Source organism: Galleria mellonella, unplaced genomic scaffold (genome assembly GCF_026898425.1).
Source record: "Galleria mellonella isolate WM207_F2 unplaced genomic scaffold, CSIRO_AGI_GalMel_v1 utg33, whole genome shotgun sequence".
NCBI lineage: Eukaryota > Metazoa > Arthropoda > Insecta > Lepidoptera > Pyralidae > Galleria > Galleria mellonella.
In genome coordinates, this window is record NW_026442079.1 from 3698262 (window position 1) to 3820157 (window position 121896).

The 121896-nt window shown below is 30.8% G+C and overlaps 8 protein-coding genes across 12 annotated transcripts in view; 4 read left to right on the forward strand and 4 right to left on the reverse strand.

Moving 5' to 3' along the window:
* The window catches only part of LOC113517648 (carboxypeptidase N subunit 2), a 20054-nt gene extending 6878 nt beyond the window's left edge, over positions 1-13176 (reverse strand). The window contains exon 1 of the mRNA XM_026902405.3: positions 12755-13176. Within this exon, the coding sequence (XP_026758206.1) occupies positions 12755-13086 (332 nt within the window). The 5' untranslated portion in view covers positions 13087-13176. The remainder of the gene's footprint in view (positions 1-12754) is intronic.
* A 9152-nt stretch (positions 13177-22328) lies between these two features.
* Positions 22329-31052, forward strand: LOC113520151 (uncharacterized). Its single transcript, XM_026905415.2, has 2 exons — positions 22329-22414; positions 29608-31052. Exons 1-2 carry the CDS (start codon positions 22400-22402, stop codon positions 31015-31017), a joined length of 1425 nt encoding a protein of 474 aa, XP_026761216.1. The 5' UTR covers positions 22329-22399; the 3' UTR covers positions 31018-31052.
* A 3838-nt stretch (positions 31053-34890) lies between these two features.
* Positions 34891-36260, forward strand: LOC116413300 (uncharacterized). The gene has a single exon (XM_031911630.2). The coding sequence runs from the start codon at positions 34896-34898 to the stop codon at positions 36081-36083; it is 1188 nt and encodes a 395-aa protein (XP_031767490.1). The 5' UTR covers positions 34891-34895; the 3' UTR covers positions 36084-36260.
* Positions 36261-40883: 4623 nt separating this feature from the next.
* LOC113517639 (ras-related protein Rab-21-like) lies at positions 40884-43779 on the forward strand. The gene is made up of 4 exons (XM_026902394.3): positions 40884-41287; positions 41582-41749; positions 43033-43151; positions 43359-43779. The coding sequence occupies exons 1-4, from the start codon at positions 41159-41161 to the stop codon at positions 43567-43569; spliced, it is 627 nt and encodes a 208-aa protein (XP_026758195.1). The 5' UTR covers positions 40884-41158; the 3' UTR covers positions 43570-43779.
* A 3226-nt stretch (positions 43780-47005) lies between these two features.
* On the reverse strand, positions 47006-53307 carry LOC113520612 (ATPase family AAA domain-containing protein 3A homolog). Its single transcript, XM_026906000.3, has 10 exons — positions 52967-53307; positions 51762-51916; positions 51569-51681; positions 51248-51454; positions 50514-50671; positions 49931-50190; positions 49578-49701; positions 49209-49500; positions 48935-49133; positions 47006-48724 (listed from the first exon to the last, which is right to left on the reverse strand). Exons 1-10 carry the CDS (start codon positions 53157-53159, stop codon positions 48530-48532), a joined length of 1896 nt encoding a protein of 631 aa, XP_026761801.1. The 5' UTR covers positions 53160-53307; the 3' UTR covers positions 47006-48529.
* A 6163-nt stretch (positions 53308-59470) lies between these two features.
* On the reverse strand, positions 59471-64372 carry LOC113520579 (LITAF domain-containing protein). Its single transcript, XM_026905957.3, has 4 exons — positions 64123-64372; positions 63720-63867; positions 62067-62220; positions 59471-61685 (listed from the first exon to the last, which is right to left on the reverse strand). The coding sequence occupies exons 2-4, from the start codon at positions 63859-63861 to the stop codon at positions 61580-61582; spliced, it is 402 nt and encodes a 133-aa protein (XP_026761758.1). The 5' UTR covers positions 63862-63867; positions 64123-64372; the 3' UTR covers positions 59471-61579.
* Positions 64373-71170: 6798 nt separating this feature from the next.
* Positions 71171-74491, forward strand: LOC113519429 (beta-parvin). The gene is made up of 8 exons (XM_026904548.3): positions 71171-71323; positions 71447-71573; positions 71796-71885; positions 72222-72493; positions 72569-72765; positions 73243-73357; positions 73440-73683; positions 74278-74491. Exons 2-8 carry the CDS (start codon positions 71456-71458, stop codon positions 74352-74354), a joined length of 1113 nt encoding a protein of 370 aa, XP_026760349.1. The 5' UTR covers positions 71171-71323; positions 71447-71455; the 3' UTR covers positions 74355-74491.
* A 4179-nt stretch (positions 74492-78670) lies between these two features.
* LOC113519895 (ecotropic viral integration site 5 ortholog) lies at positions 78671-112401 on the reverse strand. Of its 5 annotated transcripts, XM_026905147.3 has the most exons (18): positions 112245-112387; positions 103424-103490; positions 96297-96458; positions 91192-91356; positions 88186-88427; positions 87721-87912; positions 87326-87490; positions 86582-86776; positions 85912-86070; positions 84994-85227; positions 84449-84670; positions 83752-83859; positions 83344-83535; positions 82828-82995; positions 82427-82522; positions 82036-82134; positions 81003-81052; positions 78895-79034 (listed from the first exon to the last, which is right to left on the reverse strand). In XM_026905147.3, the coding sequence occupies exons 3-18, from the start codon at positions 96397-96399 to the stop codon at positions 79028-79030; spliced, it is 2397 nt and encodes a 798-aa protein (XP_026760948.1). In that variant the 5' UTR covers positions 96400-96458; positions 103424-103490; positions 112245-112387; the 3' UTR covers positions 78895-79027. The 5 variants fall into 5 exon arrangements, with proteins under 5 accessions (XP_031767181.1, XP_026760918.1, XP_026760941.1 ...); XM_031911321.2 differs by lacking the exon at positions 81003-81052 and having other exon boundaries at positions 78671-79034; positions 96330-96458; positions 112245-112386; XM_026905117.3 differs by lacking the exon at positions 81003-81052 and having other exon boundaries at positions 78671-79034; positions 112245-112386.
* Positions 112402-121896: the final 9495 nt, after the last annotated feature.

Consider the following 121896-nt stretch of genomic DNA (forward strand, 5'->3'; position numbering starts at 1 on the left):
CTAGAATAGAGAGATAAAGAGAGGATGAAGTTAATTAAAAATAAACATTACGCTTTAATTACCTAATTGTCACAATAAAACCTAAAGTAGGTATTTTAGTATATTAAATTATGCTATCAGACCACCTAATAAGGTGTAATCACAGTAACATATCAGTTGACACCGCCGCAAGCGCAGTCAACCGAAGGGTAAAAATAATTCTTGAAATAAATATAACTTTTTATCTGTACGATGTAACACGAGACCCTATTGTATCAAATATTATTTATAGCTGTATACTTTCAACTTTTATGATAACCTATTTTAATTCAAGGGATCTAATTAAACTTAGCCGTCTCAAGCTCTAAGCGTAGAAGAAATAATATAGGTTATGAGTATTTTATAATTATCTGAGCTTGTATGTTTGTTGTTTACAAATATTTTACTTGAACCATTTCAAATTATACGCACACCTTTATTGTGATATATATATATATATATATATATATATATATATATATTCTATTAAAAGTAATTTTTACTATCATATAATACTATCTTTTAATGTACTTTTACATAATATTCTATAATAGTGTGAATTTTTCTAAAAACTAAAAAATATATACGAATAAGTATAATTTTTTAAAAATCTCTGATAAATAATAGGTTAAAAATATATTTATATATGCAACATACCTTATATATATATATAAAATTTTCGTGTCGCGGTGTTGTTTACCAAACTCCTCCGAAACGGCCTTACCAATTTTTATGAAATTTTGTGCGCATATCGGGTAGGCCTGAGAATCAGCCAACATCTATTTTTCACACCCTACAATGATAAGGGTGACCTGCCTCTAAATATTATTTTTTATTTTTTGAAATTTTTTTATTTTTATTTTATTATGATTTAGCATTGAAAAATACATACAAATTCAAAATTTCACGCTTTTACGATCAACCCCTGTTATTTAATCGCGATTTTATATACCGCATCAGGGTTGCAAGATGGCAATCAAATATAATAATTTTAGTAGGATAAATTTTCATGTATAGTTCTTGAAATAATGTATGGTAAAACAACGTTTGCCGAGTCAGCTAGTCTAATATATAAAATTCTCGTGTCGCGGTGTTTGTTATCAAACTCCTCCGAAACGGCTTTACCGATTTTTATGAAATTTTGTGTGCATATCGGGTAGGTCTGAGAATCGGCCAACATCTATTTTCATACCCCACAATGATAAGGGTGACCCACCCTAAATATATTTTTTTATTTTTTTGACTTATTTTTTTATTTTATATTTTATTATGGAAAAAAATTGAAAAATACATATAAATTTAAATTTTCACGCTTTTACGATCAACCCATGTTTCAGTGCAACTCTCATATTTATTCTCATAGTGAATTTATTATTATTTTTAAGTTGCTATTAAGTAGTCATTGGTACTTTTGACAAGGCATGCCCACATGCACTAAAATTTAAAAATGAGCCAGTCGGGATGTTTTGCTCATCAGGAAAGAACAACTAACGGAAACACCACCTGAACCATTGCACGACTTATTAGTACGGATCCAGTTTCTATCCTGTTCCTAAAGTCAATTCGCACATTCAATTCATGTTTCCAAATGACATCTTTCGGAGCATAAGAAATAATTATCTTCAATCAAGATAAAACACCAGCTGGATAGAATATACATAGATTTGCGACCGTACAGCTACGCGATATATCGTGATTCGAAGAAGAAATAATAATTTTCAGCTCTTTGCTGATACTCATCGTTCATATGACGATCTCCAGTATGCGCTAATTTTATAGATAAAAGCTAACAGGGAGAAAAAATATGCACACCGAGTCAGCTAGCTAATTTAACTGTCTACAATGCTTTATTCCTCTTCAAAATGTTTTAACAAAGATCAGCACATCAATTACATACTATTTTAATTATTTTTATTACAACAAGCATTAACAAGTATATAAATTATCTAACGTGCCAAGTTATAGTACAGTCCACCCGTGTACTAGATTTAATTTAAATTCATCCAGTAGTCCTTGCACTTATGATATTAAAAGGACAACATATACCACATGCTATTGAATTGTTTAAAAAATATTCGCGCGTGATATACTACACAAATGCGGGAATTTCGTAGGTCTTATTCACATGCAGGAAATTGCTGGACTACGGTAATGCGGGATATGACACTTTAATTTTTACCAACTTGTACATTTATAATATTGGTTGGATTTCTTAATACTGTTTAAAGTATAATCCTCTTATTCATAAAAACAAAAACTATTTTAAGTCCACTTTAACTGTTACACTGTTTTGATACTTTCGATCAGTATAATGTTAAAATATATTTATAAGAGGTTTGACGATTTTATGAATATAGTAGAAAGAATAATGAAGTGTTATTTCACTTAACAATTTAAATACAATCTCTACGTTTAGAGGTCAGCGAAATCTCTGTACCTTTATTTTATTATGAATCAAAAATGTGGATATTAATCATAATAATTACTTTTTCCATTTTTGTTACAAAATTTGTTAAATATTTCAGCCCAAAAGGACACTAATAAATCCCAATCTTCGCGCACTGTCTTTCATTTATCAAAATAATTCTTTTCACTGAGGAAGAAATTATTACAAATGCCTAATTTTATATTATGTACTATTTTATTGTGATAATTAATATTAACAAATATATTAAAAATAAAGAGGAAACGATATAATCATTCTTTATTAATTTATATTTGCATATTTTTTTAATGGATGATAACGGAATAGTGACCCTGCCTGCGTTATTGGTATCCACTGGCGGGGCACCAGTGAGAGATGATAGGTGAAGATGAAGCAGATCAGTTAGCCTATCGTGACAAATTCACTAATGAATCAATCACGATGGTTTCCAGGGGGAACCGTGAGGAGGACGACCTGATAGGGTCTTGCTAGTAATAGGGTTACTAACCCCCTTTTCTGACAATCCCTTTCCTCCCCCCCCTATATTTGCATATTTGAAAATAAAAACGAATTGTGAAAAGTGACAGTGATGACTTGATACGAACGAAGGTATCTTATCGTATTTTCGCATATGGGGTCAGCTAAGCCGTTGCACGTTGACCCATACGGATCTTTTGTGCTTCCCCCTGCCTTATACCATCATTTCATAGATCCTATGTGTTACCCTAACGATATCCATCCATCTTGTGTACTATATGCCTTATTGGCATATGTTCTGTTAGGACACCCATAATGAGTCTGGCCTATTGTCTGCCACCGCTGTAGATGAGTTTATCCCAACCCTCAACATTGTCATTTAAAAACTTTTTAGAATATTTGAGACCTTTCGAAGTCCTCCATTCCTTTTGCTGTTTTTTTCTCACATACTCCTCAAGGGCAGAGTTAACAATACTTGATTACGAACGGAGGTAAGTATAATACTCCTTACTCATACTTTAATATGCAACGAACCACTATGAATGTCAGAAATGCATACATTAAATATCACAATATTTAAGATATGGTATGATTACATAATTTATATTTGCAGGCAAGAGTTAGCATTTTCCATTTGAAAAGAAATAATAACGTAATTGCAAGATCATAATTAAGCGTTACAATTTTAAGTCATTTAAAAAATTATTATTTATATTGTTTTTAGTACTCGTATTTTTCACCTTAAATATTTACTATACCTTTATGTTATTTTTGTAACTGATGAAATAAAATATAAATAAATAAACAGATAAACCTACCTATAAGAAATTTGACATTTTTAATGCATTTAGGTATAAGATATTTTCTATCACAAATTTATTGTATGTAAAAATATGTTTTTATCTATTGGTAAAAGCAAAATTGTAAAAGTATGTACATTATAAGAATAAACACCCACAGTGTAAATTACATTAACATTGTATTAATTAATAATTAATATATATATAGTCGCGTGATCCCGGCATAGAATAGGCCACCCCTCCTTTTCCCGTGGATGTCGTAAGTGGCGACTATGGGAACTTAATGATTAAGAGATGGACAGTGCGTCTCAGTTAAAACATCACCAATGCCTAACTGCGGTTACTAATCCACGTATTTGCCATACGTGGATTAGTAACCTACTGGTGAACCCTATGCGAACTGTGCGAAATTATGTAATTAAATAATTAAATTGTAAGAAGAGCTTAATATTCTTGGAAGTATCAATTGGTACAAAGAAAATTCTATTTCTTAACACATTAGGTAAGTTCATATGATACGGATGTAGAATTTATCTCAGTAGTGATATAGGTGAACCTATTTATTTATAAGTATATATGACCACTACCCTAAATAATAAACAACTTTGATTACAGCAGAATTTTCAGTTCAACGTTATCTGTGTCGGAAGAAAAAACCCTTCTAAATTATACATTAAGTGCGCAGAATATAAAACGATTGTGATACGACATGAAAACAAATTAGATAATCTTAAGTAGTTTTATTTTTGTTATCTAATAAATGATTTTTGTATATGTAAATAAAAACATATTTGTTAAATATTTTTCTTTCGGGCTACCTTGAAAGCTTAGCCTTATCTTAATGATTTAGTCGATTGTGATGGGATTTTTCCGAGGAAAATATAAGATCGACGTGCATCAAAATCTGTTCTAGTGCATGTGGCGCGAGTTTAGTAAACACTAATGTGAGGGGGTCAACGTTCCGGGGTTATCAGTGTAGGGGCGGCGCCAAACGGTCGCATGGTCGCCCGTCAACCGTCGTCGGCGCGACATCGGTCGCGGCGATGCCGTTCAAGCAATTGCCAAGTCTCACTTTTGCATTCAACTTAATTTACAGCCCAGTTCAAATAACATTCTAGATATATTCTATATACGCAAAATAAATAATGAGAGCGTCGAGTCGTAGTGATACGAGTACAGCTCCGATTAAAAATACCGTAGTGGTCCTGAGTTCGAACCTGGCGGACATAACCCAAGTTAGACGGATTTACAACAAACTTGCCATTTTTATCCTTATATTATTAACAAACTTAATTATAGGAAAGGCAGTAGCTACATTGGATTCCAATATGCTCAGCGAAGTATCAACAATGTGAATATTGCTTTCTTTACAACAGCAACGATTCGATTCATCTTACTTTAAAATAATACAGTGAAGCCTTGTATGTCTCACAAGAAAGACCAAAGGGTCTTTGATCTTTCTTGTATCTTTATCTTTACACCTTGAATTATTAAAAAAATCACGCCGGTTGTAGAATTTCTTAACTTCTTCTCTATGTAATATACGATTTTATGATTATCTATAGGCTGCCATGTCATGCACATTTCATGTAAGTTAAATATGTTCGTTTTGAGAAAAACGTGATTGAAGTTTAAAAGTTCTATCTCATTATTCAAGTTTTATATTTAAACATCTAACGTAATTATAAATCTTTCGAAAAATTACTTCATAGGTATATGGTATAGTTTAAAAACCTAATTAGAATAATACAGGTAGTGCGAAACTCATGTAACTTAATTAATATTCTCGTGACATAACAGTGCCGCACTTTTTATAGCGGCTAATAACAGTTCAAATTATAACTAACTTTTTATTAAATATTGAATACTGAGATATTGAATTTTTGCCCATGCACGTTTCATTTTAATCTATCAAATAAAGAATTAAATAAGATTTGATTAGAGTATAAAATCTAAGATGACAATTTTTTGTATGTCAGAAACAGGACAATACTAAGATGAGCAAACAAAGCATCCGAACTTTCTTTCGGAAAATTTTCTTATGCAAAATATTTACTGAATGCTGCTTCACTTCCTTTGTTACTGATTCAGTCGCTTGTTCCAATTTATTGATTCTAAAATTAATTTTATCTAAAATTAATCTATCTAAAATCTAAAAGTACATCTAAATAATTAAGATAAAAATTTTAAATTTTGAATATAATATTTTTGTAAAATTATATCTTACTTTAAATAATAATAATTTTGAGTCATAACTATGTAGTGGTGTGCTATTCTAAACCACATCATGGTTGTTTTATTTAAAAATGTGCTTGGTATAACGTGGTGCATCAATTCTATTGAGAATGAGTACATACCATTATATGTAAATAAATAATGTGATACAGATATTTTTTTATTGTTTTATTATTTATAATAGTTATATTACGTCATTAAATTGCATAATTATATAATTAGTATGACGATTATCGGTAACCGAAAGATAGTACCTATAAATATTCTGGTATCAGATTAGGTTGTAAAATTTTAACGAAAGATTTGTAGCTCCCGATTTTTGCTTGCTAAAATCTGTAAATAATATATTGTTATAGCCAACAGAATGCGCTCGGGACACTTTTCGTTAAAAAAATTACCTCATCTTATGAAAAAAGTCACTTCTCCTAATTGTGAAGTGTGCGGAAAAGAGGAGTATCTGAAACATTTTTTAATTGAATGTTTTCGGAATTTATCTAAAAGTTATAGTACTATCTAAACACTAAATTTAAACAGTTTAAATAAAGGCATATTCCAGAATATATTAGGAGAACCAATCATGGATAAAATGTTATACTAACTTTAATTATTATACAAATTATATTCTGTGTATAAAATTAAAATAGGTACAATGAGATTGTTTGCTCCACTTTCAGTGTAAAATCCTTTTAAAAAATTATTATAACATTTGATGGTTGCGGGTTCAGTCCTCGCAAAATACAAATATTTATATTTATAAATATTATGGCATTTCCGAAAATTTGGGATCTGGCTCCACCTTATTATAACATACAATTATTTACGGTGTACAGATTGTACAAGATTGTAATGTACTCGTATTTCATTTAATTGATAACGAACGAACACTGCATTAATAAAAGCGGTTGTTATTTAGGTTGATCTTCAAGCCACTCCGCTGGAAACCATCTTACTTTAATTTTTGGTAAATTAATTATGATGATTCGACAACTGATCTAATTTTATCCATAACTATCATCCCTTAATAGAACGAGCGTAAATATTTAAAACACGCGAGAGTACCATTAAATGTTTATTAATAATACAAATAATTTGTTTTTTTATTCTCTTTAAATAGTAGCGACAGGTCGACATGAAAGTAATGTAAAAAAATAATGCTAAGAATTATCTTACATATATATATATATATACATATATATTTTTAATTGCATAAATGTTTTTTTTTTAAATCACTAAGAATAAAAATATTTGTGAAACTATTAATATACATTAAATATTTTTCGTTACATGGAGTTACAGAAGTATCCTGACAATATTTTTCTTTCACACGTCTCTTCAAACTCAAAAAATACAATCCCAAAGACTAACACTAATACAACAAATGTCTAAATATTCTAAATTTTCATATTATTTCAATATTTTTTATATACAGTGGTATTCTATTATAATAATCTGAGAGCGTAAGTGGCTACAAGTTCGCTGCTCGTCGGACAAACGATTCGTAATTGACGTTCTCGCTTAGGCCAAAGGGTAATTAAATTACAAAACGAGACCAGCAAATATAATTAAACGAACAGCGCTAGGCTCGGCTTGGGAGTACGCAGTGCTTGCGCACTTTTTTTCGTCATATTGCCGTATTCACCATAGATATGATTCACTTCAGGTAAAAGTTGCATAAACATTTTTCCATATTTAAACAGGCTTTTATAACATCTAAAGCTACCACAGATAAGTTTGTTTGTGCAGGTTTGAGTTGCAGTAACAAAAATAATATTTAGCTAGCAATATTCACTTTTGCATATAGCATATAGCATAGATGTCGCCGAATTGTGTAGGAACGAATTGAATAGAATAAATAAAATTAAATGCTAAATATATAAGTTTCGTAACTATATATTTTTTCAATTGCTTCTTCACTGAATATTGTAACTCCATCTGTTTATTATCTTTATATACGTTATGGGTAGGATGGTTGGACAAACTTCAAATTGTACTTAAACTACTTATTTTATTCTATACTAGCGATATGTCCCGGCCTCGTACGTGTAGATGGAATTTTCGAAAATAATGAATAATCTATTTTGCTCACTTATAATGTAATTTTCTACAGGGGAAAGAATTTTTAAATCAATTGAGTACTTTTTAAGTTTATTCATTACAAACTACGAGCAACAATTAAATCTTTACTTTTTGTAAGATTAGTTTAGTATATATTTAAAAAATTGTTACACCTGTTAAGTACAAGACGATTCCGAAGACATTCCTTATTGTTTAATAATCCTTTAACAATCTATTTTATGTTTCACAAAATTATTGATTGATTAATTGATTCCATTTTTAAAATTTGATTATACGCCAAATAAAGACAATAAAAAGAAATATTTTAATAAAATTACACATAATTTTATATGTATCCATAATCACCTACCTAATTAAATGTCTATATCACTATAATAAGCTAATGACGTCCCTCCGATGAATATGGATCAATGTTTTTAAAGGAGGATATATATTAATCAATTATTACCAAATTGGAGGGGCAATTTGGTGTATGACTTTTTTTATAATACAGGGGGCAAATGAGCATGCGGCTCATTTGCCCCTGTATTGTGTGACTACCGCCGCCCATGATCACCCACAATACCAACGGCATTGCCGGCCTTTTAAAAAGGAATATGCTCTTTTCTTGAAGGAAATACTGCTGCTGGAAGTTGATTCCAAAGAGTGGTTGTGCGTGGAAAAAAAGTGCCTTAAAAACGCACGGTGGAAAACCGCCACTCGGCCAGATGGTTGGGATGAAATTTTAGTTATTATTATTTTATTTATTTTTACTTAAATATCGTTATTGATCAGAATGATATATGATGATACATGATGAGTTTTGTTAGTAATTGCATGCTTGGTAAGCGACTTGGCAACAACAGCTAGGATTTTGATGATGTTTTAAGAGCGAGACTGCTGCCCATCCATCAATCATAATGTTTCCATAGTCGCCTCTTACGACACCCACGGAAAAGCAAGGGGTGTTATCATCTATCCCAATACCACAGATCTCTATTTTGATGAGAATATAAAGAATGAAATCGAAGTCATTAGCTGTACGTGAATCAAGTCATTAACCCAGGTTCTATAAAACATTAGGATAAATGTTTTACGAATCAAAAATTTAAAAAATGACAAAAATTATTAAACTTCTTATGGGAGACATAAAATTTTCATCAAATTTTTATGAATATAATTTAAAAAATATTTTTTTTTATATATATACAATGTAATGTAAATTGGTCTCCCTTTTCCGCGCTAAGCCTCTCATTTGGACTATTGTACCCATGAGTCGTGACTAAGACAGCCAATATATATATTTAATACCTAGTAATAACTATTACCTAGTAATGAGTCTATCAATAAATAAATTAAGAATATACAATATGCATCTAAAAAACAGTTAAAGCTTACAAAAAAAAAGCACTAGGAAGACCCCAATACGAATTTTTGATAACAAAGTTCATAAATCTTTTGTACTCTTGTATGAATGAAAAAATATGAGTCACTATATCCTTGCTTACGGACCTGGAATTTGACTAGAGGATTAAAAAGCCCACATTACACGAATCGTACCTAATTGGAAATGATTAACATAACCTGCCGATATGAGGGGAAGAGATTGTTAATATACACGCAAAAAATACTGTATCAAATTTTATGCAGTTTTCACGCCTATAAGTCTATATGCCTGAAAATCGAATTTAATTTCTGGTGCATGTTTCTTCTTAATACGTCATCTAGAAGTAGTTTATTAATTAGTTTTTTTTCTTACGGGACATAACAGGGTATCTTATCCATGTATTTTTCCGTAATAGAATATCAGTGATCAGCAGAGATATAGGTTACTTTTTACCGCAGGCTAAATACGACTACTAAATATTTACCCATAGGAAAAATATAATAAAATAATCACCTACTTCTACAAAATCCATATAAAATACATCGCTAGCAAAAGCTAGTAAAAAATTAAATAGACATTAGATTTTCTAGTAATTAGGCATTTAAGCTAAAGTTATTCGAAATAATAGATAAACTAAAACAGATATAAAGAAATCATCTCATCAAAAAATTGTTACCTTATTGTATTTGAGACTCGTATATAAAATTACAGATTTTAAATTTATGCGTACAGAACGGGTAACAACAATAATTTTGAACGGGTAAAAACAATAATCTTGTTGTGGTCGAGCGCCCTCAATTTTACCGCCTTCTGCTTTTATCGCTCTGGACAGTGTGACTTACGATGAATATTTATTATTTCAAAATATACAAGACTACTATTTATTTATTTAGATAGACAGAATACATAAAGTGATGAAAAGCACTGTACTCGTATGCCTACGAGAAATCGTAGCGATCGTAGACCCTGCTAATTTGAATACACCTAATTCTTTAAATAAAGTCATTACTAATTTTATATGTCGTACTTATTGAGATTTACAAAGTCATCTTGTAAACATAACAGTGTAAGTTGTAATTCAGGAATCCGTATCTTTGACTGAGCATAATGGATGGCTTTACACTATCTCGAAAGTAGATGTCAATATATACATCAGCCGTCTACCTATATATCTACATATAACGAAAGGGTAGGTTGTAGCTTTTCATATAAGTAATAATAATAAAAAAGATTATTCAGCTTTTCAAATATCTGGAATTCAGCTTTTTTTTGCAACCCCTTCCGTTACATATAACATTTACAAAATCTTGCAAAATTAATTTAATACAGTCATATAACAATATTGTTATTAATAAATTGTTAACTTACATCAAAAATATTAATTAAACTAATCAACATTTTTAACAAATATGCTCTATGTATTTTATATAAAGCATATATTTTTTTAAATGTTATTGTATATATTTTTTTCCAGATAGGATCTTTAAAAGCAGTTTGCTGATTCTCAACATTAAGATCGATTCCGAAGAATTTTTTTATTTTTTTTATGCTACTTAGATTAGCAAACAATATCTAAACCTAACTCTTAATCCAATATTATTATAATTTAGTTTATGGTATATTGGTCCTTAGAATAAAAATTTTGCTGTGGTGAAATTTTTATTTTAGTGATAGGATTAGAGAAATGGCGACTTAAAATCAGTTCCATTGATAATATACCATGTTACCGTGAGTTTTATTCAAATTCAATACCAGTAAAGGGAAGAAAGAACGCTAGCATCTTTACGGATTAATTTATATATATTAACGATATTTACTATAACTAGAGACTTAGTAAAAAATTTAGCCTTCATCCATTTTTGTTGTGAACTTAGAACCCAATTCACGATTACTGAAGTCTTGACAATTAGACCACGCAACTCTCTTATATAAGTAACCACTTCGTAATCATTAACTTTATTACCATCAAAAACATTTATGTAAAATATCAGATAATTAGATACGTATCAAGTCCACAAATATTATCCACGACATACAATGGCCCCTGTAATTTGTTAGTACACCATTAATGAGTAAATACTGTGAATACGACTACGACCAATATGATATCATTCAATTTTATACTGCTTTAGAGGCGACCTCAGATAACCCGGGCACTATATGGACAACTATCGAGAGACGTCTCCTAGATGCCTTCCCCACAATGATCAGTAGAACACACTAACAAAAGGTAGGACTAACTATGTACCTAAGCAATTTACAATTTCCCCTGTTATATTTATTCTACTATCAAAAAAATACTTAGCGAGCCTTCTGTAATTTCACATAAATAAGGTTATTTATTTGTAAAAGAAACAAATACCTAGATACCGATTATAATTAGGATTATCTCCGAAGAAATTCGATACTATAATTCAATTAGATGCAGATTTGTAATAATAACAATATCTAATGAGATACCCTAAAATTGCAGAAATATCTATAATAAAAATAAGTGTTTATTTTTCCAAAATCAAATACAAAAGGCAAATTAACAAACAAAATTACGGAGATATTTTATGCATCAACGCGTAAGGCTTTCATAATTATGTGGATATATGATTCATCATTTCAGTTACTTCATTATATACAGGGCTCACAGAAAATATAAGGAAAAAAATATACTTAAATGTTATACGTTTTCAAATACATATTGCCTTGGAAATCTTGAATGAGTAATTGAGTGGTCAATAAGGGTCGAGCACACAGGTCAGGGGCAACTTAATTGTTGTTTATGAGAACTAAACCCGCCAAAAAAATTAATGAGGATCATAACAACCTAGTAATATACTAAACAGAGCTTCTATAGAGACAAATATAAGGAACGTAGACTCTTCATGTTTGCATTAATTGTAATTATGACACTGATAAGAAGCATTTCAATAATAAGCCCATTCCGAAGGGAAATTTACTGAGAGTCGGTCGTGATCATTTTCCGATAATATTTTATTACTGGCATGATGATAAGTGGTAGCAGTTGTACACAATTTCTTGCTTTTGCGAAGTACTCTCGATTTGGCGTCGCAAAAAGCGATGAGCAGCAGCCAGCCCTGGGAACGTTGCCGCCCACTGCTTCGATAACGAACCGATTCTCATCGCGCTAGCTCTGCTCTTATCACAGACCTGTTGTTTTCTCATTCAACTTACACATTGTTTTGATGTATCGTAATCACAGTATTAATGTGTTATTGCAACAGATTCTATACACAACAAAGAGATGGCACAAATGTCACACATTGGAAAAACTGCACAATGAACATATCATAGAAAATCCAGAAATATATATATACATATAAAAAAAACTTCTTAAAAACTTGCCTTAAATTGTCGAAATTTAGTTTGAGTCTTGTGATAGAAAGTCCGAGTTCACGAAAGCTATGATCATCGAAATCCGGTAATTGTGAGTAAGAGATGTCGAGGCCAATCTTCGTTTCAGGACTGAATTTGTTGGTGAGAGCTCGTGCTATATCTTCATAAGCATTAATCCTTTGACAGACGACCAGAATGGCACCATTGCCGGTTTCCTCCCGGCGACACGTACAGGGTGAGATTTCCCTTCTCATAGCGCAATGAAGACTGGCACCAGCTCCGAGCTGACCAGCCAATGCACACAGAAGCGCGGCGGCAAGCGCGTGCGTATGCGCAACCATCGTGTGTGCCGTACGGGGCTGATCGCGCTACTGGCTCGAGCGTACCACGAGTGAACCTAGTCGCGGTAAGCGTCGAGACGCTCTCAGCGAATCTACCCCGCGCACGCGCACCACCCACCCGTCTGCCTTGCATTTTTCTAGTCTGAAACTTACCATCCAATATTATGATACGAAAGTGAGCCTGTCTGTTTCTTACGTTACTACCATTAAATACTGACCTACTATACCAATTTTCTTTTGTAAGATGAATATTATATGGTACTCACACTCGCTTTGCCGGTATATGATGAGATATCAGTATGTATCATGCTAAATTCAACTAAAATTAATTAAAGGGATCATATGGAGGTCAGCCTGAAAGGGTATATTGCTAGCAATGAAGCCATCAGATATACTAGCAGTTATTTCTCCGTCCCTCTTAGTATAGCAACTGTTACGGAAACCTAGTTTATAGATTCTAGGAAATATAATTTTTTAAAGTGACGGTGAAAGAATTAAACAAGAATATACCTAATTAAATATAAAATACAAAAGAATAGTCTATGGAAAATACATTTAATACCTACACACATTATTGGCATGCAGGATATACATTACTATATTATGTATTGTAGTGTACGTACTATGTATGCGTTATGTTGTACACATGCTACTTTTGTAAACAGAGAAATCTGACTAACATCTCTATCATCGCTAAGTCCAAACAACTATTTATCTTTACAAAGAGCTTGGCCTTTCACACCAAGCGAAGTAAGTAGAGACACTGTGTACCAAGAGCCTAAATTTTACACAATTATCTATTGCTTTATATATCTTCACGATCTTCCGGAATTAAGGAGTTAAAAACGAATTAACGAGACAAAAGACATAATTTATATTTTTTTTCTGATTCCAAATACTCTTAATTTCTGACACAGACAGATACTATCTAATCATAATATATTAGTTCAATGAAATGCATCTAATTTCATATTGAATGTAAAAGACTGAAATTTGAAGAATCCTGAAAATTTATTAATGGTATTCTTTGAAAACAAGTTTAGTATAAACATAATACATGTAAATACTAAAAAAAAGATTAGAAAATTCGTCTCTTAAGCAGAGAAAATGGTATTCACGTCAGTGAAGCCGCGACAAATGGTCCATAATAATATAAAATATTTTATTTTATTTTACTTTAATAGAGAAACATATAATACCTTAAACACATAAATAATAAATACAGCCATAACATATATCAGTGAAGTTTCCATAATAACCTAACACAAAATAAACGAAAGTAGATGATTAATATGAAAAAATACATGATAATAAAAAAGCCTAAAAAAATATATTAAGATTATATACGGCATAAAATTGTATATATCAAACTTAAATATGTATAACCTTTACCAATACAAGCTGCCTGTTCATCAAGATCGATTTAATACAGTCATAGCGACATGTACTCTTTACTTGCCTGTCTGTGGTGAGACAAATTTAATGACCGAATTTTCGGGCAATTCCTGATATCCACAAACATGCAGAAATTTTGCACACACTTTTATCCCAATATTACATATATTTTTATTACAGGTAATTGTCCCATAAGTTATCAAGAAGTAAACACTCATTATATTACTGAATTTTTTACTTTATCTAAAATACTACAAGTGACTTTAAAAAACAATATATAGCCTATGTTACTCACTGATAATGTTGCTTTCTATAGAAGAAAGAATTAGTAAATGAACTAATTAAAATACTTTTTGAGTATATACATTAAAACAAATAATTAAATCTTTCCTCTTTATAATATTAGTATAGGTAATTTACACCTGCAATGCCTTTGGTGCTGCGGGTGATCATGGGCAGAGTACAATCAGATGAACCGCATGCTCGTATGCCTCCTATGTTATAAAAATGCAAAACCAAGCCGGAAACGTATTCAACAAAAACAAAAAAAAAAAAAATACAAAAGGAGAAAAATTACAAATAAATATATTTTAAATATACTTGTCCCATAAGTCATTAGAGTTTTGAGATAATAAAACCTTTTCAGTAAGAATACAAAAGAGAAAGGATATTGTTTTACTATTGTACCATTGTGTTTTTATCTGGTTTAAAATAAAATTTTTATTTGTTATCTATATCGCGGTTCTTACAAATAATTACATATAAGTACATATCATTATATAATTATCAAAGATCATTAAAATTCACTTAGCCAAAATTCGGCATTTCTTGAAACTAGATCTAAGATGTTCATTATAATCGCTGACTCGGTCTTATCAGTGGGCCAAGTTTATTGTGATAAAGATGAACTTTTTATCTAAAGTATGCGCATATTTAATTTTCAAGTAACGATAAGAACTCAACAATTAATTAAACACTTTCTATTTCAAAATCGACAATATGCAACACACACCTGACACTCTTAGTATTAAAGCTGCTATGAATACATCAATACACCGGGGATATATTTATTCTAGAATTTTATGCATAATATCTAGTAACAATAATATAGACTCTATAATATAACTACTTATTTTGTTGATTTTTCAGTTTCCTATTAATATTATATATGTATTGCAGTACTGAATTATACTTGGGCTAAAATTTTCTGCGAAACTATCGATAATTGATTATTAAATATAAATGTAATAAAATATAAATATAGATGACTACATTGATCGTTTACCATTACCCGGGTTGTATGCTTGTTTGCTACCTTTGTGGTATCAAAAATAAACAAATAAATATTCGCCACTAGAGCTCGTGCACGTTTAAGGAAAAATTTATATAGGTACTTTTAAATTTAATACGAGAAAATGTAATATAATAGACAATATAGATATAATATAACTTGCCTCTAAAAAGTAAATGTTAATCTTATTTTTGCTTTTTAAGGTTTAAAAATTTTCTTTCATTATTATGGAGGCAAACGAGCTGACGGTTCACTTGATGAGTAATAGCTATCATCTCCAATGAAGTGCAAGAGATTTAGTGCATTGCCCGATTTATAAAAAACTGCAGGCATGACTGTCGAAGAGTACCATATTGTATGAAACTCTCAGAGAGAAGCTGATTGTATAACCAACATGTTATTCGTAAAGAAGAAATAAGTGCAATGACAACAAACAAACAGCGGCAGTATCCCACACAAGCCAAGTGTAGGTGAACTCCAACTCTTAGATGAGAAGTAAGGTAAGAGGAAAGTGATGGGGAGGGGGAAGGAGGGATCGTTAGTGATGGTGATTAAAGGCCCTATTACTAACAATATATCCAACCATGTCGAACTCCACGTGGTCCCCCCTGGAAACCATCATGCTAAGTTCCAAGTCTATTCATCCCGAGGGATTTTTTTTATACAACTTAGAATGGTAAACAAGCTGACGGCCCATCTAATGTAAAATAGTAACCGTCGTCTATAGACATGAGCAATACCATGGACATAACAGAGTATACTGTTTCGCCCATGATATTCCCCATGCGTTTGCATTCCTGAGGACTCAGGTGTTACTCCTCTGTACCCAGTAAATTCACGCCATATGCCCTTCAAACCGAAACACAGCCATGCAAACACAACTGCTTCACGGTTGAAACACGAATAGGACAGAGATACCCAAGCAATCGACTTTTGTACAAAGTCTCCCTCTGGATTAACTAACCTGCTTTCAACCTCACCTATCATCTCTCACTGGTGCTTCGCCAATGTATGTCAATAGTGGAGGTAGAGTTACTATTCCATTGTCATCCATTAAAAAAAGTAGGAAGGTGATTAGCTATACACATTATATAGACGATAAAAAACTGAAAGAGAAGCGACATCAAATTGTAAATCCAGATGATCGAACAATACGGTTACTCGAAGTCAAGTAATAACATATATAGTAATAACATAGTCTTTGATTTAAAGAGAAACAGTTACCAATTGCTCCGTTACTTACGAAATTTATTGTCATTGTTTTAGTAAAAACATGTAATAATAATACTTATGTATTGTGTAAGATCAAATAATGCTCACTAATTTTTTAATATTAATTTGAAAAGAGCTTGCCATATTTAAACTATGTACCTATTTGGTGTGTACCGTAACAAAGACAAATAACATTATATAAGTAATAATTACTATTCTTAAGTTATATTTTCTACTTACGGAGCCTACTAAATATCAAACAGCAATAAGTTGTAGGTACAACTTACATTTTGAAGAAGGTATAAGCTCTACAATCAACCTTTTATATAAATGCTTACAGATCTTCTTGTTTTTCGTGTTGCTGTTAAAATGAAATAAATAATATTTATTTTATTGAAATACACGTCACACATAATATAATTGTAAAATTAAGAGAAAAAAAGAGAAACAAAAATAAAATACACAAAAGAGTAATTAAGCAAACGTTCTAACGCTTAACAAAAAGAAAAAATAACAATACTGAAAAGAAAATAATAAAAATGTCGCAATTACCGTGAAAATTAAGCTTTCACTCGTAATAGTATTACACTGTTTTTTATCAATCCAAGGCTTGGCGTCAGTTTGGAAGATAAAAAAAGATAGCGTAATGATATTTATTATGGTTACCTCTTTTTAATATATTAATTATACTTTCAGTACATTAGCTATGTAAATTCCAAGTCACTTACGTTATTAATATTTCAGGATGCAATTAATTAATGAATAATTACGAATAGTAAAAAAAAATTAAAACAAGCTAAACCACGGAACACAAATAAATTTATTAATAAATATCTATGCAATTATTTACATACTTATTATGTATTTATTATTGCACCACTTTGTACATCGATCTAAAGCAACAAGTTTAATAAAACAACGTTAACAAACTGCAAGTTAATTAAAATGTGTTGAACAAAATATGGGCATATTTTGTTCAGCACATTTTAATTAAAATACAACATTCACTACGACCAATAATAATAATAATAATATGGGGAATATTTTATTATTCCTCCTTATTAAATAGGACAGCAATTTTGAAATCCTGCGTTACTAATAAAACGCCTTAACACGTATAAATTTTGATAAAGAAACTGTGTGTTAAGTGCTTAAATGGTGGAAACCGTTTTTGGTATTAAATTTGTCAGACAGATAGATTTAGAATTTTAGACATTATGGATTTTGTATTTTGAAGGATCCTATACTTTACCTCAGAATATAGTACTTTATACCGTATAACATGCACTAATGTTCGTGATGGACTAGCTTATTGGCCTTCATGAAAACACGGGTACTCAAATATTCAACAGTTACATGGCAATATATAAAAAGAGATTAAATATATAATAATATGTAGTATGGAATGAATTGTTTTATTTTCCTATATTATAAAATCACAGATTATGGGCTATCTTTGCTTCTCTGATCTAAAGTAAATAAAAAATTATGAGTATTTAAAATATATTTAAAAAAAAATAAAAGCAAAAAGCAATAACCGGTATATCTAAAGAACTATGACCATCGCGGAAGTGTGATACCAGCATAAAATTGGCTATCTTTCCCGTGGGTTTCGTAAAAGATGACTGCGGTTGCCAACCCGCCTGCGAAGCGGGGCTACTACTGGCAAAACATCCAGCAGTGGGCAATTAAAGGCTGGTGGGAAGATATAAACTATAAATGGATATTTCGCATATATGGATGTTAATTCTGAGGTAAAGGTATCTCTAAACTTATTTCTAAAAAACTATCGAATATTAAATATAAAGCTCTGGTGCAATTATACTAAAGTTTAGTTTATACTGGTACTTAGTATAATTATTTCGCTCTATTATAAAATGAATATTTTAACTTAAGAGATAAATAATTGTGCTCTAGAATTGACTCCACTATGTATGTAATGCAAGGCAATTAGTGTTCTACTACGATTGAAGATTGTCTTCAAACAATGGCTGCAAGTTTTTATTTCTTAGGCATAGCATCACTACCTATATAGGTAAGCATATTAAATTAATGTAAAACTTCGTTAAACTGGATGATATAAACTCTTAAATTATAATTTCCAGAAAAATATATAGACTTTTCAGTCCCTGTTTATTTTATTACTTGGAAACGAGCATTTATATATGTTTATATTTATATATATTTAAAAAGGCCGGCAGCACATCCGCCATTCCTCTGGTGTTGAGAGTGCTTATGGGTGGCGGTAGTCACTTATCAGCAGGTGAATCACATGCTCCTTTGCCCCCTGTGTTAAAAAAAAACAAAACAGCTTGTGGCCATGTATATAGGTATCTACTGATTATTTTATTTATTTATGATTGCGAAGTATTAATAGTAAAATAATTAATTAAATTTGCAATAAAATAGGTAAACAGTGCAGCCATTATTATATAAATCAACTGACAGTCATCGCTTATAGTTCATTTACAGAATATTTGTTTCTAAATTAGAAGTACTATGTATAGTATGTATTAGTTTGCATATAGACAAAATGATGACAAAGATTGTCTACCCGGATACCTAACTAGTTTTCAGAGTAACCACATTAATACCTACCTATTTGTGGCGATGTTAGAGATTCGTCTCTTATTCTTATTAATTATAATATTTTATTAGACATGGTTAATATTCATAGAATAATAATCTCTATAAAGTGGTATGTTCGTGTTGAATTTGGTATTATTAATCAGCCCTAGATGAAATTTATAACACAATAATAAATTTTCTATAGAAAGACGCGTATGGATTATATGTGGAAGAATTTCCCTTATATAGTCCGATAATGTTTTTGTCTTACCATATCAGACATCAACCGTCCATTGCTGAACATAGGCCTCCCCTATTGGAAAGTTTTTACTAGTAGCTGCCATGTTTGGCATGGGGATTAGCAACTGCAGTTGGGCTTTAGTAATGTTTTAAGAGGGACGTTGTTACTCATCCCTCGATCATTAAATTCCCCTTAGTCGCCTCTTACGACACCCACGGAAAAGGAAGAGATAGCCCATTCTACGCCGGGACCATACTACAAAACTTGTTAAAGATTGTTAGTAATGCGGACTACGAACTCCATTATTAACAATATACACTGGCAGGTCGACCTCCACGTGGTCCCTCTGGAAAACATCGTGCTAAATTCTAGGTGCATTCATCACAATAGGCTAATTGATCTGTATTTCCATTCTCACCTATCATTTCTCACTGGTGCCTTGTCAACGTATACCCTTTGCCCAGGCGGGATTACCATTCCATTATCATCGATTAAAGATACTGCAAAACTTCTATTTTACTAAGTATAGTTGGATCCTGATATAATCTTAAGTACTTATATCATAAAAATACAAAAAGGATGATTACAGAAATGACGATTACGACAAACCTTTTAACAAGTTATAAACAACAAGATTTTAGAATGAAACTATGTTAGTGATGAATTCCATAAGAATTAAGGTTTATGTGTATTATTTACTAATCCAGCAATAATGATAAAATATTATATCCCGGACAAAAAGAAATTTTGACAAGCGGATGTTATGAACAAGGCAGAAAATATATTTAAAAATATATTTATTTAATTGTATTACAGTTGAAATATAATGCAGCTCTCTTTGTAGATTTAAATAAATTTATACTTGAATATACACAAAGATTACATATTATGATTTTTATTCAAATTACATAAATAGACATAGATCCGATAACATATAAAACCTAATGAGTATCCATGATTTTTGTTAACTATTTTATAATAAACTAAAAACCGGATCCACAGACATTTTAGATGTCGAGTCGTCGTAATCAACATAAGTTATTTTATGTTATAAGTTATTGTATTATTAGTCAGTGACTCTGTCTGGCTTCATTCTAATTTTAAATTGATACAGACAATTCGCTAACTTTTTCGGAATTTTTTTAATACAGTATTGAATGATAAACAAGCAAACAGCCCGCCTGTCAGCAAGTAATAACCCTCGCTAATAAACGTAAAGACACCATGGGCTTTCCAGAATATATTGTGAAGCCTGTGATGATTAAGATGTTATGCCTGGGTACCCTATAATTTTACATTATATCCTATCTTTGGGACAGAAATACGAGTAGAACACATGCAAAAAACTTCTGTATACAGTTTTCCTCTGGTAAAATAAATATTCTTTAAACTAAAATTATTATTAATTGTAAACATTACTGTTACCCTTTAAACTAATCACTAAATTAATAGTCAAAAAATATAAATATTGACTTTCAAATATTCACTTTATTATAATTAAGTCATATATCTTATTTCATTATCATACCAACGAGAATGGAAAACCAGGAAATATCAAAAATATTTTTTTACATTTAAAACTTGTAGTTGCAGTTATAAAGTTTAAAATAGGTAAACTACATATGTTTACATAATTGTAGATTCGTCTTCTAAAATAATAATGACCAAACTCTATAATTCTGATGGTACCTACTTACCTATATAAATGTGTGAAAATCCATAAGATAAATACAAACCGAATAAAGTTCATTGCCTTTTTAAATTTTAAACCATATTTTATATAAAAAAATTCACTATAATTTGGTCTACTGATGACATTTCAATGGGTATTTCCTTATATTTTAAAATTATTCGTTAACATTCTATATTCCTCTCCATATTATATGCACATAGATCGATACTTAACATGTCAATAAATTAATAATTTATTTCGCAGTTTATTGTCGCTGTGCTGAAAATAACTTCCAGGTAGCGTATTCAAAGCTTGTGTTTTATTGTGTTGATGTTCTATCTTCTCTAATTTTGAATCAAATATGACAATTTATTTTGTAATCTACAGAGAATGCTCCCGTGTTAGGTCCATATTAATTTATTGAAGCTACTGTTCATCTATGAAAAACAAAATCTCTTTTTATTATGAAAAAAATAATAACTGCAATGAAATTATTAAATTAATATGTACCTATCTATACTGAAATATATATAATTATACGACAGTCGTACTTAGAACTCAAAAATAAATACATGACTCTATAGACATATTTGGCTTAAAAAAATGTCGCATAAATAGAATATTTAATATTAAAAGCTACATAAACTTCGCGAAATATTGTTAATACACATACTCGTAAACCATCTTTTATTTTTTAGTATTATAATCTAGCACTAAATTGCGCTAAATAAAATAAAAATGTAGCACTAGATTTAAACTTGTGACAAAAAGTACGTAGGTGAATATTTAATTGTTCTTTATGAACCCGTTGTCACAAATATACGGTCCATCTCTTGTTGGTATATAAGAAGCTGTTGAGGGGCTATCGCGACACTTGCCGCATCACTTGTTTCCAAGTTCGTCGTAGGAGCGTCGAACTGCGGTCACGTTCAAAATGTACGCGCTTTTGGTACGTACAAATTTGTCTTTAATATGTTTCTCGGGATAATAGATACTGCTGAAACTTTTACTCAATTTCATAAATTTTATTAAATCTACGTTCGCGATTGGTTTTAAGCTCTGCGAATTACATTTACTACTAGTAAGATTATAGAGACATTATGTGGTTATTAAATAATTTACTTAAGTAAATAATTATTAAAAACATAGTGTTATATTCTGTGATTTTCGTGAAATTATGAGTGTATTGTGCATGCTTAATGAAAACCAAGTTGAAATGTGAAAGGGTTGATAAAGAGGGGCTAACTATTTTTTTTTTTAGTATATTCTTAATTCTCTATTATTTTATCATGTAAATCTATTAGTTTATCAAGTCATTAAAATTTGGCATAAAGAAACCGCTAAAATGTTAGGATGGAAAAATAATATTAAAAAATTAAACAATAGTGTAACTTTGGCTTTACATACAATTCGGAACAGACAGCAAGTAATTTTTTTAATTCTAATGTGAATTTAAAAAAAACTAAACTATAGGTTAGGATTTTATTTTAAAAATGCTAGACTGGAGCCAAGCGCTTTCCGACTGAGCCTTTATCTGGTAAGCATCGTGGTATACTGAATACAGGCATTTAGTTACAACAATAGTGCAAACAGTATTTACGAAAAAAGTACATTGCACTTCCAATTATATCACGTGTGTATATTTTACGATCACAAATACATATAATAGAAATGAAACTGATAACACTAGATTCCAAGTATTCTTATAAACTGATAGAAGTAACAAGTTGTAAAACTTTAGTTAAATTAAAATTGAATGTAATAATTATACCGTTTCTTTTCTCGCCTTAATTAATAATAAATAGTACATGAATGAATAAATGAATGATTGGTAGCTTTATTTGCTTGAATACAGGTAATTACATTAGAAGTATTTAATAATAAAAAAGACTACATTCAACCGTGTGGCGTGCAAATATTTAATTTGCAACTTGCCCTTAAGATTTTATCTGTACAAATTATAGTACATGTTTTTTATGTATAATTATGGGATAGTAATCCCCCTGTGTTATCAAGGTACTTTGTGAGGTCTTAATCAGGGATGATACGAGTAGATGAAGGTGAAATTAGGTCAATTGGTACATCGTGACGAATTCACCATAATGGTTTCCAGGGAAGAATGCATGGAGAGCAGATATATAGGCTAATATTCTCTATTAATTATTTTTGAGAACGTAAATGAAATGATAACCCTGCCTACGTTAATGGTATATGCTGGCGGATTTACCGTGTGAAAGACGTAGATCCAAGTCAGTTGACCCGTTGTGATGAATTTACCAGGATTTACTCACGATGATTTTCAGAAAGACCAGGTGGAGGTTGGTCTGATATGATATATTGATAGCAGTGGGGCCATTTGATTTCATTACTATAAATCTTTCTTCCTGACTATATAACAAGTATCGTAAGATGCATGATATATACAAACAAAAAAGATAACTAAACTAAGCTTAAGTCTGTATTATATATCATAATATATATTTCAGGGCTTCTGGATATTAGCTCTAGGCCCCTTGGGTATTCAAATTTGACTTACCTATTAATTCATATTTATATGTTATGAAGTAATAGAAAAAAATATCAAAAAGATTAAATTTGAAAGTGTACCAGTATACTTAATTTATATTAATGGAAATAAAATGTTACTGGTTGATATGCGTATCACTTCAGAACGGCTGGCCCGATATAGCAAATTTTTTATTCGTAGTAATTTGGATAGGACAACAGATGTCAGGTCAACTAATTTTATGCATAATAATATATAATGTTAATGTTGAGGTCGAGTGTGAGTTTTGTATGTGTGAGTATAGGTAATTAAGTATGTGTGTAATTATGTAGGAGGTATGTTTACGATAGTTTTTTAAACTATAGGAGATCTAATTTAGACATTGTCTATATTTTATGTAATCTATAATCATTTTGAATAATTATGGAATTCAATTTATTTGACAATGTCAAATCTCTCAAGTATAAATATATTTTGAATAATAATAACGTTTTATCAGTAATAGTTTATCACATAACTTCAGTAACTGTGTACCTACAGGTAACATAGGGTTTTTATTTTAAATGTTGTTTATCAATAATCTTGAAAAAAATTTAAGACCTTATAGATCTATTGTTTACAGCTGTAAAAGTGGCATATCTGTATAACATATTTTTGAGAAATACTTGTCCTTTCGTCGGTTCCTTTGTGTATTGATAGGTATTCTAATAATTTGTTTCAAATATATACTTTCGAAAAGATATTATATTTATTCTATAAATATTGTATATCATGCAATAAACTAGCGCACATCATAAGACCTTCATTATGTTAATGACATTATATTTTTACATCAACAAACTTTCATAATTTTGTCACTTTAGAGGTTAATTTGGAATAATTAATTATTTATTCTGTAGCACTTCTAAATAATATTCATGCTTTATTTTGGCAATGTTTTATATATGGGTGTGTACTGTTTATTATATAGTTGGCTTACGAATAGATTATTTGCAGCCGAGCTATCTACATAATTAACTGTAACTAAAACACTATTATTTCAGTAATGAATAATAATTTAATATTGTTATTTTTTGGATTTAAATTCATGTAATGAAAATAATAAGAACCACTCTTCCTTTCCCGTGGGTATCGTAAGTGCCAAATAAGGGAACTTAATGAACAAGGAAATGGTAGTAGCCTCCCTCTTAAAACATCACCAAAGCCTAACTGCGGTTGCCAACCTGCTTGCTAAGCGTGGCAACTACTAGTAAAACCCCTTTTATAAGAAGGCCCATAATCAGTAGTGGATAGTTAAAGGCTGATATGATGATAATGTTGATAAATTACACATGCATAGTACCAAGTAATGATTCACGATTTAATTTGTCATAAAGACCTTTGTAGTTTCACTAACGGTGTCAATTGATATAAAAGATAGCTTTCACCTATTGACTTGAACAACATTGATAACACTCAATATATATGTCGTAGCAGTCGTAATTGCTATTTCCGAATTTTTTTTTTATTATAATACATCTGTGTACTAGATTGATGACAGATCTTTACTATTCAAAACATTTCATTATTAAGTTCTTTTAATATAAATTTATATTTATTTTATCCGTTTTATCCGATTTAAATAATATTATTTAAATCGGAGTAACATTAGTAGTTCATTGTGATCTTTTAAATTATATTTCTTTATTTCATTTTTATTAAAAAAACAACAGCTAGAAAATTTTATAATAAAAAAAAAACAATACAGATAAAAAGCCAATAACAGGTTTTCACAAATAAATTATATATAATTTGATTATGACAATAAGTTCAAATCGTTTGTAAAAAGTAATAGTAATTTACAAAATAAATAATAATATCACTAACCTAGTAAAATTGTATCTGACCAATATTTATACATGGGAGATATTTAAATATTTATATATATATATATATATATATATATATATATATATATATATACATATATACATATATTTGTTCCGGCATTACGTATCGATCAATTGTGTTCTTTAAAGCTGGTGTACGTCTATGGTTTATCTTGATATGCCATCTAAAAGTGGTCTTATGATCGTACACGTATTTCTATTTCTGAAATCCATGGGTGCAAAGTAGCAGGCAAAATGCTAAGTAGTTTATAAAAAAAATATTTAAGACTATAAACAATTTTGAGATTCTTAGATATCACATCTATAGTTAAATATTTTTGTTATCGTAATGTGATCGAGAAACTTGACTTGCCCACATTTAGATACGATATGTTTTATTTCAACATAGGAGGCGACCCTACCGCATTTATAACAAATTAATGAAGTTTGCATCACCGGAAAGTAGATCAAAAATTTAAATTGCCACACAATGTTTTAATATCGCAGATTAAATACATATATGAAATGAGGTAAGTATTTCAAAAGCTACCGAAAAATTTATATGTCTAATGAAGGTTACGGAGAACATTCGTCACCGAAATGAAACTTAAAAGTTAGGTACAGTATCATTTGCGGAAAGTAATAGTAAAATTTTGAGATCTCAAATAGATTGCATCAATACAGTCCCTAAATAATTATGTAATATACTTATTCAAGGTCTTTAGAATTTGACTCTGTCTTCGTTAAACTCAAAAAGAGCCAATGAAAAGAGACTTGTTACATCCAAATTCATAACTCGAATCACATACGCATAGTGGTTGTGAAACATAGATAAAATTTTAAATTAGACCTTGACAAACAAAATAATGAAATCATATCCTATTTGGTGCAGTAGTTTTTGCATGATGCTGGGACAAACATACAGACAGACGAAATTCCAAAAAAATATTGTTTTCTCATTTATTAGTCTTATTAAAACCTTCCATAACATTTTTTCTTAAATATCTATCATGCACAGACATCACGTAGTTAGAATTCATACTAATAAGATAAGATGAGAAAATTTCTGATTACTATTCCTTGATATAATAATTATAAATAATTGTTTTACGTTGTACCATGCAGGTGCAAAACTGACTAGGCAATATAATAATAATAATAATAAATCTCTTTATTTTCAGGTATATACCCATAGTTAACATTTTTATATTATTAATTAAATAAATTGTTATTATTATTTTTAAAATATACATCAATTATAAAATACCAATTTAAATTATTTCGTTATAAAATCTCTTGTCGTCATGTTATCATATCATTTTCTAGATCGCCTTTAATAATATTTTTGCAACGCAACGAATTAGTTACCAATTCGCCTCTTAACTGCGATAAATTAATAATGGTCCCTTGTTACAGTATTGTGACCAACTATTTACATAAACAGTAACGTAACATCATTCACCCACATAACATCCATCTAATAACCGCGTGATAGCAAATTTTATTTCTTTGACTCATTAATCAAATCATTCTTTTATATTTTATACAACTACAAATGTTAATTTTCATACTGTGGTTATGTAAATTGTGAATTATGTTATATTATTTTCGAGACACTTTATTGTAAGTAACAGCACATCTAATTACATCGATAATATGATAAGTTGATGCAATTTAACGGCGCACTCTTCGATTGCGTCAACCTTTCATTGTATCGATAAAATCGTTAAAATTTTTAGATGGGCCCGTGCAGCGGATACCTACATGATTGTATACGGAAGTATGGACAGTTCAAGTTCATCGCACTCACGTTAACTCAAAGTATGAGACTCAGTATTGCGCAACCGATGCGGTGTTCCGAAATGAACAAATCGGTCGCACGCGGGTACCGCGACAGGCTATACGCGTGGGAGCTGACCTTGCCCTTAAGCTTTCTATTCACTTATCAAACAACCCGTCATTATATGCGATTAGATAAACGATGCATAAGATATAGGCATTGTGTCATCCCATAATATTTACAATTTGTCTCTTTCTTCTTCAATGACTTGTAGCAACGGATTAGAATATTATTATTTATCAGTTAAATAAAATATTAATATAAAAATACTTATTGAAGTTTTGTTTTGGGTACCTCTGTCCCATTCGTGTTTCAACCGTGAAGCAGTTGTGTTCGCATGGCTGTGTTTCGGTTTGAAGGGTGGGATATGGCGTGAATTTACTGGGTACAGAGGAATAACACTGAGGACTCAGTCCTCAGGAATGGCAACGCAATGGGGGGTATCATTGGCGAAACAGTATACTCTGTTATATCCATGGTACTGCTCATGTCTATAGGCGACGGTTACCACTTTCCATAAGGCGGGCCGTCAGCTTGTTTGCCATTCTAAGTTGTATAAAAAAAATTCTGTGTAATATATTTGCAAATAACAAGAATGTCTAGAATTGATAATTTCGATACGTATAATATTAATAATTTATACATAAATTTTGATACGTATAATTAAATTAAATATTTAACAAGAATTTAATCAGACTGACAGATTTTAACAGAATATATATATATATATATATATATATATATATATATATATATATATATATATATATATATATATACATATAGTACGTGAAATCATTGCCAATTTTTTATACATGTGTATTGTAAATAGCCAAAAAAAATTTTCTAAATGGAATATACGAATATTACCTACATAATATTTGTAAAGTTTAGAAAATCACTTAGAACCGTACAACTTCTTTGCCGGTTCGCCTATATACATTAAAATATTGCGTCACATACATATTATGAAGTCACTAGATCTAATTTCACTGGAACGCGTTCACGCATTGCAACATTTCTTGGTATTGACGGTCAACGATCCGACCGGTCCAGCTGTCCCTATGAAAGCTGCTGTGTATCAAATTTGATACAAGAATAGAAAACACAGGCATACCTATATTACATATAATATTTCATAGAATACCTAACTCTCTGTAAACTAAATTAAGTAAAAAATACTAAATGCTAGCCGATATGAGACACTAGTTGACAAATAAAACCTAGTTTACTTGGTTGTTTGCTTATGCCTGCAGCTCTATTGTTGTTTGATTTTACATAAAAATATAGAATTTCAGATTATTTGATTCACTGCTTAATAATCTCTAATAATTCGAATAGCGGTAATTTTTATTTAAAAATTTATTAATTATTTGATTGGGGATAACATTATTTTCCAATAAGAAACTATAACTGGTTTAAATTTAAATTATTGTTAAAAACATTATAATAAACATATTAAATTGCATAATTATTCAATTAAGGCGAAAATATTTGTCTTAAATAATGATTTACATAACTAACAAGATCATCATCATATCAGCCGTTAACTGTCTACTGCTGAACATAGGCCTACTGCTTGTAGGGTTGCGCCAGTACTTGTCACGTTTAACTTAGGTGAATTGGCAACCGCAGTTATGCTTTGATAATTTTTTAAAAGAGACTCTGCTGTCCGTATTTCGACCATTAAGTCCCTTTAGTCACCTCTTACAACACCCACAGGAAAGATAGGGGTAGCCCATTTTATGCCGGAACCACACGGTTATTATTATATTTAGCTATTAACATATATAAATAATCATCACTTAATTTACTTCTTAAATTTATAGTCTAAAAATAAATAAAATAAGAATAAAGCAGAAATTGTAAATCGTTTAATTTTTTTTTTAACACAAATAAACTAAAGAACGAAATTTTGTTTTTTTCAGGTGATAGCAGTTGGACTACAGCAGCTTGTGTCTGCTGATGTGAGTTTAGGATATCATTATAAGCGACCTCAAAATTCCGGCTTCAGTGCAATATCTACTGGCGAATCTCCATCTTACTTATCACCATCACATGGAATACCTTCATACCAAGTTAATAGTGGTTCTGGTCAATACAGCTCTGGATATATAGACGCCACCAGTAATTATTACAAAGGACAAGGATCTAATAATTTAGGACTTACTAACGGCCATTACAACACATTCAACAAATTCCAAAGCGAAAGTGGTTACAGAGGTAGTGGTGGTTACCAACCCGTTAATTTACTGGCAAATAACTATTATCACAATGGATTAACAAGTAGTAGCTCACTACAAACTTATCCTGGAGATGCTAATAAAGGATTCCAAACGTTCAATAATCAATATTATCAGTCCGGTCAATCTCAAAATTCGCAACAAAAATATCAGCAATCTTATCAAGTGCAACAGCAGCCTGCGCAAGTATTCAAACATTTTTATGTCCATGCAGCGCCTGAAGACGATGAACCCCCAAAATTCCGCAAACCGATCGTGTTACCTCCCCCACAGAAACATTACAAAATTATTTTTATTAAAACCCCTTCTGTACAACAAAGCGCTCCTCAAGTAGTTCCAATTCAACAGCAAAATGAAGAAAAAACTATTGTTTACGTCCTCGTTAAGAAACCTGAAAATATTCAACAAGACGTTGTCATACCTAAAGTTGATCAGAAGCCGCCTGCAAAACCTGAAGTATTCTTTGTAAAATATAATAATAAAGAAGATTCTCAAACTGTAATTGACAATATCGTAAAAGATTACAATAAAGGACAATCAGTCAGCTTTTTGAATCCAAGTACCTCAGATTCATCTAAGGGTATTTCTGAGACGTTTTCCAGTCAAACTGGCCAAGCTACTGTCACTCCTGCTGGAGTTCAAACTTTAGGGCTTGATAGCGGTTTATCTGGAATATCAACAGGTTTTGGTTCCCAGTCTTTTGAAATTGTCAGCGGATCAACAAATAATCAAAATAATGCCGGAACTGGTACTGAATCCTTTTCTTTGGCATTAAACAACGAATCACTTCAAAGTCAAGTCACACCTGACTTTGGATCATCAACCTTTGGATCAGTGGATACACAAAACCAAGCTATACCAGTCTTTGGTCCATCATCCTTGGGAATTGGTAGTCACACGAGTGCTTTAGCTTCAACTGGAACTACAACCAGCTCTGCAGTCAGTAATGGATACGATAACAGTGCATCCAGTAGCGTAACTTCATCGGGTGTTGTCGACTCTAACGCTAATGCCAACTATGATAATTTAAGCACAGTACCTACTAGTCAAGGTGTACCTCATGAAACTTATGGTATTCCTAAATTCAAAGTATAATTTTTACAAATTAAAATATACATTTATTACCTGTATCAATTATTTTTATATACACAGTATCTAACAGTCACGTGTCTACCACAGCCTTTAATATTATAAATTTATGTTTGTATTGTAGATCAATTGTAAATAACTTAATACTAATGATTATTAAGTATGCATCTACATACATTATTTTATTAAAATCATTATTAATATAGTTACGTAAATTAAGAATAGTACCTGTATAGTTACAATATAAAAGTGTCAGTGTCATAAAAATAATATATGGATTAAACAAAAGGTAAGTATAATATGATTATAATTACTATTATCATTTCATAACAAACAGAATTACTATTCTACTTTTTATTATTTCATTATAGCGACACTTCAAATAAAGGACTAGATATAATTATTATAGTTATATGAAGATAGTAATAATGACCACAAACAAACATAAGAATTAAAAAATCACTTATACCTACTTAACAGTAACACTTACATATAACCGATATCCAATATCCATCAGTATACTCTAGCATATACAAATAAAGCATCATATATATTAAAATGGGATATAAGCAATCCAAATATCATTCAGTATATATTCAGTCTGAATATAATCAAATACTTTTTGTATGAATGGGATTAACTGAGTTATCGTATTTTATATCAAACAAGTAATAGTACAAGACATCTAAGTGCTTACTGGGTTCTTAATCCTTATGAGTGAAGTCCATCTAAATACTGTTAATATTATTTATCCGACCAAAACTGGATCAAAACAAAAAAAAACACATATGCACGATGTGTTTATGTAACAATAGAGAGCAAGCCAGTATGCAGTTCAACTGATGATAAGTAATTTATGCTGCCCATATGTACCCTTTCGGGTAAATATGATATTTGAGATGTCGCAGGTGTATTGTCTGTATTTTAGAAAGAAATATGTTTTAAATACCCAATAATAAATTATATACCTGCTTTTTTTATTAGCAGGTATGTAGGTACTATTTATCTGTAAAAGTTTTTACATCGCGTTAAGTCCCGATTGTATACTTAAAATATATTTAAACAACGCAAAAGTTTAAAATGAACTATTAAAAATATGTTTTTTTCTTGAAGGTTTCAATGTCATATCTGTTTGTAAATAAAGCTGCTAGGAGTCGATTTCATGCTTTAGTTGTGCGCAGAAAAATGTATGTACAGAAACACACGGTAAAAAACTACTACTCATCCAGATGGTGAGGATGGAACTTTAATTTGCGGAGACAGTGACGGTGATAGAGCAAGTGGAAAAGACAATATTGATGTCTAAAATATAAAATTACACAATACAATCTTAGTTGAATCTAAAATGAAGATATTTTAGATCTTTGTTAATATAATTCACTCAACAACTTTAGCTGACGTCCAAATTCTGATAAAGAAATTATAATGACGGTTGTATGAAATTATATGTGCCAGTTCCTATACACACACAAACAACAGCTGATTATTTAGCATCGGAAATCCCCATAACGATTGATGTTGGCACATTATTGGCATTTTAATAGCAGGCCCATCCGCATAACTTCATGACGTTATCTTGATTTATCGAGTTACATGCTTTCAATTGAGCGAACCAGAATATCGTTGTTTGGAGTGGTTAATTTAGTTAGTAATGCGGTGGCGCCAATAGTATTTCATTTATTATGTGCATTGTTTATGAATGGATTGCCTCTATTTTGGGGTAGTGGCGCGTGATAGCATAATATCGAGCATTACGCTTACCCATTTATTGAGTGGATATTCATGGATGCACTTTGGAGAAACGCGTGTGGAATTCTGCGCATGACGCCGGCGCCAAACGCCGTATTTACTTAACCGCTTGTGCGTTGTGAACGCATCAACGCACCATCAGTCACCACATAATCAACGAGTTCTATGTTCATTTAGAAAATACGTTTCTTTGTACAGTCTAAATGAATTCTTATTAAGTACAGACCACATATACGTGGTATTTCTGTGTATGTATAACTTGACGTTAACGGAATTAATGTTTAAAAAAATAAAAAGTAATGACAGCAGTTATTTTAAAGAACTCTAAAGAAAATAATTGTGATACTTTATCATCAAAGTTCAACATATTGGGTTAGATTTATAAAATCTTCCATCATCCTAATCAATACATTAATAAGCCTGGTGTTTTCCACAGTCTGTTATATGCCACATTACATGTCACAGTGTAAAAGCACTACTCACATTATGTTTGTGCTTCTAATCGTGCGCTAAGCTATGTTTCTGATTGGCTTCAACACAAACTAAACTCTAATACAAAAAGTTTGTGAAATTCTACAGGTACAGATAACATCAAAATATATTACAAAAAAAATCTTAAAATTTTTACTATATTATTATCGGTTATATAGTCACCAACAAAACGCGGAAATATAATATAAATAATTTACAGTCTACCATTTTAGATATGTGAACTATACGCCTACACTGTACGCACCTTCCTCATTTACTCGGGCGAATACGAACGAACATAAGAATATTATTATGTCTGTGGTTTTTTTATGGAATGAAAATGTAATGATAACTCCGCTTGCGCTATTGCTATATGGTGGAGAGTTACCAGTGAATAATGACTATTAAGAAGTACGATCAATTAGTCCATCGTGATTAATTCACCAGTAATGAACAACGATGACTTCAAAGGTACCGCACGGAAGTCGACCTAATAGAGTAATAAAATATATTATTAGTAATGGCTGCAAGTCTCCATTATCTACAACTGGAGAATTTAAAGAAGCTGCATTACGCAAATGATAATGACTATTTAACGCCGAATAGTCATATCGCATTAAAAATTAAATTTTACCGAATTGTACAGTTTTATCATAGAGTATTACGAAACAAATTATATTATTATTTGGGTATAGTCGGACCTCCTAGCCTATATCGCTATTAGTAGCGACGTGAATGTTTGTTATTTTATTATTTATTATATTATATTAACGAATTAGCGATATGGGTTAAACTACTTATCACTTCTTATGTTTATCAAAATAAGTCGTCGAGGCCAATTTTTTTTTTTTTATACAACTTAGAATGGCAAACAAGCTGACGGCCCACCTGATGGAAAGTAGTAACCGTCGCCTATAAATATGAACAGTACCATGGACATAACAGAGTATACTGTTTCGCCCATGATTCGGACTCAGGTGTTATTCCTATTTACCAGAAAAATAATAATATTAATTAAGTAATTGTATTATATCACAACATTACAATTGCTTAATAAGTATATTGCTTACAAATATAACAATAATACTAGTTCTTATTTGTGATTTAGTCCGCATGATGAAAATACATAAATTAACCAGGATAAAAGTAGTAATAGCTTATATACTTGCTTCTTCATTTGAAATACTCCTTATTCATAAAAACCTCAAACTTTTCATAAATGTACAATATTTTAGGTATTGAAATGATTTGTCTTTTCTTTTATGCTAAATTCTCAATTTGCAAGAAATCGACAAAACACTTCAATAGTTAACATAGGTTTGTAGGATTTTTTAGTTTTCATGAAGAAGGGGATGCATATATATAAATGACGAATACTTGAACTGAACATCGAGAGGTAACAAACAAACTTATTTTCATGTTAACAATATCAGTAAGGATACTGAAATACCAAATAATTTGAACAATAATATCTATTTTATCAATTACATGCACTATAATATTGTAAATACACTTTAGTTCTTATTACACATTCAGTACTTACATGTCTCGATAATATTAACATTTATTGCTTTCAAAATTTCTAAGAACGTAATCATAATAAAAAGTTATAGGCGAATGAAAATACGTACCTATATATGTTTTATTGTCTTCGTAAAACTAACATGAATATTGATAAAGTATTTTTATATGTAGTGTATTTGTATTTAAATTTTAGAACAGCGTATAATATTTCATTATTATCCATAGTACACTTTAAATGCAGTTCGTATTTTATAAAATCTGAAAAATGTTGCGTCGGAACAATATACCCAAATTTTATATTGACTTCAGTTTTTTGTGCAGAATCTTGTGATACGGTACTCATGAAGGATATGAAAATCCCAATAAACAACATATTTATACATCCACGTTATAAAAAATATGTTGAAGGACAACATATACTGGAAACTAATGATATAGTGTTAGTTATGGTTACATCTCATCCTAAGGCAGTTACTCTAAAACTGAGCGCTATGGAAGTTATATCTGCTATTGGTCTAAAAGCCTTAATTCCTATACTGGACGACAACAAACCACGCCTTTTGGTAACTGTAATACAGTCATGTTCAAAACACCTACTTCTTAGAGGTTATCACATTTGTTCTATTGGAACGTTGTGTAACAGAGTATTTAACAACTGTCAATACACAAACGGTTTACCTTTGCTGATAGATGGACAAATTGTAGGACTAACTGGTTTACTTAGTTCAAAATTGTGTAATTTTCCACAGAAGATCTTTACCGCTGTAGGTCCTATTATACCATGGATAAGATCATTTATTATAAATAACAGAGAAGATTCACTTCAGAACAGTTTCCAAGATGCAGAAAGATTTGATAAATTGAAATTACAAACTATTAATTTACAAAATATTGACCTAAAGAGCGGATATAAACAATTCCAACAAAAAGAAATTACAATACCAACAAAAAATTCCACATCGTACAATTTATATTCAAAAATGCAAGAAACTAATATGAACATACTTCCAAGTATAAGAAAATTAATAACGAGCTCCACATTATATGAAACATTAATAAAATCAGTTTTGAAAACAAAATATTCTGTTCCTATAAAAAAAAATATCACAGAATTGACTTATTTTACACAAATACCAGATACAAACTTATTAAAAACATCAGAGTCTTTTAACATTTCGTCCACTTACAGTGCTAGGCGCTTTGCAACTAATGCCATGGATTGGTTTAATAAAAATGTAAGGAACAAATTAAAAGATAAACCACCGCCTTTGCTCGTACTTACTACCCCTAGAATAAATTATAATAAAGAATTTGTAGACCTCACGTGATAAGTTTAATATATGACTCGTTATTTAAATATTACATGCCGTGACATTGTAATAATATACGTAATTTACAAGTAGAATATGTTTTAATAATTGTTACACTATCGTCATATCACTAAGAACTAATACCTACTAAATTCTCCAAAAAATGAAACCGTGATAGATAAATAAAATAATATGAAACCACATAGGAGTGAGAAAGGGGTGTACAACATAACAATCACAATGAATTCTATAATATTCATGTCTACAGACATCATTTACCACTTACCATTAAAACGTAGTAGTTATTATTTTTTAATAAACCAATTAATAAAATGATTGCTTGTTCCTCTCAATCATAACATCTGCCTACAGTTGTCCATTGTTTTGTATACATCTCGCGCAATGTGCACAACTTTTTAGAGTCCTGTGTATTACACATCCAATCGCTCCCCGCTTTTTTGCGGAAATTGTCACGTTGCGTCGCATTAGGATAAACAATTATTCGTTCTGTGACAACGTACTGCGCCACTACAGGTTGTTAATGCTTACTCAGTGCTATCCAAATAGTAAAAAGTAGTCTTGTTGATTTTGGATAAATCCGTTTTGGTCATTTTGATCCGTCTGATAGTAAACAAAGCTGTTTGTCACATGCCATTGTTTGGCATAGCTGCCGTATATCAAATTACTTAATATAATATTGTTGCCTAAACGCCCGCAGCAGTAAGGATATTTAGTACGTGCGCGTTTCTAACTGAACTTTTTAAGGAGTCCCAAGTTGTAAGCTCTTCAGAAAACCTAGCTCGAAAGTTAATGAGAAGAAACTCCTCTAAAACCGTTTGCACAGGCCCTTATGGCTCAAAATATTAACCTATATACTCATAATAGCATATTATTAACTATATTCAATTTGCATGATATTCCGTATGAAATATTTAATTAACTGACTTATAAAAAAAATAAATACACATGAACAGTCCAATCTCTGGCCATTTCTTCACTGTTGAATTATACTACTTTTATACTATTACTATATTACTATACTAATTAATAATATAGTGATAAAGGAAATTACGTGGATAAGTGACCAGAAATGTCTAATTTAGAATAAAAAAAAAATCTTGATATCTATAAAGAGAACAGGCTAAAAGAATTTATTCAATTAAAATAATCGTTTACAGTCAGTTATTAAAGCGATTAAATTTAAGAAACAAAGGAAGGTAAACTCTAACCTCAAGTTCAAGGACTCGATACCGCTTATGAGCTTGAGATTGACAAAGTCTTCATACTTCTTCTATAAAGTACAATTTAGACAAAAAATCCAATTTGTAAGTACCAAAAAACACCAGTAACACTATTGAAGTATTGAGATATTATAGATTTCTATAATATTATTTTATAAATATAATATTATTTGGATATTTCTAGGCAATCAAATTTAAAAAGGTTAAAAGTATCCCCGAAAACCGTCGTAAATAATTCCTTATGAATTCAAAACAAAATGCTGATTGTCCTGACTCAGGACCGTAGCTAGACCCAAATTTAGTATAGAGCAAAAGAACTTTTTGGTGGAGCAAAAGCCATAATTAAGTGACTTGGAAAAAGCAAATTTGATTAATTTTCTTGAGACTTTTCATTTTAAGGTAGGGTATTGGGCCTTTTAAGGTAGGGCATTGCGCCTCAATGCTCTCCCCCCTAGCTACGCATAACCTGACTTCTTATTTATCTAGCATATCTCAGTACTAGCCGTGTGGCCTCGGCATAGAAAAGGCCACCCCTTTTTTCCGTAGGTAATGTAAGAATTGACTAAGGAGAGCGAGAAATGGGCAGCAGCGACCCTCTTAAAGCATCTCCAAAACCTAACTGCATTTGCCGAACCGCCTGTGAAGTATAGCAACTACTGGCAAAACCCCTCCAATGAGAGCTTATGTTAAACAGTGGATAGTTAGGTAATGGTTAATATGATGATACCTCACAAATGCTTTCTTAAAGTAACAAAATTAAAATTAGTATTCAATTTTCATAAAGAAAAACCAAGACTTTTCGGGAGAGGATTAGGATTATTAATAATAAGACTTAATAGATCTACTGCTAGTCTGTCCCTATCAGGTTGACCTCTGGGCAGTCTTTTCTAGATAACTATCATAGTGTACCCTATCCTGGTGAATTCGTTACGATGGAATAATAATCTGACTTCATTGTCACATTTTTTGTAGTTAAAAATGAAATAGTAACTCCGCTCGCACAGGGGGAAATGGATTTTTTAGTAATAAGTACCAGCAACTCTATTGCTAGCAATATACCCTATTAGGTCATCCTCCACAGGGTCCGTCCCGGAAATAATTATGGTTAATTCCATGTGAATCATAATGAGCTAACTGACTTGTCTTCATCGTCACATACATATGAAAATAAAATTATAATCCTGCCTGCGGGCTGCGCTAAGCGCCAGGTGTAGCAGGGATCGCATGGAGGTTGACCTAGTCCTGATAGATATATTGCTAGCAATAGAGCTAGCAACCTGCGCGGTCTACCTTTTACTAACAATCCTTTTTTCCTCATTGTCACAAATCGTCACGTATCGTGACATTCCGTACCTGCCCCCAGATGGAAAGTTTCAAACGCTTTGCCTTTCTTTGCAAAATAGACCAGTTTTTTTTCAAATGTGCGTGAATAGATACAACAAATTGTTATTACTCCCTAAAAAAATGTATATTGAAACAACAAAAAGGATAGGAAAGAAGTTATGTGACAGTTTCACTGATAACTTTCATATATTACACTTATGGTACATTTAAAAATATGAATTCGTTCTCAGAATCATTAAAAGTAGCCACTATTTTGATAAATGAGTTCATTACATATTAAATTTTCATGATTCATATTTACTTATTACTAACTTTTTGCCCGTTACTTCTTACGCTTGAAGGAGTACCATACCATTGAAATAGATAATTCCTAGGTAGTGTATCAAAATATAAAATATACCAGTTTTTAAATTTGACCTTCAAATATACAACTCAAAAACTGCAGAAAAATTTTCTAAAAATTATTGGTTGGCTTCTATCGCTCTTATTAAGATCACTCAATTTTTTTTTTCCGAAATGTCTCTCATATACTAGTTTATTATACTAAAATTTATCTAAATTAAAGTATCAAATTTAAAAATACATCCACATACATCTGGAAATTTTTATTCCCCTTACTTGCAACATTATAATAGACTAAGTATAGTGCTCGATAGATTAAGTATAAACAGTATTTGTGAAACTTTCTTTCTACGCGGATAACCTCAAAGATTTTAGAATAAAAGTGGAACACAAGTTTTTAGTCCTTATTCTTATTTATTCATAAAAAAATACCTTTATTCATAAAAATTAAGACCATACAAATCTAAAAAAAACTATTATATTTATCACTTTCTTTCAAATTGAAAATTATTAGCACAAGAGAAAGAGATAAAACAGTTCAGTAGCTTAAACAGGTTTATGAGAGGTTTGTTATTTTTTAATACGTAATTTTTTTACTCGTATAGGGTTTAATATTTATATTACATTAACAATTTCTCGAGATTGGGATTTATGTTCTCTATCCAAGCGGTAGCATAACCTACTATTACTTACAAAAAAATTGTAGAATCTATGCAACATGATCATTGAAATTAAAAATTTCAACAATGAAGTTTTAGGTTATTTATGTCTATCGATATTAATACTATAGGTAGAAGCATAATATAAACAGTTTTGCATACACTGAATTGTATTTGTAAATTTATAATGGATAAATATTTACTAACCGAAAGATTCAATACAGACCCATCAGCAAATCTAAATTAATCTCCACAATGGATACACTGAAATCATACTTTTGAAAATTTTATTGCTGCTATGTTAAAGATACTAAAGAAAATCATATTAGTTTGAAGAAGCAGTATCAATTATTCGTCAATTGCTTATCACTTACTTTAAAAATACAGCCACTGAATAATTTTTCACTCACAAGAGATGTCGTAAAAGTATTCTAAATGCCAAAAAAAAAATGGTAAATATTGTGATGACATTAAATGTTAGAAGAACATTTTAGTACTCAATTGTCATAGATTTTAGATGTCAAACAAATCATAATAATCAAAACATCAATCATATCTAAGTTTTTCAGTTTAATGAAGCTTAAATTTCTGGCAAACTATAATTGAAATTAATTAATTTTAATAATGTTATAACTACAAATAGGGCTAATTCTCTTTTATAGATTTAGATACATTTATATTCTTTAGAAATAAATACGTGTTTTTTTTAGATGCTGTTTAATTCGGTACAACAGTTTCAACTATAGTTTAATGCACTCAAAAGAATTTACATTACTAGCCTGTTAATCAATTAGATTAACCGAAGTAGAACAAAATAAATTAATATAAGTACTTATTTTATAGTCCATGTTATTGTAAAATTTAAAAATTTTATATTATGAAATAGCTAGGATTTGCGTGGAATATAAGCTACATATATTATTTATAATTTAATTAATAAATTAATAATTTTTTTATTTATATTTTAATTAATATGGAAGTCCTTTTAGTCTCTTTCTTTATTTAAATTTATTAAATTTTATTATTTATAGTTTTATATTATTATTTACCAAATTAAAAATTGGCACGCTTGTATTGGTTCTTTATTGATTCCCTTTGCATCCTTTCTAAGCCATCGCTGCTAACCCTATTAACATAGTGATCACTTGCACTGTGTTACTCACCATATTCTCTCTATGGTGAGTAACACAGTGCATAGAGTAACCAGTATCTGTGGTATCACACAGTCTGTGTTATCTGTTGTACTCACTTGTTCTAGTTGTATTATTGACAATCAAAAATATTTATCTGTCTATTTCTTTAATATTTTATTAAAAAACTTTAGTTATATGGATTAAAATAAATACTTAGACAAATCAGCACTGAAAAATATGCATAGATGTAACTTTCTTTAGCCTAAATTGTAATCTATTTATTGTTTCAAAATCTCGAATTACGTATTTATCTATCATTGCTGTGTTCGTCACTAATTTAATTGTAAATATTAGTCGTAATTTTCATTAGTATCATGTCTACAACCGGTAGTACATATAATTTCAAGGTAGTATTGTTAGGCGAGGGTTGTGTTGGAAAAACATCTTTGTTACTTCGATACATTGAAGATAAATTTAATGATAAACACCTTACTACGCTACAGGTATGATTATTTTTGTTAATTATATCATTCTCAGCATTAGCATACGATTTGTATTTTTCTTTATTTAGTTGTATACTTTATTTTTTATGTGCAGATTTTTCGACGAATTTTAAAATAATAAAATTATAGCAAATAGCTAATATTTTAGAGCCGAATTTATTTTTATTTTTAATTAGGGTAGCGTAATTTTGTAAAAGGATAGTTTTAGCTAACCGTAGAAACTCGAAACTTTTTGATAATTATCCATGGACCAATGTTATGAATTTCATTATTATTGATGGTATTATTTTACAGGCTACTTTTCTAAATAAAAAAATAAACATCAATGGTAAACGGATCAATCTTTCTATTTGGGACACAGCTGGTCAAGAAAAATTTCATGCACTAGGGCCAATTTATTATAGAAATTCAAATGGAGCTATACTCGTTTACGACATTACTGATGAAGACTCCTTTGGAAAGGTAAATTGTTTATTTAAATTATATAAGTGATGAGAAACCTATTTTGTTATTAAATAAAACTATAATGTAATAACTATTGGTTAAGAGCCTATTGAGCTGTCTTTCTTATCTGGATGATGCCACAAGCACCTACAACTTGCACTCAGGGGGCTAAAGCATGCAGTCAGGTTCTTCCTAACATCACAGTTGCTCATTACTAAGAAACCCAAATTGTTTCCGAAACTAGTCGAGCTGTTTTGATCTAATTACACAACATTTACCAATAATGCCAGCTGGGTTACCTATCCATTTTGTTATTAAAAAAAATTACTTTCATATAATGTTTGTAGTATATTAATTGTATGGTTAACAACTATTATATAACATTACAATATTTTGCTTGCAACTGTATATGAAATATTTTACTGATTTATAATTGTTCTACATCAATAAATGTATGTGTCAGTGTTTTTCTAAAACCACTGTTACTTTTATAACTTTTTATGGAATAAGTTATTATTGTCCCTACATAGTAATAAGATATAGTCTGTCGTTACATGTAGTACAATATTCACAATAAAAAGTTATGATTAATTTGTACTGTTCCTTATTTGATTTATATTAATAATGAAATAAACTTTAGTTTATATTGAATAAAATTAATTTTTATAAAGTAATTTTATTCAAAAATAAGTTAATAAACTATTACTACTCATATAAAGATGGCACTTTATCATATCAAGCATTTCTAGGTCATATTAGTTACATGAAGACCACTGATGTGGCTTATCCAAAGGTAGCTTTATATCCAAAAATCTTTATGCTCCAAGGCATGAAGTAAATGACAATAATTTTCCATAATCTCGGCATTAATTTGAAAAATTCAGATATTTACGCTGACATACAATCTAAGTACAAATAAATAAAAACAGACAAACAAATACTTGGTTTTTTATAGTGCTACTGTGCAGCTATTAGTTTTTCTTCAATAAATATTATATCAGCTGAGCCAAGTGTAAATACTTAAAATCACTCAATACCTACCTACCTTAATAGTAATTTATTCTTACCGCCCTTTCTTTCTAGAGCATATTCACTAAATTATTTTTTTTTTCGATGGGTGAAAATGGTATGGCTAACGGGATACGCTGGCGGAGCACCAGTGAAGGGTGATAAATGAGAATGAAAACAGGCCAGTTAGCCCATCATGATGAATTCATCAGGAATTAACCATGATATTTTCCAGGGTCTGTAAATGATTGATAGACATTTTAGCATGGTAATATATAGATTCATATTTACAGGTAAAAAATTGGGTTAAAGAACTGAAAAAAATGTTGGGCTCCAATATTGTTCTCATCATTGCAGGAAATAAAATAGATTTGGAACATGAAAGAACTGTGCCATTAGAAGAAGCAGAAAGGTATAATTTTCTGTAAAATTTTAGTTTAGTTTAAAAAATGTATACTACTCTCATAAACATAAAAAGTGCTTTAGATTTGATTCAGCTGTTTAACTATAAATTTATTTTTTACATTATGCACATAGTATATTTATAAAAACATAAATTAAAACAAAAATTAAATTAATCTAATTTAAAATGATATTTAAATTGATAATAAAATTTCAGCTATGCTAACATGGTTGGTGCAAAACATTATTATACATCAGCAAAACTAAATCAAGGAGTTGAAGACTTGTTTTTGGACATGACCCGAGAAATGCTGGAGAAACATGAAAGCAATTCTCAAACTGAAGTTAGTAGGACATCAAGGGTGCTAGTTGTTGATGATGAGGCACCTGTACAGTCATCATGTTGTTCTGGTACACGAAGTAACTGAATTGATTTGAATATTTTGTTTAATTTATTCCATATTCATAATTAATCTATCAATGTATAATATTGTTATCACGTTTCTATTGAGTTTACTTAATGTATTTTGTTTAAGGATGAGGCTACCTAATTACTTGCCTACATGGCGAATTTAATTCGATACATAGAACTGTAACAATGTAAAAAATAATAATAATAATAAAATTACTAAACACAATGGGAGCTTTATAAATATATAATAACGACGGATCCCCAATTTCACACAGGTGCAAGATTTTGACAACAGTGCCACTCAATGAGATAGAAACTATCCTGCCTCTCATTTTGTGAATGTTTATTTTCAAACAATATATACTCACAAAATTTTATTGAAATTGACTAATCTATTTCGGAGTTGCGTGTACAAAAACGGGACGCGGAATTTTTATATATGTATATATTAGGTGGATTTTAAAATGTGATTATTACGTTTGAATTTAAGGCGTAGACTTTTAATCCAAAGAAACGTGAAAGTAAGTTTGTTCGATTGTTATCTCTTAGCGCCTTCACGATCTTCACACAATTTGATATAGGTACACGTACTTTGAGATGAAGAATAATTCTGTTTATCCCTGGAAATCAAACATGTCGGGTAAAAGCGAGTTCAATAACAATTTTGAGAAGTCTACATACATACAAACAAGGTAGACATAGGGAAAAATTCTTTATGTTGATTCAGTAATCGGATGCCGATGTTATACATGTTTACGCTCTAATTATAATACAAGTAAATTGACCAATACAAAGTGACAGCCTTTACGTAAACTTTATTAGTAATTTGCTTACCTACAATTTTATAATTTGCCATATCATATTCATTTTAATGCCTCGCAACTTATCTTCCTTAAACAGTAACTATGTAAATTAAGTACATACATAGGTATGTATGTATAAAAGTACACATATTTAACAAATATGTTTTTCGTGTCTAATTATTATTGGTTATATAAGCGTTATACATTTTATCTAGCAGAATATTATTAATAATTGGGCATATCCTGCAGTTTCCAAAACATGCAATATATTATAATTGGTAAAAAAAACTCGTTAGTATTATTAAACATCTATTGTTATATGAAATTGAACTGTTGCTGGACATAAGATTATATATATGTGTGCTGTGATAAAACCGTTGTATTCTCAAAGTAGCTATTTCAATTTATGAATAATTCTATTAGTGCAATTATTTGGTTACATACTGCCAGTATCTAGCCAGGACTCTATTTCCATTGCGACCAAACAGTCAAAACCAATGAGAATTATATAATTATAATGGTGGAACGATGTTTATAAAGCTGTTCCAACTTGGGCGGAGCTAAAAATCTTTCCATACACAATATAATTATCTGAAGTTTTTTTTTTTTTTATTTTTGTTAAGTAATATTAAAGCTCGATCAGTTTTCGTACTGATTCTTGCTAACAGGAACATGCAGTCACAGAAATGATTTTAGACAACACAGCCTACAAGCGCAGTTGGAATGAAACCATAGTTTGGTACTACTGATAAGTATAATAAACCAGACAATAATATAACTCTGTATCTAGTTAGTTCTTTTAAGATTTTATCCCGGTCGTATTTACTATATTGATTTTATCTTGGTTGATATTATTTTTAACATTTATTTCACGTAAGAAAAATATATTGTTTAGATTTAAAAATACTTAAAACATAAAATACATATAGCTAGTAAACTCAAAAAATGGAGTCTAAATAATGCAATTGAGTAAATTACACCTAGTTTTGTCCTATTGTACCTTTGTACACGTTTCTCTATAAAAATATTTTATCATTTACAAAATGAATGTAATGTAATAAATCACACCATAAAAATTATCTGATCCCTTGGGTGACTTAGGACAGGTATGAATTTATTATTGACTATATTTAAATTCAATTTTGCGTATTTTTCTAATTTCCTGCTAATAAAAAATGCTATTAATAAAACTTTTTGGATTAAAAATCCAATTTAATTTAATTAAAAATGGGATTAGTTGGTCAAATGTAAAAATATTATTTATTTCAATAGCAACAGTAGACCAGACACCTCATTCAGAACAAATACTATCAAAATGAATAAATACCTACAATAAGCATGTGAGCATCCGTTGCTTATTTATATTTACACATTTTCTATTTCTACAGTCTATTTTCAGGTTTATAAAAAGTATTCTACATTTTATTCTATCACGATGGCAAAGGTGTGGATTATATCCTTTAGGATATAATCCACACCTTTAGGAAATTTCATGTCTTAGTCGCAGCAATGATTAAATTCTTTTGCACCTATAACTACTTATAGGTATATATTATATAATTAAATATGTCAAGGATTAAAATAAATATAACTATTTATTTTAATCCTTAACGTATTTAATTGGACCCCATTATTTTAAAATAGACTAAGACTGGACAAATAATTCATCATCATCATCATCATCAAGGGTATAAACTCGATCAATTGCAACAAGAATTGATGTAGCATTGACGATCAGTCACAAAATTTCGATTGTTTATCCAAAGTGAAATTATTTAAGTAATTAAGTATATCTCACATTTTAATAGGTATTAGACATACAATACATTAAAAGCTTTTTGTATGATTATATAATGGCAGCGCATTTGTTGTTTTAAATATCGTAATAAGATGAGAATTTTATTTCAATTCGTAATAAAGTACTGTAACTTCTACCAATCATGATTAATGTATATTATTTTGTAATAAATATAATGTTTATTACATAATTGTTTTTTATTTAAGCCATAATGGAGATTTTCGGATTAGACAAAAAATTAAAACTTGCGTGGAAGAAACTACAGAATGTCCTATAATATGATTCCAAAACATTTTAAATGATTGAATTAGTATTATATTGCATTTTATTTAGTGCTTTCTATATTACATATATTTTTACTTTATTACTAATTATTACACTAATAAAATAGAAAATGTAACGGTTAATATAATAAGCAGACTTAATTAAAAATGGCATACGGTAAAGATATAAAAAGCAATAAATAACAAAAATTTGCTATAATACTACTTAAAATATCAGCCAAAAATCATACTTGGAGAAGAGCCTAGAATGCATTTTGATAACGAACACCGCGACATCCTAAACTTTTTGTACTCAAGGCGTCACTAATTTGTGATTTAATCCATAACACTTCTTTGTCAACTTGATACCCACATGCCCTACATATAACCTGTAACTATTTGAAAATGCAGTATTGGTAAAGGAAAAGGTCAAAAATGGGTGATACCTATTCTTTATTAAATTGATCATCTCAGAAATTGAGATATGAAATTGTAAAATTCCTGAATTTTAATAGAGAACTTTTTCTAGAAACAAATCAGTATTTATTTAGGAACCCTAAGAGCAGAATTTTGAATAAAACAATATACTATTTATGAACATTTTCTAATAACTACATACAACAAGTTGTAATAAAATCATTACGGTTATATAATTAATAGCATATTAATAATTACACTATTTAGTAGTCTATAAATAATTACAATCATTCACTAATGTATATTTAATAGTAAACATACGTGAATGACAAGCGTGTACAAATATTCCTATTTCCATTTATTTTGTATAATTATTATTCATACTTAAACACTTTGAGAACAATTACAGAAATATTTTGTACTGGAATACAAATAGACTTCACAAATTTCATAAAACATCTCAAGAATGTGCCAATTTTAGGAAGCGAATTTTTTACAAAAAAAAAACATATAGCACTATTTATGATGTATAGTTACTACAATACCAGCTGTGGTTAACGCCTGTCGTATAACTTAATAGGTTATACGTTAAAAAAATTAATCCGTTTCAATAATACGAAATGACATATTCTTTATTACCAATAATCAGCATCGTTATGCATAAACTGATATTAATTTAATTATGCATTACAAAGGGCGTAGATATGTTGCATTGCGATCAAAGTGAAAATTTAAAAAATACTAATAGCAAGAAACCAGTAACGGAGCTAAGGTGGGTATACTTATTATATAGTAAGGTATTGTATACTTCTTTATTACTCATTTCAAATGTTTTGTTTAATATTTGATACATAAACCATATTTTGTTATTGGCCAACCCATCCTCGATTGCCGTTCATGCATACAATACAAAACTATAAGTTATTTTTTGCCAGTATTATAAAGGCTAGGAGATGAAACGTGAGTGTTTGTTATATAATTTATATCTACACCATTTGCACCAAAAAAGAATAAACGTCATCATTGGCATCCTGCGTAATCCATAATGAGCTCGGTATGAAAAAAAGATATTTATAATACATATAAAGCATCATTGAACATACTTTTTCAAATTAATGATATTATATAATTATATTAGTCAATACAAAGAATATAAAATTCTAACATAAGCATTCCATTCTATACTTATATAAATATTACGCCTATTACTCGTCATTCTCTTTGAACATAAAAAATTCGGTACTTTCATATTCTAACACACATTACACTATTATTTCGGTCCTATAACACATTATTTTTTTTATGTGATAAAATAAATCAATTCTTATCCTAATTTATTTGTAAACACTAGGAATGCAGGTACCAACTCAGACCAAGTTATGCAAAATCATATGTAAATAATAAAATTGTTTTTATAAAATTATACATATTTTTTTAAGTATCAGTACACAGATAAAACCACACTACGCATTTATAACAATAAATCTATAATCAAACCTTCTTTCTCATTTTCTGAGATATTTTTTTTAATGTTTTCATGTCACGCTCGCTCAGTACTATGTATTTATTTAATTGTGATGTTTTAAAATCATATAGGTATTTATTATTCGTATCACAGTTCTTTTTATATTTACTGGTGGAACTTATGCTTATATGTGATAAACTTTCTGGTTTATTTGTGTTTGAAAGACATTGTCACTTTTCAGTTTCGACAGTCTTCGCTGATGTCTTCTTGGATACAGATTTATTTCTAGAAGGCATATCAGCTTTAGCAGGTTGTTCATTTTGAACAATTTTAGACTGTGTTTCGTCAGAATTGTCTAGTGGAGGCAAGTCTAGAAGATAAGGCATCATACTACGCGATTTCTCTTCAGTAGATAACCATTCCATCTGAAAAAAGTTATATATTATTTCTCCCGTTAAAATTATTTAAAAATATATCATAATAATAATACTTAATAAGAAAGCACTATTTCAATGAATGTGTAAACTTAATTGTGCATTTTACACTCTAAAAACAGTCATCGTACATGAAGGTATGACAATAATTTGTTTTTTATTAATTTTATCAATCTAAAAATTGCAACCAAATATAAATACCTTCTGTCTGTGGTCCCTAACTGCATCGTCACATATATCAATGCACATTTGTTCAGTAAGTCGGCCATCGTCGGAAGCATAAGCAGCGGCTTGCCACGCTACACCCAGCTTAGACAGCGAGCGGCCTGACATACCAGCTGTACGTGCCGCCAAATTAGAACATAGGGCGCCATAGTCGAACTGATCCACGCTCAAACGTCTGTAATAACATATAAATAAGTACAATCAGGAATTATATTCAATTAAAAAAATATTACCATGATAAAATATTAACCTCTTCCCCTCTGAAGCTGGTTGTAGTACAAATTTATCAAAATAGAGACGGATCAGACGCTCTCGTTCTTCATGTCCAGGCAGTCCAAATTCAATCATCTTATCAAGACGATCATTGATAGCAGAATCAAACTGTTGAGGAGTATTGGAAGCAAGTACCAACATGATTCTACTACTTTGGTCAGACGTACGATACAGAAAAGCATTAAGAGCTGCTCTTAAATCTTCGCTTATTCTTTCTGAAGAACGTTTGCGTAAAAATGCATCAGCTTCGTCAATGAACAGAAGGACGCCTAAAAAAATATATAGATATAAAACAAATTCTAAATTGGCCATATATTACATTACTAAATATTATTTTAAAAATTACCTTTTCTACTTGTATTTGCCCAATCAAATACCTTATGAATAGCAGCAACTGCATCTTTACCCATAGGTGCAACATCGCCTCCAGTTAAAATTGCGTAATCCATACCTGAATGTTTTGCAAGTTTCTAAAACAATAATACAGTAATAATAACATAAATAACCATATGAATGGATTACTTCAATAAAATAATATGCATGTAGTGTCGTAATGAAATAAGAATACAATGTTTCTGTCTGGGTAAAGTATTTATTAATAAATACTACTAGAATTTTAAGAATCTAACTCGAGCTCTTACACTCAATTCAAACCAACACATGAGCAATGAAATTAATGTAACTTAAAATATTGTTTACCTTGGAAAACAATGTTTTTCCAGTACCAGGAGGACCATACATAAGTAAATTACGATAAAACCCTTTATTTAGCCTAGTATTTTTTGTAGCAATAGCAATATCTCGAAGTCTTCTCTCCAATGTAGGCGCAAGGACTACGCCGGCCAATGCATCGGATGGCTTTCTGAAGCTAGTTACTGCTCTAGATACTGTTAGTATAGGGTGTTTGACTGCTTCTAATAAAGAGAATCTTGACGTTTCATTCACTAAGGTAGGCTTTCCTGAAATTTTATATTGATTAGTAACTTTCAAAGGATGATACTTTGTAAAATTAAGAAAATGGGGGTGGATACATCTCATGGTAGATATAAATAACAGATGGAACAATGAAACTGCAAAGATATATATAAAGGCAAAGGAGAAAAAGAAAGGGAAAAGGATATACAGAGTGAATACATGAAGAAGATTTGTTGATGGAATAGATAAATCTAAGAGATAGAGATAGGACTAAGCTTACAAGAGAATAGAAAAGAAGGACAGAAATTAAGCCAAATCATGCATAACAAACACTTTTATTATTGAATGACAATATGAAATCTTTTACCAATGCGCGCTTCAATGAATCTTGCAGTTACTGATGTTGCTCCTTTGGCTGTATACACACCAAGAGCTACCAGAGACAAACCACCAGCTGCTGCTAAAGTTTTATCCCAGTCTGTGACAAGTGCATTCAATCCAGCTCCTATGACAGTCCCCGCAGTCCTGTGTATTAACATTAAACTCACTATAATTTCGAGTAATAAAAATAATAAGTCTGTCATGTGGTAGTTTAGGATTTCTGAATATTTAACAGCTTTAAATCATTATATGAAAATATCTTAAATAAATAAAAACAACAATTACTGACTTGCAACAATGATTTTTTACAGGTAAATTAATATTTTGCAGTTTGAGGAAAAAAAATATACATAATTATTATACCTCTGTTAGTACAGAAGGCCTGCGCAAAAAAGGCGACTACTACAATTTAAAACTTAAATAAATACAAAGAGTCATGAAATGTTAATCATGTTGGAGTAGAATAAATAATCATTTATTCTATTAAAAATTTTACTATACAAAAGCTAATTTATTTTGTTCAGTTGTTTAATCTTGAACTAAACAAATAAACATAATTACTTAAGTTCGAGTTTAGTTTCTGTAATATTTCTAATCTAAGATTCCAAATCAATTATGATGTTTAATACTAAAAGAATAAGAAACTCTTAAATCTTAAATTTTAATGTGAGCCAAATAAAAAATTGCATAACTATAACTTTACAGTTAAGGGTAACTCACTTGATACTTTCTAAAATAGTAGTTCTGTTTTCGGCTGCCTTCAATCTAATTTGTTCAATTGTAATATCCCGATTTTCACGTTCAGCCTTAGCCTTTGCTCTAGCTTCTGCTTCAATAAGTTTCATTTTGTTCTTTTCTCGAAGTTCCATCTCATGTTCAATAGTTGCACGACGCAGAGCTTCTTGTTTTGCAACACTTTCTTCTTGCCTAAATATATATTGTATATAATTACCAAAATGAGTTATTATATATTAGGTTAAGATACATGTAATAATTGTCATTTATATTAATAATATAATCAAAACTATACTAATAACTTACTTTCTCAGTATCTCTTCCTGACTTTTCTGTTGTTGTATTAATTGTTCTTCATATCGCTTTTTAGCAAGTTGGTCTTGATACTGAGCTCTCATTTGGTGTTGTTTTGTTTCTTCCTAAATAAAATATTATTTTATTTGTAGATATTACACTTTTCTATTTTAAAATTGCTTAAATACATTATCATTTTACCTACCTGTAATGTTTTACGTCTCTCTTCATAGTCAATTTTTTTCTGATCAACTTTTGCATGTTCAATTGCTGCCTCATATTCTTTAATTTTTGCTAATTGTTCTTGTTGCTTAGTTGCCTCCTGTAATTTGCTAAGCTCCAATGCCTCTTTTGCATGTCCTATAATTTATGTCAATCATATAAATTAAATAATAAAAAGTTGCAAGATGTGTGTGTCTATGTATGTGAATATAAAAAATAATGTGCTCAAATCAAGTTAAACTTTAACGGGAAAAACTTTCCCTATTCAATTTTGTAAAATAAATTACTATTGGGGTTGACTCTAAGGCAGCATTTCTCACAACTTATGTCTATAACTAAAATTTCAATTTGATAACACAATGATTTTTTTTTATTCTAAGGAGGCTGACTGTTTTATAGATCATCATATACAAAATTTTTAATATCTTTGCTCTAAATCTATTAGAAATGTGGTTCACATGAACTAAATTTATAATAGATTCAGGTCAGTTATCAAAAACTTTATATATGATGATCCATAAAACAGTCAGCCTCCCCCATAGCCTGCCATAAGAAGTAGTCCTAAATCGCCTAAAATCCACTAACACCCTACAATACATTAAAGGTTGTCAATCCATTTAGTGGAGGAGTCATCCTAGACTGCATTTGTCTGTATAAGTTAATTCTTCAAGTTATAGGACTAGCCCATTGCTACTTTAGCTTGCTTATTCTTCGGGCTTTGTTCAGCAGTAAAGTAGTATCTGATATGATGATGATAAAAAAGTAATATCACGAAACTATCAAACTAATATATTAGGTTACAAGATCATCATTATTTCTGAATCTTAATTTTTTATTTTTGAACATAGGCAATCTCGAAATTTAATCAGATTCACTACTAAATGTACAGGTTAGAACAATCTTATTTGATGAAATAATAATAATATTTATTGAGAATAAATACTGTTAACAAAGATGGAAGTGCAAATATTACACCACTACACATCTAGCTTGTTTCGGCATGTAAAATTAACGTATATTTATATGGGAATTATATTTTTCTGGTCACAGTAGATAACCTAATAAAAAATTAACCTCAGAAAATTAAACAATTCGTTCGAGCAGACATAAGAAGACTTAGAGGTTATGCGGTCGCATTATGCAATACTATGAAACGTGACTGATAAGACTTTATTGGAATGGACTTACTTGATCTTTCCAGCTCCTTAGCGGCTTGAGCTGCTCTTTCTAAGGCACTAGAATCAAACCGATAAGCTTCCATAGCTTTCCTTTCCGATTTAGAAAGGTTAATCGGAGATGCCGCTGCACCGTCGTTCTCTGAGGGTGGGTCATCTGAAGGAGGTTGCGGAGGTTTTGTACTGTATCCAAATAACCAAGACATATTGTTAAAGTTTACTTTAATTCATAAAATTCCAACACAAATGAAAATAATGTGAATTCTTCGATAAGAACAAATAGCACTTGACAATCTGATTTTAAATGACTATGCCACAGATTAGAAAGACTATGTCTAAGGAATATACCCAACTGACTTAACTTGACATGACGAACTGACTGTTAAGTATTGCTAGTTTCTAAATTTTGTCCCTTTGTTTTGTCATAACAGTTGTAAGCCTTTTTTCAAACAGAACATTTTTATAAAATAGGTAACAAATAAAAAACAAAAGGCTACGTCAGCTTAAATATCTTTTTATATAATACTTATTCATCATTAATTATCAATGATATTCTTCTTAAACTTCATACATCTAAATTTAATTTCAACATTTTATTAAAAACTAGCTGAGTAGAATTTATCCACTGCCTGCTTTGTACGCATGGATTGCAGAAGTCGGAATACTAATTAAATAGACCACTTCTAGATCAAGATATAACATATATCAGATTTTAAGTTAGTTTTTCAGGAACATTTAAAAACATACTATGCACTGTTTTCCTAAATATATATTGTATTATATTAATTTAAAGCGTGTAATTATTTGTAAATATAGTTCCGCTTGGTGATTTAATTTTACCTTATTATTAGTAAATAATTAAACTTATAACTGTGATAAGCTTTATAACATATATTTCTTTTTCTTTCAATTTAAATGGCTGCCACCAATTTTTATTGGTGAATCTGTCGACGTCATGGCACGATGAAATATTTTTATTTCTGTGGTTCTTAAATCTAGCCGATAATGAACTAGGTATATGATTTGGTGTGAAAATTGCATGCTAAAAATGAATACAATATATAAGTATTAATACAAATAATGAGGAATACACCTTTAAGAGGGACAATATACTCGTAAAAGGGCAATGCGACATTAGAGAGCGGTACAGGTCTTACAGTGGGACTGATAGTTTTGTGCAGTCGAAAAACAGGTGTTCTAGTGTTCCTTCATCCAAACTACATTCACATAAAAAGTGGTCACATACTCTAATCTTGTGTAAAAATATAGGCCTTGTGTGACCAATATGAAGAGGAAGGAATTAAATTAGATATGGATTCTAATATAGGGAGTAGAGGGTGATATATTGTGCAATGTTAGGAAAAATCGATCGGAGAGGAATTGTCTACGGAGATGTAAAGGGGGATTAATACATTCTACTTGAACTGCGTTAATTGGAGAAGACTGCATTGAATCTAGAATAATGCGTAAACGTCCTAGCTTGGAGTCTATCCGCTTTCACACTTGTCAGATCTGAAGGAAAGATAATGAAGGTCTGTAAGTCTGGAATCAAGGATAATACCATGAAATTTTGCCTTGTCTTTAATCTTAATTATTCACCATTAAGAGATAAATGGATGTCAAGAATTTGTCTCTTGCGAATGAAAACAACCGCAGAGCATTTAGGAATGAAGAGCAATAGACTATGGTCTTCAAACCACTGGTTTAAGTACTACAAGGTACGACGATGTTTAGACGATCTACGGAGTTAATCTAAATTCTCCGTAACCAGGTGTTGTATCATTGGAGTTCTCATTGAAAAGGTTATATAACCTATGAAAAGTTTTTTTTACACTAGGGATAGTGGTGTTCTTAGTTTATACACAAACTTTACGAAAATTAACGTAATTTGTCGTAGACATATCTAACTTGTACTTATTCTCTGTCTCATTGCGTTGTCTAATACTATCGATGCATTCATTGCATTACATTGGAGAAGATGGTTATTATTTGAAGAGTGGTTATTAGTTGAGATAAATAAGGCCTGGCATCTTATGTCTGTGACTCTTAACATTCCACTGTAGAACTGCTTGATCTATTAGGGGAAATGAACTTTATTAGAAGTTGCTGGATCAATAAAATGACGTTGGGTAGATAAAATGTTAATTAATGAACACGTAAGTAATTCTATTAAGTTGTCATTTGGGGTTTTTTTTGAATGGGTGAAAATGGAATGGTAAACCTGCGCTATCGGTATACGCTGACAGGGCACCAGTGACAGATGATAGATGAGGATGAAGGCAGGCCAGTTGGCTCATCGTGAAGAATTCAACAAGAATTAACCACGATAATTTTCAAGGGGAAACATGTGAAGGTCGAACTGATAGGGTATATTGCCAGTAATAGGGCTGTTAGAATCCATTACTTACAATCCCTTGTCATTTGGGGTTAATGAGGGTCATTGTTGATTCAATGATGATACTTGATGGTACAGTCATTTGCTTGGGAAGACTGAGGGAACTGAGTAATGTTATTGTGTGCATCTTGGTCATAGGATTTGCCCAGAACAGGTCTGGATCCAAGTAACTTATATTGTCTTCAGTCGTACACTCTTGACAGAGTGGTCGTGGTTTTCACAATGACAGTAGATCGTCGATGAGACTCTCCTTCGCGATTGAGGTCTTCTCAATACGTCTCCATCTACTTCTGTTCGCCGCCGAGCGAGAGCATTCCACAATAGACTGTGAGAAAATATACTAGTAACAACAAGACTGCTGGACATAAGGCCCTCCCATAGACTGCCATAAAGATCGGTCCTGAGCCACCTGCATCCACTGACTCCGTGCAACGCTTTTCAGATCGTCACTCCATCCACTAGCCCATTGCATCTTCAGCTTGCTTATCCTTTAGGCTATGTCGGTTATATTGGTTCTTTTGCGGATATCCTCGTTTCGAATTCTATCACGCAAAGAGACTCCGAGCATAGCTCTCTCCATAGCCCACTAAGTAACTTATAGTTTTTGAATACGGGTAATCATGTAGGAGTACATTTCAGTTCCGTAAGTCATCACTGGCAACATACATTGGTTAACGACCTTCGTCTTCAAATTCTGAGGTATTTTGGATGAAAAGATGCGGCGTAATTTCCCGAGCACTGCCCAACCGAGTTGAATTCGTCGGTTGACCTCTCGGTCGAAGTTGGACTTTCCCATTCGGACAACTCGTTCCAGGTATACATACTCACCGACAACTTCAAGCGTAGTGTTCTCAATCGTAACCATTTGACATGTACGTTGGACATGATCTTAATCTTATCCATGTTCATCTTAAGACCTATCTCTTGAGAAATACCATTGAGGTCATTAAGCATAGTATTCAGATCCTCCAGAGATTTCGCCATAATTACTATGTCATCGGCGAAACGGAGATGAGTGATGTATTCGCCATTAATGTTTAAACCATATCTTTCCAGTCCAAGAGTTTGAAATCATCTTCCAATGCAGCTGTGAAGAATTTAGGGTATAACGTCACCCTGCCTTACACCTTTCTGCACTGGGATGGGTTTCGTACTCTGGTTCTGTACTTGAATAGACATCATAGCCTTACTGTACATATATTTCAATACTTCGATACGCCTATAGTCAATCTGGCACCACTGGAGGGACAGTAGTAACGCCCATGTGTCGACCAAATCAAAAACTTTCTCATAATTCACACACGCCAGACATAGTGGCAGATTATACTCTTCGGCCTTCTGTATAATCTGCCGTAGCGTATGTATGTGATCTATAGTGCTAAAGCCTTTTCGGAAGCCAGCTTATTCGGGTGGCTGGAAATCGTCGAGTTAGCGCGTAAGAGGATTTTTCATGACTCTCGAAAACAGTATGTAGACGCGATTCAGAAGGGGTATCGATCTACAGTTCTTCAATAGGGTATTATCACCCTTCTTGAAGAACAGGACCACCGCACATCTGCTTCATGCCTCTGGGGTACCACCGTTATGGATGACGAAAAGAAATAGCTTCTAAAGGACTACAAGTACCGGTTTTCCATCCGCTCTCAGAAGCTCTGCTGTAATTCTGTACTCCCCAGGTACCTTGTCGTTTTTAAAATGTTTGAGGGCCATTTCAATCTCCTGCAAACTAACGTCCGGGATATCATCGGTATGGTGTCGGGTGGTTTTTGCTCTTTGGTCGTTATACGCATTGGTATGCGGTGTTAACAACGTTGTGTACAGTTGTCCATAGAACTTCTCAATCTCACTCAAAATCTCAGATGCAGCGGAAATTATATCACCGGCATCGGTCTTCAACTTTCTCAATTAGCTTCGCCCAATAGCCAAATCTCTGGCGAACACTTTTAAGCCTTGGTTCCGCTCTATTGCCAATTCAATGCATAAAGTATTGAACTGGCGTATGTCACGCCATATACATTTGGAGATTTGCTTATTAAGCTGTCTATATTCTGACGCAGACCTTGAAGACTGGGACCATAATTCACGCCGCTTCTTCATAAGATCCAGAGTGCGATCAGAGAGCTTTTGGGTTCTTTTTGAGCGTTGGGCTGCTTAAACAGTTTCCACTAGCTTATTGTTGATATCGTCCGCTGTTTTACTGTTCATCAGGTATTGAAAGCAATTCGACAAATCGAGTTGATAACTCTCAGGGATTTCGATGAGGGAATACGAAGGTCGAAGCATAGACTTCATTAAACGAAACTTTTCTAGCCTAATATTCAGGTTCAATGTGCCTCTTACCAGTCGGTGATCACTTCCGGTTTTAAACCTGTTGTTCACTGAGACATCATTGAACAAATGACGATTTGTCTTCTTAATGAAATCTATCTCATTCCTCGTATATCCGTCGGGGCTAGCCCAGATCCATTTCCCGTATAGATCAAATATCTCTGAGATTCTCATACACGCGAACTTCGTTCTAACGACTCTCTTGTTCTATCTATTCCTCTACATCGTTCTGCTTTTGTTTTCAATTCTTTTACTCTTGAGATCTCACGACTCTGGAATGCGCTACCCATGGACATAAGACAAATGTCTAACAAATATATTTTTAAGAGAAAAGTCTATGAATATCTTTTGAAAAAGCTGGGAAAGCAATTCTTCATCTTCATCACTTTTGATCTCTATCGGTATTTATTTGTGTTATCGTATATAATCTATAAGTACGTAGGTATATTTATATGTATGTTTTTAGGACATATTTGTATATTTATATTTATTTAATGTATTCCTGTATATATATTTATATAATCATAATGTGCAGTAGTACTCCATTGTATGTGTAATAATTTTTTTACCGCAATAATAAAAATTCTGTTTTGCCAAAGGTTGACTGGGAGAGAATGCTATATAGTATTAAGTCCGCCTTTTGTACCAGACTTTTTTTCTAATAGTGGTCAATAATGAATAAATAAATAAAATATACCCTATCAGATCGACCTCCACGTGGTTCCCTCTGGAAACAATCGTGGTTAATTCTTGTGGAATTCGTCAAGACAAGCTAACTGAACTGCTTTCATCCTCACCTATCACACCTTACTAGTGCCCCACCAGCGTATACTGCTGGCCGATAGCGCAAGCAAGGTTACCATTCCATTTTTTTTTTGTTCAATGTATTGGGTTTGGATTCCCAAGCACTTGCGGTTGCGCTTTTGGTGTACACTCGCGTATGCCAAGGTTTGCAGTTGATTAAGTAATTATATGGATCAAAAACTACACTAATAATATATTTCATTTTACGTTTCTAACCATTATTTATTTTTAGAACTAAGAATAGCACAAGGTGAATCATATTCAAATGACCACAAAGTAAATGATTCATTCAAAACCTAGATTAGAATAAATAGCACAAGAACATTAAGTTTGACCTCAAGTCAGTGCTTAAATTTAATTTCACTAATATACTAATAATTTCAATAAGTATTATAAGTCCTTGGTATGTAAATGCTTTATTAAATCAAATATTAATACTAATTGGCTTGAAACGGACTAATGAGGCTACAGTAGGTATTATAAATAAAAGATAATAATAGACAAAATGAAAAACAATTCCACCTTTTGGAAGACAATAGATATTTAGAACTGTTTATTATTCACTCTGAAATAATTTTTGATGTCTTATTAATATCCGGGTACTATTTATTTATATATAGTAGATAGTTACCTTAAAATTATCATTTATTTGTAGAGCTTCCATTTCCGCGTAGATTTTCGAACAATTTTTATCAGCTTCATGTTCAGTTCAAAAAAGCTTTTAGTGTGTCTCTGCATCAACTTGTACCTTTAGTTAGGAAACTACACACTGTTAAAAGTGTTATAACCACCTCTATAACGGTGTTTTTTTCAACCGACAAATTATTAAGATATCCTCAAGACCTTCCAAGTTCCAAAGTTGTGCGCATAATTAGCGTAATCTTAAAATAAAAACTTGTCATTATTAGACTTGTCTTCAAAAATTTACAGCACTCCAGGGAAGTAACATTTCCTCAAAAGACAAATGGGTAAAAGGTAAAAGAACGAACATTTCGTATTAATACATTTTTTATTTTTGTAAAAGTATCAGAAAACATTTTGTGATTAAATTATTTCTAGTTATTGTAGTTAATTATATAATAAATTAAATAAATAATATGTAAATTTCGTACCACAAGTAATATTGATGACATCAAACATAACAATCTACAGAAATACGTACGTACGTACGTACTGTTATATGTATGACGCGAGTCTAATTTCGTTGCTAATATCTGTTTATCGTCATATATAGCTAATAAAGGTATACAGTGTAAAGAAAATAACAAGAGTAATACACAAGATATAGTATAGTAACAACACAGATAGTAGGATATCTAATTCATATTCTGAATATGAAAAAAATTCTAAATAATATAAATATAAAACTATTTTTAATCTGCTTCAAAAGAAATTCTCAGTTCGACTGTATTTGTATTTTTTGTATTGTTTTTTTTTTTTTAAGCGACAGGTTTAAGTTTTGTCAATTAGTCAGGATTGAAGTCACTTTTATGTGGAACAAAATTTTACAAACAGCACTGTACTTGATAAAATTTAGTATAAAAGTTTCAAACAATTTTCATACCTCTTTCGTATAAATTTCTTAGGGATAGCATTAAAGTTTCAAAAATACTCGCATAGAATTAGGCGTTATTAATTGTACCACACGAATAATATTTTATGCATATGCCCTGACGCTAAGTCTGTTCGTAGGCTCGTTCATTTAGTATATTACTATACCTAAGGGTTATACTAACGTGTACAGGTAAGTACATAATTCATTACGACAGTCAATATTTTAATATGCTTAATATGAAGATATCGATTAGCAATATTTTATGTCATCGATCAATACACTGTAGTTTTACATTATGTTGGTACCTACCTAGAAAGCAACTTTACTAATAAATAAAGACATGTTTCGTACAGAAACTAAAACATACTTATCAAAATTGAGACTACAAAAATGGTTATTAATTCGAGTTCGCAACTTAACTATTTTGAATAAAATGCCTAAATAACAAATATGTTAAGTAGGTAACTAATCGCCCACTTCGCGTAGGTAGCTGTCGAGTAGATTAGTAACATAAGAATAATTATTCAATAGATAACCATGAAATATAATATATAATTAATGGAAAGTACAATCATCTTTTACCACATGTTCAAAACCATATACATTATGCCAATTAGCCATACAATGGCTATCTCAGTACTAGTTATTATTATGCCAGAATACAAGCTGGTAACAAAATAATTACTAAATTGTTTCATTGATAGATTTTTTTTATATTATTTACATTAACGTTAAATAAAAGCTGTAGGTATGATTAATCTAAAATGAGTAATAATTTAATATTATGCTTATACATATAGAAAACTGATACATATGATTGCAGAACTATCCAAAGCACGGCCCGCGGGTAGGTGTAATCTTTATTTAAGACAAATACGCAATACTTTTATTTTTAATAAACTTCGACATCGAAAAAGGGAGGTTCCCAATTTAGTTGTAATTATTTTAATAAAATATTAGTTGTATTTGCTCATCAAAAAATTTAAGTATTTATTTCTGCAGCAGTTTGTATTGGCCCGAGAGCGTAACTGTTTTGGAGAGCTTTGATTTAAATAAATAAATAATAAATTGATCATTTCTAATCTATATTACATTACACATACCTTAGTTTAAGTAGGCAAATTTAAAATCATTGCATTTGTTGATTTTATGTAATAGGTATAGGAATATTTTTTTACGAAAGTAATAAAAAAAAATATATTCAGTGTCAACTAAAAATGCAATAGCATCAAAAATTATATAAGGCAGTAAAATATATTTATTACTCTTTTTATAAATAATATACAATCAGTATACCTATAATATTATTCTTAAAAATTGTGAAAAACATCAACGTAATTAAACAGGCAGAAATTTTTAAATTGTCCTTTAAAACAGATTAAATGATGTTAAAATATCTGACCATGATCTTTACTTATAATGAGTCAATAAATTATATGAATAAACATTCATATAAATGTTATCAGATCTGTGCTAGATTCATTGCGTATATAATAATATTACTATAAAACAATATTACTATAAAAAATATTTCAGGCGTCGATTCATCGTCGATAACGTCCAAGATAGGCCCCACAATGAGGACATTTGTGGTGTACATCCATACAGTTATCTATGCAGCAAGGAATGAGACAGCATCCACAAACACATCTGCAAGTAATTATATTCTTATCAAATTTTATAAAGTTCATTATACACAAAATTACGTTCATAACAATAAAATTGTTTTTAGTATCTCTGCTGTCACAAAAGCAAATTCAGGAGGAAGAAGGTGGTTCTAAGTTCGATTTTTTTTATGTTTATTACCTCATAACACCAACAGTTGTAAACCAATATACAAAATTCTTTTGGTCCTACAGAAATTTTATAAAAATCGGATCAACACTTTAGTTTTTGAAATAACTGAATTTGCCACAACTGAAGTCGGCATTTTTAAGATATTACTGTAAAATTTAAGATAGATTTAAAGAACGACACATATTTAGGAATTCCTAAGAAGACATTAATATCATTACTGTAAGTTTAACTTACCCCAATAGAAATATGATAGCTCCTGAAATATATGCAATAAGGCCAGGCTTTGTTTGAGTAGCTGTATCAATTTCTGCATGACAGCTTGGACATATCATATGTGTTGGATGGGGACCAACAGCTACCACTGTAGTGACGATAGGTGGGCCTGCAGCTAAAATATTATATCTAGCTAAATTAATATATATATATATATATATATATATATATATATATATATATATATATATATATATATATATATATATATATATATATATATATATATATATATATTAACATTTATACTTTTCACTACTGAAAAATATGTTTATACATTTCATGAACATGTTTTGTGTCAATAAAAATAAATATACCAGCCTTACAAATAGTTTATACTTGTTGCTGCAATGTTCCAAGTTATATTATTTTAAAATATATGCATTATATTGTTGGTTTCACTGATGTAAGACTCACTTTTGAGCTCACATTGATTATATATGAATGTCCTTAATAAATTATGTTTTTTATAGATCATGGAATGACAAACACTTGATCGAAAGTGGGAACTGCTGTTCATAAAAACAAACATTCTGGAGGAGCTATTACCCATATATTGAAAGCATAGGCGAGATTACCATTTCATTTTCATTCTATTAAAAAATATCTTCATTCTTAATATAATTTTAGGATATTCATAAAGTTATATTAAGAATGAAGATATTTTTTTGTGTTCTGTTGTGATATGAAATATGAACTATATGTAAATAAGTGATCATCACACCACCAATACAGGTAGAAATAGATAAATTCGCAACCTGATTAGCTTGATAGCAGTAGGAAAACATATTGTTATAAAGGGGCCAGGCAAACCATCAATATTGCAAAAAATTAGTTTCATGTCACAACTATGTAATCAATTGTAAATCTCTATTTAACAAAAATATACTCTGTCAGTAATAAAGAAAATAAGTCCCATTAAAAAAAATTAAAAATAATTTTGTACTATTAAAATAAAAAAAAAAATTTAATACTAATTACCAAAGTATTTTAATATACATCTTTATTAATATTACACATGTGATAATGAGTTTGTGTGTTCCCTTATAGTAACAGCTTAACAAATCATTATGAAATTTGGTACACACATAGGTACTATATGGGAGAAAGATAAACACAGACAAAGAAAAAAAAACTTACTAACTTAATATATAAAAACTAAGAGGGGTCTGTCTTTTAACATTTTAAAACCAAATTTTATAATACACTATTACTAATTAAGTGCTTTAAAAACCTTTGACGTTTATAACACAGTTATTAAATATAAACATTCAAGATGTTGAAATTATTAGACTCCAGTAGACAAAAGTAGGTAATTTTATTTAACAAGTAGATAATCTAGAACAAGGTTAAACAGTAATGCAGGGGCCCAATGGAATGTGCTTGAGTACTGTAGTATTTTTATCCTCTCAGATATATCAATACCAACCTTAATTACATTACTACAAATATTTTAAAAATTAAGATGATTACTGTAAGGGTTTATTTATATTTTTGAATCTTTAAAGTTTAATGTGTGACAAGGCCATATCTTGTAATATTTTATAATTATTTGAATACTTGTCTGTGCATATAACAAACAATTTAGATGAGATAGATTAGATGAGTACTTACAAGCAGGATATTGTGGAGTATAGGGGCTTGAAGGTCCTACTCCTCCAACAGCTTGTGAGTAGCTCGGGGGTGCGGCAGGCGGAGGTTGTAGAGTATGGCCATTTCCCCAACCATATGGAGGCGGATTACCACTTTTTTCCATATTATTCTTTAAAAAAAAATCACTATGTAAACAACGAAAATTAAATTCAACAAGTGAAACAATGTATTCGTAAGACTGTCAGTGATGCAATACAATCTTGAAGCTATTTTTAGACATGATTCCACAAACTGTTTAACGCAGATGGTACACAACTTGCTGATCGTCCATGAAATTTTTAGGAACGAGTTTTAAATATTTTACACAATAAAAGATTATAAAATTTATGTAAGATTTAAATAGGTAAAAAATTTAATAACTAACCAAAGAATATGCAAAATCGTAGAAACACAAGTATGTTGTTCTGGACTCATAAACAAATGGATTTCTTTATATGGTGTGTACAAGTTTAATACAACAACAAACAATGATACACCTGTATACTACTCCAACCTAAGTCATAAAAAAAAAAGTAACCAACGCAGCAGGCTGTGGTAGCAGCGGTTTAACTTATTTTATTATGTAGATAAATGGAATATGGACATAATATGGAAGATATGGAACTCAAAAATATGCCTATTCCCTTTATTTAGCTTCACGAATATATTTATTCGGTGAGTAATGCCATATATTATCTCTATTCAGATTGTTATGTATACGTTATTTTCAATATGTTAGAAAGAGATAAACATATAAGAAACCTAGTCTATTTTAAATCAAGCGTAGAAAGTTGTTGCACACAAAGCTATGTAAAAAATCGTGTACATTTAATACACTCATAGTATTCTTAACCATATCTTACATTGATATATTAAAAGTTTTTAAAGCACTTATATTGTCTTTCTACTGAGATTTTTTAAATTGATATTAATATTTATAACCGATATTTTCATATAATCAAATGTTTTCTGAGTTCGTACTTTAAATCTTAGTAATATTTTTTCTATAGTTTTAGTAATTTGTCATTCATAATATATTGCAGTAATAATATTGGATTTAAAGAATTATATAACTAAAGGAAAAAAGGTCACACTTCATTCAAGGCATGTAAAATATCTTGGTCAGGTATATCTAACCAATTTACACAAAAATCCTCCTTATAATGTTGGCCAACCTAATTTTCAAAATGGAAATGTATAGTATTTATTTATTAATTTAGCTGTTAACTGTCCGCTGTTGAATTGAGCTGCATTTCCCATAAGAGGAGTTTTGTTAGTAGTTTACATGCTTGGCAGGCAGGCTGGCAATTGCAGTTAGGCTTTTAGAAATGTTTTAAGAAGGACGTTGCTACCCATTCTTCGCTCTCCTTTAGTCGACTTGTCGACCCTTAGTCGATGTTAGAGTTGCAGCTGAATACCTACCTTGTTAGGCGTAAATATAGAAATATGACCAGCATGAAAGCACTTGTATTAAACACAATCGATTTAGTTCTTAGTCCAAGTAACTTGACAGTTTATTTATAATAAACATAACATACACTATATAATTTATAAATACACGAAACACTATATCGCACTGTTATATAAAAAAAAAAAAAAATTGTAAAGATAGTTTTTTTCAGACAAAAGTCAATTCATTGAACATGAGTTACTAGGCAATAATATTTTTCTTTTTCTATTTTCAAATTTCACTAGAGTTTATTAATACCTTGTTTGCATCTTAACAGTCGGGATACTACAATACGGGAAAGGAAGATATTAGTGTTCTAGCTGTTTGCTTTATTTTCAGTCCACACTGTTCTCACTTCAACAGTGCGGACTTTGGAGTCTGTCAGAAAAAACCCTTGTAATTATCCCTAAGGGCCAATGAAGTGCATTAGGCACAACTATTAGTACCACCATACCTTCACGTACATTTTCAGTGACAGATTGCCACTTGTAACGTTTTTGTAAATTTAACAAATAATCTTTGGACCAGGCCCGCCAGAAATGTTGCCGTATTTGTTCACACCTACGCCAAAACTTTAAACGGTTATTAGGAATAGAAGTTAAATCAGGTTGCGGAAATGCGCAACCCACAAGAAAATAACAAGGTGTTAAAAAAGTCATCTCGGATCAGTTGACAATAAAGTTAAAGGCCTGGAATTAAGAATAAATTCAATTTCTGTAAACACTGTACAAAGCTGCTCGTATGTAAATATTTTATTTCCAACTACTCTTTTAAAATAATGCTTTGCAGATTTGACAGTTCCTTCCATAAACCTCCGTGGTCGGGACTATATTCTGGTATAAAATGAAATTGAATACCTTTACTGCAAGTGTAATTATTTATAACATGAATAAAATCTTTTTGAAAAGCAATTTACAGAATACAGAAAATTTTGTTTGTGCTCGCTTAAAAGTCTTTGCTTTATCGCAGAATATGTCAGAGGGCAAACCTCATTTAGCTATAAAGCGTTTTAGGGCTACCAAAAATGCATCAATAGTCATGTCAGTTACGACTTCAAGGTGGACTGTTTTTGTGATAAAACAGACAAATACGACCACATAACCCTTGGTTCCTTGGCTTCGTCTTAAAGTTGACTGTTTTACATCAAAAGGTCCACAGTAGGCGATACCTACTTTTTAAAAAACCCTTGCCGGAGTAACTCTACTCATAGGTAAAGAACCCATTAATTGCTTGGAGCTTTCAGCTTTTAATCTGCAGCATATTGTACATTTATAAATAACGCTCTTTATTAATTTAATAGCATTGATAATAAAATATTTTTGTCGAAGGCTACTCAAAGTAAGTTTTAAACCAACATGCATTAAAGATAAATGTTCGTTTGTGATGACTAAAATAGTAAAATAACACTTAGGCAAAATAAAGGGAAACTTGGATGAAAATGGAATATTTGCATTTTGTAATCGGCCTCCTACTCTTAAAATATTATTGGTATCAATAAATGGATGAAGCGATTTAAGATTCGAAGTTAGGGTTTTGTTATTTTGAATAGCTTTTATTTCATTACAAAAGTAATGTTGTATACACTTAATAATTAAATTCATAGATTCATTAAGTTCCTTAACAAATAGTATATACTTGAACTGTACTGATGTTTTACAGTAATTTTTAAACCTGAGTACATAGGCTATAATACGTAGCAGTTTAAACAGTTTTGATATTTTAGTAAAAATAGACAATAAAGAAATATTTTCTGTACATGCTAAACTAACATTTATATCACTTTGACTTATGTTCAAAGGTAACTCGACATAACTTAGATAAAAATATAATTGCTATTTGTGTCTGTTAAATAATCGGGCCCGTGCCACCACAAATTATTATCTTGAATTTTCGTATGATAACAGCCTCTACTTAAAATGTCACTAGGATTGAGAGCTGTTGAAGTATAATGCCATGACATATTATTTGAAAGCTTTGTGATCTTCTTGATTCTATTGCCCACATGAGCAGGTTAAGTATTAACATTTGTATCTATCTAATTTAATATATTGAGAATTGCAAAATAAATGAATGTTCTGTATATTAGAAAATAAAAAAGATATTTTACACATAAGTTTGCATAAAAGTACAGCTCCATTTAATTCTAATTTATGTATTGTAAGCTTAGATTTAATAGGAGTGATACGTGATTTAGAACAAAGTAAAAATACTCCAACCTCATTTTTAATATAAATAGTAGCTCCAAAAGCATGCAACGAAGCATCACAATAGCTAATGAGCTGCACATTTTTAGAACTATTAACTTCAACATGACGTTTTATATTTATAGTAGGCATATTGATAATACCATCACGTAAAGAAAGCCACATTTTAGACAAATCGGATGGTAAAGGAGTGTCCCATTCAATATTACAGCGCCATGTTTGTTGCAAAATCATTTTAGGTCGTACCGTGATGAGACTAGCAAAGCCCATTGGATCATAAAATTTGCTGATTTTACTTAAAACATTACATTTGCTTGGATGAGCAGCATTTTTCTGTAATTTACCATTTATTTTGAAAACGTCTGCCTTAGCATCATAATATATACCTAATGCTTTAATAATCAGTTTATCTTGATCTAAAGCACGTTCATCAAATGTATATTTATTTTTTGGAATAGCGCTCAATAAATTAATGTCATTGATGCACAATTTATGCAATTCAAAGCTTCCTAAACTAAGTAAATTATTTAATTCTTGAATTAGTTCAGTAGTTTTATCATAAGTGTCGTGTCCTGTAAGTATATCATCTATATAAGATGATCGAATAATGGCTTTACTTGCTAATGGATACTCAGATCTATATATAATTGCCAACTCAACTAAACATTTAGTAGCCAAGTATGCTGAACAAGTAAGACCATAAGTAAGCATCTGAAGTTGAATGCATTGTAAGGATTCAGTTTCCTTACAATGCATTCAACTTCAGTTTATTTGCCTATATATATGTCTAATGTCATACATAATAACATATTTGTGTTCAAAATAACATAATAATATCAAATAACTGTTTTTGTACAACAGGACCATTGCATAAAATATCATAAAGACTGTGAGAAAATTCTCTTTTTACACTTCCATCAAATACAGTACGTAACTTATTAGTTATCCTATCCAAACGCAAAACTCCATGATGGGGCAGAAAGTATAATGGTTTATCTAACTCACTACAATTGTCTATATCTATAATTTTGGCATGACCTAATGACAAATATTAATTTATGAAATCACAATAAAGGTCATATAATAAAGGAACGTTTTTCTAATTGATAAAAACGTTGCAAAGCTAATACAATTGAATCAGCAGAATTTATTCCGTCAGTACTTGTTTTTAATGGCAATTTTACTTCAAAACGCTTATTTTTGATACTAACAGGTTCTTTGAAAACCGTTTCACTATATTCATGTTCAGGAATAGATTCATTAAAAATCTGAGGAAACTTTTCTGTCTCCCATAAACGCTGAATGCAGCATTCTAAATCAAGACTAGCCATTGATGCATTTAAAACAACTGCATTATTTAATGAATTGCAATTATTAAAAGATATATATGAGCCAGAAATAATGTAGCCAAATGGAGTATTAAGAAAGATCGGATCAGACGGACCTCCCTTGATTTTACCGCTCTTTAATATACGAAAGAAAATATTAGCAGAAAGTAAAATGTCTACTTCAGATGGTATATGAAAATTCATATCTGCTAGCGCAACATGTTTAGGTACATTGAAATTGGTAATATCTATATATTTGTGTGGAAGTTTTATTGTTATAGATTTAATAATATTACAAGGTACATTTAAACTAAATGATTCGGTTATGGAATGAACATTGATATTTACATATTTGCTTATTTTATTAGATTTTTGTCCAAGTGTGATAATATTTTTCTGACACTCAGAGTGAGGAAAACCTAATTTTTCAAATAGTCTCGTCGTACAAAAGGAAGACTCACTACTTGAATCGACTAGATACCTAATATTGTGCTTGTTCTTTTTAATATTAAATACTGCTATTTGTACCGTTGGCAACAAAACATTACTTACTTTTTGATTAACAGTATGCATTATAACCTGATCTTATTGAGCCTGTACGACGCTATCGCTTGACTCGCCTTCAGATGCCACAAGAGAAGCTGGTGGCGATGAGTCTATGTGCAACAGCGTGTTATGCATATCAGACTTACAGGTTGCATATTTGAAGTGATACTTACACTTGCCGTCATGTGAAAATAAGCAAATTTTATAAACATTATTATTATTTACAAAATCAATTCGTTTGTTAATAGACATTAAAACAAACTGAGGACAGTTATAAAGCCTATGACCTTGTGCACATAATTTACAAATGACTTCGAAATGTTTTTTGTTTGCTGTTTGTTTGACTCCAGTCCACATGACTCGAGAGCTATCGCTCTTTTGTCCAAAAATAAAACAAGATCTGATACCGTTGGCTTGACTGCGTGATCTCTTTCACAATGATAGAATTTTACTGTATAAACGTCAAGCTTGCGAGTTATTATATTCACAAACAAAGAATCCCAATACTCTATAGGTTCATTTAAACTTTTCAAGGCCGCTAAGTACTGTTTAATTTTTACAATTATGTTTCGGTAATTACAAGCGGTACCTCTACTGATGGGACTGATATCTAACAAATTGTTTATGTAATTACTTACAAGCATAAATAGGTTATAGTATCTATTTTTTAACAAAATAAGTGCGTCTTGATATGACGAGCTACATAATGGCAAGTTGTCTATTATGCTAAGTGGTTTACCTCGCAAATATTTCTTCAAGTAAATTAGTTTCTGTATATTATTTAGGTTATGGTCACTATCGATGACAGCTGTGAAGATATTAATAAAGGGCACGTAGTCGGCAAAATCCTTTCCATCAAATATCAACCTTTATTTCAATGGGCGGAATCTTCGAAACAGCAGACGAGCATGTTGATGAAAGAGTCTTGATGATGGTGTGTTGATTTAATGCAGCACACAGTTTAAAATAGCGTTCTTTCATTTCGGCTTCATCCTCGTCGTCGCTTGGATCGTAATATATGATGCCCACATTGATGGCCGTGTATTTTTTATAAGCATCCTCAAGAGCCCCTTTACGGAGCTGTAGCGATTCAGCGTCAGCAACTCCTGATGAGAGAAAAGTCTCCAACCGCGTAATGGTCGCCTTACAGCGACCGCGTTCGAAGCGAATCTCTTGAGATCAACTGATTGTTGCACTGTTTCACCACTTGGATTGCTCATTTTGTTCATAAATGGGTTTCGGCACCAAAAATGTTAGTGTTCTAGCTGTGTTTGCTTTATTTTAAAATATTTTAAATTTTATGAAATAAAAGACTTGTTGGCAGCTAGAAAAAGAATAAGTTTTTTTATTACTTATTAAATTCAAGTTATTATAAATAACAAAAAGTTTTCATGTGTTAACAAAGGGGTAGTCTATTCTATGCCGGGACTACACGGTAGATAGGACTATAATGATACTAAGTAAATTTTTCTTAAAATTGTTTAATATGTTTATTAATTTTTACAATATTACCTTGATATCTCAATTTCGTAACATTATTGATAGCAGGCACAACTTTTCAACACTTCCCGTAATATATTGTCATTTTCTAGAGTAGACCTCATAATAGAATCAATTATAGTCGTAACTTCCACGTCAAAATAAAAAGAAATATAAAATACAAAGCTAAAACTGTTTCATTAATAATTTAGATGGCGGCTATTTGTCATTGGCAGTATTTGACAGTATTTTTGTTAGCACTATTGTGATTTCATCATTTAATTAAACGTTGGCACCACTTTTTCTTACCAAATTCATACAATTAAAGCTAATACGGAAATTACACAAAACTGACTGTATTGTATATAACCAAAGTATGCGCAGTGCAGAGTAATACGTAAATACTTCTTTGAGTATATCCTTCATCTATGCATACAAGTATAATGACGTGAGTGTATCATAATATCTGTAGTGCAAAGAGTAGAGTAGACTTGAAATCACAATTCTTCATTCGTCAAAATACTTTTCCTTTTTTTTTTTGTTGTTTGTGTATTAATTGAAGAAATACATTGAAAACAGGTAGCGAATAAAATTGTATTATACTTTATTAATTCTGACAGATCAAGGGAAAATGAGATTTACTTGTTAACTAGATTATGCATTAAATATTGAATGATTCATCTGACATAATTTTTCCTGTAGGAGAGGAAAATGTCTTCACCACGCCCGAAATCGCCTCGTACTCCTGTTTTACCTAAAAAGGAAGAGAAGGAAGAATCTATATGGGATAAACTTGGAACCATTGGACGTAAAAAACGCATTAAGGAAGGTATGTATTGTATTTCGTAACTTTTATAAACATGTGCATGAAAATTCGTGTGGGAAGAGAAGTTGTATTAACACTGACCTACTAATTTTTCTCAACTATAACAAAGTCAAATGGGGCTATGATATTAGTGAATTTTCTCTAATGAGAAAATGATGTATTTGTATCATGATGTGTCACTAATATAAGAAATTATAATAATATAAATTGTGTATTTTTGTTTAGTACAAGAGGTTCAAGCTGAAGGCAAACATGCTATTGATTCACCTGGCAGCCCTACTGCACCTGAAGTACCTCCAGAAGAATATAGTTTGCGTAAGTCTATATTCTGCATTATTTATTTACATTTAAGTATTAAAAGATATGAAGATAAGGAAGCACAAAAAAGATCTATTGAATGGATTTGAATGAAATTTATTACATGATAAATTATATCCTAACTTAGTACGAGGGTCAAACTGAAAGTCCTTAGAAAATCAAAAACTGATTAAATTAGCAAGTTTTTACCTTTATTTTATCTTTTCAAAATAGTGTCCATTCACGTCAATACATTGCTGCATCAGATAGAACCACTATCAAATACCACTTGGGTAATTTTGTTATTACTGGGTTTTTTTAGTTATTGATTAATTATTTTTAATATAATTTTAGTTGATAATGAAGAAAGGGCAATCATTGAACCCAAGTCTTTAGAGGACCCCCGGGTGAAGGAACTCATTCAAGTGCTTATTGATTGGATCAATGATGAACTTGCCATGCAGAGGATTATTGTTAAAGATATTAGTGAGGATCTTTATGATGGTCAAGTATTACAGAAACTACTAGAAAAACTGACTGCAACTAAACTCGATGTACCAGAAGTAACACAATCTGAAGAGGGGCAGCGGCAAAAGTTAGCTGTTGTTCTGAGAGCTGTAAATAAGGTATAATAATGTTATTAAAGAATTAATTCTGCAGTTTGTTATTCTATAACAAAAAATAATTTGTTACAATTGTAGGTGCTTTTTGGATCTACAAAACCGGCGCAGAAATGGAGTGTTGATTCTATTCATTCTAAGAGTGTTGTATCGATATTGCACTTATTGGTGGCCTTGGCTCGTCATTTTCGAGCTCCGGTCCGACTTCCAGAGAATGTAAAAGTGGCTGTACTTGTTGTTAAAAAAGAAACTAGCCCAGGGATGCAGCTGTCTCACCGGTATGAACACCTTTTTTAAACCTTGCCTGCTATTATTTACTACGCGACTTTGTCCATATGACTGGGATAAAAAGTAAACTATGCCCTTCTATTTATGTATTTTCTATCCTAAATAGTATGTGTGACAAATTTTATAGCAATAGTTTAATGTTATTTATGTTGTAACGAGCTGTGTCAATCCATGTGGTTCCAGCATAGAATAGGTTGAAGTGTTATTTATTACATACTAATGGTAGTATTAACTTACTTTTTATGTTTTTGGTACAATCTTAGTGTGGTAAAATCAGTCAAATTAAATATATTTAAAATGAAAGTTGTAGATAAGCTAAAAATATTTGCACTTATAAAAATAATTTCAAGTTACTTTGAAGTGCTAATAATTATCATTGTCTATATCCCTACTAATATATAATTTTATTGCTGATAATATATATAATTCTAAAAATTTCAATTATAAACAGATAATCACTTTTTTAGGAGTTTTATGGAAGACATTACAACTACCTATGATGATTTAGGTATGAAATGTGAAAGGGATGCATTTGATGCTCTGTTTGATCATGCACCTGATAAATTACAAGTCGTCAAAAAGGTAAAAGGTTCAAGATTTTAAATATTCTGTTTCATAATTAAAATTTATTTCATTATGGTAAACATAATCATTTCTTTTTCAGTCTCTCATAACATTTGTTAATAAGCACCTTAGTAAGGTATATTTGGAGGTAACAGATCTAGACACACAGTTTCATGATGGCGTCTACTTGTGTCTTTTGATGGGTCTCCTAGAGGGATTTTTTGTTCCTCTTTATGATTTCCATCTCACTCCACAAGACTTTGACCAGAAAGTGCACAATGTGTCGTTTGCTTTTGAATTGATGCAGGATGTGGGACTTGCCAAACCTAAGGCTAGACCTGAAGGTAATATTATTAATATACAAATACTATCTTTTAACCCGCGATTTCATCCGCGTGACCGAAATATGTTTACTGATGGATGAAAGTGGCCTATGTTCTTTTCCATCCTACATAGTATGTGTATACCAAACTTCATAGTGACTGGTTAAGAGGCAATAAACAAACATTAATTTCTACATTTATAACATTAATAAGAATTATAATTCACTTGAAAGAAATATAGTTTGTTACAAATGTCGTGACATTCGACTTCTTTTTCTTCATTTCAATTTAGACGTTTTATTATTTTAAAATATAGTTCCTTACCATCAGGCGAGCTGCATGCTCGTTTGCCCCGTGTTATAAAAAAAAACCAATAAACGTCCACTGCACTGTAAAATCGTTTTGGTCACTAAAATTTAATAAAGCCAATAATTAAACTATTGGCTGCTAGCATCTAGTATAATAATTCATGTCCATTTTTGTTTTAGTTCACGAATATATTAGAGAGAAATATAGAGATATGTTAAATTTCAGATTTCGCTATAAATAGAATTTGTAATTACCAGAATGTAAAAAATTATTGTTATTTTTTTAATCTGTTATTACTTGTTTCAGATATTGTGAATCTCGATCTTAAGTCGACACTACGAGTTCTCTACAATTTGTTTACTAAATACAAAAATATGCCATAATTTTTATTACAGTGTGATTTTTAGTTGTTACTTACATTATTATTTTAATAACAAAGATTATTAATAATTGAATTATATTAGTTATGTTAAATAGTGCCTTATAAGTAATATATTAATAAATAATATACTAACACAAATATTTTGTTTATTTAGAACCAATACTTAATATCAGAAGTACATTTAACAAAACGCGTTTTTATGGTTTGAATATCACACAAGTTCAACTAGTGAATAAAATATAAACCCAACCAAATAGGTACATTTCTGTTAGGATTATTGTCTAGTAGCTGTGGGTATCTATATGCACCTAAGTAGTAATCATATGAAAATATGTGTATTCATAAAGATTGAGGTTAATAAATAAAACAGAAGTTGTAAATAGATTAAGTTTATTTCCTAAAAAATACGTGGCATTACAGGCCAAATTTATTTATCAGTTTACAGTAAAATTAAAAAAAATAAACTATGGACAAGAAGTCTTGAATTTTAAATTTGAATAATGTTATACGTTTGCTCTTTAAAACACGTTACTAAAAATATGTATCATAAAATTTCATACAAAATCTGTAATTAGTTTTTAACAGATCAAGTAAAATAACGACAATAATTAGTTCAATTTCATTGCAAATGTGTAATATAATTTACATTTTTTTTTATTTTAAGCCACATTTGTCGAAATCCGATTACATTAGATGAAATATATTTAAAAAAAAAAAACAATAATATGATATTGTAAACATTCTGCTATGTCATTGGTAAATGACATTACCTACTTTGAAGCATTATTGCACATATTAAAACTTACCGTAAAGTATTAACAAAAATAAAATTGACATGACAATTTTCATAACGTACAAACATTTAAACAAACTTGAAAATAATACGGATTTTACTAAATATACCTATTTATTTGAAATTCGAAATATAACACTTATAAAATAGGTATTAAGACGCATTCATCGGTTTAAAATAATATAGGTAATTTCATATTTGAATCCCTGTATGCCTGAGACGCACTTAATCTGCTCTAAGGCAACCTTAAATAGAATGTAGAAGTACTACTAGACCGATGACTACTTCCTAATGTTGCAATGTTATAAAAACAATACTGCCAAAATTATGAGAAATTATAACGTAGCATAGCTGCCAAAGAATGTTATCTACATTATTGCTATGATTTACAAATTATAATGCAATAAAATTAATATATCTAATGAGTGAAATCGTAATATCTGTAAAAGGTGTGCACATTATATAATTTAGCTTTAATAATATATTTAGATGCCACAATAAGACCAAAACGCCAATTCAAGCAACTTATTCATTAATATTTGAGATATGAATATAATTACTAAATGGACAAGGTCGAAGTATTCTACTGCCATTCGTATAGTTTTATAAAATGATGACGTGAGTATTTTACATAAAATAAATTAATTTATAAAATATTTTATCTTAAAATTACTAATAATACAAGCGTTAATTAAATAAGTACGCACAACATTGCCATCACGAATCAATCCCTGCATCAACAAATAAAATATATTAAATTTTAGAATGTAGCAAATAAGCCGCTGAAGTCTGTAGTGCTGTGAAGATATATAATTTTGGTAAATAATTGGAAAGAAAATAAAAGGAATGTTATTTAAGAAAATATTAATTTAGCTTTCTATCGTAATGTCATTTTATGTATTAAAATATATGTCTAAATTAGTAATACAAATTCAAAATGGAATGTTTCTTTTGAAATGAATTTAGGATAGTCAATGTAAATAATACTAACAAATGTTAAGATGTAACGAGCTTCGTATCTCGTTGCTTTCACAAACAAATAATAATGATTGCGAAAAGTAATCAACACTGAGATCAAAGTAGGTAAGTTTTAAAAACAAATATTTGCATTAAGTATATATTTTGCGAAACATTTCATGTCTACCATCTATACAGATATTAATTTCTACGTATTGACCAATATTAAAAGTATGAACTACATTAGATTTAATTCTACCTGTATTATATTAAACTACGATCATATAAAAGATATTCTCTACAGTGCATCGATGTAATAATTGGCATCATGAGTTATAACGTTGGAATATTTTCATCTATGTCAGTTTATAGTTTGAACTACATATGAAGTTTATAGTAAACAAAATATGACAATTTGACTTCACATATTGATGGAATGCATGTGTGAGATTATGTTTTATGAAGGCATGAAAATACCTTTAAGTTTTCACACAAAGTATTCCTACAAATGGTAATGTCGTCATTTAATAGCACCTACTACTATTTTACGAGTCAAATGTAAAAATGTAAATTAGCTACATCTATATTTAAAGAATAGAAATGTGAATATTCAGTAGTATATGTCGTATTTACTAACTCATACATAAATGTTACAGTTAGTATGTTAGAAAAAAACAGGCGGCTGTATACCACTAAATGTAAGCGATCTATAGCAGCCCAGCTTAATCGGGAGGAAAAGGTTTGTTTGTTCCACTAAGAATTAGGGGTGGCTAATATATAGCAATATCTATGTATTGTAGTTATATATTGGTGCAGTAACGGATATATTAAATATCAGTTATTCAATAATATCGCAATGAATAACCCAATAGAAATGAATAGTACCTACTTAGCTATCAACGCCCAGAGAAACATATAGTCCAATATACAGATATCGGAGTGGTACCAATATACCCACGCCTACAAAGAATGTTACGTTACATTATTGTTTGAAATTTCCTAAATTGATTCCTGTTTCGCATTCATAGATAATTCACGCTTTCAAATACAAATCTTGTATCATGAAATCGGCTTTAGGTGTACGACAACATAACCTTCAAGAAAAGTGCATATTCCTTTTTAAAAGGCCGGCAGCACACCTACAATGCCGTGGGTGTTGTGGGTGACCATGGGCGGCGGTAATTACTTACCACCAGGTGAGTCGCATGCTCGTTTGCCCCTTGTGTTGTAAAAAAAAAAAAACAGTTGTATTGATTATTAGATTATTACACTATGCCCATTTGAATTGAAATGTATGACACTATAAATAGACACAGATATTTATAAATAAATATAAAATTAACCTAATACCTACAATAATAACTCTTCCTGAACGATTATTAGTAACGTGGACTTTAAGTTCCATTGCTACCAATATACCCTGTCAGGTCGATCTTCAAGTGTTCTTCTCTGGAAACCATGGTGCTGAATTCTTGGTGGCTAACTGCGGGTATTCTTCCCGATTAGCTAACTGAACTGCCTTTTCATCTCATCTTTCACCCTTCACTGGAACACCAGTGAAGGGTGGTAGGTGACAAATAGCCAACGAATACCGTTAGCGAGGACGGGGTTACCATTTCATTGTCATCTATAAAAAATTTCAGCCTGAGTTACAATACTATGAGAGGCAATCAAGAACTAAATGAAGAGAAACTAAAATAATCATCATTTGTGTATAATTTCAACCAAGCGGCGGCAGATGATAGTAAAAATCGCGGTATTAACATATGACTAACTGAAATGAATATGTATGACTTTGACCTAGCAATAGTTGACAATAAAAGGTAGGTCAAATTCATAAGCGTTACGATGTTGTACGATGATACTGACCAGGAGACGGTTTTTATTTCTTACTAGCGGCCCGTCCCGGCGTCGCACGGGTGGACATTATTAACATTCCCCTTCACTGCTCTGCTCCTATTAATCGTAGCGTAATGAAAAGTATACTATAAAACACTATAACTACTAAAAAGAATACTATAACCTGCCCAGGAGTATGAAGAATAATTGTACCAAGTTTCGTCAAAATCCGTCTAGTAGTTTTTGTTTCTATAACGAACATACAGACAAAAATTTTACTGATTGCATTTTTGGCATCAGTATCGATCACTAATAGTTATTTTGGAAATTATATTTCATGTACAGAACTGACTTCTCTACAGATTTATTATAAGATATAGATTATGCATTTTAGTGGATATATATGGTTGAAAGAAATCTGTTAAGAAAATTGTAAGAATGCAGGATTCTAATACTGTCTCTGTCCTGTATGTTACATCCCTATTATGAACGGAACTATTAAACCACCGTCAAATGTACTGCACTTTTGATATAATACACATGAGTTATAATGATCAATGAAAATATCATGAATTACAAAATGAAATGATTCAAGAATAAATAAATAACTAATCATATTACTAGTAGCTGTATGTATGTATATAAAATTAGGGCATAGTGTAAAATGTTATTGTGGATTATAATTTGGCTTAAATTCATAGGTGAACAAATAAAATGTAATTTAGTAATTTCATAAGCAGGCAGTAGTTGAAAAATAAAAAGAAAACTGAAATTTATGAGAATAAATGTGACTTAATCTGTATAATATGATGTACTTACAAATTGACCATATTAATAATTACATTTTATGCTGATATAAAAAACGGTACTGTAAGTAAGAAGACGAATTATAACTGATCGCCATTGACCATTAATGGGTATTTGCTACGTAGTCTTCCGTGATGTAACTGTAAAGTCCAATGATGCAGACGACTCTCGGCGTAGTGTAAGTTTTAATTTGTCATCCTCTTCTAGATCTTCCTCAACTGAGATGGCGTGACTGAGCTCTGTGTGGCCCAGCGCACGCGCTCTCCACGCTTCTAGCCTCATGACCTACAGATATTATAAGATTAGTGAACATACATTTTATTTGTCACACCATCAAAGATCAGAAGTAAAACTGTACATGAAATACAGAAAGGAAAGTATCAACTACAAAATGACGCATAAGGAAATTACGTCATGCATATGACCTCTACCCACAGCGATAGGTAATACTAATTTACAGTCTATTTTTATACCTACTACAATGTTATATTGAGTGTTAATAGGAATTTATTCTTGTCGCTAGGTCCCTCTTGTTAGAGAATCGCGATCATGGAGTACCCCATTCCATGTAAATAGATATAACGTGCCAGACGATCCAAGTACCGTAATCTGTATGAAAACTAAGCGTGCAACTACTACATTTTTTGCCAAGCGTGACGTTACAAAAGCTGTTTATTAATATCAAATCTTAAAAATACTATCGATAATGCTGATTTAATCTTATAATTTTTTTTTAATTAATTTTATGTAGGAACTGCAGATCAAAATTTATTTGAAGTTGAAGTAGATCATTTTAAACTTATTTATTATCAAAAAATAACATTGTTTGGGATTTTATATACAATGTATATAAATCTATGCCTGTGGTCTCAAAGTAACGATTAAAATGAGGAGTCCCTAATATAGAAAGCGACAATTGTATACTGTTTTATATACAATTGTCTTAAAATGGTAGCTAGTAGGAATGAAATCATTATAGGTATAAATAATAATTATACTACGTGAATTCAGTATAATAGTTGTGTGATAATAATTCATTAATAAAATTGACAGGACAAAAACATTTTATTATTCACAATATCAGTAATCTAAGTGGTTTTAATTCAATAATCTTCATTATATTTGAAACCCTACTTCAATAGGTTTTCTAATGAGTTGGTGGGTTTCACTTTAACTTTTCATCAATTTAGAGTTAGGTCAATATTAAGAGAGCGACAAATAAAAATAAAATGCTGTACGTCGGCAAGTGCATCACTTAAAATAGTTAAACCGAATTGACCTCATGTTGTATGCAATGTTCTGGTTAAAATTTTAGGGAAAGGAAATAAAATAGGACAAATAAAAGTATTGCGAAAAAAAAAATCACGCAATTTCAAATAGCAAAGCAACATATTTGGTTGTAGAATTAATTGATATTATGTAATTTTGTGTTTAGTAAATCATAATTTTGCAAATCACAACACAAAAAGGCAAAATATTATTACAGACATGCAATATTTATTAACACTATTCTAAAATACAACGTGTAATCGTAATATCGAAATTTCTCAAAAACTGCTACGACTAAATAATAAATTAATAATTAACTTTTAAGTCAAAATATTTTTTAAGGAAATCAAAATGTAATTTGTATTATAAAAAACAAACTCATTTAGGATATCAAGTTTGATTTATGAAAATACGTAAGCTACGTAATCAATATGCGTGTATATCTCACATGTAAGTTGAATTTCGAATGTTCCTTTAACATGTGTTCTTTTCTCATTACTGTTATTTTTTGCACTGGTTACACGTTATATAAAGCACAAGATACACATCATAAAAATATGTTCTACTACAAACGTGCGTTGCGTAATGTGCTACAAATAAATATAGCTAAAATGTAAAGTTCTATATTTTGTATATTTTATACAGTAGAAACTAGCACAAATATAACAATAGTAAACATACTCTGACATATATTTTGGAATTTTATAATTATAAGCTTATTAACAATTTTACACATAATTATATAATTTTTACACATACACAAACGTAAATGCAAGTCAATAATCTCCCTAATTCATTGTGTTAACCTGTTAATTCCATCTTGTCAATTAGATTCATGTTATAAGCAATTAACCTATTTTTATTCAGCAAAGATTATTTATTTGATTATTAGATATTGAAGAATGTCGTAAAAATATTGTAATAAAATAGAATTGCAGGTTAGCACGCGACAACTGATTGGATGGATGGATATACAGAACTTACTCGACCCATTTCCAGGGCTCAGTGTCCGGTGTGGTGATTGGTGTCGGAAACTGTGCAGTGCCAAACAGATTTATCAGATACATCTATGTAAGCATATCATAGTAAGTACAATATTATAATTAGTAATGGTTTCGTAAACGTATTATTCATAATCGAGTAGATAAAAATGTGCAGACTTTTTGCTAGTTTAAGATATTTTTATACAATTAAAAACAAGATTTTTATTGTAGTTGCTTCAAATGAAAGATATCTTTAATGAGAGACGCCATTGAAATATAATTTTATAGATTACCATTCGTATAAGTGATTTCCAACAAACAAAGCATAATGTTTACAATGACGTGAAGCGTTTTTAGCCAGCGATCGGAACACCGTGGCCTATAACGAGGTGACATATAACACGCAATATATGATATCCCAGTTACTATTAGTAGTGCACAAACTGGAAATAAAATATTTACATGTTTTTGTGACAAAGCGTATGTTATGTTGTAGGAAGTTAGTAAAGCAAAGCACTAAGGCGCGAGTTGCCAGCGTTCATACGTTAATTTATAATTATTATACATAAGAATATGCACATCAATTAACTTTTATTTTTTATACGTGAAAATGTATTAAAACATACAAACTTTTGTAACCTAACACATAATACTAACGTAAAGTGAGATACATGTAAAATAGTGTAGAGGTAAATATTGAAGCCATTAGCGGTATTTAAAATTAAGAATGTATTTAAGTTTAATATCATCCTAACTAAAATCATGTAACAAATGTAACACCACCATTGCCAGTTCAAGGTATAGGTTATGCGAACATAATATTGTAGAGTAGTAGCTGTGGCTTGATTTTTCGTTTTTACTGTGTATTGTCTTGTTTAGGTAACATCAACTTTATTGTAGTATAACAATATTCGACTTGCGTAATTTTTGTGGTAACATATTAATGTATATGTCACTGGCATTTTAAATTATTTAATTTCATTTTAAACACCCGTAATGAACTTCAATTTCATCTAGTATTATTATTTACATACCTCGGCTTTGAGTTCGGCAACCTGTTCCTGTAGTTCACGTACTCTGTCAGAATCGTCCATGTTGTTACGTAGCTCTCCTTCAGTTGCCATTACTTCGTTCTAAATTTGAAAGATACAATTTATTGAAATTTATGGTGTTAAGTACAATATGAAAAACAATATTTAATTTTGTGAATACAGTAATTATATTTAAGCACTATGAAGAACTCTGAATGTATATGCATGCTTTGAATATTCATGAAATATAACAGCAGTTTCATTTAAGTTTTAGAATATAGATAGTATATAAAGCTGTTAAAAATTGCTCAATTTATTCACTTTTCACCTCTTTCCAATTAATTTAAATTAATAATTTGCTAAAAGAAAATAATAAAATGTAGGTGAACTGTACCTTTAATTTATATTCGGAAACCTCGGTCTCGAGTTCAGCTATTCTCTGCGCGTCTTCCATATTTTTTATATTTGCCTGCATGGAATCATATTTCGCCTGCAAAAAATAGGAATATAAATATTTTTTTAAACGAGAATGTTTGTAAAGATTTTTAAATTTTTATTAATCAATACATAACGGTTTAATGAATTTCAATGACATTTGGTACACAGGTAGACCATGTGTTGTTAAATTAAAATATGAAGTATTTTATCTTATAATTTAAGGGGCTAATAAAACTACGGGTAACTTTTTTAAAAATGACAATTACATAATTAATTATGTAAGATTATAACATAAATATCTGTTTATAATGATGTAATCCTTTACAAAATGAGTATTAAATGTAATCTGGACGATACCTTGCTTTCCAGATCAGTATATTTGTGCTGGAACTCCCTCTGGCGCGTTTGTAATACTCTTTCGCGTTGTAGGGCGGCGTCTAGATTTTCACGCAGTAGCCGGGCCTCCTCGTCTTGCCGTCTAAGTTGATTTGTTGAGACTTGAACTTGGGTTTCTAGTTCCATTACCTGAAATATTAATCCTTATTTATCTTTTTTATAGGTATTGTCGAAAAAAATTTCAATATCTCTGTCCAAAATTGTACGTTTGCCGGATATAACTTATGCTATGAGAACTTCATTGTTATTAATGCATGACATCTCTAACCATATTCGATATAATCAAGACTAAGCTAATTTAGAAAAAAAAAAAAACATTAATCTGGTATTAATCTTTTTCTATCAAGTGAGTTACCAGCTTGTTTACCATTGCAATACTTGAAATATATTGAACTTAGAAATATAACTAAGTTAAACCTTCGAAACTAAAAGCTATTTTTAAAGATATAAAATGTCAAAACCAATAAAAACGAGTACCTTAAGTCTCAATTCCTTCAATTCTGTCAGTGCTTCCACTTCCCTCATTTTGGTTGTCATAAGTTCTTCATCCAATTTTTGCATGTCTGCAGAGCGGCCTTCCCAGGCTCTCAATAGTTTTTTTGGAGTTGCCATGATATCGGACACTACATTGGATTGTACGGGAGGTGGAGGAGCCTCTTGCCTGTGTTCCTATGTTCATATATATAATAAAATAGTTTTTATTCAAATTGGTACTGAAATAATGGAGGATAATAACAATTTATACTGCGGCTAGCAGTATTTAAAGTACTACTAATGATTCTATTTTAGCGTTGTACAGATTAACATCTATTAAATTACTAATAACAGATTATCTTTGTATTAAATGCACCATGTTAGTTACAAGAATAGTTTGTATTTACTAACTTGAAGATGTCTCTGCCATGCTTCAGATAATTCTGTGACGCGTTGACGGAGTTCCTTTAACGAGAGATTCGCTTCAGCTTCTCGGAGTTTGACAGCGATGAGTTCATCCTAGAAACAATTGATAAATTCAGATGTTTTGTTATATAAATATATACTAAATAAAGGTGAAATTAATAATTATAAATTAGTGAATGAATGAATGAGTATACTTTACTTGCATTATCCAATATAGGGAATAAGCAAGACAATTGATAAATGTAACGATACAATGGGATTATTGCTGAAAACTATCTTTTATGAATTTACTAACTCATAGCATAGAGTTTTAATTCTTTGTATTACTATCGTTTCCTCTATTTAAAAGAATTTTATTTTTCATTGATATCCATGTTTTGTAAAAAGATAATTTAAGACTTTGCAACATAAAAATTCTAAATTCGAATTTTTGATTACTTGACAAAATTAGTACAGTTTCATGTTCGGTATATTTTTTTAATTGTCAAAACTATCCTGAGGATTAGCAACACAAGGGATACGCTGTATAACCTGTGATGGGTCGACATCTTGACCCATTATATGTATTATAGCTATGGTTACCACTAGTCATTAGGTCAGTCATCAGCTCATTTGCCATTTTAAGGCATATAAAAAAAGATACGGTTAAATGTTAATCTAACAACATTTAAAACAAGCTTACTTGCAAATGAGCAACATTATTGTCGACTCGTTGCCGTCGTAAGCTCTTATTCTCGCTCTCTAGCTCCGCGATCCTGGCTGTGAGTTCGCGTTCTGCCGCCTCTCGCTCTGCGGCATGAAGGCGGGCTCTAACCAGTTCCCTTTGTAGGCACCTGGCTAGTTCTTCGCCCTTAGCACTGCTTCCACCTTCGGTGCCTTCTAATGACGACTGCCTCGAGTTATTCTGAAAGTCATCAGTATTTATTATTTTTACGTCAACAGAAGTTAATTCGTTACTGGTTTATGGTATTAAAACACGAAATGACAGTTTTGTTGCTTTTGCCTTCCAGTCTGGCCATTTATCGCACCTGTTACATTACGACTACGAATAAATACCATACAATTTTATTAAAATCGGGTTCTTAGTTGGCTTGGCTGAAAACTTAATATGGATTTTCATTTACACAATGGAACGAGATCACTTTCGCTTTACAATGGTCGTTGATAAATTTATTTTTTATAATAATGACAATGTATGGTATATAGACAAATAAGCATATTACGTACTTCGGCAATGGTCATCTCTAGAGAGCGTATTTCGTCTTGTGCAACAGCTAATCGTTGTTGGGCATCCACATTGGCCCTCCTGAGGGCTTGCACCTCTCGGGCTAGTGCAAATGTTTCTTCTTCCCCCTCTGCACGATCGACCTGCCCTCTAACCAATCGTTCTGCCAAAGCTGAGCTCTCTTTTTCAAGTAGTTCCACTCGCTGTTTAAGGAGACGATTCTCTTGTCGAAGACACTGTACCATTAGGATATTCATTAATATAATAATCCTGAATTATTTATAAACTACATGAAAAAGAGAAATATGTATTATAACTAATAGTAATATTGTAGTTATGACATTCTTAAACTTTTGCATTTAAAATTCAATTCGATTCTGCATACGAATTATTTATTCGTCAATAATCGTAGAGATACTAAGAGTACTGTACTATAATCTGGTTGTAGATGAAAACATTACTGAGATGTTATTTTTATTTATACAATTTAGAATGGCAAATAAGCTGACGGCCCATCTGATGGACAGTGGTAACCGTCGCGTATAGACATGAGCAGTACCATGGACATAATAGAGTATAAAGTTTCGCCCATGATACCCTCCATGCGTTGCCATTCCTGAGGACTCAGGTGTTATTCCTCTGTACCCTGTAAATTTACGCCATATCCCACCCTTCAAACCGAAACACAGCCATGCAAACAACTGCTTCACAGTAGGAACACGAATGGGACAGAGGTACCTAAGCAATCGACTTTTGTACAAAGTCTCCCTCTGGAACCACTAATGACTTCACTATGCTATACTTTGCTGGATATACAACATAGTGTGTTGATATATTAAATTGCACGTCATTTCTAATAATAATGAAAATTATACAATACAAATTTAAGTAAAAAATATACTAAAAATATAGGTACTCACTCTCAATACAGCAATATCACCCTGTTCCTTGGTTTTGATCACTGTGTATTCCTTTTCAAGTTTTTTCATTTTCTTTGGATTAACTTTGATGCTATAAGCTAAATTCATGAACGCGTCTTGATCCGCTTCTGCTTTTGCTGGCAATTCCTTTTGAATATACTGCAATAATGTAATACATTAATACAATTTTCAATATGAATCACGTTTTACAATAAGTTATTTATTAGCTACAAACGTTATCACTTAACGTAGCTGATTAATTTATTTTTGAGATAAGAGTTAGTTAATAATATTTTTCGGGTTCCATACATGACCTTTTTTGATGTAAATATAAAACATTTATATAAGTATAGAAAAAACAAACAAACTATGTTCTAATAAGAAGAGAAAGAAACAATAGATATAAAAAGATTTTTTTTTAAGAAAAGGCATGGAGTAGTTTTTATTATACTTGTTTAATAGTAGTTACTAAAAACTATCTAGTAAAAGACTAGAAAATATAATATGGATTCCATTAAATATTTTTTAAGATATTTGTGTTATAATATCACGTGAAATTTAATAATGCACGTCATTTATTAAACTAATATTTGACGATAATCTTAGGATTTCTAACACTGTAAAAGATAATATAAGGAACCCTAGCAAAGATAAGATTGTTATGGTTTACCTTGAGGATACTCTCCATATCTAGCGAGAGTAGGTCGTTTTTTCCCAGTGTAAGCATAGCGAGTGCTACTTTGAATACGATTTCTATTCCCTCCGACAAAAATACGTCCATGATGCGGCAAGCGAGAGGTAACGATAACGTGGTAGTAAATAAAGTCAAGAACCAGCTACTAGCGTATATTGAAGTACTGAAACTCTGCAATGATAAAATAATAACTTTAGATATGGTAGATTATTTATTGAAATTAAATATAAATTAAATACGTAATAATATGCATATAAAAATATAATCGAATAAAAATGTTTTCCTTTTTGAAATCATTTAAACTCACTATAAAGTAATACTATAAAATTTCTAGATGTTGTAACGTCTTTTTTTAAAGTTTTATTATAATGTAAATAATAAATTGTATTTGACCTTGTACACAGTGAGTAATATACTTAAAAACTTTAGAATGGCCTGGTTCTATTGTTTGCGTGGGCTATTCTTTATTTGGGAACTAAAATATGTATTTGGCAACAAAGTTATTTAACGAATCACCGTTAAGCAAACAAAGATTGCCATATATTTATATTAAGTTATTAATATTTCTTATTATTCTAGAATCTATAAACAGGAGCTATGTAAATTGGTCCTGTAAACCACTGCAAGTTAACATAACAATTGAAAATTATGTGATCTCTGTTGATATGACTGCATATAATGTGAATAGCAATATAAAATTGATTGCTTTAAGTATTTTACCTGTGATTGGAAATGTACATGCAAATCTGGTAATAATTCTTGCACTAAATTCTCAAGCTGGAACATACACAAGCCAAGTTCTGCCATACTTGGTTTGAACATGTCGCGCATGCGGTGCTGTTGCATTATCTTAACTAGAACAGCGAAGGCTTCTTCTTCGGGCATCTAAAAAGATAATTTATTAAAAATATAAAGGATACGATATTATTAATACCCAAGTATTAGGCATATAATCGTTAGAAAAAGTAGAGAGAAATATATAGAAATTCATGCTAAACCTGTGTAATGCTATATTCGATTGCTACGCTTCATTAGATTCGATTTAGATATGATACCTGATATCTAAAGCGAATCTAATATAGTAACGATACAGTATTTTGATAAATGTAAGTCACCTGCATTAAAAGTAGACCAACTATAAACCCTGAGCCTTGGCAGTATCCAACTTCTCTATCGTGTAGAGAATAGGCCTTCATTACATTGAACAGCGATTCTTGGCCAAGTCCGTCTTTTTCTTTAAAAAAATCATGCTCAGGATACGTGCGTGCAATATCTCGCCGAATCACCTTCTCACAAGCTGATTTCGCCTGTAAAATAATAAACAGATTTAAATTTGGTGATGAACAAATAAAAAAAAAATAGAAAACTGTTGAATATATCGAATTTATAATTTATCTAAAGTATATTGGTATATGGCCTTGAAAATAGTAATAAAAATATTTCTTAGGAGTTTAATAAATAAATTGTGGTATTTACATATCTACAGATGAAAATAATAGGAAGTCTATATAAATAAGAGAAGGTATACCTATTAATACACAAGTATGGATATATAATTTAAATAATTTATGTTCGTTCACCTTGATGTAAGAGGCGTAGAGCTTTTTCTCTGGTGAGGTATCGACCCCGGCCAGTAACTGCCAAACAATTCCCCTGAAGTGATGGGGCACACCCTGGCGGACGAGATCTCTAACAAATTGATTCCGCCGCTTCCACTCCGTCTCCCAGTTACTGACGATACGACCCCACAGGGTCCACAAGTCTTCCTCACCATTACTGCTGCCACTGATACGTGAGTCCGCTTCATGGCTCGAACTTGTTGCTGTGTGTATAATATTTATAAATATTATAATTCTTAACTATACGTATACGGGTAATTTTGCATAGAGACTATACGATCTTCAGGATATAATTTTTTAAACTAAAGAACCTATTTTATGGTTTTATTATTGTACCTTTTTTGATTGTGGATGCGAAGGTACTTGTATTTGCTAACAGTATTTTACTAAATAGCGGCCGTTTGTAAGCAGAGGAAATACATAAATAGGAAATGGTGAGCAGAGTCATAATACCTAATTGAGAATGTATACTGTAATTATATTAACCGAGTGCACCATTGTTATAATATACTTATGTACTTTATCAGCAGGCATAAAATAAAAAAGTTACCTTTTTTTAAAAGGTATCTGGTAGGACTTAGTTAAAATTTGATACTACTATACTGTTGGTAATATAATACAAACATGTACAAATCAATTATTGAAATGTTTATGATTATATAAAAAAAAAGGTATAAAATTTTAAACCAGCGACGATAGATTTCCATTAATTTTAAGTAATCAAGATGTAGGTATTACCTACATTATATATCTAACCTATAATATATTGCTCAATATGAACCAATATCAAGTGAGAAATAATTGTACTGTGTATTACACGTTTACAATGTAATATAGTTTAAATTATTGAAGAACAATAACTAAAACCAATGCACGCGATAATAACTAAGTATTCGAGTTAATTCTTGTCCAATATATACATAAAATAGTACATACTTAAAGAAAGGTTTTCCAAAACGATCGAGAGGTAAAACTCTAACAAATTTTTATTGTACGAGATATTATTTGATTCATCCATTACATCTTCTAACACTGATATTATGTGCGACTAAAATGCGTTATACCTATAAATATTTGACATTTTGGTGATAAGAGATAAAGATAAGTACTCGTATAAGTTGGTGTCACCGGTACTGTTATTAATCTGTATTATAGCGCTACTTTTGTTTAGGAAGTCTTGAGTAGAAAGTACTCACGACGTAATTATTGTGTGGTAATTGAGGCATTGAGTAATACAGATTACAGCCAAACGAAGAAGCGTAAGTAGGTTTCGAGCCTAGCGCCTTCACTTGGTTTTTATGCTTTGAGCATCTTTTATAATGTACGAGAATTTAATATTTAACATCAAGTTCTTGTATTCAATGACTTTAATGTCTTGAAGTGGTAAAATTAAACGTGAGTATCTGTGATAGTCGTTGAAATAAAATACATGAGGAACGTAATACTGGACAGGCATTTGTAAAATGGACTACTGCTTCGGTTATTGTTTTCGTTACTGAGAAAAATTAAATCCAATCCAACTTAGAGCAAAACTTCAGTAGATTATAGCAATTTTTGGATGAATATTTTATATTGATAAAATGAAAAAAATCTACAACTTAGCGTACACGTGCTATTTTATTCGGATTAGGTAGGGTGACATTGCAATGTAAATTTTCTTTAATCATAACGAACGCTGAATTTCATTATGCTTATTTAAATCACATTTATTGTTTATGATTAGTAGTGAGACATCAATATTTATGACGTATGTACCCTTCATTCTATATAGTGATAAATATATAATCGAATATGAAGGTGCCTAAAAAGTTAGAAATAACAGTTAATTATGCAAAAAGTTATATAAGAATTAGATTTAAAATATTTTATAATATACTATAATATACGAGTACTATGTATTAATGCTGCGAGAAGCTGAAGACCGTGCAAAATGGAATAACATCATAAGAAGGGCAACGGACACCTTTCAAGGACACGACCTTCAGTAATGAAGAGGACGAAGAGATATATCTCGTATTAATGTATTTGACTAACAATGGATATGATATCAAATATCATCAACATTACGTTAAATTGAGAAAATTCAATTATTTATTCAAATCATCAATAGTTATTTACATAGTTACGAATGTGCTATTTAAGAATAAGTATATATATTATATTTTTATAATAAACAAAATGGAATTAAAGTTTCAAACTATTATAATGATAATTATGATAAATAATGTTAATAATATAAGGATGCAATTTGCTAACGCAGTAAATTATTTTTATTTAAAGTAATTATAACCGGCTACATATTGTATGATTATTGAAATTTTAGGTGTCTGTCAGAAAAAACTGTGCACATATTGTTGTAAATGCGCTGGACCTCGTAGACCGTCAAGTAACACATGAACAGTTCCTTCTAGCCGACGTCAATTACAATGCAAATGTTTTATAATATAAATCCTACATAGCGGTCATACACACTTCGGTGTACGTGAGAGAGGTTGCTTACGTAGACGTACATCATGTATAACTAGACCGAAGCGTGTTTGAGAGTAAACCCTTAAAGGCGAATGGAATCTAAATAGCCATTGTCAATTTCAAATATGAATAACCAAGTGGCCATTTTAGATACCCAAAACATGTGATAAGGACACACTTGTGAAAGCAGAATTGTCAAGTGTGCATATATTGCGTACGATCAGCTTTAGGTAAGATACATAAATTCACCGGTAGTCGATGTTTTATGATGCCTAGAATGGCAAACAAGCTGACGGCTCCCAGATAAGAAGTGGTGACCATCGCTTTTAGACATGAAAAGCAATGTAGACATCACAGGAGTGAATAGGAAGAAAATACTGTAATGCTTACAGTACTCCTAATGGGTTGCCATTCCTAAGGAGTATAGTGTGACTATGTATCCTATTTATTTCATTGCCATATCTCACAGTATCATAGTTGATAATATCTTGTACTCACCGGAGGCGAGTGATATTTGCGAAGTGTCTGAATTCTTGCGGCTGTGCACGTTGGTCAGCGAGGCGCTTTTCGCGTCCGCTTCGATCCTACGGTTTTCCTCTTCCAGCTTGGCGAGCAGAGCCCGCTCGGGCGTCGATATTATATCACTATCTTGCACGCGGCAGTCTGCGTGCGGAATAAACATTTGTGTAAAAATTACAATAAAATAAAGTATTAAGTACCTACATACAAATTTCTAGATTTTGATAACGCATTTTGGAGATATGTGTTGTGAAATCAGAATTTATTACAAGTTTACAATTGAATATAAACCCTTAATTATTTGCAATTGTAACATTTTACAAAAGTAGATAGGTATTAATATTTTATAATTTAAATAGTTTACAAATGACTTGGGCGAATTCTCATCATTTTAATGTTTATCGACTTGTATTGAAATTTTTTTTATAAAATTTTATGGTATTTAGTTTTTTCATACATACATACATAAATTTATTTCGCGCATTTTTCGTTAAAGTAGGCTTAAATAATAGGATATATTTGAAACATAGTCTTAGTAATAACATTTTATAATTCGCGTTTTTAATGTTATCCTAAATAAAATACAAATCAACCCTATAACTTTTAATCTTTTATTGATTTCGATTATTGAGTTTTCATTTCATATATCCCAGAGATATAAATCATCCATCTTAAGAGGTTAATTAGATTTTAATACGTTATGAAACATATCAATAAAAACGTTTAATAAACAATTTTTTGGGTTATTTCAACTATTTGTATATACTTATCGGTGACTTAACCGTCATGACTATGTTGTATCATTTTTATAAATGTGTATAATTCTTCTGTACGTATGTCACTTAACTCGTACTAAACTGCTGGACTTTTATTAATGATAATATTTTGTATGATTCGCAATTATACCCGACAGGTGGTACTGCGATAGAGTTCCGAGCAACGTATGTTGGATCCGCTAGTATTTAATACATTTATTTATATAAGTACCAAAATTCTAAAAGTTTTTGTACTTACCAAATTTACTTAATTTGATTCGAGTTCAGTTTTCATTACTCGCTTCAAGTTTTGCTAATATATAGAAAGGTTATTTTTAATAAATGGGAATTTTATTATTATTTTATAATTTAATCATAGATTTTGAAAGTCCGAATAGTAGAAACTGTACAATATTTATTATCATTGAGCTATGAAGGCAACAAGTTAATTAGCATTCGCGTGACTACTATTAATTATAGATAATAACTGCGTACAGACAATAAACACTGTGCTAAATTAAATGAAGTTAATAATATTGTTTGTAGTTTCCAGGTTATGATTCGTATATAGGTGTATTAACATATTACGGCGTTTATTTGTAATGAATATAATAAATATTTTAAAAATTTTATAGATTTAAAAAAATGTATCACCTTACTGATAAAGCTATTTTAACTAGTAGCATTCATCTTTGTTACTTAGTTCTGTCTATCCCTATTATTAAAAAATAAATAAACACATATTGAATTTATTGCAAAGATCTAGATTTATTAGATATTTTTATGGACACGTTAGGAGTGGATTATTTTCATACACATTGGAACTCTAATGTGTATCAAAACAATACCAATTTAAATTTAACTGAATCTAAGGCATCATTTCTCTGAAGTTATCTCTAAAATTAAAATATGATATAACAGTGAAATCTTTACTCTAAGGACAATATTAACTAAATTTCTAAAAAAGTATTAAAAATTTTGTTTAAGATGGTCTATAAATTATTAATTTAAAATATTAGGTTAAGAAAAAGAGAAATGGTGTCATAGAATAATTCCTCCACTACATTTGAGTACACATACTTTGAGTACATCAAATCTAAATAATTTTGACAGTTAACAATTACACTAAGTGGTAATTTAACCGATATAAGTATTAAAACATACTTATATAAATTTATTATTGAAAAGATTTTTGTTATTACCCTAAAAAATGAACGTGATGAGTTCGTTTATAAGTACCATCTATCTGTTCGTTTTTTTATTAAAACACAGATTTGGGAATAATTGGAACCATAAAACCATAAAATAATTACGATGTGTGTATATTTTTCAATATTACTATATGTATAAATATTGACATTTATATTATCCAATAAATATTATAAGTCAAATATTCTAATATATATATTTACACAACATGAAATAACAACAAAGATATTTACACAGATAAATTAGACATTCGTATATGGAACTTTATTTCAGTAGTAAAGTTATGAATACGAAACAAAAATATTTGCAGTGGTCATAGAGGATAAGAAAACGATAATGATAAGCACGTTATTAGTAAATACCACTGTAAATAAAATTGCTCTTCGTGTATGTAGATTTCAGATATTAAAAAATAATATAAACTCCACCGAAAATCGCTATAAAGACGTTAAAGGAAGAACATGAATAATAAGTTGTTCATGTTGGTCATTGAAAAGGTCACAATTTGCAGATCATCAAATGTTAATAGTAAGATATTGTAGGGATCAGATCAGATAATAATTAACTAATGTTAGTATTTGTTAGAAATAAATTTAATTATTTATGCTAATTTCTATACGTCTACTTAATATATGAACAAATAATTTTGTAGTAATAAAAATTATTAAAATTTTAATCTGTAGCTGCATCATATCCTCGGCATAGCTGGTGAGTAACATATAAACACTGCTCTTAACCATTAAACTACTGCTTCCGTAAGTTGGACTTCCAAGCCTAGCTGTGACTAAAATATTGCAAATTACAGCTCTTTTCATTCATAGATTAGACGCTTTGCATGGAAGTCCCCCTTTTTATACCTCCAACAGTCTTTAAAACATGTTTAATTATTTGTTAATTAACCCATTAAATATTATTAAAAAAAAATATTACAATTCAACTTGATCCTGGCTATAACTTAATAAAAATTGTTAGTACTTAACACCTATAGGATCAAAATTAAGACACATTCCTTCCATAATTAATACGAAAATAATAGTGAAATATCAAATTTAATTATAACTAACATATTAGATAATATAATAATATATTAGATATACAATAAATTTAATTTCTTCGCAGTGGACTGGTGTTGGAGACAATGGTCTACATCTGATGTACCTAAACCTAGTATTATTACGTGCTACCTAAACAGTTTCAGATACTACAAAAATATTAAAAGGCTATTGCTGTAATTAAGTTATATAATCTTTACTTTTACAGAGATCAGACCGCTATGAGTTCTGGAATAGGATACCAAAATGTTGAAATTAAAAGCGAATCTTAGTCAGCATAGTAGTTTTCAGATTCTGTCTAATAGTTCATAGTTTTGATCTACAAAAAAACTGAGTTTAATATAGGAGTAAACACTACGAACTATAAAAGAAATCATCTAAATCGATTCAAAATTCGAAAAGAGCAACATATTCCTACATAAAAAATACTCTAACCGATAAGCGTCAGCTTTTTGTAGTGCTGAACAGCATTAATATAATCCTGAAGATATTTGAGGCTATCAGGATCGTTGTACGGTTATGATTCATGCAGTAACAAACCAAATTGAATAGATTTTAAATGATGAGATAATAATCTATCATTTCATTTAATTAATCATTTATTAATATTATTATTTTAAACGACATTATCGAATAATTACGTGTATTTATTTATTTATTTATTAAGAATCTTACTGATATAATACAATTGTAATTACACGATGTCTTTACATTGGAGACAATTATATAAAAATGTATGAGGGGTCTTAAGCTGTTTGTCTTATTTAAGGCCGAAACAATAATTTTTTACCGACATCAAAAAGAAGGAGGTTCCTAATTCGGTTCTATTTTTTTTATTTGTTACCTCATACATAAGTACGTCTGTTCTAAATCGATTTAGATTTTTTTTATTTGAAAAGATACTCTGATACACACAGAAAATTGGTCGAATACAAATTTTATAAATATCGGTAAAGTATTTTAGTTTTTAAATTAAAATAACTGGGTTGGTCACAAATGAAGTCGGTTTTTTTTGTGGAACACGACCTTTAATTATTTAAAATGTTGTTTGTCTGTCAGTCTGTATGTATGTTTCAGCATCACACAAAAGCAGCTACACAAAATTGGTTGCAGTTATCAGAGTTGTATTCGTGAAGGTCTAAGTTAAAATCTGGTATACTCGTATGTTTTAACTTGATACACCATATAAAAGTGGTCTATTTCATTGGTTTTTTATCTTTGAAATTACGCGTACGAAGTAGCGGGTAAAAAGCTAGTAAGTAATTACTAATTATAAAAAGTCCGTTTTTTGTACCCGATATTTTTTTTTTCTAATAAATAACCCAATAAATAATAAATAAATGAATTGTAACAATTCAAAAGGGTGTAAAATTATTTATTTTTCAAAACATAAAAAATTCGCTGTTATATTAGAAATAAAAATAATTATGAATACCGGCATATCAGTTGAGTTGAACCTTCAGGTGCATATTTTTTGTACTTAAGATGTATTTACGAGTAGTATGAAGTGACCTATAAAGATATAATTAAGGAGTACATACATAAAAATTAGATCCGTTCATCTATTCTCATCTGATTCGTGACTAACATGTCCATGTAATGTGCTCTGGCTGTAATCGTCATAATGGGAAATCGAGACATATTTAGAACTTTTAATACTATTTTGGCTAAAAGTTTAATACGTTTTCTGCCAACGCGGTCAGTGCTGATCGACACGGCCTGGACAGGAAACTGCTTTTTTTTCTCGGCATAGAACGTGTTAAGGTTTATTATTCTTAATATACTTTCTTAGTAAAAATTCAATTTAGTGAACAATATTAATAAGTAAACAATTCACTAAACATTATAACATACCGCTTAAAATATGAGTTTAGTCATAATAGTAATACGTTTAGTGTCACTAATGGAGAATAGAAGCAGCGAGTTGGGCACATTACGGCGCTAATGTGAAGCTGTAAGTTTGGTTAGATTATGTTAGTATGAATGTACGCAGACTTCACCAATGTATAACGATGCAAGCATGATATGTACACGTGCGTTAGTGACAGTTATTTTGAAACCAACAAACCGTCCAGAGATGAGATAGCCGATTCTGTATTACTAGCGATCGATGATCTTGGGGTCCCGACGATCCCGGCTGGTGTGTCTCTCGCTTCGGCATCCACCTTCATGACTCAGGTGACCCAGGTTCTGCCATATAGGACACTCCCTCTTCTCTGCGTGCTGCTCTCTGTACCAGACACGCGTAGTCACGCCATCAGCTCCACACATCACCAAGTTTATAATTTCCTTGTGTCATTTTATTGAAGTTATCGCTTTACCCATAGTGTTCATATATAAATATGATATATGTATATATCATTAAATAACATTTATATTAGCTTTTAAAGAAAAGAAGTAGTGTACCCAACATACCTACTACTATCCATTTTGTAGAACTAGGTACTATTTATTGTTCCTTAACAAGCTTTAGTATTGACGGACAATAAACAATACTACATTTTTTTTTTTTCATTTGGTAAGTGATATATTCAGTTTATTTAGGTTTGGAAATTGTAGTCATATTAAAGATAAAGGTATATAAGCAATATTGTCACATCTATATACCATACGGCACTATTACTGTAAGATGTCATGTAAGTTAATTTATTTAGTCTTCATATGAATATAATTTACATTGCTTACAGATAAAGTGTGTGTTGATATAACTATTGTGTTTTGCCGATTGATATAGTCAGCCAAAGTGGCCTTTAAATATGCTGGTAAAGCACCGCAGATATCGAGTTAGAAATAATAGGGTAAATTATAATCGTTATGAGAAAAATAAAAAATCTATGTTACATATTTTAAAAACTATAGACATTTAAAAAAATCTACACTGTCACAGGACAGTTTTTCACTCCTGTTACTACAGATACGAACTTTATTAATATTTGTATATTGTTTTATAATCCGCGCATACTTCTTCTTTAAATTCTGGCCTAAAATTTAAAGTCAACTGCTATAGTTTGTGATTTTTTGCTCAACCAAAAATTCAAATGATTACCCAGTTTTAACTGACCATACTAAAAAATGTACTAGTCAAGTTCGGTGAGTAACTTTAAAAGTTAGTACATTTAACAAGGATTCTAAATTAGTATGACATTTGGTAATTTATTTCATATAATGCAGACTTGTTCTTTAGTAAAAACAAGTTTCGGACATATTTTTCTTACTTATTTAAAAATGATTCAAATGTACCCGTAGCTTTCCTCAAGGCGGTAACTTTTAAATTTCCAGTTGGAATGAGAAGGACAATGTCATTTTAGGAAATGTAAGCCAGAAAGATATTGACGCTACTGAATTAAACGTTAATAATTTGAATACTTAGATTTATTAAACGCACAGCTATTGTTTAACATAAATTATTTGGATGACAACAGATGTTCAATTTGTCTTCCTAAATGACAAGTTCGACAACTTTTTTAAAAAAATCGGGTTTACTAACAAGCGAATCTTCCGCTGTTAACAAATTCAGCTGCTTCCGTTAATCTTTATCGTAGCTCAGTTAAACTTTCAATTGGCTTTAAATTAACATTTTCTTTTATCGGTTCACAGAAAAAAAAAATCTAATAGTCTGGTGAACGGGTTGGCCACGAGATTATACCAGACCATCTTAACCATCTGCCCGGGTATTCATCATCAAAGCATTCTCTTACTGTGATGGCATAGTGTGCTAGACAGCCGTCGTGCTGGAACTACATGTCCCTGTAAATATTTAGTGGTATGTCTTCCAATAGATTTGATAAATCACTTTGTAAAAAATTCAAGTTCACCATTTAACGTCAAAAGGACCAGTTACTTTTTTTATTGAATATTCTGGTTCACATGTTCATTTTAAACCAATACTGTAATCTATGTTGTGTCATCAATTTTGGATTTTTTACATGCCATTCGTGTAAGTTACGCAGGTTCATGTAACCATCTTTTTAGAAGTCGATTGATCGGACCATAAAATTTTCTCAAAGAATTGCGAATCTTCCCGGTATCTTGGTAATATTGTTCGACAAAAAAAGAACCTGGAATTGATAGTTCCGGGGTAGCAGACTTTGTACGTAGTACGCGTGGAGTAAATTTTTTTGCAAATTCGATGCGCTGTATTTTTAGGTATTCTTGTATACAATTGCACTATTGCACGTACTGAAGCAGGCACTCGAATCTTCTTCAACAGCTTCTAGTACTATATCCTGATAAAGAAAGGAATATCTTCCTTCACGTTGTGTTTGGCTTGGCAGCCGACCCTCTGATTCGTATAACGAGCTGTATTTGGGAATCTTCACAATAAAGTCTAGCTCACTAGTAACGCTAGTAGCGCTCGCATTGCATCTACATTCTCCGTATATGAGGCGCATTCTTGAGTGGTATACGCAGGCAAGGTGGCACTACACAATCACAGAGCATTGATCGTCAAAGAAACTAAACAATCCGAATCTAAATCACAAGCAATCGAGACCAATAAATGAAGCAAAAGTAGTAAGTACGAAATCAACATGAACGAATACAGAAAGATGTTCAGAAAACGAAGAAGAGTAACGTACTGATATATAGATACTGATATATAACGTACTGACGTATAGATCTATATTGTGTGCGCAACAGCAAATAACTAGCAACACTATCTGTATCTCTCACATTTTGTAAAATGACTCTCTCCATCCCTATCACGTTAGCGTCACTATCTGTTTCGCTCGCACTTCCTAAAATGACATCGTTCGTCTCACTTTAATTGAAATTTTAAAATTTACGGCCTTGAGAAAAGCCGCTGGTACATATGAATCATTTTTAAGTAGGAATAATTTGTACAAATCAGGTTTTTATTGGAAAAAATAAAATTAATAAAATACCCGCAATTTACGAAATAAATTAGCAAGTGTCATACCATTTTGGCATCCTTATTAAATGCGTCAAGATTTAAAGTTATTTGCTAAACTTGCCCAGTACATTTTTTTCGGGCAGTCAAAACAGGAACAATTATTCATTTTGAATCTTTGGTTGGACAAAAGGTGATCTTTACTTCTGAGCTAGAGCAGTTGACTTCAAATTTTAGGGCAGAGTTTAAAGAAGTATTCAGGATTACAATTATCATGATCATCATCATCTTCCTACCCTTATCCCAATTATTATTTGAGGTCGACGTAATATGGTTTTATCCATATTACAAATGGATTTGGCTTATAGTTTTACGACCGACCGCCTGCCTGACGATTCTGTATTCGGGATTACAATACAGAATAAAATTATATAAGTTCATATTTGTACAAGAGTGTAAATATCGTCACAGGTTGTATGTAGATTTACTCGATTTTTTCTTTTTCGTCTATAATTTATAAAATATGTAATTTAGATTTTTTTTATATTTCTGATAACTATTATGACTTAGTCCAGGAGTTGGCAACTTTTCAAGTCGGAAGAGTAATAAACTACATCTTATTAAATTTTAAAGTTTTTAAAGAGCCACAAAAATTTTTCTTGCCAACTATAAATAGAACTTACTTGTATAAATAAAGTTTGTTACCTAATCCTCGTTAAACTATTCAGAACGACTTCTTTTTTTTATATAAATTAAACAATATTTGTGTATGGAACTAAAGAGCCGCAGCTTCACATCCAAAGAGCCGCATGTGACTCGCGAGCAGCAGGTTGCTGATTATGATTCCTAATTTAGCCTGTTACACGATTCCGACTTGACGTCGACTTCTGGGACACCCTGTATAGTCTATTTTGTAATATGGTAACAAATATACTTGTTACTATAAGGTTTACCTTTATTAGGTTCTAATAAGATTTTAATCATTAGTTACTTGCACTGGACCCAAAGTATGCACAAAATGACTGTAATGGAATGAAACTTGATTATATTGAATCCTAACTAACGAGTTTTAAGTTGATATAGGCCTTAAATAAATCGCACTTTCTAATACACTAGAATTCGGACAATATATATGAATTTTATAAATTTAATTTTTATAAAATTCATATACACGTATTTACATAACATATACCTGTATAAAGATATCTGTTATATATCTTTATACAGGGCATCTGCAGGAAATATAATTTGTACATTCTAGATTAAATAACAAAATAATCAACATTTTGATACTAATTGGTTTATATTTTTTTGCACATTAGCGGTAATATTTTAAAAGTACCTAATTACCTAAGTATCTATTTTCTCCAAAGCCATTTATATCTTTGTTTCAAGTAATATTTTCATACCTATTATAGAACCATTTAATTAAACATGCACAAACAGATGGATGATCATTAATTAAGTGTCAACAACTTGCAATCACAAAACACATATCGCGGTTAAGTTATAAAAATGCAATATATGAGTTAAAACAAATAATTTAGCAGCGGTATTGAAACGAAGTTTTGTTTTGATGAAAACACACTTGTAGGTGAAAGTCGGTAGACTGATCCACGCGCTCGACGGTCATCCGCCCACTAAGCATGAAGGCCGAACGTTCGTCACATCACATGTATACAAATTGTACATAGCGAACCTCAAACTAGCCAGCCGTGTGGTGCGCACAACGCACGCCGCCATCGCTACCACCGCACTATGGCACTATGCATACACAAGGTGCGGCGCGCTGTCTGTGTATGACGCACAAAGTACGGTATAGCCAACGACAGCAATATAAAAATACAACAAATTCATTGGCCAAATTATAAAAAATTGTAACTTGACGTTGTCCATAGATAGGAGAGGTTTTATTAAGATCAATAGAAGCCATAATAATATTTTTTTGAATTTTTGTTTGTCTGTCTGTGTATTTGAGCCGAATTGGAAGCTATTTTCACAATATTCTTGAAGGTCTAATTTAAAACCTGATGAAAGTTTTATTTTGATACGCCATCTAGATGATACACAAAGGAAATAGCAGGCAACAACTAGTGTATAATACATTAGACAAATGTAAGTCAATAATTAAACACAGTCTTCAGATTCCATGAAATTAATATGGGGTCAACAAAGTCAATTCTTTAGATTAAACTTTCATAAACATTCATAAAGATATCTATATGTATTTGTAGGTGTAACCTACACCTACAAAATACATACAGTCGATTTGGGAAATTTCTTATTGAAATTGGTTTAAAAAACCTGTAGAGGAAACATTGAAATATTTACACATATTTCATGTACATTATTTACGTTACTAATAAATTTTTTTGCAAAGGTATTATTAAATATTATTACATATACAAGTTTAGCAATAAGTAATTCTTAACCCTAAGATTCTATTTGAATTAGGAAAAAATATGTCCTAATAAGTATAACATTATTAGTTTGTTTGCATTTGGGCGTATATAAATATATACGAATATACATGGTAGAAATATGTCATGTAAATACTAAAAATTAGGACTGAGATATTGTGTGAAAGTTTAAGAGTGTTTAAAAATTTCCGTCCATTCCAAAACAATAGTCGCAATAAAAATATAAATTATTTCGATAAATATGTAATATATATAGAAAACCAGCGTTTTCTTAGTTATAATACTTAAAACTTATAAACAGGGTGTGTATAATTATTAATGGGCTGTATAAATTAGTCTAAGAGTAGTAACACTGATTTAAAGTATTATATACGGTGTAAAGCTTTACTGATAGTCCTAGATACAAATGGGTTCAATTTCGTTTATCTACCTAAAAATGAAAGAGACTATTAGGTCGTTACCCTCTAGGGTGTGCGTCGACAGAGACAGACTGGGTGTAACAGCGAACCGATGATAGCAATTTACAAATTGGAAAAAATCTGTATACGTTTTGTACAGATTTTATTAAACGTACATAATAATATGATGTAATATTTATCTAAAGAAAGGGTGGGTGACGATAACTTTGCATCTGAGATGGTCTACTTATGGTATGAAATATTCATAGTCACGCATATTTTTTCCTTGGTTATATTATACGGTTATATGATACATAAAAGATGTTGAAAACGCAAAGTTAAATTGTAATAAAAAAATATTGTAGAACGTTTTTATTATTAAGAAAAATAAATTCTTTAATGTAAATATAGTCCCCACTTTTCCCTTTACAAGTGACAAAATGGAACTTGATATTCATCCTAATTTTGTTTAAACAAGTGGAAAAGCACTCAAGGAACATTGGGAATACCGACGCTTGGTGGGCGCTTGTATTGACTTTGCCGACGATAAACAAATCAGGTTACCGTCCAAGTTTGTTTTGTTACTCCTAAAATCTTTATCAGAATAACTCGATAGCAATTTCCATTTGATGTAATACATTTAATCTTTTAATTAAATTGCAGTGAAATTGTTCACGTAAAACTTTACAATGTTAAAATATTTGTATTTCTTATAATGAATTTTTATTATTTATTAATTACTTAAATTTAGATTCCGCTATTAGTCTAATTATTATTAAATTATAAATAGTATTTAATCAATTTTGAACACAGTTGGCCAATTGGAAATAAATATTTTATTGTTAAAATTTCTTTCAGCGATGCACTGTTTTTTCAGTTTATGATGCACTTAAGAAAGCATCTTGCTTCGAAAACTGAGAGAAGTGCTCAGGACTAACGAGTAGGTAGCTAAATATAGTCAGCAGATACATCATTGATTCTAAGAGCCAGTTGCAATTGAAAGATATGCTCTTAAGATATTACAAATAATATCTGTAACGTAATTTTAACACATAAAGACATGCGATATTGTGTCTGTAAGTAAGTAAATAAGTTTTCAGCATAATATAAGAGTATATTAAACTGATACTAAGGACATACTACAGGAGTGTTTTTATAACACGGGGTGCACAATAGAAGCTATTTCAACTGTACTACTTACTATGACATTTTGAAATAAGCGAAATATTTTTATTATATGTATATTATATAAAGAAAGTTACTTTTAACATTTATTTATTGATAAACAATATTAAACGAAGTAGTTGCTAAAATGCTTTACCAGTATCAGTAAAATTTAATATTGTTTAGAAATTTGCATATTTTTTAAAACCTGCAATTTAATATAAATACTAAGCTAAATCATATCTAATGGATAATGGAAGGGTGAGTTGCTAATAAAGTGTTATAAATAATTTAATATAATTATAAATTTAATAAATAAATAAAAACTAAAATAAATTTATAATTTACATAGATTTTTAATTACCTTTTATTAAAAGTGCAAAAGCTGATGTTGTTGTACACGTCACCACTGGCGCTGGTTCAAACATTAACTGGAAAAATTAAATAATATTTTGTTACAAATATTCTGCACTTTCGATTATTATTGATATTATAGTATAATATAACAGTCATTTAAAAGTTTTAAAAATATAGGGTGAAATGGTTCCAGAAGCAGTAATCTCACAATATTCCTGTATATATGTACACACATACTATTACTAGGTATAAAAATAAATCTTTCGTCTCTCTTTTTTCCCCTAATATATAGAGTCACAATAGAAAGTTGTGGTAAAGGTATTTGAGTTAGAAAAAATATGGAATCAACAATCTCTGATAAGTTAAATCTTACAAATAACGTCTTAACGCTTAATTCAGTGATTCTCAACCTTCTTTTTGTTGCGGCACATATTTAACGATTTCAAAATTTGGCGGCACACAAAGAAAAAGATAAAAATTATTTACTTACTACAACACACTGCATAAATAGTTTATGACAAAAATTTTAAATATTTGCAAAATTTGGCGGCACACTAAAGTGCCGCGGCACAGTGGTTTAGAATCACTGGCTTAATCAATTACAATGAAATTTATAATATACACGTATTATAAGTATGGTAAGGAAAAGATTATAATCTACTTTTTATCCCGGTCAGTATTCAAATCACAGTCACGTGGACGAAAGTGTGCCTGTAAAAGCTAGTAAGATATAAAATTTATTGGTGGAGATTTCAACAATGGTAAATATCATATATACAGTGAACTGTACATACTATGACATAACTTTCGGTAACACTAATAATTCTTATTCAGTAGTTTTTGTATAATAATACTTTTATGTGTGAATTTCACGATGTAATATGATATAAATTAGTAACTGCATCCATACTTTGCATGACCATCATAAAAATTGCTCGGTTTCATGCCAAATACAAAGGTATGCTAAATTTCATGATGATATAGCATGCTATATCGTCATGAGATTTACAATTCAATTAACAAGAGACAGAGATAGAGAGAAGTCCAAGTTAATTATACTGAGTCATTAAGTTTAAACTGCAGAAGTTAAAAATATGTAAGTACTCAGAAAAAAAAAATTGTTCATAAGGAGAGATTCGACCCAACAGTAGAATGTTAATTGATAATTATGGTATAGTACTAATGACTACTTAATATTTAATAAGATTCAAAGTGTAATTATACAATAATATATAGCCTCCTTCTGTTTTATTTTATTAGCTAAAAATATGAATATCTCATATATATCAATATTTATTTATTGCCGGTGTGTATGCAACACGAGCTTTAATGCTAGCGAGTGGTTCATTTTCAACATACCATTCTGAATGCATGTAGATAAATGGACGTCTCGTTATGAATCCATGTTTAATTAGACTTTTAGCCATGCACTAGATAACATGAATATAGAGTGAACGATGCTTGATTCTTCATACTTTTCAAGTGAAATTGCGATTATTATTTATTATCCACAAATCAAGGATTTTTTTAATTAATAGTAATGAAATGGTAACCCTGCCTGTGCGAACGGTATACGTTGGCGGGACACCAGTGAGAGGTGATAGGTGAGGATGGAAAGACAGGTCAGTTGGTCCATCGTGATGAATACCTACACCTAGAATTTTGCACGATGGTTTCCAGGGGCACTATGTGGAGGTTGACTTGATAGCGTATATTGCTAGTCCACATTATTAACAACCTGCTTCCCTATTAAAGAATTAACATGATATTAATATAAATTAAAAAATATTATACATAGAATCGATTTCTTTATATTATATAGCAATGTTTTGTTTCTCTTCTTATTCGGTAGGCGGTATCAAGAAAAACCTTGAATTAGATATGAGTACATTACAAAATTTGAATATTTACATTAAGGGATTGTATGCGAGTGTATGCTTGCGACATAACTAGACTGTAACATGTCTGTTTTGATTTTTCTCGTATGTGCACTAAAGGAAATATGTCTATCGACAGATTAACTTGACACTTTTCTAGGGGAGTGGGTAGTACTAGTCATTCGTCATACAAAAGTCGTTTGCTTGGGTACCTCTGTTCCATTCGTGTTTCAACCGTAACACAGTTGTATTTGCATGGCTGTGTTTCGTTTTGAAGGGTGGGATATGGCGTAAATTTACAGGGAACAGAGGAATAACATCTGAGTCCTCAGGAATGGCAATGCATGGGGTATCATGAGCGAAACAGTATACTCTTTTATGTCCATGGTACTGCTCATGTCTATAGGCGACGGTTACCGCTTTCCATCAGGTGGACCGTCAGTTTGTTTGCCATTCTAAGTGGTATAAAAACATTCTTTCAGGTGCACGTGCGAAAGTAGATCCTTTATTTTAAATTATATTCTCACTACAACTTACATGACAGGATGTAATTTTTACCAGCGTATTTTTTTTTATAAGTAGGTGAAATTAAAATGCTTTACGTTACCTAACGATGGTTCCTAAGAGCGACCGCGTAGAGTTCGACTTGATAAGAAATATTTACAACTATGGGGCTGTTAGTTCCAACTACTAATAATTATTTGTAGTTGGAACACTTATATAAGTAATCAAGTTAGATAATAACAATAATAGTCATGAGAGCGTTGTAGTCGTGGTTTAGCATTCCTATTCGTGGGCCGGGCTCAAGAGTGGTAATGGTGACGAAAGTCATGGACTAGATTTTTTGAAATACATAATGTTCCATTATATTTTTATTATAATATTTAATTACATGTTATGTATAAATATTAACTAATGATTACTGATACATTAATTACTGTTCTAATTTTAATGAACTCTATGAGAGAAAGGCTTTAAATATTAAATAAAAAAAAATTACATCGTCGTATATTACTAGCGCTCCAAGTGGGTAGACATGCGTGACTCATGGCCTGGTCTGACAACTTCTAGCGTTCTTGATACTATCTTATTTAGACGCATTCATATTATAAGGTAGAAATTGATAAATAAGTATTGTATAAAATTGAAAATTTGCATTTAAATTATGTCGATTAGTGTTATGAATAGATTATGTTACACATTTATATAAACTACATTAAAATAATTCCATGCGTGCTTATGGGAGAACAGGCACTGATACATAGTATGATGATTTAATTGATGACATTATGACCTTGTTCATATGATATTGTAATCTGGTTCATTACTATTTTATACAGACTAGACAACTGTAAATTGGTTTGGGCAAACTCGGTAGAATTGGACCACTTAGAAAAATTGCTATAAATAGCTACCTATTATCCAATATTATGGAATACCAGCAAGAGTATTGGATAAATAGGTAGGATAAATCTTGATAGTCATATATCAATGGTTAAGTATAGTTTCCACTATAAATTCTATCTTCCCAAATTGTTCAGTTACATGTTACTATATTTTGTTTTGTTATTTAAAATGTTAAACTCTCTAATAAATATTTATACTATTACAGGTAGGTACTTTTAACGAGATAAACCTTTTTGATATAACACGCATAGTGGCTGCCAGATAGTAAGCAGTTACCGTTATTTGTATGCCTGCAATATTACGATAGATATAGTTATGACAATATTATAGACCTGCTGTCTACTAATAGTATTGGAAATTAGGTGCATATTAATATTAAATAGTGTGGGTCTATTAACCTAGCCTGTTATACAAGGGAAGTATTTTAGTGTCTCTTAAAGACTATATCAATTTAATATTTCGCATTCATTTTGGAATTAAAACGAATATGCAAATTGTTCACTTAGTTCGTAAAGACTTCATATTGTGTTGCGTTAAACACCTGTTTAACTAATATTGTTTTAATAATACCATTATCGACGTAGCGAGATTGTTCGGGGCCATCATTACATCGCAACACTGAGTACATCGACCTAGTTGCCGTCCCGTTTCGATTCGCTAGCGGACAATAGTGCCGTCTCGTATATGAACGATTTAAATTTTTCGTGTACATACATTGCTTTTTCTCTGTTGATAAGTATTTCCGCACGCTTGCAGCCGCTATTGTTACTCGAGCTCACGCAACAATGACGAGTTAGCTGTATATAAGCAATACAGGTACAAAAGATACCATGTCACGACATTGACAAAAAAAAAATTCAAATGCCTCGTGTATATGTGTGCCGTGTGTAAATGCCTCGTATATGTACATATATTATGTATGTTAGTCGTTATCCACGGGTTTGCCCGTGTGCCCTCATATCTCTGTTTTTCGTGGCAGCTTTAGAAAATTACTTTCTTATGCTCTCTAAGTTATATACATACATACATACATAAAGGATAATTTATAAAAAAATATTGGCTTTCAGACATTTTCAGCGATAGAGATAAATATGTAAAGGGAAAGAGAGAGAGAGAGAGAGATAGAGAGAGAGAGAGAGAGAGAGATAGAGAGAGAGAGAGAGAGAGAGAGAGAGAGAGATGGAAAGAAGGGGTTTTTTTATGGATGATAATGGAATGGTAACCACTCCCGCGCTATCGGTATACATCGGCGGGGCACCAGTGAAGGATGATAGGTGAGTATGAAGCAGGTCAGTTAGCCCATCGTGACGAATTCAACAAGAATTGTTCACGATGGTTTCCAGGGGGAACCACGTGGAGGTCGACCTAATAAAGCATATTGCTAGCAATAGGGCTGTCAAACTCCATTTCTAATAATCCCTTTCCCCCCTAGAGAGAAGGAATTAGAGAGGGAGAGAGGGGTCGAGAGAGGAGGGAGAGAGGGATATTTTTTAGAGCCGTAATAGGTAAAAGGATGACATTCATCTTAGAAGTTCAAGTAATTTTAACTTTTACGACAAATGTGTATGTATGTAAGGTCATTTGAATAACTGTGCTTATACATATTTCTTGTATTAATTGACCAAAGTTTCGTACACTACGCGGATATAGTACATAGAATATTTTTACCCAAAATTAACGCAAGCGAAAGCGCAGTATATAGATGGTATAAAAAAAATTAAGTACGTTGTAACTGTACGTTAAGTCAGGATGTAATCTATTCATTTATCAAATTTTTTTCAAATCCGTTCAGTAACTTTTACATAAATAAAAAACGTCCATCCATCACAGCTACGCATTTCGTAGGATTCATGGTGACAAATTTATGAGCTACAGATTTGTTTATACCTCTTCTGAAATCTAGTAATTTCAGTGTAAATCAATTATCTTTACCTATATAATAATTAGATAATACGAAAAGTGTTCTGCCCTCTACCGGATCAATTTTTTCTTATAAGAATAAAATCTATATTATCTCTTAAATTGAAGTTAACAGCATATATTTCTAAAATTTCATTAAATTCAGTGAGCAGTTTCGTTAATTAGCATTAGCATGTAGTAATATTGTAGTAAGTATTATTAGTAGTAATATTGTGAAACAAGACATATATTAAGAACATAATAGGTACTTAAATAATATTCTGACATTATGTAGATTTGTGTATACTTTCGCAACTGCATGTAGGTAGATATTATTAACAATAATTCGCATGGCATCAAAATTTAAACAGCTAAGCAGTCACCTACTTTCATTAAATCACCTAATTAGTTGTTAAGAAAGTGTATTACGAACCATCCAATTAAATATTAAATTCCACTTACAACAGAAGCACATAGAATAATATACTATTTAAATGCTGACAGATCAGAATTTGTTTTATACTGTTTCTTTGTTTGCATAATTATAGGCATTTAATTTTAATTTCTCTGATACAAGTATATCTTGTGCTTGGGTACAAGATTAATATTTCTATTTTAATGCAAACCATGCCAGCATAAATGAAAAAATATTACATTAAAACCATATGATATTTAGTAGAGTTAAGAAATTAAATATTGTATATTCGCTATGGCAATATGAAAATATATATTTAAAAATACTGAAACTTATATAATTAAATGAATTTATTTAAAATTTGGCTATAATAATTCAGTAATGTAATCACATGAGATAATTCACTATTAATATACAAACTAAGATGGAGTGCTTAGTTAATAAAATAGTCACCTTTTTCTTTCAGACATTATAATAATGCAGATTCTCTTTTTATTTTTGTATAAGTAATTGAATAGAGTCAGTGCATACAGGTGGTACAGGACCATTTCTTAGGGCAGTCTATGGGGGAGGCCTATGTTCAGCAGTGGACAGTTAGTAAATGATTGAAGATGAAAAAGTAACTGAACAGCACAATGTTAAACTCATTATACTTGGCTAGCAATATAATATGAGTAGTATTATGAAAATATAGGTTTTCATGACTATCATATCGACTATTTATATTATATTTTAGGAACTTGTTTCTTGTAGATATAAAATACAAATATATGTACAATAAAGATTTAACAATACAACATAATACATATTGTTTCAAACAACAGCATTATAATGTCCATTCCAAACTATTTCAAGGATTTATATTAATTATTAATATAATAAATTCTTCCTTCTTATTGTTTTCCCATGGGTGTTGCAAGAGGCTAATAAAGGAACTTAATAATCGAGAGGTGGGCAGCAGAAGCCCTCTTAAAACATCACCAAAGCTTAAATGTGGTTGCCAATCTGCCTGTGAAGTATGATAACTACTGGCAAAACCCTCCAAGGGGGAGTCAAAGTAAGTTTGTTTGTTTGTTATATATGTTTGTATTTGTTATATATGTTGTTTGGTGCCTTAACATCTGAACCAATGGTTACGAAATTTAGTATACACATACTATAAGGAATGGAAAAAGACATACTTTTCCATTATCAAATAGAAAAGTATGTCCTTTTCCATTTGATAATGTTGATTAACATACTGGATTTGTGGCCAAAGTTGCAGATTAAAATCTATTACTAACAAATACAACATAAAATATTGAGAAAAAGACAGTCACTTAAGACAGTGATATATAACATACAAATAGGGGACTGAAATTGTGAGTTTTGTACGTTGCTGTGATAATCAGTTAAATGTAATCAACTAAATAAATATTAAATTGATGTTAAATTTCTTCAAACATATTTCTTATAACTTAATTATACTCTATCTAACTTGTCAATAATATATATATATTAAGAATTTAGAAAATAACATCTTATGGGCTTCACAGTTTGTGGTTTTATGATGTCTATGGTACTGTTCATATTTTAAGGTGGTGATTATATTTTCAATCAGGTCGGATATCCGCCTGTTTGCCATTCTAAGTTGCATAAAAAAAGTATATTTCAATAGAATTCAATGATTGGAAATAAATATTTGAGTGACCATAAGATTATTAATATTCAACATAGTGGTACAAATTAAAAATTGACTATAAATTAATTGAATGTTTTGTCTTGTTACTAATTTCATTTAGAGAGACTTTCTGTGATTATTTTTAAAAACTTGGTTACCTTTTAGGTTTTATTACATATAGATGGATTGAGAACCTCCTTATGTTTAAATATTTCAGTTTAAAATTATCAACAATTTTTTTTTTATATTCATTAATAATTTTATTGTATCACTGAGAAAATCTCAACATGACATGCAAATTTGAAAAAAGTTGATTTTTCTACAAGTCCAATGCAGAAATTTATTCATTATCAACAAAAAGAATTATTAATAAACAATTCAGAAATGGTGAAGACATCCACAAAAAATTACAGGCTTTATATGTCTAAATAAAATAATGCATCAGGAAATTGATATTATTTTGAAATTTAACCAATGTGTCGATGGAATATATGCTATGACTGAACTATGATTAACTGTATACTAATTATTAACTCCATCCAAAGATTGTCTGGAAGGGCTTGATTTTAGCGTTAAGGCCTCCCATTGTGTTCTCAGTGTGATCTTTTCTTATAATGGTTTTTATTTATAACACTACTGTAATGTTTTAGAATAAACTATCATCATGTCAGCCGTTAACTGTCCACTGCTGAACATAGGCCTTCCCATAAGGGGGTATTGTATGCACAATGGCCCAAATAAGAGGCTAAGCGCGGAAAATAGAGTACTTTTCACAAGGGGGGTATTGCCAATAGTTGCTACACTTGGCAACCACAGTTAGGCTTTGGTGATGTTATAAGAGGGATGCTACTATACATTGCTAGACCATTTACTTCTCTTAGTCGCCTCTTATGACATCCACGGAGAAGGAAGGAGTAGAACTTTCTATGCTGGAACCACATGAGTGAGAAGAAACTATAAATGTATATATGTATCTAAATTTTAATATATAAAAATTATGCATCATGATACTTCGTTATGATTTTTTCTAAAACTGCTCATAGAATTTTAAATAAAGTTTGTAAATGAATATTCTTCCCTTATACTTGAGTGATAGTATAGTTTTTATTTCCGAAGAAAAGATTGACGCGATAGAGGGCAGTAGGGGATAAAACAACATATGCCAAGTAGCTAGTTTAATTTTAAAATATTAGTAACAGATTACAGGAATAGATTTAGGTAAGGGTTTAGAAGCTGTTCTTTAGGTCTACCATGCAAGGAGCCTGTAGTGAAGACATAAATAAATTATATTATTATTTAATAATGTAATAAAAATCTACTTAAGTTTACAAAATTCTTACTTAATATTTATAGTCTTTTTAAGCTCAGAAAATAAAACATAACGAGTTAGTTTAATGTTTTCGTGGATATTTCAAATACGAGTAGCATGTATATCCAGTAATAATAAGCTTGTTATGTACTAGTTAGAAGTTTTTATAGTTTAGCAAAAAATACAAAGACCAGCTTTGGTATTGATTTGAAATGGTATGTAAAAACTACATTCCACGTTGCACAAATTGTTAGTACTCACATTTTGTAGTCCAGGCACTGAATGATAAAAATAAAAGTTCTATAGAAGTTGGTTAGTAACTGAATTTAATATTTTGATTTATAATGTATAAAAATAATAAATAACATCCACCGCGCCCAGCTGGCAATATGCAATCACAATCACAGAGTAATTAATCACAACGTTATTACAGAGTCGGCATTATATTTTTATGGACAAAACTAAAGTAATCTATGCAACCACCTAAAAGTTTCTACACAATTAAATATATGAATATTTATAGTGTTATATTACTACTTGTAATATAATTCTATCTAAAATACTTATATCAATAGGTGTCATATAAGATGTAGCTACATTACCACGTAATATTTTCAAATAAAATGAGCTAGTTGCATAAATTTTATTCAAACGTTTTTATTCAAAGTGACATAGACGATAACAACTAAAACTACTGCACAGATAAATTAAAAAAAATATTTTTTTAAAAATAGATTTACAGCTTGGGCAACTAGCTTCGTAAAAGCTTATTAATTTAATTTCTAAATCGTTTTGCAGTTAGCTGCTTTTGGATCACAAATTATTGATAGTGTCTTTTTAGGTATATAATAAGGACAGTACGTAGGTAATATGTATTATAATACTACTCTCACATTTTAAAAATCAAATTAATAGCTAATAGGTATCTTCCTACTTATTATTTGGCATAGATTAAGAATAGTACCTGTTGTAACTGAACATTTTTGACTATAGTAAACTGTATGCGAAATACGCAACCAGCATATAGATATTAAATCATTTAGATAGTGTTTTAAATAAATTTTGTACTTTGTACAAAAAGAGTGCTTGGATACCTCGGTTTCGTGTCTCTGTCGCAAAGCACTAGCGTTTGCATAACTATGTTTCGGTTGAAGAGTGGGATATGGCAATGAAATTATAGGGTCTAGAGACATAACACCTTAGTTTGGTGTGAAAGAAATTGTTAGTAATGTGGTCTAACAGCCCCACTGCTAACAATATACCCTATTAGGTAGATCTCTACGCGGTTTCGTCTAGAAACCATAATATGGTTATTTCTTGTTGAATTCGTCACGATGAGTTAATTGACCTGCTTTTTTTCTCATCTATCATCTTCCACTGGTGCTCCGCTTGTATATAACGCAGATGGATTTACCATTCCATACCACCCTCTTAAAAAAAAAAAAAACACTATAGTTCTCAGAATGTCAACGCACGAAGAGTATCAAGGCGACGTAATTACGATTATTCCTCTCAAGTAGGTATCGAGTCCAATCACTCGAGTTTGAAATAATCGAATTCAAATAAATCGAGTTTAAAAAAAATGAAGGAAAACCCTTTTTTAGTTGCTTATGCTTATTTCACTTGTCAGTATGTACAAAAAATTTGCTGCTAGATTATTTATAGTTCTCTGAAGAGAAAGAAGAAGTTCTCATTTTAATATTGTAATCTAAATTTTAACAACACCGTCTATTACTTAAATGTAGTACTAAAAATCTATTAGAAGATCAAACTTTTGTAGCTAAAAATATATATGATATAAAATGACCACCTCATTTCATTTTAAGTATGAAATGGACACGTTGATTATTATTATGGTTATTTCTATTCGGAATTCCTTATTTTAAGCTGTAACAATGACTATAACAGTTTATACCGCAAAATATTATTTCTAGAGGTTTTTTCTTTATAAATTCCCAATTACAAATATAATTAATTTTACTTGTAATATTCGTGTATACCTTTGTAAGCTGTATATATATATGATGATATATATACCGCTTACAAAGGTATACGCAGATGATGTAGAATATAAAAATATATAAAAAATAAAATGTTTCAGAATGAAGAAATAAATTATTTTTTCATACCTTTATGATATGCCACTAGTATTGAACTAGTAAGTGCATTTTATAATTTTGAGTACTCCTTTTGGATCCCTGAAAAATGAGTACTTACTATAGATAATTAGATATGCATATATTATTGCAAACAAAGGAATAATCGACCCGATCATAAGATAGTCTGCTGATGTGCAATTTATATTAGTTTCAAACGAAAGTCATTATCCACTATAGTTTATTTTAGTAAACAAAAGTAATTATCATAATTGATTCTGTTTAATGTATAAATAAGTAATATAAAAAAATATTAGTTATGTGTAATAATTAAAACATAACAATAAACAAGTTAAGAGTAATGGTTGCTGTTAAAATTGTAACAAATTTTTTACATAATGTTTGTGCTACCTACCAAAAGATGGCGTTAGTTGTAGCAAAATATTTATGTCCTTATTTATTAAACGTCTAACGTGTTATAAACCTATTTTATCTATTGAAGTATTTTACTAGATTAGTAGTAGGTTTTCGTTTTTATAAATAAGGGGATTAGATTAGTATTAAGTAATTTTTACGATTCCACTGTAACAAGCAATTTATTTACATACGAAAGTAAGAGGAGAGAAAGTTTATATTATTATTTAAAGACATGTATTTATTTGAAAATATAAGTTAGTACAAAGGTTAAAAAAAGAAAAGTAATTCTTTTTAAACGATTTCTAAAAGGATTAAATTTTCAATTCGATAGAGATACATAAAACATAAAATTTATTTATACGCGGTGTCTTAAAAAAATCTATGTTGATTTTGTGATTTTTTTTGCAACTGATAGCGTTTACACTCGATTTGTAACTATTCAATTCAACTGCTTTTGTTTGTGAAATAAATGCTTTTTGAATATTTCAGGTTATTAGAAGAAACCAAGGACAGAAAATGTTCAGAAGTTCAAATAGAATCAAAACTTCCTAACGAAAACTTGTTGATATTATTGTAATTTTTTTCCATAAAAAATGTCGAGAAGTTAGTAGCTCACCGTTCCCAACACAATGTACATTTATTGCTTTATAAAATTTTTATCTCATTAAGGCTTCTAAGTTGCAACACCTGAGGACTAAGTTTGTGCCGATACGATATATTGGTGCTTCATTGGGGAAGTATTTTTCATCTTACATCAGTGGCGGTATTCGATAATATCTTAGGTATATAAAATATATACGTGTTTTTATAACCTTGTTGAATAGTTGTTATAACTTCAACCTCATATATGTTATTATTTTACACAATAATGTACAGCCTAGATTAATGTATAGGTATTATAGATAAACGAGCGGAGTACGGATATGATGGTCTCATATATTATATAAGAGAAAAGCTATGGAGAAAACATTATGTACTTGTGACACAGAACCCTAAAAATAATTTGTTTCGAATGTATAGTTTTTCTTATTTATTTACTTGAATTTTAAATTTGCTATACTCATTTCCTCCATATACCTATCTATATTTCTATACTAGTATATTAAAGGGGAAGAGTTTGTTTATTTAAACGCGTCAATCTCTGGAACTATTAATCGAATCTAAATTATTTTTTCATTTGATAACTTAGTTCTCGAGGAAAGTTGTAGGTTATTCAACATTGTGATACGTCCACGGGCGAAGTCAGGAATTACAGTTAGTTTGGTTACAAAAGGTTATTGGTAAGTATCGAGTAAGTAGTATACGAAGTAAGTATGCACCTGCTAGTTTGATTTTTAGTAAGATATACCATAATAAGTCTGGTTTATATTAAGAAATATTTATTTTAAAATATAATCTTGCAAGACAATCAATAGTTTTAAACGAAACCCGTATATACTAATTACAACAGTAATGGTAACGACACCTTCTTAAATAAATTGATAACATTATTAAGAGAAATGTGATTTTAGATGTTTTTCGCAGTATCACTACAAAAACATAATGTTTAGACTTATTATTAGATTAATAACAATGGAATATATATATTTAATATTCTGATTATTTCAAGTAATAAATTTATTTACATGATATTGTGTTGTTTCGTAGAAAAATTCTTTTAAACGGAGGTCAGTATAAACTTTGTATACAGTTGAGTGAACTCGCGTTTAACGTTGAGAGAGCGAAGAGAGACTAAACTCTGATTTATATTCACTCAGCGAACTGGCTCCGCTTTCTGCACCTCAGTTGGCACTCACGCGAGCCAGGGCTGCCAGAAACCGCGGAGAATTGCCACATTAAGCAGCAAATAACTCGTCACAACCGTAATTTAATTCTATAGAACCAAACAATTTTGTTACCAACAACCATAACATATGCTATAAATAAATTTTATTCAAAGTGCATTCGAGGCTGCATCTATCTTAATTTAGTCTGTGATCAATTATCATGTTTCATGTAGGTACCTTGGCTTAAACATTATCTTAACGCTAGGTCTAATTTTGGTACAAAATCGAATATCTTATACACAGATAGATGATATGAGAAGCTTTTGGTTCCTCCCTTCGATAGTGCAAGGTTTATAATCTGATCTTGATAAGTAGGATACCTCAAATCGTTATATCGTTATAAAACATCGTAATCGTTATAAAAAACATATAAATAAAATAATAAAAACAATAAAATAAAAATAGTTTACAAGTTACAAAATCATAACTATTATATTATCATAATAATTCATAACCCTAACAAACCAACATCGTCAAGTAAAATGATTGTATTCAAAGAAATGTAAATAAAAAAGCAGGGAATTATTTACGTGATTTGAAAAAAATATCCAGTTTGCGATTAATAATAAACATTGATAAGAATAGAAATAATATAAATATTTTGTAGAGTATGAAGCAGAAAATTGATGGAATACTACTCATCTCACAATTTAAAGTTGTTGTGGCAATTGTTTTTTTTTTACAACACAAGGGGCAAACGAGCATGCGGCTCACCTGGTGGTAAGTGACTACCGCTACTTATGATCACCCATAACACCAACGGCATTGCAGGTATGCTGCCGGCCTTTTAAAAAGGAATATACTATTTTCTTAAAAGTTATGATGTCGTATCGGAAATACTGTTGTTGGAAGTTGATTCCAAATAGTGGTTGTACGTGGAAGAAAGTGCCTCGAAAAACGCACGGTGGAAGCCCGCCACTCGTCCAGATGTTTGGGATGAAGCTTTAGTTTATGGTGGGTTGTACGGTGGTGAAAATATGCAGCAGGTATCAAACCGAACAATTCAAATTCAAACAATTAGTTAAAAATGTTAATGGTAAGACGTGATATTCGAGTGTCCGTTATAAAGAATTATTACTCGAATTATTGTATAATGGAACGAATATTTCGAAAAATTATTTTATTGCGGAAGAAAAGCTTGGAAATGAATGACACAAGTATAGATGTGATATGAATGGAAATATACTGAAGTAAAAAAGGCGAAGGGAAAAAATCTAACGTGCAATCTTGCTTGGTGATCCAATCGTGAATCATGTAACTACGAAAAGCCATTATTGTGCCAATATATAAAAGAAATGGGTCACAGTATGAATGAATTTGACGAAGTTAGAATTTTCATTAAAAGTATGACGAGTGTAAAGAAGAAGTTTGGAAGTATGTGGGATTTTAAATGCGTACTTGATGTACGGACTAAGTTTCTCTCTGTAATGTAATAATAAAAAACCTTAGTCCATGCATATTGCGTAAAAAAATGACAGAAATAATATGATTAGAGAGAAGTGTGGAGCGAAAGATCATGTAGTAGTAATAAAAATTCAAAATAGTACGTTGTATTATTTTGTAATTTAAAAAGAATAGTCAATAGATGAATTATTGAAGAGATATATCGAGCACGAAACAATGGATTTGTCAAAAAAGTAGCGGACAGACGTATAAAGACTAAATAGATGATATATTGAAAAAGGACCAAGTTATATGTATCAAAACCGACGAGCCTATATGAATAAATTAATGAATGTCAAGGATGCGAAAGAGTTTGAATCATAGTATTTTGCGTTTAGTTGTTTTTGTTTAACTCAATGGCAGGTGCAATTTATATACACATAATAAAATTGTAACTTCTAAATATCTATATATAGAAGACATTTAAGAGAAATTGATATGTGGTGCCGTAAAGAGAGCAATAGAAGTAAAATATTTTTTTGAATTTTTTTTTCTATGTATATGTCTATTCCTGTATCATGCCTGACTACTATTTAATAATATATTTTATCTAGTTAATAATAGCTGTAAAATATATTTGCAAAAGATTTTTGAGTTTTTTTATTATCAAAAAAGAAATTAATAATTTTTTACACCAAAATGATTGCACACTTGCCTGATCTACATAAAGTTTTTATTTCTTTGCTAAAAATATATCGAATATTATAAATGTAGTTTGTATACACTTGAAGATTTTTTTCATGCTCTCGTATCTATATGGTGTTCATATATATGTTCAAAGTGTGAATTTAAATTAAATTTTATCATATGACTAAAATTATAACTTCAAACTTTACATTAATGGCCTCCACGTTTCGAAGATAATTGTACAGTTGAAAATTACATGGGATGATTTATATGTAGTTGGTGAAAATAAGGTGTACTACTGTGTTCATTCGGTCAGATGTTTTTTGTTCATTATATGAATAGATGGATATTATTTCAACAATGGAACCTACGTAGATGTTCCATGTATAAATGATAGGCAATGAAATTTAATTTCTTTAAATTAAGTTGGCTTAATGCTTTTTAAAATTTTAACTACACATATATGATAGATTGCCACCAGAGGAAGATTTTGTACAAAAGTGGTTTGCTTGAGCATCTCTGTCTCATTTGTGTTTCTACCGTGAAGCAGTTGTGTTTGTATGGCTGTTTCGGTTTGAAGGGTGGGATATTTTTTTTTTATACAACTTAGAACGGCAAACAAGCTGACGGCCCACCTATTGGAAAGTGGTAACCGTCGTCTATAGACATGAGCAGTACCATGGACATAACAGAGTATACTGTTTCACCCATGATACCCCCATGCGTTGCCATTCCTGAGGACTCAGGTGTTATGCCTCCGTACCCAGTAAATTCACGCCATATCCCACCTTTCAAACCGAAACACAGCCATGCAAACACAATACTGCTTTATGGTTGAAACACGAATGGGACAGAGGTACCCAAGCAATCGACTTTTGTACAAAGTCTCCCTCAGGTAAAATATGGCAGTGAATTTACAGGGTACTGAGGAATAACACCTGACTCCTCAGGAACGGCAATGCATGAGGCGGGGGGTATCATGGGCGAAACAATATACTCTGTTATGTCTATGGTACTGCTCATGTCTGTAGGCGACGGTTACCACTTTCCATCAGGTGGGCCGTTAGCTTGTTTACCATTCTAAGTAGTATAAAAAATATTTTTTAATGATTACATTTCAATTACTCTTCTGTTAGAAAACATTATTATTAATTAATTTATAGAATTCATATCAATGAATTTAATGAAGTACAGTGTTAGTGCACCCCGATTCCACTATTAAGATGTATGAGATGTATTACAACATTGTGATTATATTTTGCAAGTGGCGTGATATTACATAAGTAGAAAATATGACCATATATAGTGGCATATTACTTGGTATAAACGCTATACCTACATAAATACCGCGTTTCTACTAAACATGCATTACATATATTGTTAGATAATTTTACTAAATAAATGATTATTTAAGATTTTGTTCCGTAAAAATTACTTTAATCGTATTATCGTTTATATCACGGTCAGTCATATCACGAATCGTTTTACGAACTTAATATGTGATAAAAACGGAAGTACCATAAATGAAATCGAATGCAAAATTATGGTATGACATACCTACATACACAAAAAATAAACATAGACAAAGTGAAAATCTTCTTCATTTCAAAGTTACTTAAATGGTTTACGAACGTTGTAAACTTCTATGGATAAAGATTCTAATGTATTAAATGAGTAGATAGGTAAATATAGATAGGTTAGAAACATGATCGTCTTTGATTTGTTACATTGGATTCAATAAAACCTTATAGGATAAGTGCAGAGTCCAATGTCGTATTTACCACAACGTGGCAACGGTAGTTAATAAGTAGTATACATAGCCTGTGGCTACAATATGTAATTCGTGTTTTCTGTAATCTTCAATATTATCTGACCATAGCAAGAATTATGTTCTTGTACTTATTTATTTATTAAGATTGAGTTTGCATTCGGGTTATTCAGATTGAAAGTTGTCATTCTTTGAATTATTAGATTTTTTTAATGGATGTCAATGGAATAGCAGCCCCGCCTGCGCTAACTGGCTGTATATACTGGCGGGATACCATTAAAGGGTGATCGATGAGAATAACAATAATAAAGATCGAGAGTGTGTCGGCAAGGGTGGTACTCAGAATTACCAAAAGGTATTCGCTGAAGGTTATACAGGTATATGCGCCAACTATGACACACTCGGATGATGAGGTGGAGGCAATCTATGACGACATTACGAGACGACATTCCTCTTACTCAATACACAGTATTAATGGGCGACTTGAACGCTAGACTGGACACAAGGAAAGACGGGAATAAAGAATTATGGTATCGGGCAGTGAAATCCTAGAACACAACAGTTGGCTGACTTAATGGAGAAGATAGAAACTTCTTTATGATGAACTCCTTCTTCCGAAAGCGGCTACATAAGGAAATTGATGTAAGCTAGCCCCAACGCATATAATAAAAAAGAATAGACTATCATGACGATTAATCGCCATTTGTTTAATGATGTCTCAGTGATCAACACGTTGAAAAGAGGAAATGATCATCGAATGTTAAGAGGTGCATTATACCTAAATATTAAGCTCGAAAGCTTTCGTCTGATGAAGTTTACGCTCGGACTTTCGCATGTACTTATCGAAAATCTCGAGAGTTTTTAACTCGAATTGTCAAATCACTTTCAGTGCCTAGTGAACTGTGAAACAGTGGACGACATCAACGATAAGCTAGCGGAAATTGTCGAAGCAGTAGAAACTAAATTTTGCAAGTTCAATACTATATGTATTGAACAGGCAAAAGAGTGGAATCAGGGCTTCAAAGTGTTCGCCAGAGATTAGGCTATTGGGTGAAGTCAATTGACAGAGTTGAAGACCAACACCGGTGATATAATTTCAGTTCTATAGACAGCTGTACAGACTGAGAACGGTTCAGGAGTCGGAGTCTTTTCCTTAGACCTTAATATAAACGTGCACATACCGCTTGGCGTACACAGCTCAATATTCTAATACGAATGTGTAGCAATAACCGAGGCTGCTGCATCTGTACATAAGCTAGGAATAAATGGTATTGGCATTAGATTCTTATCTGACAGCGCAACAGTACTAAAAGTACTACAAAACAACAAGACAAACAACAAATTAATAATCGAATGCCACCATTCACTGGATAAGATATCTTCCAATAACCGAGTTATCCTCCAATGGATAAGAGGGCACAATAGATCTTATGGTAACGATGCCGCAGACGAACTAGCTAGAAGAGGTTCAGGAACGAAGGTAGTAGACCCGTATCCACTTCTTCCTCCTCAGTTCTCGCAAGTTCGAATATGGATTCGTCAAAGATCCGCTGATATACAAAATCAAAGATGGATACAGGCTACTGATTGAGACAATCAAAATTGGCCATACGTTGCCATATTTGCCTACGTTGAATCAACGACTATCAAAACGTTTATTACATCTAGATAGGAAAAACCTCAAAATAATGATAGGGACAATAATGGGTCATTGTCCATTAAACAAACATTTATAC

Coding starts and splice junctions, on each gene's coding strand:
- LOC113520612 (XM_026906000.3), bottom strand. CDS start 53,159: ATGTCTTGGTTATTTGGATACAGTACAAAACCTCCGCAACCTCCTTCA. Junction 49,702..49,930: donor GAAAAACATTGTTTTCCAAG/GTAAACAATATT, acceptor TTATTGTTTTAG/AAACTTGCAAAACATTCAGG. Junction 49,501..49,577: donor GGCAAATACAAGTAGAAAAG/GTAATTTTTAAA, acceptor ATATTTTTTTAG/GCGTCCTTCTGTTCATTGAC.
- LOC116413300 (XM_031911630.2), top strand. CDS start 34,896: ATGAATATTGATAAAGTATTTTTATATGTAGTGTATTTGTATTTAAAT.
- LOC113520579 (XM_026905957.3), bottom strand. CDS start 63,861: ATGGAAAAAAGTGGTAATCCGCCTCCATATGGTTGGGGAAATGGCCAT. Junction 62,221..63,719: donor TACTCCACAATATCCTGCTT/GTAAGTACTCAT, acceptor ATAATATTTTAG/CTGCAGGCCCACCTATCGTC. Junction 61,686..62,066: donor GCTATCATATTTCTATTGGG/GTAAGTTAAACT, acceptor AATTACTTGCAG/ATGTGTTTGTGGATGCTGTC.
- LOC113517639 (XM_026902394.3), top strand. CDS start 41,159: ATGTCTACAACCGGTAGTACATATAATTTCAAGGTAGTATTGTTAGGC. Junction 41,750..43,032: donor ATGAAGACTCCTTTGGAAAG/GTAAATTGTTTA, acceptor TCATATTTACAG/GTAAAAAATTGGGTTAAAGA. Junction 43,152..43,358: donor CCATTAGAAGAAGCAGAAAG/GTATAATTTTCT, acceptor ATAAAATTTCAG/CTATGCTAACATGGTTGGTG.
- LOC113519429 (XM_026904548.3), top strand. CDS start 71,456: ATGTCTTCACCACGCCCGAAATCGCCTCGTACTCCTGTTTTACCTAAA. Junction 72,494..72,568: donor TTCTGAGAGCTGTAAATAAG/GTATAATAATGT, acceptor TTACAATTGTAG/GTGCTTTTTGGATCTACAAA. Junction 72,766..73,242: donor GGGATGCAGCTGTCTCACCG/GTATGAACACCT, acceptor TCACTTTTTTAG/GAGTTTTATGGAAGACATTA.
- LOC113519895 (XM_026905117.3), bottom strand. CDS start 96,399: ATGAAGGTGGATGCCGAAGCGAGAGACACACCAGCCGGGATCGTCGGG. Junction 86,071..86,581: donor ATATGGAGAGTATCCTCAAG/GTAAACCATAAC, acceptor ACATTATTGCAG/TATATTCAAAAGGAATTGCC. Junction 85,228..85,911: donor GTGATATTGCTGTATTGAGA/GTGAGTACCTAT, acceptor CTAATGGTACAG/TGTCTTCGACAAGAGAATCG.